General features: G+C 46.6%; 2 protein-coding genes across 2 annotated transcripts in view; one reads left to right on the top strand and one right to left on the bottom strand.

Moving 5' to 3' along the window:
* madd (MAP-kinase activating death domain) overlaps positions 1–9,174 on the top strand; it is a 241,808-nt gene extending 232,634 nt beyond the window's left edge. Inside the window, 1 exon segment of the mRNA XM_080190554.1 lies at positions 5,353–9,174. Coding sequence (XP_080046680.1) covers positions 5,353–5,457 — 105 coding nt within the window. The 3' untranslated portion in view covers positions 5,458–9,174.
* Positions 9,175–42,044: 32,870 nt separating this feature from the next.
* On the bottom strand, positions 42,045–107,968 carry LOC145343969 (myosin-binding protein C, cardiac-type-like). Its single transcript, XM_080190553.1, has 27 exons — positions 107,763–107,968; positions 107,115–107,263; positions 106,142–106,259; positions 104,645–104,693; positions 99,567–99,623; positions 93,336–93,499; positions 86,555–86,687; positions 84,542–84,666; positions 83,673–83,778; positions 83,109–83,275; positions 78,414–78,579; positions 74,503–74,609; positions 71,011–71,040; positions 68,860–68,999; positions 63,815–63,974; positions 61,381–61,485; positions 59,336–59,524; positions 55,643–55,777; positions 53,664–53,831; positions 51,581–51,669; positions 49,000–49,195; positions 47,281–47,420; positions 46,209–46,368; positions 45,506–45,642; positions 44,820–45,006; positions 43,866–43,909; positions 42,045–42,437 (listed from the first exon to the last, which is right to left on the bottom strand). The coding sequence occupies exons 1-26, from the start codon at positions 107,872–107,874 to the stop codon at positions 43,902–43,904; spliced, it is 3,297 nt and encodes a 1,098-aa protein (XP_080046679.1). The 5' UTR covers positions 107,875–107,968; the 3' UTR covers positions 42,045–42,437; positions 43,866–43,901.
* Positions 107,969–144,179: the final 36,211 nt, after the last annotated feature.

Below are 144,179 nucleotides of genomic sequence, written 5' to 3'. Positions count from 1 at the left end.
ATCCCCATTCTCTGCCTTCTGCCAGTCAACCAATCCTCTTTCCATGCCAGGATCTTACCCTTAACACCATGGGTATTTAACTTATTTAAGAGCAGGATTAGATTATTGAGTTGGATCATCAGCTATGATCGCAATGAATGGTAGAGCAGGCTCAAAGGATCAAATGGCCTCCTCCTGCTCCTATTTTCTATGTTTCTGTATGAGGCTTGCCCTGTGCCCCAGTGGTCTACAGGGTCATGCCCTGTGTCCTAGTGTGGTATATCGGGTCACACCATGTGTCCCGGTTGGTATATGGAATAGTGTCCTATGTCCTGGTGAGGAATATGGAGTCGTGCTCCATTCCCTGATGTGGTATATGGAGTCATGCCTGTGTCCTGGTGTCATATATGGGGTCATGTCCCATGCCTTAATGTTTTATGGGGTCGTGACCCATACCTTGATGTGGTATATGGGGTTGTGTCCTCTGTCCTGGTGTGGTATATGGGGTCGTGCCTCATGCCCTGATGTGGTATATGTGGTCATGCCCCGTGTCCTAGTGTGGTATATGGGGGTCATGCCCTGTGGTGGGTCTGTGGGGACTTGTGCTGGATTATTGTAATTTAGATGGACAGACCGCATCATTATGTCACTGGATCCTAGTATAAAATGTGATTATCATCAAGTTGAACAGTGAAATCAGTCTCTCTCACGGGAAAGGTGATTATAGGGTGGGTCTTTAACCTCTGTAATGCCTGTAATGTGATTGAACCCTTGGGGACGACTACCGGAATTCCTATATTTACAGCAGGTTGTAGGAATGATTATGTTCAACTACTGAAAGGTGCGATAGATAAACATCTAGAAACCAAAGGTCCAATTAAGAATTGTCTGCACTTAATTGATCATGGAATCCACGCTTGGTCAATTTTAGTTTATACTTTGAATATTTAACAGCAATGCTAAAGCAGTGGATGAAATGTAGCTGGATTTTCAAAAAGCATTCAACAAATGCTGTGTGACAGATTGCTGACTAAGGTCAGAGCGTATGGACAGATAGCAGAATAGATAGCAAAGTGGTTAGAAAGCAGCAAACTAGGTTTGAGGGAAGTGGTTAGAGTTGAGAAACAAAAAGAATGCTTGGGTAGTTTTTAAGCCTGTAGATAGTGAGAAAGAGGTAGAGTAGAACAAATTTGCAGAGAAATCAGAGAGATGCGTAAGAACAAAAGAGGGATGATACTGGGGACTTTAATGACCCAAATATTAATTGGGATATTGTTAAAGTAAGGAGGAGGAAGAATTTCTGAAATACGTTTGGGAGAACTTCCTTCACTTGTTTGCTATCAGCCCTGTTTGCTATCAGCCCAGTTACAAAGGAAGGATTTGGTATCTGATGTTGGAGAATGAGGGGGATAAATGGATTAAGTGCCAATGGGAGGAACACTTGGGTAAGAGCAATCATCATGTCATAAGGATTAGGTTAGTAATGGAGAAGAACAAGAAATAATCTGTTATAGAGCTTCGAAATTGGAAGAGGGCTAATTTTAATATGATAAGAGGGAATCTGGCCAGGTTAAAATGGAGCCAGAGACTCTCAGCATAAAGGGTAAAGTGCAATGGGTAATCTTTAAGGAGAGGTATTGTGAAATTGGAAAGGGATGGGCTATTGGAAAGGCTGGCTATACTTGGGGTTGATAAGTCACCTGCTCCAGATGGTGTTCCTCCCGGGATGATAAAGGAATGGTGAATGGAGATAGTGGAAAACATAAGAAATAGGAGCAGGAGTTACTTACCAACATTAAATTCCATTTGCCATTTCCTGGCCCATTCGCCCAGCCTATCTAGATCCTTCTAGTTATTTTCTAGTTATAGGACGGATGTCAGGGGTAAGTTCTTTACCCAGAGGGTGGTGAGGGATTGGAATGCCCTGCCTGCTGCAGTTGTAAATGCGCCTAGTTTGGGGGCGTTTAAGAGATCCGTGGATAGGTTTATGGATGAAAAGGGATTGGTTTAGGTTAGAGGGTCATTGTTTTTTAACTGGTCGGCGCAACATCGTGGGCCGAAGGGCCTGTTCTGCGCTGTAATGTTCTATGTTCTATGTTCTGCAGACTCTCCACGCCCTCTGCGCAATTTGCCGTTCCACCAATCTTGGTGTCATCAGCAAATTTCGACACCATACACTCGGTTCCCTCCTCCAGATCATCTATATAAATGGTAAATAACTGAGGCCCCAGCACCGACCCCTGGGGCACTCCACTAGTCACCAACCGCCAATCCGAATAGCACCCATTAACCCCCACTCTCTGCCTCCTATTTGACAACCAATCCTCTATCCGCGCTAACACCCTACCCCCAACTCCATGCCCCCTTACCTTCTGCAATAACCTCTTGTGAGGTATCTTGTCAAACGCCTTCTGAAAATCAAGAAAGACCACATCCACCGGCTCTCCTCTATCCACCGCCCTAGACACATCCTCAGAGAACTCCAATAAATTTGTCAGACACAACTTCCCCTTAACGAAACCGTGCTGCGTCTGCTCTATCAAGCAATTCCCCTCAAGATGTCTCACTATTTCCTCCTTGATGACGGATCCTAACATTTTACCTACAACAGACGTTAAACTAACCGGCCTATAATTCCCTGCCTTTTGCCTGGCACCCTTCTTAAACAACGGCGTAACATTAGCCGCTTTCCAATCATCCGGCACTTCCCCGGAATCCAGCGACGTTTGGAAAATAACCACCAAGGCATCCACTATCACCTCCGCCATTTCTTTCAGAACCTCGGATGCATTCCATCTGGTCCTGGGGACTTGTCCACAATCAGTCCCTCCAGTCTGTCGAGCACCGCCTCTCTAGTAACAATAATGTCATTGAGACCCTCCAGTCCTACCACCTTTCCATCGCTCACACCCGGCAAATTATTCACGTCCTCCTCCGTGAAGGCCGAAACAAAAAAGTTATTCAAGACCTCAGCCATTTCCCCATCCCTTACCACTAAGTCCCCCCTCTCATCCTCTAAGGGTCCAACGTTCACCGTAGCCAGCCTCTTCCTTTTTACATATTTATAAAAACTCTTGCTATCCTTTTTTATATTAAGCGCTAGCCCAGCTTCATAGTTTCTCCTACCCTTCTTTATCAACTTCTTTGTCAATCTTTGTTGACATTTAAACCTCTCCCAATCCTCTTCTCACCCACTACTCTGAGCTACTCTAAATGCCTCCGCTTTTAATTTAACACTTTCCTTCACCTCCTTCGTTATCCACGGCTTATTACCTCTCCTCCTACGGTCCTTTTTAACCATCGGAATAAATTTCTGCTGAGAACCAAGAAAGATCTCCTTAAAGATCCTCCACTGCTCCTCAGCAGACCTACCTTCCAACGCGCTCCCTCAGTCAACATTCGCCAATTCTTCTCTCATCCTACCGTACTCCCCTCTGTTCAAACAAAGGACACGTGTCCGGGAACCCACAAAAGGCCTGCCTTAATCTTTCAATTTTCCTTAGCCATTAGTCAGAGGATTGCAGAGTGGCAAATGTGGGAGAGTGCAAGAACAGTCCTAAAAGCTATAGGCCAGTGAGTTTCATATCCACGCTGGCTACAGTTTTGGAATCCAAAATCAGAGAAAAAATTAACGGGCACTTGGAGAGGTTTGGGCCAATTAAAGGGAGCCAGCACAGATTTGTTAAAGATAGATTAGTTTTGACTAATAGAATTTTTGATGAAGTAACGGAAAGGGAATACAGTGGATGTTGTCTATATTAGTTTTAAGAAAGTATTGAACTAAGTGCGACATACGCTTTGTTAATAAAATTGGGGTTTATGGAAAGGAGGGGCCAGTTTCAAATTGGATCCAGAAAAATGACTTCTGGGCAGAAAGCAGTAAATTGAAGTACACAGCGGATTTCCAAAGTGAAGGATGGTGGACTTGAATGTTGGAATGCAAAATAGAATTTCAAAATTTACCAATGATACAAACTTCGAGAAATTGCAAATGGTGAGGATGGTAGTATTTGACTAATAGATATAAGCAGGTTAGCAGAATGGGCAGACAAGTGGTAGATGCAATTTACTAAAGAAGTGTGAGGTGAGGCATTTTGGCAAGAGGGATAGGGAGAGGCAACATGAGACAATTTTAAAGACTGTCTAGGAACAGGGTCCCAGGGGTTCATGTGCACTGATCTCCAAGGTGACAGAACATATGCTTTGTGAAGCATATGGGATCTTGGCTTTCATTAAAAAGATGTTAAATACAGAAACAGGGAGGTTATGCTGAACATTTATAAATCACTGGTTAGGTCACAACTAAAATATTGTGTTGAAAGGACATCAGAAAGACAAAGTTTGACAAGGAAAACCTCTTCCGTTTAGCTGATGGTGTAAGGACCAAGAGACACATCTAAGATTTTGGGAAGACAAAGTTTTTGACACAGAGTGGGAGAATAGGAATGCAGTGTCCATGAGGCTGGAAATGGAGATGAGCTGTGATTTCAAAAGGAAATTAGGTGGGCACTTGAGAGAAATAAGGGATCAACTGAGAGAATAGGACCAACAGGAATGTTTTCCAGAGAACCAGCATTGACTAAATGGGCGATAAATAAATGACTGTCCAGACTGGCAAAGCTAGGCAATGAAGTTCCATAATGCTAAGACTACTGTTTCTCACTAATTACATGACTGATCTGGGATTTTGGAATAGGAAAAGGAAATGGCCTTGTACTTGGATATCAAGAATTGAAAGTGGAAAGTGGTGTAGATCAAATCATTCACAGGCTGAGCAAGGAGATGTCTGTCAAAAGGGAAAGCTAAGGAATAACTGATAGATATCTTAAGATGAAAGTATCTGGTAGAGTCCAGCTGGAAGATAGGCCTCCACTCAGAAGAGACAGCTGGAGATCCCAAATATCAAACTGTCAGCAACAAAATCCAGTCAGGAATTCAGGAGAAACATCTTTATCCAGAGAGTGGTGGGAACGTGGAACTCATTGTCATGGAGTGGTGAAGCACATAACAAGGATGCATTTAAGGGGCAGCTGGATAAACACACAAGGGAAAAAGGAATGGAAGGATAGGTGAAGAGGGGGATGGAGAGAGCTCGTGTTGAACAGAAATATTGGCATAATCTAGCTGGGCTGAATGGCTCTTCCTGTGCTGTAGACTCAATGGATGTGATCACCTACACTGAGAGCAATGCTACAACATTGCACCCGTAAGCTATAGGGTGGATCCGCGCATGCTGGAATAGAAACAGAACATTCTAAAAACAAACAGCAGGGCAATTTGATTTTGAACAATTGGGTGGAAAATTTCCAGAATGTGCTGAAGATTTGCTTTGTGCTGGTGTTAACTGCACCTCCTCCTCCTCCTCCTCTTTAGGCCCATGAGATTTGCTACTCTGTGCTGTGTCTCTTCTCCTACATGGCTGCAGTTCGAGGGAAGGAAATGGAGACCAAGAACAACAAGGTGACACCGGCGCGGTGAAACATCATCTCAACAGATTACCACAACCCCCACATCCTAACACACAACCCCCACATCCTAACATACAACCCCTACATCCTAACATACAACCCCCATATTCAAACACACGACCCCCACGTCCTAACACCAACACTGTAATTCCACACAATCCCAACCCCAACATCCTAATACATAATAGATTTTCCACACAACCCTCACGTCCTAACACACAATATTGTAATTACACACAACCCTCACATCTGAACACACAATCCCTACATCCTAACACACGATATTCACATAAAGCACTGTAATTACACACAACCCTCACGTTCTCTCACACAGCACTGTAATTATATACAACCCCCCATCCTCTCGCACAGCACTATAATTACACACAACCGCACCGCCCCCCCCCGATCCTCTCACACAGCACTGTAATTATACCTCAACCCTCACATTCTCTCACACAGCACTGTGATTACACACAACCCCCCCTCATCCACACACACAGCACTGTGATTACACACAACCCCCCCTCATCCACACACACAGCACTGTGATTACACACAACCCCCCCTCATCCACACACACAGCACTGTGATTACACACAACCCCCCCCTCATCCACACACACAACACAGTAATTATACACAACCCTCACATCCTCACACACAGCACTGTAATTATACAAAACCCTCACATCCTCACACACAGCACTGTAATTATACATGACTCCCACACCCGAACACCCAACACTGCAATTGCACACAGCCCCCACATCCTTACACACAACACTGCAATTACGTACAGCCCCCACCCAACACTGCAAGTGCACACAACCCCAACACCAAGTTCCTAACACACAATGCTGTAATTACACACAATCCCAACCCCTACATCCTAACACAGCACTGTAATTACACACAACACCCACATCCTAACACACAATGTGTGTTATTTTCTCCAACATCTGAAAACATGACGCTGCAGTTCCACAGATCTGCCACTCAGTCGAGCCGGCAGAGTTCATCACAAGTATTGACTGCTGACTTACTCGTGATTAGTCCCAAACTGCATTCGCTCAAGGCTTGTAAAGTGAAATGACCAAATCCAATTCAAATGCAATCTTCAACAATAGTCCCGCATTAGATTTACTGCAAACCTGTTCATTGAGGACTGCCCGTGCACTGGATTCACTGTGTTTCTGCCCACTGAGAATGACTACACTGAATAATTTGCCCATTTAAGACCACTTTTCTTCACTGTTCCACATTTGGATTTACAATCTGAAAACTGATGGGGCCACTTCAATAGGATTGTCCCAGTGAAGCCACTCCCTTCACCCAATCAGGATCACCAAGCACAGTGATTGCTTCAAATGGACCTAGAGGGGATTGCTCCTGACTGGAACCTCTGGGAATGAACTGCTTAGTTACCATTTCGTTGAATTCACTATATCTGCAGCTTCATGAGCTGCTTCCACACTGGATTCACCCATTGAAGAACAATCTTCCACTGGATTTTCCATCAGAGAATCTTCCTCTGTACCTGACCATAAGAGCAATCTTCCACTGGATTAACTCACTGAAGAACAAACTTCCACTGGATTTTCCATCAAGGGGTAACCCTCCACTGGAGTCGCTTGCATATATTCCTGAGAAGTGCGACCCATTTTGATGTATAGACTAGCCGCAAACTGTTGCTGTATCACTCGTGTTCACTATAAAGAGTTGAGGTGTCAAGTCTGTGTTTTCTAATATTCTTTGTTGTCACATCAGTCAGAGAGTTGAGCCACCCATCCTGAACCTGTTCCAGCTTCGATCCACCACGGGCTGACAATATCCCTCGGACAGATAGAGCTCACAGCACCATGCCAGTGATTAGACTTCACGCTATCCTGCCTGTACAACTGCAGGCCAGATGCAGGAGTTGTGGAGGCACAGGACCGGAGTGGCCGTTCCGGGGCCCACAGGACCGGAGGGGCCGTTCCGGGGCCCTTTGACCTTCTGAAATATCCTGACTCTGACAATCACCTGGTTGACGTGTGACCTCCTAGCCAGCTCAGTGAGTGCTTTGTGCATAATGGCTGCTGTCTCTAATATTGTTGGGGTTTCTGAGGAGCAGGCTGGCTTGGCTATTCACTGATTGAACCATTGGGTTAAAGAGACAGAGTAGCCAGTCAGCATTCTGCCCATGAGTGACAGGAAAAGGCTGTGTGCTTCCTAACAATGGTGGGAGACACAAATTGCCTGCTAACACCATCCCCACAGCAAAATGACTGTACCCAACTCTCAAACACTTGCATACTCATACAGGGTCTCTTGGTTACAAAGCAACAAAAAAGGTTCCGAATCTACTCATCTTTGGAGCACTGTCCACTTCCCATACCCCCACCACTCTGAATGTGATACCTGCACTCAATGTTTACCATGCAACCCCATGTCTATAACATCCCAACCGTTAGCCCTTGCTGTTCAAACAGTATAGGTCACAGGATTTGCAAATACCAACTCAATGCACAGCTTTCTCCAATGTAAAAACCCAGAAACAATTCAAATCACAGGTTGACAGAGGAGTAATTCTCTCCCAGTACCCAGAGTAATAGAGGGCTCTCCTTATACCTAGAGTAACAGGAGTAATCCTGTCCAAGTACCCAGTGTAACAGAAGAGTAATCCTCTCCCAGTAACCACAGTAACAGAGGAGTAGTCGTCTCTCAGCACCAAGAGTAACAGAGGACTAATCCTCTCCCTGTACCCAGAGTAACAGTGGAGTAATGCTCTCCTTGTACCCAGTAATAGAGGAGAAATCCTCTCTCAATACCCAGGGTAACAGAGGAGTAACCCTCTCCCAGTACACAGAGTAATAGAGAAGTAATCCTCACCTTGTACCCAGAGTAACAGAGGACTAATCCTCTCTCAATACCCAGGGTAACAGAGGAATAATCCTCTCTCAGTACTCAGGGTAATAGAGAAGTAATCTTCACCTTGTACCCAGAGTAACAGAGGACTAATCCCCTCTCAATACCCAGGGTAACAGAGGAGTAATCCTCTCTCAGTACTCAGGGTAATAGAGAAGTAATCTTCACCTTGTACCCAGAGTAACAGAGGACTAATCCCCTCTCAATACCCAGGGTAACAGAGGACTAATCCTCTCCCAGTACTCTGAGTATTAGAGGAGTAATCCTCTATGACCAGACTAATAGAGGGGTAATCCTCCCCCTGTACTCAGAGTGATAGAGGTATAATCCTCCCTCTGTACCCAGAGTAATAGAGGAGTTATCCTCCCCCTGTATCCAGAGGAATAGAGGAGTTATCCTCTCCTTGCACTGGGCCAAGTGCCAGTGACTTGTTTATGCTATTCCTTTCCTTATTGGCAGTGTCGTTCCTCCATACCTCTCAACCCACTTATCCCCTGCCAGTAATACTGTTTAGGAGTCAGCTGAGGGGTAATGAAATAATGAGTATACATTATGAAAGTGAGCCCTGTCTGAATGTCTGATGAGACCTGGACGTTGCACTTCAGGACTGGAGTTTGCTGCCAGTTGCTTCTGCTGCTGTATGCTGTGTTTTTTTTTCTGTTTGGTGCTTGGATCTAGTTTGGCCAGAAGGGTTTTTATTTTTGTGTTTGATGCTTGCTGATGTAGGATACTGAGTTTTGGTGTAAATATTTCAATATTACATGTATTTATAGCACTGTACAGTAACTTTAATGTTGCAATAAACCCTTGTCCCTGTGCCTTTGTCTCATTGATGTCCCTCTTCATCGCTGACAAACCCTTTGAACCTTCACTTCCCATCCTTCCTACTCTTGAGACACCAGCCCTCAATCCTGCGCACCCCAGCCCACCCCACCTCCAGAATAATAAGCTATATGTCAGTGGGGCTGTGACAGCAAAGCCCAGGCCTGTTCACACCGATATACACCAGCCATACTATATTCTAGTTCAGCCCCTGACCAGAGGACTGATGCTGGTATTTTCCCTCAAGCCACAAACATTCTTTCTCTGACCTGCTCTCACTCTTTCCCTGGGTATTTATTTTACACTCTATCTTTGTTCCTGTCTCTTTTACACTCAATCTGTACAACTCTCTCTTTTACACTCGATCTCTACGACTCTCTTTTACACTCGATCTCTACGACTCTCTTTTACATTCGATCTCTACGACTCTCACTTTTACACACAATCTCTACGACTCTCACTTTTGCACTCGATCTCTACGACTCTCTTTTACACTCGATCTCTACGACTCTCTTTTACACTCGATCTCTACGACTCTCTTTTACACTCGATCTCTACGACTCTCTTTTACATTCGATCTGTACGACTCTCACTTTTACACTCGATCTCTACGACTCTCTTTTACACTCGATCTGTACAACTCTCTCTTTTACACTCGATCTCTACGACTCTCACTTTTACACACAATCTCTACGACTCTCACTTTTGCACTCGATCTCTACGACTCTCTTTTACACTCGATCTCTACGACTCTCTTTTACACTCGATCTCTACGACTCTCTTTTACACTCGATCTCTACGACTCTCTTTTACATTCGATCTGTACGACTCTCACTTTTACATTCGATCTCTACGACTCTCTTTTACATTCGATCTGTACGACTCTCACTTTTACACTCGATCTCTACGACTCTCTTTTACACTCGATCTCTACGACTCTCTTTTACACTCGATCTCTACGACTCTCTTTTACATTCGATCTGTACGACTCTCACTTTTACACTCGATCTCTACGACTCTCTTTTACACTCGATCTCTACGACTCTCTTTTACACTCGATCTCTACGACTCTCTTTTACACTCGATCTCTACGACTCTCTTTTACATTCGATCTGTACGACTCTCACTTTTACACTCGATCTCTACGACTCTCTTTTACACTCGATCTCTACGACTCTCTTTTACATTCGATCTCTACGACTCTCTTTTACATTCGATCTCTACGACTCTCACTTTTACACTCGATCTGTGCGACTCTCACTTTTACACTCGATCTCTACGACTCTCTTTTACACTCGATCTGTATGACTCTCTTTTACACTCGATCTCTACGACTCACTTTTACACTCGATCTCTACGACTCTCTCTTTTACACTTGATCTCTACGACTCTCTTTTACATTCGATCTCTACGACTCTCTTTTACACTCGATCTGTACGACTCTCTTTTACACTCGATCTCTACGACTCTCTTTTACATACGATCTCTACGACTCTCACTTTTACACTCGATCTCTACGACTCTCTTTTACATTCGATCTCTACGACTCTCTTTTACACTCGATCTCTACGACTCACTTTTACACTCGATCTCTACGACTCTCTCTTTTACACTTGATCGCTACGACTCTCTTTTACATTCGATCTCTACGACTCTCTTTTACACTCGATCTGTACGACTCTCTTTTACACTCGATCTCTACGACTCTCTTTTACATACGATCTCTACGACTCTCACTTTTACACTCGATCTCTACGACTCTCTTTTACACTCGATCTCTACGACTCACTTTTACACTCGATCTCTACGACTCTCTTTTACATTCGATCTCTACGACTCTCTTTTACACTCGATCTCTACGACTCACTTTTACACTCGATCTCTACGACTCTCTTTTACACTCGATCTCTACGACTCTCACTTTTACACTCGATCTCTACGACTCTCTTTTACATTCGATCTCTACGACTCTCACTTTTACATTCGATCTGTACGACTCTCTTTTACACTCGATCTCTACGACTCTCTCTTTTACATACGATCTCTACGACTCTCTCTTTTACACTCGATCTCTACGACTCTCTTTTACACTCGATCTCTACGACTCTCACTTTTACACTCGATCTCTACGACTCTCTTTTACACTCGATCTCTACGTCTCTCTTTTACACTCGATCTCTACGACTCTCTTTTACACTCGATCTCTACGACTCTCACTTTTACACTCGATCTCTACGACTCTCACTTTTACACTCGATCTGTACGACTCTCTTTTGCACTCGATCTCTACGACTCTCTTTTACACTCGATCTCTACGACTCTCTTTTACATTCGATCTCTACGACTCTCACTTTTACACTCGATCTCTACGACTCTCTTTTACATTCGATCTCTACGACTCTCACTTTTACACTCGATCTCTACGACTCTCTTTTACACTCGATCTCTACGACTCTCTTTTACACTCGATCTCTACGACTCTCTTTTACATTCGATCTCTACGACTCTCTTTTACACTCGATCTCTACGACTCTCTTTTACACTCGATCTGTGCGACTCTCACTTTTACATTCGATCTCTACGACTCTCTTTTACACTCGATCTCTACGACTCTCTTTTACACTCGATCTCTACGACTCTCACTTTTACATTCGATCTCTACGACTCTCACTTTTACATTCGATCTCTACGACTCTCTTTTACACTCGATCTCTACGACTCTCACTTTTACATTCGATCTCTACGACTCTCACTTTTACACTCGATCTCTACGCCTCTCTCTTTTACATTCGATCTCTACGACTCTCACTTTTACACTCGATCTCTACGCCTCTCTCTTTTACACTCGATCTCTACGACTCTCTTTTACACTCGATCTCTACGACTCTCTTTTACATTCGATCTCTACGACTCTCTTTTACACTCGATCTCTACGACTCTCTTTTACACTCGATCTGTGCGACTCTCACTTTTACATTCGATCTCTACGACTCTCTTTTACACTCGATCTCTACGACTCTCTTTTACACTCGATCTCTACGACTCTCACTTTTACACTCGATCTCTACGACTCTCACTTTTACACTCAATCTCTATGACTCTCACTTTTACACTCGATCTCTACGACTCTCACTTTTACACTCGATCTCTACGACTCTCACTTTTACACTCGATCTCTACGACTCTCACTTTTACACTCAATCTCTATGACTCTCACTTTTACACTCGATCTCTACGACTCTCACTTTTACACTCGATCTCTACGACTCTCACTTTTACATTCGATCTCTACGACTCTCACTTTTACATTCGATCTCTACGACTCTCTCTTTTACATTCGATCTCTATGACTCTCACTTTTACATTCGATCTCTATGACTCTCACTTTTACACTCAATCTCTACGACTCTCTTTTACACTCGATCTCTACGACTCTCACTTTTACACTCGATCTCTACGACTCTCACTTTTACACTCAATCTCTACGACTCTCACTTTTACACTCGATCTCTACGACTCTCACTTTTACACTCAATCTCTACGACTCTCACTTTTACACTCGATCTCTACGACTCTCACTTTTACATTCGATCTCTACGACTCTCACTTTTACACTCAATCTCTACGACTCTCACTTTTACACTCGATCTCTACGACTCTCACTTTTACACTCAATCTCTATGACTCTCACTTTTACATTTGATCTCTACGACTCTCTTTTACATTCGATCTCTACGACTCTCACTTTTACATTCGATCTCTACGACTCTCACTTTTACACTCGATCTCTACGACTCTCACTTTTACACTCGATCTCTACGACTCTCACTTTTACACTCGATCTCTACGACTCTCACTTTTACATTCGATCTCTACGACTCTCACTTTTACATACGATCTCTACGACTCTCTTTTACATTCGATCTCTATGACTCTCACTTTTACACTCGATCTCTACGACTCTCACTTTTACACTCGATCTCTACGACTCTCACTTTTACACTCGATCTCTACGACTCTCTTTTACACTCGATCTCTACGACTCTCTTTTACACTCGATCTCTACGACTCTCACTTTTACACTCGATCTCTACGACTCTCACTTTTACACTCGATCTCTACGACTCTCACTTTTACACTCGATCTCTACGACTCTCACTTTTACACTCGATCTCTACGACTCTCACTTTTACACTCGATCTCTACGACTCTCACTTTTACACTCGATCTCTACGACTCTCACTTTTACACTCAATCTCTATGACTCTCACTTTTACACTCGATCTCTACGACTCTCACTTTTACACTCGATCTCTACGACTCTCACTTTTACATTCGATCTCTACGACTCTCACTTTTACATTCGATCTCTACGACTCTCTCTTTTACATTCGATCTCTATGACTCTCACTTTTACATTCGATCTCTATGACTCTCACTTTTACACTCAATCTCTACGACTCTCACTTTTACACTCGATCTCTACGACTCTCACTTTTACACTCAATCTCTACGACTCTCACTTTTACACTCGATCTCTACGACTCTCACTTTTACATTCGATCTCTATGACTCTCACTTTTACACTCAATCTCTACGACTCTCACTTTTACACTCGATCTCTACGACTCTCACTTTTACACTCAATCTCTATGACTCTCACTTTTACATTTGATCTCTACGACTCTCTTTTACATTCGATCTCTACGACTCTCACTTTTACATTCGATCTCTACGACTCTCACTTTTACACTCGATCTCTACGACTCTCACTTTTACACTCGATCTCTACGACTCTCACTTTTACACTCGATCTCTACGACTCTCACTTTTACATTCGATCTCTACGACTCTCACTTTTACATACGATCTCTACGACTCTCTTTTACATTCGATCTCTACGACTCTCTTTTACACTCGATCTCTACGACTCTCACTTTTACACTCAATCTCTATGACTCTCACTTTTACATTTGATCTCTACGACTCTCTTTTACATTCGATCTCTACGACTCTCACTTTTACATTCGATCTCTACGACTCTCACTTTTACATTCGATCTCTACGACTCTCACTTTTACATTCGATCTCTACGACTCTCACTTTTACATTCGATCTCTACGACTCTCACTTTTACACTCGATCTCTACGACTCTCACTTTTACATTTGATCTCTACGACTCTCTTTTACATTCGATCTCTACGACTCTCACTTTTACATTCGATCTCTACGACTCTCACTTTTACATTTGATCTCTACGACTCTCTTTTACACTCGATCTCTACGACTCTCACTTTTACATTCGATCTCTACGACTCTCACTTTTACATTTGATCTCTACGACTCTCTTTTACACTCGATCTCTACGACTCTCACTTTTACACTCGATCTCTACGCCTCTCTCTTTTACACTCGATCTCTACGACTCTCTTTTACACTCGATCTCTACGACTCTCTTTTACATTCGATCTCTACGACTCTCTTTTACACTCGATCTCTACGACTCTCTTTTACACTCGATCTGTGCGACTCTCACTTTTACATTCGATCTCTACGACTCTCTTTTACACTCGATCTCTACGACTCTCTTTTACACTCGATCTCTACGACTCTCACTTTTACACTCGATCTCTACGACTCTCACTTTTACACTCAATCTCTATGACTCTCACTTTTACACTCGATCTCTACGACTCTCACTTTTACACTCGATCTCTACGACTCTCACTTTTACACTCGATCTCTACGACTCTCACTTTTACACTCAATCTCTATGACTCTCACTTTTACACTCGATCTCTACGACTCTCACTTTTACACTCGATCTCTACGACTCTCACTTTTACATTCGATCTCTACGACTCTCACTTTTACATTCGATCTCTACGACTCTCTCTTTTACATTCGATCTCTATGACTCTCACTTTTACATTCGATCTCTATGACTCTCACTTTTACACTCAATCTCTACGACTCTCTTTTACACTCGATCTCTACGACTCTCACTTTTACACTCGATCTCTACGACTCTCACTTTTACACTCAATCTCTACGACTCTCACTTTTACACTCGATCTCTACGACTCTCACTTTTACACTCAATCTCTACGACTCTCACTTTTACACTCGATCTCTACGACTCTCACTTTTACATTCGATCTCTACGACTCTCACTTTTACACTCAATCTCTACGACTCTCACTTTTACACTCGATCTCTACGACTCTCACTTTTACACTCAATCTCTATGACTCTCACTTTTACATTTGATCTCTACGACTCTCTTTTACATTCGATCTCTACGACTCTCACTTTTACATTCGATCTCTACGACTCTCACTTTTACACTCGATCTCTACGACTCTCACTTTTACACTCGATCTCTACGACTCTCACTTTTACACTCGATCTCTACGACTCTCACTTTTACATTCGATCTCTACGACTCTCACTTTTACATACGATCTCTACGACTCTCTTTTACATTCGATCTCTATGACTCTCACTTTTACACTCGATCTCTACGACTCTCACTTTTACACTCGATCTCTACGACTCTCACTTTTACACTCGATCTCTACGACTCTCTTTTACACTCGATCTCTACGACTCTCTTTTACACTCGATCTCTACGACTCTCACTTTTACACTCGATCTCTACGACTCTCACTTTTACACTCGATCTCTACGACTCTCACTTTTACACTCGATCTCTACGACTCTCACTTTTACACTCGATCTCTACGACTCTCACTTTTACACTCGATCTCTACGACTCTCACTTTTACACTCGATCTCTACGACTCTCACTTTTACACTCAATCTCTATGACTCTCACTTTTACACTCGATCTCTACGACTCTCACTTTTACACTCGATCTCTACGACTCTCACTTTTACATTCGATCTCTACGACTCTCACTTTTACATTCGATCTCTACGACTCTCTCTTTTACATTCGATCTCTATGACTCTCACTTTTACATTCGATCTCTATGACTCTCACTTTTACACTCAATCTCTACGACTCTCACTTTTACACTCGATCTCTACGACTCTCACTTTTACACTCAATCTCTACGACTCTCACTTTTACACTCGATCTCTACGACTCTCACTTTTACATTCGATCTCTATGACTCTCACTTTTACACTCAATCTCTACGACTCTCACTTTTACACTCGATCTCTACGACTCTCACTTTTACACTCAATCTCTATGACTCTCACTTTTACATTTGATCTCTACGACTCTCTTTTACATTCGATCTCTACGACTCTCACTTTTACATTCGATCTCTACGACTCTCACTTTTACACTCGATCTCTACGACTCTCACTTTTACACTCGATCTCTACGACTCTCACTTTTACACTCGATCTCTACGACTCTCACTTTTACATTCGATCTCTACGACTCTCACTTTTACATACGATCTCTACGACTCTCTTTTACATTCGATCTCTACGACTCTCTTTTACACTCGATCTCTACGACTCTCACTTTTACACTCAATCTCTATGACTCTCACTTTTACATTTGATCTCTACGACTCTCTTTTACATTCGATCTCTACGACTCTCACTTTTACATTCGATCTCTACGACTCTCACTTTTACATTCGATCTCTACGACTCTCTTTTACATTCGATCTCTACGACTCTCTTTTACATACGATCTCTACGACTCTCACTTTTACACTCGATCTCTACGACTCTCACTTTTACATTTGATCTCTACGACTCTCTTTTACATTCGATCTCTACGACTCTCACTTTTACATTCGATCTCTACGACTCTCACTTTTACATTTGATCTCTACGACTCTCTTTTACACTCGATCTCTACGACTCTCACTTTTACATTCGATCTCTACGACTCTCACTTTTACATTTGATCTCTACGACTCTCTTTTACACTCGATCTCTACGACTCTCACTTTTACACTCGATCTCTACGACTCTCTTTTACATATGATCGCTACGACTCTCTTTTACATACGATCTCTATGACTCTCTTTTACACTCGATCTCTACGACTCTCAATTTTACACTCGATCGCTACGACTCTCTTTTACACTCGATCTCTACGACTCTCAATTTTACACTCGATCGCTACGACTCTCTTTTACACTCGATCTCTACGACTCACTTTTACATTCGATCTCTACGACTCTCACTTTTACACTCGATCTCTACGTCTCTCTTTTACATTCGATCTCTACGACTCTTTTACATACGATCTCTACGACTCTTTTACATACGATCTCTACGACTCTCTTTTACACACGATCTCTACGACTCTCTTTTACACTCGATCTCTACGACTCTTTTACATACGATCTCTACGACTCTTTTACATTCGATCTCTACGACTCTCTTTTACACTCGATCTCTACGACTCTTTTACATACGATCTCTACGACTCTTTTACATACGATCTCTACGACTCTCTTTTACACACGATCTCTACGACTCTCTTTTACACTCGATCTCTACGACTCTCTTTTACATACGATCTCTACGACTCTCACTTTTACACTCGATCTCTACGACTCTTTTACACACGATCTCTACGACTCTCTTTTACACTCGATCTCTACGACTCTCTTTTATACTCGATCTCTACGACTCTCTTTTATACTCGATCTCTACGACTCTCACTTTTACACTCGATCTTTACAACTCTCTTACACTCGATCTCTACGACTCTCACTTTTACATTCGATCTCTACGACTCTCACTTTTACACTCGATCTCTACGACTCTCTTTTACATATGATCGCTACGACTCTCTTTTACATACGATCTCTATGACTCTCTTTTACACTCGATCTCTACGACTCTCTTTTACACTCGATCTCTACGACTCTCAATTTTACACTCGATCGCTACGACTCTCTTTTACACTCGATCTCTACGACTCTCTTTTACACTCGATCTCTACGACTCTGTCTTTTGCACTCGATCTCTACGACTCTCACTTTTACACTCGATCTCTACGTCTCTCTTTTACACTCGATCTCTACGTCTCTCTTTTACACTCGATCTCTACGACTCTTTTACATACGATCTCTACGACTCTTTTACATTCGATCTCTACGACTCTCTTTTACACTCGATCTCTACGACTCTCTTTTACATACGATCTCTACGACTCTCTTTTACACACGATCTCTACGACTCTCTTTTACACTCGATCTCTACGACTCTCTTTTACATACGATCTCTACGACTCTCACTTTTACACTCGATCTCTACGACTCTTTTACACACGATCTCTACGACTCTCTTTTACACTCGATCTCTACGACTCTCTTTTATACTCGATCTCTACGACTCTCACTTTTACACTCAATCTCTATGACTCTCACTTTTACACTCGATCTTTACAACTCTCTTACACTCGATCTCTACGACTCTCACTTTTACATTCGATCGCTACGTCTCTCACTTTTACACTCGATTCTACGCCTCTCTCTTTTACACTCGATTCTACGCCTCTCTTTTACACTCGATCTCTACGACTCTCACTTTTACACTTGCTCTCTACGACTCTCCCTTTCACACTCAATCTCTATGTCTCTCTTTTACACTGGCTGAGCGTGATCTTTCTGCCCCGCTGTGCTGGTCGATTAGCATGATGAAAATAGAGGGAGAGCCTAAAAGTCACACCTACTCACCCACCACTCCTGGAGACCTGCAGCAGCCTCGTCCACCCCACCCTCCCGCCCCTCACCATGAGTTCCATTGACATCACACCAGGGTGATGAGCCTGGATTGGTTGTACAAGTGAGTTTTTAGGGGCAGACAGAAGGGTGATGATGACTCGCTATGTGGCAAAATGCGATGCTGCCATGGTGCCACACAAGCCTGACCTCTGCCTGTTCTCTGACTACACACTGGCACCTGGGCCCACATCTGAGTGAGCGTTGCAGGCACAAGCATGTGGAGCAGTGGCCCGGAGGTGGGGTCGGTGGAGTGAGGTTTGACCCAGGATTTTGATGGGTGCTGGGATGCCAGGGCAAGGCCTTCAGTTGCTGTGGACCGACAGGGCACTGCCTGTTGAGCCTGCTTGGGATGAGCACTTGGAGTTCAGGCAGAGGACTGGCACAGATGCTAGGAACTGAGGAGTGCAGGCTTGGTGGACTGAAGGGCCTCTATCATGCAGCACAACTCTCTGCTCCTCTGTGTGTGTGGTCAGGATATAGTCGGCCTTATGGGAGGAGAATTACAGATTAGTCACAGCTGTGAGGTGCAATAACATTTATTGGTGAAAGTAACAGTGCAATAACATGAAGGGGTGATATTAACTGCGATATAACAGCTAGATGTGATTGTATTCACCGCCTAGTGTCCTTAATCTAACTACTGCAGCCCCTTCACCCATGCCTCCTTAACCCTAAGTGTTCTTAATCTTACGAGACCTATTTCTGCGTCTTGGTGTCCCCCCAGGATGCACATTGGAGGGGGACACAGACAGACAGTGACCCAAGCCATGAATCGAACCTGGGCCCCTGGCAAGGCAGCAATGCTAATCACTATGCCACTGTGTTTATACGCTACTCCCATACTAGTTCATAATTAGTTTATAAACTGCTCCCATACTAGTTTATATATTGCTCCCACACTACTTAATAACTAGTTTACTGCTCCATTTGTATACTGCACCACTTTATAAACATATATATGTGTATATATATATATATATATATGTTCTGTGTTCTATATGCTCTCATACTAGTTCATAATGAGTTGATATACTGCTCCAACACTAATTTATAACTGGTTTATGTACTGCTTCCACACAATTTGTAACCAGTTTATATACTGATCCCATGCTAGTTATAAACTAGGGTGGGAGCAATATATAGACTAGTTTTTAACTAACTTATATACTGCTTGTGCATCAGTTTATAAATAATTTATATACGCTCCCACACTAGTTCATAGCTAGTTGATATATTGCACCAACACTAGTTTACAACTGGCTTATATACTACTTCAGTAGTTTAAAACTAGCTTATATTCTGCCCCAATACGAATTTGTAACTAGTTTGTATACTGCTCCCAAACTTGTTCATAACTAATTTATGTGAACTCCCAAACTATTTGAGAAGTAGTTTATATACTGATCCCACTCTAGTTCATAACTAGTTTGTATACTGCTCTGACACTACTTCGTAACTAGTTCATATACTGCTCCCACACTAGTTAATTACTATTTGATACGCTGTTCCCACACTAGTTTATATCTAGTTTATTTACTGCTCCCACATTAGTTTGTAACTAGCTTACATATTGCTCACACACAAGTTCATAACTTGTTAAAATAATGCTCCCACACTAGCTAATTAGTTTGTACACTGTACTACCATTAGTTTATAACTAGTTTTAGTGCTCCCACACTAGTTCTTAACTAGTTTATACTACCCCCACAGTAGTTTATAACTATTTTATATTCTGCTCCCAGTGTAGTTCATAACTAGTTTATAAACTATTCCCACACTAGTTGATAATTAGTATATATTCTGCTCCCACACTAATTGATAACTGGTTTATATACTGCTCCCTCACTCATTTGTTACTAGTTGTTATAATGCTCAAACACGAGTTGATAACTAGCTTATATATTGCTCCCACACTGGTACATGTGTTTATATACTGTTCCCATGCTAGTTGATAACTAATTTTCATACTGCTCCTATGCTAGTTAGTTTGCAACTAGTTTATATTTTTGTCAAGTTGATGCTGTAAAATTGCACTGTCTGTTTAAAAGGTAGTTTTTTTCTGTATTTAGAGATGCAGATGCAAGTACACAGAGCATAGAGTGAAACATTGTATTGCAAGGTTAGGCAGTAGTGTTGCCAAGACAACAAGTTTGCCCAATCTTTCTGGATTTTCAGAAGGCGTTTGATAAGGTACCTCACAAGAGGTTACTGCAGAAGGTCAGAGGACATGGAGTTGGGGGTAGGGTGTTAGCGTGGATAGAGGATTGGTTGTCAAATAGGAGGCAGAGAGTGGGGGTCAATGGGTGCTATTCGGATTGGCGGTTGGTGACTAGTGGGGTGCCCCAGGGGTCGGTGCTGGGGCCTCAGCTATTTACCATTTATATAGATGATCTGGAGGAGGGAACCGAGTGTAGGGTGTCGAAATTTGCTGATGACACCAAGATTGGGGAAAGGCAAATTGTGCGGAGGGTGTGGAGAGTCTGCAGAAGGATCTAGATAGGCTGGGCGAATGGGCCAGGAAATGGCAAATGGAATTTAATGTTGGCAAGTGTGAGGTGGTCCACTTTGGTAGGAAGAATGGTAGGAAGGACTATTACTTACGTGGCGAAAAACTGCAGCAGGCGACGGTGCAGAGGGACCTCGGGGTCCTTGTGCATGAGTCGCAAAAACCCAGCCTGCAAGTGCAGCAGGTGGTCAGGAAGGCGAATGGGATGCTGGCCTTCATAGCGAGGGGGATTGAATATAAAAGTAGGGAGGTCTTGCTGCAGCTGTATAGGGCATTGGTGAGGCCGCAGCTGGAGTACTGTGTGCAGTTTTGGGCGCCGCACCTGCGCAAGGATATTTTGGCCCTGGAGGGAGTGCAGAGGAGGTTTACTAGGCTGATACCGGAGTTGAGGGGGTTGAGCTATGAGGAGAGGCTGAATAAACTAGGCTTGTACTCGTTAGAGTTTAGAAGAATGAGGGGAGATCTCATTGAGACGTATAAGATGATGAATGGGATGGATAGGATAGAGGTGGAAAGACTCTTCCCGCTCAAAAAAGACAGTAGGACTAGGGGGCACAGCCTCAAGATAAAGGGGGGGCGGTTCAGAACGGAGTTGAGGAGGAACTTCTTCACTCAAAGGGTGGTGAATCTCTGGAATTCTCTGCCCGTTGAAGTGGTGGAGGCTGCCTCGCTAAATATTTTTAAGAAGCGGGTTGATGGGTTTTTGATAAGAGAGGGGATTAAGGGTTATGGGGAGAGGGCGGGAAAGTGGAACTGAGCCACGACAGATCAGCCATGATCTTATTGAATGGCGGGGCAGGCTCGAAGGGCCAGATGGCCTACTCCTGCTCCTATTTCTTATGTTCTTATGTTCTTATGTTCAATCAGTTTAAACTAGGCATTTGAATAACAGCAGCCTATCAGATTTGAATTTAATGTTTTGGTAACCTGTGAATTAATCCTATTATGGGATGTTGCTATGTCATTAGAGGTATAATAGCCAGCTCCAGAGAGCCTGCCAGCAACTGTCTCTGCCACAACTCACAGTTTTAGAGAGAGAAAAAGAGCAAAGCAGCCAGTAACTGTTGTCTTTCAGCACAACAGCCACATTTATGTCTTAAAAGAAAACTTTATCTTGATAGTGAAGCAGATGATTCTGGAAGATAAAGCCTGGTTGTATTTTGAGAGTAACTAAAAGTTCTTTTTTTTTGTTAATAAGTGGGAATTCTATCTATCTAAACAGCATTCCATTAGAATAGCATTTCATTTGGTTTGTTAATGGTTTAGTTAACCTTGTTAACTGTTAGTTAAATAAAGTTTTGTTGCTTTTTCAGAGTGAGTCTCAGGTAGTTATTTTGATTTGTCCACTAAACGTTGCTAAAGAACAGATATGACCCCTTCTCTCACATTTTTAACAGATTATGAAGCGAGGTATTTCTCTTTGGTTAAGTGGTTGTCCTCTGAGAGGCGATCAACCTTCCCTTCATAATGGACTGCGGGCCTCAGCCAGGATTTGAACAGTCCTAGATCTTTAAATAAACCCTAAGTCAGAAGTAGAAGATCTGTTAACCAACAACTAAGCCGGTTAAATCAAAAGTGGGGAAATAGCTCTTAACATTGCTGAAGAGGTTCTGGGGGTTGAAGATGCTTTGCCAAGAAAGTTTACAAAGACAGAAAAAGATGACACTTGTAGAATTAGCGAAATGGCTAAAATTGGTCTTAAGCAGGGATAGTAGTGTGGCCAAATGGGCCATCTAAAATGGCGGTTTGTAAAGCACTCTGGGACAATTGGCAAGAACTAAAATGACAGGCTGCAGCCTAAAAGACAAAGACAAACAGGCTGCAACCCAGATGAGTAAATACACAGGATATGGGTCAACTCCAGGACAAAAGAGACTTTTGGTCAAACTGCATTGTTTATCAGACATAGCGGCGCAGTAACCCCTTATTTGGGAGAGAGGTGTGTATTCTACATGCGTCCAGCACCTGCAGACATGGTCGCTGGGGGCAGCACCCAATTGGACTTTATTGATCAGGGTGATCAAGTCCTGATTGATTGATTGGCAATGGCCAAAAAGGAGCGTGAAACCCAACGGGGTATAAAGAGTGCTGCACAACCAAGAATCTCTTTCTCTCTGACACCTAAGAAGGAAGGAAGACCTGCGCCAGGGTGCTAGACCAGACCAAAGGACCAGACTGCGCAGAGGATGACCGAGAGCAGCACACAGATAAAGACCAATGTCTGCTTGGGTACTTGCCAGTCATGCAAAGTTAAGTCAAGATCTTGTATTGGACTTGAACTCTAGTATTTTCTGTAAGATAACTTATTGTTGGTTGGGTGGATGATTATTGATTGTGTGTCTTAAATAAATATTGATTGAACTAACCAGACGTCTACTCGCAGTTATTTGTCCACCGTATAAGGGTTAAAACAGACTGTGCGGCAGGCACAACAGTAGGAAAGCTGAAACTGCAATGGAGATTGCCAAGCATTTAGATGTATCAGAGAAGCAGTCAAGTGCAGTGGAGTTAGAAAAAATTAAATTGCAGATAAGATGACTGGAGTTAGAAAGTGAACTTAAAAGTCTAGAGTTAGAAAAAGAAAGAGGGAAAGAACAAGTGAAAAAGAGAGGAAAGATGGTTTGAGTTGGAAAAGATGAAATTGGAAGTTGAAGCAGAAAGACTTTAAATGACGTGAAAGTACAAGATGGAAGTGATAGTGAGCAAGGTCATTGTAGCCAACCACCTGGTAGGCATATATACAAATCTATCCAAATGTTACCAGAATTTGATGAGAAAAACACAGAAGCCTTTTTCATCTCTTTTTAGAAATTGGGCTACATAGGTGAAATGGCCAAAGAAGGTGTAGATAATGTTAATTCAAACCAGGTTGGTAGGCGGGGCTACTGAGGTGTTTGCAGAGGTGGTGTCAGGAAAGCATGAAAATGTAAAGAAGGCTGTTTTGAGTGCTTATTAATTGGTACCAGATGCTATAGACAATGGTTCAGAAATGTAAGGAAGGAACTAGGTCAGGCATACATCGAGTTTGAAAGAATTAAACAGAGTAACTTCAATAGATAGGTGAGAGCATTAAAGATAGGAAAGACATTTGAGGCAATTAGAGATTATTCTGCCGGAAGAGTTTAAAAGCCCACTTCTGGAAGTGACTAGAACTCATGTTGAGGAACAGAAAGTTGAAGCAGCGAGAACTGCTGAGACGGCAGATGAATACACATTAGTGCATAAATTAAAATCTAACTTCCAACAGCAATTTCATTTCGTGAGGGATAGAAATTGGGAAAGAGGGAGATCCTTCAATGAAAAAAAGTAGAACACACTGGGGACAGTTTACCACATGTGAACAAAGAAACCCAAGAGGATGGAAAAGAGGTGAAAGACCTCAGGTGTTTTCACTGTAATAAGGTGGGACACAAAATGTCACAGTGCTGATTGTTTAAGAAAGGCACTGGGAAAAAGGATGTGGTTAAAAAATGCTCAACCAGTGGGATTAGTTAAAACAAAAGAGACAGATGAAGGAGTTGAGGTCCAGTCAGCTGACACTCTGATGAGATGGTAAAGGAGAAACCTAAACAGGTAGAGGATCAGGCAGAGATGTTTAGTTCTGAAAGATTAATGGAGTTACAACAGAAAGATGAGATGATAAAAGATTTATATCATAAAGCCCATACGGAACAGGAATCAGAGTGTATTCCAGAATGAAATATATTCTGATAAAATCTTAAGGTGGAAATGGAGACCTTGGCAGGTTAGTGCAGATGAGTAAAGGGCAGAAGTTCACCAGACTGTGTTGCCAGTAGAATACAGACAGGAAGTTTTGTGGGTAGCACACAAATTACCTATAGGAGGTAATTTAGGACTGAGGAACACTCAGGCTAAGAATCAACTTCATTGTTCTGGATTACATAAAGATGTGGTTGAATTTTGCTGTACCTGTCATACGTGTCAGATAGTAGGAAAGCCACAGGCAGAGATAAAACCAGCACCCTTGATGTCAATTCCTGCATTTGAAGAACCTTTTACATGGGTTATAATTGATTGTGTAAGTCCCTTCCCTAAAACCAAAAGTGGGAACCAGCATTTGCTAACTGTAATGGATGTGTCTACCTAGTTTCCTGAGGCAATTCCTTTACGGAATATCAAGGCAATAAATGTTGTGGAAGAGTTGCTCACTTTCTTTGCTCGTTATGGGTTACCCAAAGAGATTTAGTCAGATCAAAGGTCTAATTTTACTGCCAAATTATTCAAGGAGATCATGGATAGTTTAGGCATCAGGCACTTTACATCGAGTGTGTGCCATCCTGAACCCAGGAAGCATTAGAAAGGTGGCATCTAAAGATCATGTTGAGAATTTATTGCCAGGATTACCCAATGATTGGGATACCTTTAAAGGTATCCTCCTTTATATGATTTACTATTGACTCAGTTTACTCCATTTGAATTGATATTTGGACATGAAGTAAGAGGACCTTTCAAATTAATTAAAGATAAAATTGTAGGTCCGAAGTCAGCGATCTCACAGTTGGATTATGTATCTGAGGTGAGAGAAAGATTAAACAGAGCAGGCAAATTAGCTAGACAACATTTGAAGGTGGCACAGCACCTAATGGAAAAAGCAGATAAGAAATCTAAAATTCATACATTTGCTCAAGGGAATAAAGTATTAGTGCTATTACCAATGGTAGGTGATCCCTTGAAAGCCTGGTTTAGTGGCCCCTATCAGATTGAGAAGTTAAATCAGATGGATTATCTGGTAAAGATTCCAGATAGAAAAAAATCCTAAAACAGTACTATGACAGGGAAAGGAAACTGGAGAAACAAGTATCAGTGACTGCCACTCAGAGTGAGGAATCAAATTGAACAATGAAGAAATCGTTAAGAAATCGAATAGGGTCATGAGTAATCTGTCTCAGGAGCAGAGAACTGAATTGAAGGACTTGTTACAGTGCTATGAGGATCTATGTAGAAATGGAATGGGGAGGACTAATTCCATAGTAAATGAGGTAGACGTAGGGAATGCTGTTTCCATAAAACAACACCCCTATTGGCCTATTCCTCTCAAAGCAGCAGGTTCAGAAGGACGTAGAAGCAATGCTGCAAGACAACATCATAGAGCCAAGTCAAAGCGAGTGCCGTTCGCCAATCATGTTAGAACATAGAACATTACAGCGCAGTACAGGCCTTTGGCCCTCGAAGTTGCGCCAACCAGTGGGACCAATCTAATGACCCTCTAACCTAAACTATTCCAGTGTTATCCATATGCCTATTCACTGACCATTTGAACGCCCTTAAAGTTGGCAAGTCCACAACTGCTGTAGGCAGGGCATTCCACGCCCTTACTACCCTCTGAGTAAAGAACCTACCTCTGACATCCGTCCTATAATTATCACCCCACAATTTAAAGCTATGTCCCCTCGTGTTAGCCGTCACCACGTGAGGAAAAAGGTTGTTTGTGTTGGTCCCAAACCTGATGGTACGCAATGATTCTGCGTAGAAGGTCAACGCTGTGACTAAATCTATTTTGTAACTAGTTCATATCCTGCTCCCACACTAGTTTATATCTAGTTTATTTGCTGCCCCCACAGTAGTTTTTAACTAGTTTATATACTGCTCCCACACTAACTCATAACTTGTTAAAATGCTGTTTCCACACTAGTTTATAATTATTTTATATACTACTCCCACACTAGTTTGTAACTAGTTTATATACTCCACTAACACTTGTGGAGAGAACTCTCATCTCCCACCCTGCTCACTCAATCTTCCCCCTCAGTCTGTCCCCCTCCCCATCAGTGCTTTCTTCTGAAGAAATGGACTTCACAAAACTCTGAAGCGAACAGGAATTGAAATACAAAATAAAAGTCTCATGAACGAACAGGAGTGGTACTGTGTGCTGAACTCTCAGAGAGTGAACCTGTTGTCTGGGGATATTATTGAACAGTAAGAAGTCTCACAACACCAGGTTAAAGTCCAACAGGTTTATTTGGTGGCACAAGCCACAAGCTTTCGGAGCGCTGCCCCTTCATCAGGTGAGTGGGAGTTCTGTTCACTGTTTGTGTCCAGTCCAACACCAGCATCTCCACATCATCGATATTATTGAATACATTCAAGGCCAAATTGGACAGATTTGGATCAGTAAATGATTGAGAAGTTTCAGGGGAATGGGCAGGAAAGGGGCATTAAGTCCGTACCAGATTAGCCGTGATCTCTGTGCTGGCATACCCCTTTAAGGGCTGGCTCTCAGAGGGCCATGCGAGCTGGTTGGCCAATCGGTCTGCAGCACACGAATCCTGGGGCTTCGCGCAAGTTTTCCCAGCAGTTAGGAATCGGGAATTGTGGAGTGCGGTAGCATTTATATTACTCTCTGTACCCTAATTAACTATTCACTCATTATCTAGTTGTCACCCATCCTTGAACACACTCCAATCTCATTCAATGACAGAGCAGGCTCGAGGGGTCGTGTGGCCTACTCCTGCTTCTGCTCCTGATGATGTAGAGTGGGACTGAGGCAAGGATTCTTTTTTATATAAATTACAGACATCATTCATCATTTGAGATGTCAGACTACAACAGCTGCACCTGCCGTTGTTATCCCACTCCCCGAGTAACAATTGGCTTCAGAAATCTCTTGTGAAATGATTCCAGGATCAGTTGGCAGGAATTGAAGAACTGATTCTGTCAGCGTGTATGTTAATCTGGAAAACATCACACCTCCCGTGACATGATGGCCCATGTACTATTCCGAGTGTGTCTGCCTGATTAGACAGGAGAATGAGGAATTAGTCACATTGACTTTGGAGCTGGTTAATAACCTCTCGGAACTGACAGTCGCTCAGAATAGCGCAGCAGCTGCCCAGGGGACAGCAGGACACTGAGTGGAAAACCTGTCTTCCAACAAATCAAGGACATTCCTATTTTTCTGACGCTCCCTTCCCTGTCAGAGGGGTCAGATGTTTTCCATTTCTCGGAAAAATAACAGCTTCTGTCCACTGGAAAGTAGCTAATTCAGTCAGCCTAGATTCCAGTCACAACTGATCTGGGGTGCCTGGTCCTTTTAGACCACTGTCATTCTGATGCATTGGGCTGCAACTCGTTTGAAGATTAACAGATATGTTAGTGACATGTTTTAACAGGGCATTGGCTTAGGGTATAACTTGAAATGAAACAGGGAGCTGGATATTTAAATATAGAGACCCTTTAAAAAAAATTCCTAAGGACCTTTATATGGTTAGAAAAACGATGCTTACTATGAAGGGAGAGCAAGTTGGAGATCACAGTGGCACAGTGGTTAGCACTGCTGGCTAACAGCGCCAAGGACCCACGTTCAATTCCAGCCTTGGGTCACTGTCTGTGTGGAGTTGCACATTCTCCCCATGTCTGTGTGGGTTTCCTCCGGTTTCCTCCCACTGTCTAGAAGTGTGCAAGTCTAGACGTAGGTGGATTGGCCATGCTAAATTGCCCCTTAGTATTGGGGGGATTAGTAGGCGTTGCAGGGATAGGGCTTGGGTGGGATTGTTGTTGATGCAGGCTCAGCAGGCCGAATGGCCTCCTTCTGCACTGTAGGGATTCTATGATCTGATTGAACAACTATTCTCAAAGGACAATAAGAAAACGATGTTCAGATGGGAAAAATCAGTTGGCATTAATCATCCAGAAAAATTAAACAAGACTGATCTTCATTTCTGTAAAAAGCTGGCTGACCTGATCAAACTCTTTATTATTATGAGGGGCTTTAAGATGGTGGACTTAGGAAAACTATTTGCATTGTAGGGTGGAAGGAGGGCAGAGCTAGGAACTTATAAACCTACAAATAAATGTGGTAGGAACTTCAGGAGAAATTTACAAACCTAGAAGGGTTAGAATGTGGAGCTCATTCTCAATAAAAATAGCTCAGGTCAATCATAATGTAAAGTGAAGTTAGATAAGCACAGGAGAGAGAAAGGAGAGGATATGTTTTTGGAGTGAGGCGAAGGAGGGTGGGAGGCAGACCATGTGTTCTGAAATGACTAATTTCGGAACCATGTAATTCTATGTTTAAAAATACAATGTATTCGGAGGGCCAAACTCAGTCAACACAGATTCCAGACAAATAAAGGGGAGTGCATTCCTTCTCTTCATTAGGGACTCAGAGGTCAATTCGAGAGCATGGCAGAGTGGGTTATATATGGAAAGGGTACAGGCACAGAGATGTCAAATACTTTTTGTCTGTTTTTAGCTGCGACAGGATTGGATTTGCCTCTTGCTCAGTATCTGGCACTCAAGCCAGATAAGGGCTGTCTTCAGATCACAAAAGGGAAACATTACATTTCAAGGGCTTGTGGTATATAAAGAAACAAACAGATTTAGCTGATACTAGGGGGGGGCTGATAGAAATGGGGAAGTGCTGAGAGGTCTCCATTATCTGAGGAAGTGCCGGCAGATCAAAGAAAACCTACAGGTTCCCGATAAAAAGAAGATTCATCAAGGACAGAATTCTCCCAAAAAAATTCCAAGTGTCGAATTTGCATGAACATGAGTAAATCATGCTGGCTTTTTTATTGGGAGTTCAGAGAAGAATCTCCCACACTGCAGAGGCCACCAACATGAATATTGTTAAATTTCAGGAGTCAAGGCCTATTCCCATTGGAGAGCCAGCAGCGTAGCGCTGAGTGCGCCACTGCATATGCGCTGTCACTGCTGTCATTGGTGCATGTGAGTGGTCCCACACTGATGGGCTCCCAATTGCCGACCAACTCTATCGCTGGCCAACCCTGCGACCCCCGCAATGCCAGCTCTCCACCTCCCCGTGGCCTCATTACTGGCTACCCCCCCATTCCCGGGCTAGCCCTCCCCTCCCCTCCAGGTCCGCTCTGATCACCAGCTCCTTCCCTCCGATGCCCCCGTCCCCTGACAGTTGCCTCCCCTGCATTCCTGAACCCTCCCGCAGTGCTCCCCCCCCACCCAGTAGGCTGACCGCACTCCATCTCCCCCCCCTCCTTCCTGGCTGACTCCCTCCCTGCTTCGCCTACCATTCGCCCCCTAGGCCCTGACACCATCAGAACCTGTCCCCTAGGCCCCGCCCCCCCATACGCCCCACCTCTTGGCACTGTCCCATGCCTAATGGGCAGTGTCAAGGTGCCCCCAGGCATTGGCACTTCCCCTTTGGCAGAAAGGAGGTCATTCGGCCTACAGTCTCTATGACAACTCGTTGCAAGAGCAACTAATCCCATTACCCCAATACTTCCCTTTGTGTCTCTGCAAATTATTTCTCTTCTCAAATTTGGCCAATCGTTTTTGAAAGCTACAATTGAATCTGTCTGCAGCACACCCTTAGGCAGTGCATTCCAGATCCTAACTTCACATCCCCAATATATGTTTTGTCAATCACCTTAAAGTGGTGCCACTTGGGTCTCGTTACTTCTACCAATTTGTCCCTGTCTACTCTGAACAGGCCCCAGGAACTTCAATCAAGTTGCATCTCAACCTGCTCCAAGTTGAACAACCTGACTTCTTCAATCTATCAATGTAACTGAAGTCCCCATTCCTGGAATCATTCTCATGAATCTTTTCTGATTCAAGATGTCTCCGTGACACAGTGGCACTGCTGCCTCACAGAGCCAGGGACCTGGGTTCAATTTCTGACTTCCTTGTGGAGTTTGTACACTCCCCCCATGTCTGCGTGGGTTTCCACTGAGTGCTCCGGTTTCCTCCCTCAGTCCAAAGATGAGCAGGTTAGGTAGATTGACCATGGGAAATGCATGAGATTATGGGGATAGGGTGGGGGTGGTGTGGGGCAGGGGAGGGCAGTTGGAAGTGGAGGGTGGGCCTGGATATGATGCTATTTCGGAGAGTTGCGCAGACTCAATGGGCTGAATGGCCTCCTTCTGCACTGTAGGGATTTTATGGTTCTCTCTAAATCCTTCCCGAAGTGTGATATGCAGAATTTGACACAATGATTCATTTGAAACTGAGTGAGAGCTTTTGTATGTTGTTTCTAAAGCCCATGATTCTGTATGGTTCAATGATTTGTACACACATAATCCTACTCTCTCTCTCTCTCCCTCCATCTATACACCCTATGTCCTCTATGTCCTTTGCTGTTTATCACTGTCCTCTTTGCAGTTCACACAGGTCGTATGTCATCTGACCATTGTGACACTGTACCCTATACGCCTGGGTCTAGGTAATTGCTATAACATCAAGGACAGCAGCAGTCCTTGACAGTCTCCTTGGGGAACACTACTACATCACATCCTCCAGTTTGAACCCAGTTGACATTTTAGCCATATCTCCGGTTGTATATTTTGCCAGCCAGCCTGTTATTTGCCCTTTGGAAACGCTGACCCCATCAATTCTCTGTAACCTCATCAAAAAAAAATCAAATTAGTTAAACGTTATTTATCCATGTTAGTTTTCTCTGATTCACCCACATCTGTCCAAGTGAATGTTAATTTTGTCTTAAATGGTCATTTCTCTAAACGTTCCCACCAAGCTACTGACCCACAGATGCCAGGCTTATCCTTGCATCCTCTTTTCGAACGAGGGTTTAAATTCCCAATTCTCGAAGAAGAATTCTGTCTCAAAGAAAGTGTGGTGATTGTCCCTTTAAAGGTTCTTTGGGCCGGGACATCCAACAGGGACCAGGTTTGAGGTTCACCCCAGCAAGCAGTGGTTTCTCTTCTACAACCATCTTGGGAGCTGACTGCAGCCACCAGGCTGCAAGCCTCCGTAAAGCCTCAGGTAAAAACCTGTAAATAAAGGTGCTGTTGCTGAACAAGAATTATTACAGGAAGATTGGGAGATAATGACCAGGGCCTCCAGAATTTCCACCCTCTCTTTCTTCCAGTCCTCATGGCTTAGCAAGTTCTATTTTCAGCTATCCAATGCCTCCTTTTTCTCTATGAATTTGGCAGCATCTTCTTCCTTGGTAAAGAAAGATACAAAGTAGTCATTTGATTTCTTATTCATTCTTCCAACCTTGATGCCTAACTGACCTCTTTTGTTCCCTAATCAGCCCATCCTGCATCCTAATACCTTGTCACTATTTATATCCCTATTAGGTTCCAATCAACATTAGTGTCCAATCTCTGCTCATACTCTCTCTTTACTCTGCTTATTTACTTTTACATATCACATCTGAAGTTTCTATATCCGTCTGACATCTGTCATACATACCCAATTTCTGTTCCAACTTATTCACTGTTGCTTTATTCGCCCAACGAGACCTGGCTTTGTTTGCCTCATGAGAATATACTTCAATAGAACCCGCTTAAAGGTAGCCACCAATTAGACTTTTGTTGGCAAGCTTTGATTCCAGTTTATTTAGGACAGATCCCTTCTCACCTTCTCTAGTTTATTATTGGTGCTCTGAATTGCTCCAGGACCTTTTCCATATCCAAACCTAATGATATAATGATTATTATTGCCTAAATATTCCCCAACACACACTTTATCTTCTTGACCCACTTCATTTCCAGGATGTAGCAATGCAGCCTTTCTTGTTTACCCAGAACAATATTTGCTGTAGATAATTCACCTGAATGCTCATTGGAAACTTTTCCTCTCCTCTGCCCTTCACTCTGTTACTTCCTCAGTATATATTGGGATAACTACGATTCTTATTATTACTCTAAGTTTTGCACATCTCTTTATTTTCCCTGAAAACGTATTCCTCTATATCTGTGTGCTGTTTTGGTCTCCTAATGTGGCTTGAAGCAACAAAGATTTTATTGCCAAATAAAAAGGAATATATATACTGTCAGGAGGGCATGGTGGCACAGTGGTTAGCACTGCTGCCTCACAATGCCAGGGACTCAGATCCAATTCCTGGCTTGGGTTACTTCCTGTGTAGAGTCTGCACATTCTCCCTGTGTCTGCATGGGTTTCCTCCAGGTGCTCTCGTTTCCCCCCACAGTCCAAAAGATGTGTGGCGGTTACGCTAAATTCTCCCTCAGTGTACCCAAACAGGTAGCAGAGTGTTTAAGTTTAAATTTATTTATTAGTCACAAGTACATTAAAACTGCAATGAAGTTACTGTGAAAATTCCCTAGTTGCCAAACTCCAATACCTGTTCAGGTACTCTGAGGGAGAATTTAGCCTAACGAGTGCACCTAACCAGCATATCTTTCGGACTGCGGGAAGAAACAGGAACACCCGACTAGGGGATTTGCACAGCAACTTCATTGCAGTGTTAATGTGAGCCTACTTGTGACACTGATAAATAAACTTTAAAACTAAATTACAGTACGACTGCTCTAGGTGACTCCCTGGCTTCAACTGCAAGTAAAAAGTCAGACATTTTACTGTGTTTACCCCAGTCCAACGCCGGCATACCCACGTTTTAACTGCAAACCCCTTCTTGACCTGTGGTAAGTGCTGTGCTGCTGATTGTCTCAGCTTTGCACCAGGACGATCTTTGCTCATAACTTGGCTGTCTGCAAATGCCCTGTTGTGGGTTTGATGTTCAGCCTTTTAATTGATCACAAATTTACCCTTCAAGTAACCAGACCAAGTCATGGAGTTCTCTTAAACAGCTGTTTTATTGCAAGTTATATAGCGAGTTCCCTGGAAGTTCATAGGTCAGTGCCGGCAACTAGCCAGAGCCCAGAATTCAGGAATAAACAAGCAATTATAGTTTCAAATTCAATTACAAGTAATTACCATATACCAATCAAGAAATAGGAATATCTCTATCTACTCACAGTTATTAATTGTTACATCATTCATATGATACAGAGATTAAAACCAATCACAATCACCTCACTATTGCTTAGTTATAATTTCCAAACAACATGAAGACTTAATCATGTCAGCTGACCTAATTCATAATTGTTACTAGTTATCAGTGATGTCCCACTTTGTATCTGTGGGTATCACTCCCTTCATGCAGTTCCAGATGTCTAAATTAATGAATTCTCTCAGACTAAATGCCTTGATGCTTATCTGTGAAGACTTTTATAAAGACCTTTTATTTTTTCATAACAGTTGATGTGGTTTTTGAAACTTGTGTAATTATTAATGCTTTCAGATCCCCCCCCAACCCCCACACCTTTAGAGGGGCCACACCACTACACTGCGAAACCTGACTTGCTTTTAGCTAAAGTATATCCGTGCTCATTGCTCCTTCAGTTCACACAGGAACAGTACCGGCCCTTCTTCAGGTTGACTCACCTCTTCAGTTCCTTGAATAAGAGTCACATTACTGGTGGGTACAATCAGAATGGATTCCCCCAGTGACTCTCAAAGTGACTCTCTTCTCCCCAAATGATCCACATCCTTTTGAAGGGTTTTATTCTGTACCTCCACCTCATATGATACAAACCACAACACCTGGGACCCAGGTCTGTACACTACTGAAATTTTTGACAAATGCTGGACCGTCTATTTCAAATGTTCTCTCACCCCATGATATATTGTGAGTCTTCTTCTGAGCACTTTGCCTTGACTCTATCCTTCCCAACAGTCCAACCTGGTTCTTAACTGATGACCTATCATTAATTCAGCAGGGTTTCTTGAGAAGTCATGTGTGGCATGGTTCTGTAAGTAATGAGGAAACATGCCAAAGCTGTCTGCAGGGGTGCTGGTGGTTGTTTTTTTCCCCATGGCTGCCTTAAAGGTCTGTACGGCACGTTCAACAAGCCCATGAGAGGAGAGGTGGTAAGTTGCAGTACATATGTGTTTAACCCCATTTGATGATATGAAATGTTGGTGCTCGGCACTGGTAAATGTTGTCCCACTGTTTGAAACTAGTACCTCTGGCAGACCATGGAAGGGAAAGCAGTAATGTAGCTTCTTTACCAAGGCATCGGCAGTTGTGGATGTCACCTCATAAATGTCAATTTGAAATGTGCATCTACTAATAACAAGAACATTGTACCCATATAGGATCTGGGTAATCAACATGACCTCTCACCCACAACTGACCTGGTCATTCCAAGGGTGCACTGGGGCTGCAGTTAGTAATTTCTGTTGCAGTTAGCATTGAACACACAGGTTAATATTCCTTCGATATCTGTATCTATCTTAGGCCATCAAATGTAACTACAAGCCAACATCTTCATCTTTGAAATTCCTGGATGGCTGCTGTGTAATGTATCTAGCAATAACTTTCTTTCAGGTATGGGATAGCCATTCTTGCTCCCCACAGAAGGACACCATCCTCACAGCAAAGTTCATCCTTCCTTCATTGATAAGGCTTCGATTATTTTGAAGTTCTGTCATGATGCCTGTCATATGCTTGACTTGACAATGTGGGATGTCTCTGGATCCAGGACTTTATTTGTTGTACATATATAGGTGATGTACCAAGAAAATTTAATGCTAAGTTGATTTGGGATTGTGGAGGTGCCTGCATTGGCGACGTGTGCCCCGGTCAGTGTTGGAGAGTGTTATTCGTAAGCAGCCAATAATAAAACCCAATGCTATATCCTCACACACAATTGAGGGGCTAGAAGTACAGGGGGGCAATATATCGAGAGGCTCTGTTATTTCTGCTTAGCTTCTGAAATCACAGCAGAGGAAAAACAAAAGATAATACGACTCACAGTCTGCATCCCACACACTTACAGCCAACTGAGGAATCCAGCACTGTTTAACACTCCAGACACAAAGGTGGTAACCTTGATCCCATGCTCGCCGTCTTACTGTTGGGGAGTGGTGGGGTCCCATGTTTGGGGGGGGCTGGGGGGGCGGGGTGCAGGCAGAAGAGATTGCCTGGTTGGGGGGGTGGGGGAGTGGTGCTGGCTCTAACTCCAATCGGGGTGGGGGAAGCTGCTGAGACATCTGTGGTGGACTGGGAGGAGGTTTATTGCTGTGCTGATTGGGGCACCCTTCAATGCTGTTCTCAGACAATGTATATCTGCACCTTTAAGACTTGATTAGCTGTAAAGACTCGTATTCTAATGAGTATTCTGTCAACTGAGTGTGTGCCTTTATATGATCAGAACTCCCCACTCACCTGACGAAGGGGCAGAGCCCCAAAAGCTAGTGGCATTTGCTACCAAATAAACCTGGTGTTGTGAGACTTCTTACTGTGTTTACCCCAGCCCAGTGCCGGCATCGCCACATCATTGCAGGAATGGAGGCAGTGGCTCAGGATTTAGCAAAACTCAGAAGTGGGTGGTGAGTTCACAATTTCTGATTTTCACCACCCCTCGCCAGTGATGTAATCATTTAAAGATGAGTATGGCCCCTGTGGGGCCTATGCCAAGCTGGCAGTGCTAACCTGTTTCATGGTGCAGTGCCAGAGGCAGATACCAGTGGAAGCCTCACGGGGGAACATCTGGGGGTAGGTTTATTTACGTGTGGTGACTGGCAGTGGACATGGGAGCTGGGGGATGCCAGTGATGGTTGTTTGGCAGGTTGGGGGGTATGTGTGTCAGCATTGAATATGTGGGTGGGGGCGGAAGGGATCCAATGCTTTGGAGGTAGGGGATTGTTGGCATTGACTGTGCAGTTGGGGCTTGGGGGGAAGGGATCTGATGTTCAGAGGAAGGGTGGGATGCTGGCTCCAGTCCAGGATTGAATACTGGTTCCAACTGGGGTGGTGGTGGTGAATACCAACTGCAATCATGGCAGGTGGGTGGTGAACACTGGCTGTAACTGGGGTCGAGGGAAGTTTGGTGGGGGTAGGGGATTGGGTGCTGGTTTTGATCAGGCAGTGGTGAATTGACTACCTGCTGCGATCAGGAGGAGGGTGAATACTGGCTCCGAACACAGGGTGGAATGCGGTGGGAAGGAATGGAGCCCTCGAAATCTCCATGGTGGGATGAAGGATGGAGATCATTGTTTGTTCCAGTTGAGGTCTCCTTTAAACAAAGCACCCTTTGTATAATCAGCAAACTTAGACACATCATTCTTGGTCTAAACCTATAGATTGTGAATCGCTGGGCCCCAGTAATAATCTCCGGGGCCAATTTAAAAGCCCCATTTATGCCTATTCTTCTTTATGTTATGTACCTGTCTGTTAACCAATCCACTATGCATGCTAATGTATTATCCTAAACGCTATGAGCCCTTATTTTGTGTATTTGGATTTGTGAGGCATCCACTTCTGGAAATGTCTTTACATCTACTTCTACCGGTTCCCCTTTATCTTTCCCACTGGTTACATCCTCAAAACCTAATCATTTTTTCCTCTTTTGGAACAGGCTTGTCTTTCTAAATGCAATCCTTAGTAATAGGTCCCATAATTTCCTAAATGATTGATGTTAATTTGTTTTCTCTTTACCTCTTTTTAAAATTGCTATCTTCTGATCAGCTCGGACCATTCTAGAATTTAGCGCAGCGGTCTCCAAACCCTGATCCAGATGCAGCCCGCTGCGGGCTGGATGTGGCCTGCAGGCCGCAGTTTGGAGACTCCTGATCTAGGGAATCCACCATTTTAAAGGCTTTCTCCTTTAGAAAGCTAGTGCATAAACCCTCAGGTCCTGGAGATTTATTAGATTTTAGTTGCTTAAGTTTTCTCTGCTGATTTTTTTTTCATTTCAATCCCTAGGTTACTGTCTATTTTTGTCTCCTGCTATGAAGGCAGACACAAATTATTTGTTCAATGTCTCTGTATTTCATCATTCCCCACAATAATTTCTCCTGTCTTGGCTTCTAAGGGATAAACATTTGCTTGAGCTACTCTCCTCCTTTTATATATTTATATATTTCTAAATGCTCTTATAATCCGTTTTTAAGTTCTTGTCTACTTTCCTCTCATGTTCTTTTCCTTTTTAAAATCAATTCTTGGTAGCCCTTCGCGTGTTTATAAAACACACCTAATCCTTAGATTTATTTTCAGCATCATAAGCATTTTCTTTTAATCTAATTTAATTTCACTAATCACCTTTGTAAACCACAGTTGGATCTTTCTCGCTGAGTTTCTTCAATGGAATGCATTTTTGTGAACATTTCAAATTGTTTTTTTCAATGTTTCCCACAGTTTATTCGCTGCCATACATTACTGCCAATTTATTCAATCAACCCTAGCCAACTTTCCACTCATACCTGTGTAATTGTCTTTGTATAAGTTTAAGATTCTTGTTTATGTTTGGAGTATGTCATTTTCAAATTTAATATGGAATTCAGTTGTATTATGAGCATGTTTTTCCAGTGGCTCTTTTACTATGCGATTAATAACCAGCCCTACATTATTTCCCAATAGTAGATCTGAAATAACTTGATTCCTAATTGCTTCCACAAGATATTGCTCCAAGAAATCATCACAAGGGCATTCTACAAACGCATCTTCCAGAAATCTTTTGCTTATTGATTGGTCCAGTCTATATGAAGATGAAATCCCACACAATTACTACATTGCTGTTGTAATGTATTTCAATAATATATTGTTTAATGTTCTGTTTAATAGTATAAAGATTGTTAGGAGGCCAAGAAAATGATGACATCAGCATTTTCTGACCATTAATATTCTTAATCTTCACCCATACTTCTTCTATTTCCTGATTTTCTGAGCCAAATTCATCTCTTACAAATATCAGTATATTATATTGTCACAGTTACTCCTGCTACATTTCCATTCTGCCTTTCTTTTCAAATTATTATGTATTCTGGAATATTTATTTTTCAGCCTTGCTCACCTTCTAACTTCGTCAAGTTGAGGATGATTAGAACTAAACCATTTTTCTTAATTTGTGCACCAGGTCCTCTATGTAATTGTGGATGAATTACACATTCAGATAAAGTGACTTTGATTTTATTCTTTTACTAATATTCCCTCCATGGACCTTATTTGCTGATACACTATTAACTCTCTGCCCCTTCCTGTCCCACTCAGCTTCTACCTACATCGATATCCTTTTCTATTGCCTCAAGGTTTACCTTGGGATTTGTAAATCTCCTTCCACCTGAACTCTTCTCCCTCTCTGTCAGTTTAAAGCCATTTTTCTTATTCTGATCATATTTGCTGGTGTACACTTATGTTTGTATGCTGCATCAATTCTGGTCACACTCTGTTTACCATATTACCTCACTCTGTTTACCATGATTGCCTCGTGAACTTTCCAAATCTCCCTTCACATGAGCACTTCTCTCCATTCAACCCCCCCAAGCTATTTATAGTCCCTTGTCACATAATTCACCAAGATACTGGCCCCAGCATGGGCCAGGTAGTGAGGTGGATGTGCGTATGTGGATATTTAATCAAGTGCCACATAACAGGCTTGTCAGCAAAGCTGAAGCCCATGGAAGAAAAGGGGAAGTGGCAGAATGAATAGAAAATTGGCTGAGTGATGGTGGACAATTATTTTTCAGACTTGAGGAAGGGAGGTTTATCGTGATGTCTCCAGAGGATCAATGCTGGGATTATATACTATAATATTTCTGTTATGCAGCACGATCTAGAAATAGGAGGTGCTGATTAATCAAAAATGCTGCTCAGCTAAGATGTAAGCTGAATTTCTCATTTTATTCAATCAGAAAGCTCCAAATCAGTGAGTGGCTAGGTGATTTGTGATGATGTGAGTGTTGAGGGCTCATGAGCAACACAGGAGTCACATGAATCTGCAAACAGTGAGAAAGGGGGACTGAGGGCATGTCCCAGAATACAACTACCCATGATGATATTAATGATTGTGTGAGAGTGGGATTTACAGGGAGTCATGAACTCAGCAACAAGTGTTGGCACCAGCTCTTGGTGAAGACAAAAGACATGCCAAAAAAATCAGACCCGATACACAAATTTCCATTGGTACGGTGGGTGGAAAACAGAAACTTACTCTATTAATAACCTAGAACTTGACGTAAAGTGCACAAACTCCGAACCTGCAGGCGACAAAGAATTTGGAGGTATTGCTAACTGTCAGGAGGATACTGTCAGTATCACACTTCAGATTGGTGGAATTGCTAGACAACTGACAGATAAAATAAAATGCAGAAAAGTGTGAGCCAATTTGATAGAAAAATCCAGAAAGACAATATTAAAAAAAGGATAAAGGGTGCCGGAGCAGAGGGATATGGAGTGATATGTTTATAAATCATTGAAGATGCCAAGACAGCTTGAGAAAGCAGTCAATAAAGCATTGACTGTTCTAGAGAGAACAGAACTAATGATTCAAGTCTGGATGACTCTTCATCAAAGCTGACTTCATCAGACTCGAGACGTTGGCTCTATTCTCTCTCCACAGATGCTGTCAGACCTGGTGAGATTTTCCAGCATTTTCTGTTATTGTTTCAGATTCCAGCATCCGCAGTAATTTGCTTTTAAGCAATATTCCAGGCTTTTTAAACAGGGACAGAGAGTATGAAAATACCACCTCACATTGATGATATTAAATGAGGATCAGATTCTCACATTCCTAGTTTTGAGATCTAACTTTGTTGTGCTTCAGTTGGTGATTTTCGGCAGGAATTTATTCTGAGAGTGCAACTGCACGGGACCCAGAATCCAGCTTCACAAAGTGGGCATCACATCCCCACCCCGATGGTCAGCCGCGATAGCCCTCACTCCCTCCCTTCCTCAGAGAATGGTAACAACTGCACCTCAGACTGTTCTCTGGAAATGGTAATGAACATCTGGGCTGAGATTCTCCCAGCTCGCTGCACTGCTCTGTGGGATAGCAGCAAGGCAACCGGTCATGAGTCTCCCAGCTGCTTTTTTTTTTAGCTTAATCAGCAACTTGCTGGAAATCAGTGCTGCACTGATTATCACATTGAAATCAGCATTTCAATATGATTAGCGGGTCTGGGACGGTATTCTCCAGGCCCGCTAGCATCTCCCCTCCCCTGCCAAAAGTGGTTCCCTCCAGCGGGGTTTACGACTGCATCCCACTAAAGGGGATGCTTTGATCCAACTGGAGGGAAGAGACCATTCTGTAAAAAGGAGAGGTGGGGGAGGGAGGGAGTTGGGATTGATGGGAGAGAGAGAGGCTGGTGAGGAGAGGTCCGGGAATCGGAGGGTTGCGGGGGGGAGTTGGAAGGCTATCAATCCAGAGGTGTTGCAGAGCTAACCTGCGATTGGGAGGCTGGCAATGTGGGGGAGAGGGGGGGAAAGACACTGCGCATGCACTGATCTCCATGCTGATAGTTCAGCATATGCGCAGTGGCCCACTCCATGCTATATTGCTGGTCACTTGGATGGGATTAGGCCCCATCCACTACTTACCAGATTGAATCCTGCTGAGGTTAATGGTGGCACAGTAGTTAGCACGGCTGCCTCACAGTGCCAGAGACCCAGGTTCGATTCCCAGCTTGTGTAAAGTCAGCACATTCTCCTCGTGTTGGCATGGGTTTCCTCCAGATGTCCAGTTTCCTCCCATAGTCTGAAAGACGTGCATGATAGGTGCACTGGCTACACTAAATTCAGCCTCCGTGTACCTGAGCAGCGTGGCAATTAGGGGGTTTTCACAGTAACTTCATTGCAGCGTTAACGTAAGCTTACTTGTGACAATAATAACCAAACTTTAAACACTCTGCAGTTCTCAGATTGTCACAGATTCGCTCTGCTAATTACACTAAAAATAATGGTGGGAAAAGCTCCTGTTTTCCTGCACCTTGGGAACTTACCTTTTTGTTGGGAGAATCCCAGCCCTGATCTCATAGGATTATGAAGGTTGAGGAGATTACAGAGTCTAGGCCATGATGGGATTTCATTGAGTGAGAGATGATGATGAGAATGAGAGGTGTCTTTAATAATCATACATGCTTCAGTGCTGGTGAGCAATTTTTTTATTTCAATGTGAAGGAAAGGATTTTTACAATTGAGTACATACAGAGTAAAACTGGGTGCACCTAGAAACAGGAAGAATCTTGCAGTGCAACCTCCTCTATAGCCAGTCAGTGTAGGCTCATGCTCAGTGGTTGCTGGCTAATTACAAAATAAAGGTTCACACACAACATAACCACACAATAAAGATGACTATGTGGTGATCACAGTAATATCAGACTTTCACAACAGGCTCTAGAAAACAAACACATGAGAATTTCAGAGCAGAGTGATGTTGGACAACTCTAGGAATGACCCACGAATTCTGAGACTGAATGCTTGGCTGAGGTTCAACATATTTCTTCTCTTGTTGATGCTGATTACTGTAGCCTCAGCCAGGGCTGAAATCAAAAACAAAGATCATTCAGACTGAGATCAGGCATTGATGGGCAGTGTTTATGTGGAAGTTTTATTTTGAAGAAACTGGAGGCCTATGACCAATGGTGTGCCTCAGAGATCAGTGCTGGGTCCACTGTTATTTGGCATTTATATTAATGATTTAGATGAGAATATAAGAGGCATGGTTAGTAAGTTTGCAGGTGACACCAAGATTAGTGGCATAGTGGACACTGAAGAAAATTATCCCCAATTGCAATGGGATCTTGATCAATTGGGCCAGTGGGCTGATGAATGGCAGATGGAGTTTAGATTAATGCGAGGTGATGTATTTTGGTAGATTGAACCAGAACAGGACTTATCCAGTTATTGGTAGGGCATTGGGGAGAATTACAAAACAAAGAGATCTAGGGGTACATGTTCATAGCTCCTTGAAAGTGGAGTCACAGGTGGACGGGGTAGTGAAGAAAGCTTTCAGCATGCTTGGTTTCGTTGGTCAGAACAGCAAATACAGGAGTTGGGATGTCTTGAAATTCTACAAGGCCACACTTGGAACACTGTATGAATTCTGGTCACCCTATTATGGAAATGATATTATTAAACTAGAAAGAGTGTAGAAAAGATTTACTAGGATGCTACCGGGACTTGATGGATTGAGTTATAAGGACATGCTGGATTGACAGGGACTTTTTTCTCTGGAGTGTAGGAGGCTGAGGGGTGATCTTATAGAGGTCTATAAAATAATGAGGGGCACAGATCAGCAAGATAGTCAATATCTTTTCCCAAAGGCAGGGGAGTCTAAAATTAGAGAGCATAGGTTTAAGGTGGGAGGGGAGAGATGCAAAAGTGTCCAATATTCTCCCGCCATATCTTCCCTCCTCAAATAACCTCTCACCCATAACTTCTCTCACCCAACATCCTCCCTCACCTTCATACAGTCCCCTTGTACCTTCCCTCACTCCTGCACATCCCCACAGTGCCACACCCTCCCCAACACCCACACCCTTCTTCATTCCCTACATCTCTTGTGTGGCTAGTTTAATTTGATACGGTTCTTTCTGTATTTCAGGACGATACATAAATGCAATTCCTGATTACTTTTTCTTCCAATCTCTTCCTCTCTCAGTTACATACCCCGATTTGTCCCAGAGGTGGGAATTATACACCAGGTCTGATGAAACAGTGTTTATTTGAAGACAGGACTATATAGAAAGTATGTTCACTGGGAGACTGCTGTGAGTAAATTGAACACACAGTTATGGGACAACTACAACACATCTTGTTGAGGTGGTAATACTGACAGCGGTTTAAGGTATCGCCGCTTAGAAGTACATATACATCATAATCACAAACTCCTCCCACAATGTGTCCACCCACTCTGCCCCATCCCTTTTCCCACTCTCCTTCTGTCCCTCCAAAATGTTGAAGCTTACCTCTGGAGCTTGCATGGGGAATGGGAGACAGCACTCTTAGGACACTGTAAGGGAGAAAACAGGGACTGATGAATGATCAGCATTCACATAGGGCATCAGTATAGGAAGAGTGAGCACTAAGATGCAGGAGGGAGTGCTGCACTGTCAGAGGGTCAGCACTGAGGGAGTGCTGCACTGTCAGAGGGTCAGCACTGAGGGAGTGCTGCACTGTCAGAGGGTCAGTACTGAGGGAGTGCTGCGCTGTCAGAGGGTCAGCACTGAGGGAGTGCTGCACTGTCAGAGGGTCAGCACTGATGGAGTGCTGCGCTGTCAGAGGGTCAGCACTGAGGGAGTGCTGCACTGTCAGAGGGTCAGCACTGAGGGAGTGCTGCGCTGTCAGAGGGTCAGCACTGAGGGAGTGCTGCGCTGTCAGAGGGTCAGCACTGAGGGAGTGCTGCGCTGTCAGAGGGTCAGCACTGAGGGAGTGCTGCGCTGTCAGAGGGTCAGCACTGAGGGAGTGCTGCGCTGTCAGAGGGTCAGCACTGAGGGAGTGCTGCACTGTCAGAGGGTCAGTACTGAGGGAGTGCTGCGTTGTCAGAGGGTCAGCACTGAGGGAGTGCTGCACTGTCAGAGGATCAGCACTGAGGGAGAGCTGCACTGTCAGAGGGTCAGTACTGAGGGAGTGCTGCACTGTCAGAGGGTCAGTACTGAGGGAGTGCTGCACTGTCAGAGGGTCAGCACTGAGGGAGAGCTGCACTGTCAGAGGGTCAGTGTTAAGGCAGTTCTGCGTTGCTCATCCTCACTATCCATACAAAAAATTAATGGCCATGCTCTGTTTGCATATATTTAGATATCAGAAGTAATTAGCAATGAATTGTTTTGGAATGTACTAATGGAATGGGAGTAGATGCAGAAATTCACTCTATACTTCCATATGGATTTGCTCAAACTGAGCCAAGTATAAACCCCACTTACTTCGAACCTCCAGTCTACACTCGCTTTTGGCCTCTCCCAGGGGATTGGTGGCCTGGCAGCTATAGATCCCGGCATCAATGGGGCTCGGTTTGCGAATCTCCAGGGTCAACACCCCGTGGTTACTGAACATTCTGTAACGGGGGTCAGTAGACAGGTCAATCTGGTTCTTACACCATATCACCTTGGGCTGGAAGAACAGGAGAATGAGAAAAAGGGAAAAAAGAATAGTTGGAGGGTGAGGGAGAGAAAAAGGTAGTGAGGGAGCGGATGAGAGACAGTAGGAGAGAGACACACAGAAAGAGGGGGAGAGAATCAGGGTGAGCCAGGGCAAGAGTGAAGGAAGGGAGAGAGAGTAAAAGAGGAGGGCAAGACCAAGAAAGTGAGAGATTAATAGAAAAAGTGAGAGATGGAAAGGGATAATTTCAGATCAAATGAAGAGACATAGAGAAAGACAGGAGGCAGAGATTGAGATGTAATGAAGGAGACATGGGGAGGGGGAGATTGAGAGGGAGGAAGAGAAATAAAGAGGGGAGGAGGAAGAGATTGGGGCAGAGAGAGAGGAAAAGGAGGGAGAGAGAGAAAGAGAGAGAGGGGAGGTAGACATTGGGACGAAGAGAGAGAGTTTAATAAGACTGGTCTTTCAAATTTGACTAATTGAATTGCTGGCTGCTGATGGTGACTATTACCTTGGGGCTGCCTCTCAGCGCACAGCTCAGGGTGGTATTGTACCCACAAATTACTGACCGATTGATCAGTGGGCGTGTGAACTTGGGTGGCTCTGTGAAGTCATGTTGCTTGTAGCTGGGTGGCTTGTACTCTGTTCCTGCCAGATTCACCAAAAAAAGGCAGAGTTAGAACCCGCAAAAACCCACACCCTCTTCTCCCTCCCCAGCCAGCCTGCAACATACTCTTTGACCCCTGCAATTGCCTCTCCCCTCAGATCCCTCTCAGCTGTCAATAGGCTGGAGCAATTCATCTGACGGTACCTTCACGACACACTGGCAATCTTTATAGACCCACCACCCTTGGAGCAAGAGTCCCCCATCCTGGTTTAACAAAAGGCTGAGTGCCACTACTGGCTGGAGGGTGTAACTACAGTGTGACAGCTTTCCATTGGCAATCTTCATTAGAAATGTTGACATACAAAAGATACATTAATAAAGACAGAGTTTGTAATGGAGAATGAATGATTACAAACCTTGTACTCCAAATGACAACCCCTCCCCAGTGCATTACAGTTTCTTATCTGGAAACATGAGGCCCAAAGCATGCTCTGTGATGAGTGTTCTCTGAGGAGTGTCTACAACTGATTCCAGAGCCTCCAACACAGGAAATCAGCTCCCAGTCACTGTTCATGGTCCCTGCCTGGATGATAGGGCTGCGGCTTACCTGGCTTTTGGATGTAAACACTGTCCTTGGACTGGCAAGCCTCATCACTCAGGCCGCACATATTCTCAGTGAAGATTCGGAAGAAATACTCATTCCCCACAACCAGTTCTGACACACAGCACTGAGCACGACGGTAGTGTTCATACACCGTGAACCACTCCTGAATTATCACGCAGTGCAGAGGAGAGAGAAGGGAATGGAGGGAATGGTAAGGGAATAATGGTGAGGGAAACGGAAGGGAGGATGAAGGGGGTGGTTGGTGATCAAGAGGGAAAGAAAGGGAGAGACAAAGGGACAGAGAGAAAAGAGAAAGATTGTCACGCAGGGAGGATGTGAAAGAGAAATTGAGAGTTAGAAAGAGGGGCCGAGGTAAGGAAAGATTGAACAGAAGCAGCAGAATTTCCAACATGCTAAAGATTGAAGCATTAAGACTGGGAGATCCCAGCAGAATCCCCACAAGATCCCAGCAGAATCCCACAAGATCCCATCTTTCACCCCAGTTCTCATCCTCAGTTCTGGATGATTGAATAGCTTGAATTAAACTGAATCCACCAGAAACATCAATTCAGTGCATCACCTCTTCCCCAAGATTGAATAGCTCTCCTGTCACCTCTTCCTCTCACCTTATCCACCCCCTCCTCCTCCTCCCTGCTCGTGGACACCCTCCCACAACCACACTCCTTCCTGCATCCCCAAACCTGCTTACTTGCCCCCTCCCCCTCTTTCTCCCCTTCTCAATTTCTCTCAACCCCCCCTTTACCCCCTTTTGCTCTCCTCCTCATATCCCCTTCTCTCCTCCTGCGAGCTACAATCCCACCCCAGTTATACCCCTTACTTCCTCCCCCACTGCCTCTCTCCCTCCCATCATTCCCCCTTTCCCCTTTATTCCCCCTCACTTGCCCCCCCCCTCAACCCCTCATTCCCCCTTATTCGCCCTCTCTTCACCCCCTCATTCCTCCTCATTCCCCTCCCCCTCACTCCCTCATTCCCTTTCACTCACCCTCACTCCCTTATTTCCCCTCACTGCCTCATTCCCTCTCACGCCCCCTCCCCTGCACTCCCTCATTCTTACCATGGTTTTCTTGTCGGCCTTCTGGATAGTGTATCCGGTGACTTCACAGTTCCCCTTATCCTTGGGGGGCAGCCAGGACAGAGCCACGTTCATTCCCCACACCTCACCAATCTTCACATTGAGGGGGGGACCCGGTTTGTCTGAGAGAGCAAATGAGAGATAGTGAGGATCGCTCAGTGAGGGGAGGTGAATGGTATGGAGGAGGGAGTGAGGGAGATAGTGAGGATTACTCAATGAGGGGAGCTGAATAGTATGGGATAGGGGGTGAGGGAGATAGTGAGGATCACTCAGTGGAGGGAGCTGAATGATATGGGCACTGAGATAGAAGGGATTACACTCAGTATTGCAGGAACTTTACTCTGTATTGAATATGTACTGAACCTCCCACTGGAATGTATGAGAGCAGGAGGAGACCATTCAGCCCCTCAAGGCTGTTCCACCATTCAATTAAGCCAGGCTGATCTGGATCTTAACTCTTTCTATCTCATTTTAACTTGATACCTACCTTGTTCTGGACTTGCCCCTCGGTATAAAGTTTCTCACCATCTGCCTCATGAATAACTTGGATCACCTTAAATACCTCAATCTCATCACTTCTGAATCTTCTATACTCAGAGGCTAAGCATCTACCCCTAACAGTTTGTCCTATCAATTTAACCTTTCCAGCCATTTTAGTGAACCTTTATTACAGCCCATTCTAAACGTGATATCTTCTCCCTAAAGTGTGTCTAAAACTGAACACAACACTTCACGTGGAATCTGAGCTAAGTTTTATCCGAACATCGTTTCCACTGCTCTGCAACTCGGCTCCCAATTGAATGTGTTTAGGAATGAGCTGAGTGCTGGGAGTCAGAGAGTAGGGATAATGGACAGGAACTCTCATTGTCAGAATGTGACTGGTGGGGTCCCACTAGAAACTGTGTTGCGGCCTCAACTATTCATGATATTTACTTAGCTGATTGGATAGAAACCCACATATCCTAATTAGTTAACGACACAAAGATAGGCAGCAATATCAGCAGTGTGGATTGAAATATAAAGTTACAAAGAGATAATAGGTTAAGTGAATGGACAAAACTGTGGCGAATGGATTTCAATGTAGACAGGTGTCAGGCTATGCACACAAGGAGAGAACAGGGAGGAGGGATCCAGGTACACAGATCACCTACATGTCCCAAGAAGGTGCACGGATCTTTAAATAGCACAAACAGGTACACGGATCATTCAAATATTGCTGTCCTGGGAGTGTTTGATGGGAGCCATGATGCTCTGTTTGTGAACACAAGTCCTCACTCACTTGAAGGAGCTTGAGGCTTTGAAAGCTAGTGCTGCCAAATAAACCTGTTGGACTTTAACCTGGAGTTGTGAGATTACTTACAGTGTTTGATGGGGACAGTGTAAAGGGATCTTTACTCTGTATTTAACCCCGTGTTGTACCTGTCTTGGGAGACTTTGATGGGGACAGTATGGAGGGAACTTTATTCCGTATCTAACCTTGTACCTGTCCTGGGAAATAAACCTATTGCATTTTAACCTGGTGTTATGAGACTTCTTACTGTGCTTATCTCCACATTGTGTTTGATGGGGACAGTGTAGAGGGAGATTTACTCTGTCTAACCCCATGCAGTACCTCTCCTGGGAGTGTTTGATGGGGACAGTGTAGCGAATGATTCTATGTTGGGTTGAAGTTGTTATGTGCTATCTTTGACACTCCCTTACCTATGACCTGGATGTGGATACTGGCCGTGTCTTTGGTGTTCTCGATCTGCACTTGCAGTTGGTAACAGCCTGAGTGTGTGCGTTCTGCATTCCGGATGAAGAAGATGGTGTCTGTGTCGCTATTCCGGATACTAATACTCTTCAGATTGAGGGGCTGTTCATCCTTTAGCCAGGTGACCACTGGTCGGGGTTTACCCTGCTCAATGAATATCAGGAGAGATTAATGTTGGTGAGGTCAGCAAATGGGAGCTTCCAGTTTACATTGGAACAAGATACCTTGCAATCTACATACAGGGAAGTGGACTAAGATTGAAAATGGGGATTCAATTAACACAAAGAAAGAAGTCACACAGAGAATATCAATAACAGCCTAATAATCCGTTCCAATCACATTGGCCTAATAACCCGTTCCAATCACATTGGCCTAATAATCCGTTCCAATCACATTGGCCTAATAATCCATTCCAATTACAGTGGTCAGAGAACATTCAAAAATATCCAGAATGCTTCCTCAACAGGATTAGGAAATCATTAAAATCAATCTGAGATGAAACAGCTGATCTCAATTAACATCTTATCCAGAAAGAAACATCTCAGACAGTGCAGCATCCCCTCAGCACTGACCCTCTGACAATGCAGAGCACCCTTAGTATTGACCTTCTAACAGTGCAGCACTCCCTCAGTACTGACCCTGTGACAGTGCAGCAGTCCCTCAGTGCTGACCCTCTGACAGTGCAGCACTCCCTCAGTATTGACCCCCTGACAGTGCAGCACTCCCTCAGTACTGACCCTTTGAAAGTACAGCACTCCCTCAGTACTGACCCTCTGACAGTGCAGCACTCCCTCAGTACTGACCCTGTGACAGTGCAGCACTTCCTCAGTGCTGACCCTCTGACAGTGCAGCACTCCCTCAGTACTGACCCCCTGACAGTGCAGCACTCCCTCAGTACTGACACTTTGAAAGTACAGCACTCCCTCAGTACTGACCCTCTGACAGTGCAGCACTCCCTCAGTGCTGACCCTGTGACAGTGCAGCACTCCCTCAGTACTGACCCTTTGAAAGTACAGCACTCCCTCAGTACTGACCCTCTGACAGTGCAGCACTCCCTCAGTACTGACTCTCTGACAGTGCAGCACTCCCTCAGTGCTGACCCTGTGACAGTGCAGCACTCCCTCAGTACTGACCCTCTGACAGTGCAGCACTCCCTCAGTGCTGACCCTCTGACAGTGCAGCACTCCCTCAGTACTGACCCTTTGAAAGTACAGCACTCCCTCAGTACTGACTCTCTGACAGTGCAGCACTCCCTCAGTACTGACCCTGTGACAGTGCAGCACTCCCTCAGTACTGACCCTCTGACAGTGCAGCACTCCCTCAGTACTGACCCTCTGACAGTGCAGCACTCCCTCAGTACTGACTCTCTGACAGTGCAGCACTCCCTCAGTGCTGACCCTGTGACAGTGCAGCACTCCCTCAGTGCTGACCCTGTGACAGTGCAGCACTCCCTCAGTGCTGACCCTGTGACAGTGCAGCACTCCCTCAGTGCTGACCCTCTGACAGTGCAGCACTCCCTCAGTACTGACCCTCTGACAGTGCAGCTCTCCCTCAGTGCTGACCCTCTGACAGTGCAGCACTCCCTCAGTGCTGACCCTCTGACAGTGCAGCACTCCCTCAGTATTGACCCTGTGACATTGCGGTTCTCCCTGAAGTTTCTTAGTTTGGATTCAAATTCATGACTCAGAAAGTGAGATGTTGTCACTCAGCCAGATAGCTCGTTACAAGTGTTGGTGAACACAGCAATGGTCTGATAGCACAGGCATATCTGCCAACATGGTGAAGGGCTCCCATTAGAATGAGAGGAGGGTTTTCTTAATACTGATTTGCATAACCCTGCACCTTCAGAATGTATGTAAGGGGCTTCCTTTCCTGTTGGACTGGTGGGGGGGGGGGAGCCACCCCATCCTCAGGGTATTTAGTGTAGTAAAATTTTGCCCCTCTGTGACCATGGTTTGAAAGTTTAACATTAAACATTAAAGGATTAACATTAACACATGATCAGTCTCTGGAATTCAATCTTAAGCCAAAATGAAGATAACTGCTGAACGTGTCCAGAGTATTTGTTTGGCCTGCCTGACATTCTAGCACATCAGCAGCTGTCCGTGTGTACTTGCTGAATGGCCATGTCAGAGAGAGGCAGACCTCTCTTTAACTGCTGCCTTTCAACAGTCCTTCCTCCAGGGAGCTGAGACCATCCACAGATCTTTCCAAATCCAGCACAGTGCCCACAGATTGCCAATTCCCATTCCCAGGAGAGTGCAATCCCACATTGCCATATCCTGCCCCCGCTCCTCTCCTTACTACCAGTTGCCTAGCTGCACCCACAGCTCACTCTGAGGCTCATAGCTGAAACTGCCTGCTGTATCCCTTTGCCCATTCTGAATCCTGCTGCAGTTTAACTGTCCCAAAGTTCCCGCTCACTGTTCCCAGTTCTTTCACACAAAGGGAAGAGAGATGATTGGGGCATGGGATTGAGAGCTGCTGTCTTTGGCCGGCAGTGGACTTTGATACAACGTGTTTACTCACCTGGAAAGGGATCATGAAGTTCACTGGCTCGCCTACCACCTTTATCACCTTCTGCCGCAGGTTGCGAGGGAGACAGATCCTGGGTCGTTCTACAATGAACAAAGAACATAGAAAATTACAGTGCAGGAACAGGCCCTTTGGCTTTCCAACCCTGCACTGACCATGCTGCCTGACTTAACTAAAACCCCCTACCCTTCCAAGGACCATATCCTTCTCTTCCCATCCTATTCATGTACTTGTCAAGACGCCGCTTAAATATCACTACTGTATCCGCTTCCACTGCCTCCTCCGGCAGCGAGCTCCAGGCACCCACTACTCTCTGTGTAAAAAATCTGCCTCATATATTTTTAAACCTTGCCCCTTGCACCTTAAACCTGTGCTCCCTAGTAATTGACTCTTCCACTCTGGGAAAAAGTTTCTGACTATCCACTCTGCCCATGCCTCATACTCTTACTGACGTCTATCAGGTTGCCTCTCAATTTCTGTCGCTCCAGTGAGAACAAACCAAGTTTCCCCACTGTCTCCTCAGAGCTAATGCCCTCCATTCTAGGAATATCCTGGTAAATCTTTTCTGTACCGTCTCCAAAGCTTCCACATCCTTCTGGTAGTGTGGTGACCAAAATTGAACACTATATTCAAGTACGGCCTAACTGGTGAAGAGACAATGAGGAAGAGACAGATATTTCAATATATCCACAAAAATCAGAAACCGTTGCCAAACCTTGAGCTGCCCCTCATATTAACCATGGCTGGGAAGTGGCAGGCTGTGTCAGCACTGACCTGAGCACCAGAAGGGAATGGGGTGGGGAAAGCTACAGTCTGTTTTCTCCTCTGCAGTATGGGACAGCTATCCCTGGCTTGACAGGATATAATTCCAATCAGGCAATAATTCCAATCAGAACAGCATCAGTGTTCAAGAGTCTTTCCAGTTCTGGGACCAGCTCTGAGTGTGTTTCTGAGTGACAGTGTATGTGTTTCTGAGTGAGTGTGTGTGTGTTTTCTGAGTGAGAGTGTGTGTGTTTCTGAGTGAGAGCGTGTGTGTTTTCTGAGTGAGAGTGTGTGTGTTTTCTGAGTGAGTGTGTGTGTTTTCTGAGTGAGAGTGTGTGTTTTCTGAGTGAGAGTGTGTGTTTTCTGAGTGAGTGTGTGTGTGTTTTCTGAGTGAGTGTGTGTGTGTTTTCTGAGTGAGTGTGTGTGTGTTTCTGAGTGAGAGCGTGTGTGTTTTCTGAGTGAGTGTGTGTGTGTTTCTGAGTGAGTGTGTGTGTGTTTCTGAGTGAGTGTGTGTGTGTTTTCTGAGTGAGAGCGTGTGTGTTTCTGAGTGAGAGAGTGTGTGTTTTCTGAGTGAGAGCGTGTGTGTTTCTGAGTGAGAGCGTGTGTGTTTCTGAGTGAGAGCGTGTGTGTTTTCTGAGTGAGTGTGTGTGTTTTCTGAGTGAGAGTGTGTGTGTTTTCAGAGTGAGAGAGTGTGCATTTCAGAGTGAACAAAGAACAATGAAAATTACAGCACAGAACCAGCCCTCAGACCCTCCAAACCTGTATCGACCATACTGCCCGTCTGAACCCCTGAAAGTCGCAAAGTACTCATTTAATAGCTTCCCAATTCCTCTATCTCTTTGCGTAGATTCCCTCCCCTGTCCTTGAGTAGGCCAATCCTCTCCTTGACCACCCTTGTGCTCTTTCCATATGTATAAAAAACCTTGGGATTTTCCTTAATCCTGCTGGACAATTACTTTTCGTGACTCCTTTTAGCCCTCCTGACCTGTTGCTTAAGTTTCTATTTTCCTTGTATTCCACGCCTGCTTTGTGTGTTTCCAGATTCCTAGCCTTGACAAATGCTTCCTTTTTCTCTTTTACTAGGCCCACAATATCTCTCATTAGCCAAGGTTTCTGAACCCTGCCATATTATCCTTCATCCTTGCAGGAACGTACCAGTCCTGAATCCCTATCAGCTTACACCTGAAAGCCTCCCTCATGCTGATTTGCCTTCAAATATTTGCCCGCAATCTACATCTTCAGGTCCTGCCTAATATTGTCATACTCAGTGTGTGTGTTTCTCACTGTGTGTGAGAGGCTCTGGCAGGATACTCACGGACAACCTCTCGGATGGTGACGGGTTGGCCCAATGTGGCTGCAGCACTCGGTCCCGCAATATTCACTGCTCGGACCCGGAAATACAGCTTCTCTCCAGTCGGAAGGTCACGGATCAGGAGCGAGGTGCGATCACTCAATCCTTGCTGAGCAGGTAGCCACTCATCAGCTAGGAAAGGGAAGCAAGTGAACCAGAGTGGACAGAGCGTGGGAACGGGGGAGAGAGCGCGGGAACAGGGACAGAGTACGGGAACAGGGACAGAGTACGGGAACAGGGCAGAGAGCACGGGAATAGGGGAGAGAGTGTGGGAACCGGGAGAGAGCACAAGAATGGGTGAGAGAGTGCGGGAACGGGGGAGAAAGTGTAGGAACGGGGAGAGTGCACGGGAACGCGGCAGAGAGCGCACGGGAACGGGGGAGAGAGCGCACGGGAACGGGGGGGGAGAGAGCGCACGGGAATGGGGGGGAGAGAGCGCACGGGAACGGGGGAGAGAGCGCACGGGAACGGGGGAGAGAGCGCACGGGAACGGGGGAGAGAGCGCACGGGAACAGGGTGGGGGGTAGAATGCAGTAACGAAGGAGAGTGTGGGAATGAGAGTCAGAGAATGCAGTAACAGGGGAGAGAGCATGGGAAAGGGAAGAGTGTAAGGGAACGGGGGAGGGAGCGCGGGAATGGAGGAGAGAGCATGGGAATGGGGGAGAGGGTGGGAACAGAGGCAGAGAGAGGGTAATGGGAAAGGCAATGGAGAAAAGAGGAAAGGAAGGCAGGAGGGAATGGAGAGAGAGGGAATGGAGAGAGAGAGAGCGGGAAAAGAGATAAGAAAAATAGGAGACAGAAAGGAGGAAAAAGGGAATAAAGGAGAGATCACAGCGTTATCCCAAGAGCAGTGTGTACAGAGCCCTGTGTGTGCACAACTGTTAATGAGCAGTGTGTACACAGCCCTGGACAACACTCACAGCTAATAGTGAGCAATCTGCACACAGCCCCATACAATGCTCACAGTTAGTAGTGAGCAGTGTGTATACAGCCTGTACAATACTTCCATCTAATCATAGAATCATAGAATCTACAGAGCAGAAAGAGGCCATTCAGCCCATCAAACCTGCATGAGCAACGATCTCACCCAGGTTCTGTCTTATCCCCAAATATTTACCCTCCCAATCCCCCTGAAATTAAGGGGCAATTGATCATGGCCAAACAACCTAACACACACACATTTGAATAGTGGGAGAAAGCTGGAGTACCTAGAGGAAACCCTTGGAGACATAGAACATAGAACATAGAACATAGAACATTACAGCGCAGAACAGGCCCTTCGGCCCACGATGTTGCGCCGACCAGTTACAAAAACAATGACCCACTAGCCTATACCAATCCCTTTTCGTCCATAAACCTATTCAGAGATCTCTTAAACGCCCCCAAACTAGACGCATTTACAACTGCAGCAGGCAGGGCATTCCAATCCTTCACCACCCGCTGGGTAAAGAACCTACCCCTGACATCCGTCCTGTAGCTACCCCCCCTTAATTTAAAGCCATGCCCCCTCGTGCTAGCTTTCTCCATCCGAGGAAAAAGGCTATCACTATCCACCCTATCTAAACCTCTAATCATCTTATATGTTTCAATAAGATCCCCTCTTAGCCGCCTTCTTTCCAACGAAAACAACCCTAAATCCCTCAGTCTCTCCTCATAGGACCTCCCCACCATACCAGGCACCATCCTAGTAAACCTCCTCTGCACCCTCTCCAACGCCTCCACATCGGGGCAATGTGCAAACTCCACACAGTCAATGACCCAAGGCTGGAATTGAACCCGAGTCCCTGGTGCTGTGAGGCAGTGAGCAGTGTATACACAGCCCTGTACAATTCTCCCAATTAATACTGAGCAGTGTATACACAGCCCTGTGTAATACTCCTATTTAATACAGAGCAGTGTATACACAGCCCAGTACAACACACAGTGAGTGTGCAGATACTTACATCCTTCCTTACAATACTCCACCAAGTAGCCATCCAATCCAGCAGCTCCCACCCTCTCGGGAGCACGCCACTTTAGACAAGCTGTTGTGTCACTTACATCCTCCACGCTCAGATTGCTGGGTTCACTGGTGGGCGCTGGAATAACAAAACGGAGAGAGATCAGACATTTCAGCTCATTGAACAGAAAATTCACACTTTTGCAGAGAATTCTCACAACCAATGACACCAGTCAGTGTACAGATATTACCCTGAGAGAGAGAGGGAAATGGGAGACACCAGTCAGTGTATAGATATCTCCCTGAGAGAGAGGGAACCTAGAGACACCAGTCAGTGTACAGATATTATCCTGAGAGAGAGAGGGGACCGAGAGATACCAGTCAGTGTACAGATAGCTCCCTGAGAGACAGGGAACCTAGAGACACCAGTCAGTGTACAGATATCTCCCTGAGAGAGAGGGAACCTAGAGACACCAGTCAGTGTACAGATATCTCCCTGAGAGAGAAAGGACTGAGATACACCAGTCAGGGTACAGACACAACTTTGAGAGAGAGAGGGGACTGAGATACACCAGTCAGGGTACAGATATCTCCCTGAGAAAGAGAGAGAGGACTGAGATACACTAGTCAATGTACAGATATCTCCCTGAGAGGGAGAGGAATGAGATACACCAGTCAGGGTACAGATACCTCCCTGAGAGAGGGGCCTGAGGGACACCAGTCAGTGTACAGATATCTCCCTGAGAGAGGGAGAGGGGACTGAGAGACACTTGTCAGTGAACTGATATCTCCATGAGAGAGAAAGGGGATTGAGAGGCACCAGTCAGTGTACAGATATCTGCCTGAGAGAGAGAAGAGGGACTGAGAGACACCAGTGAGTGAACAGATATCTCCCTGAGAGAGAGAGGACTGAGAGACACCAGTGACTGTATAGATATCTTTGTGAGAGAGAGGAATGAGAGACACCAGTCAGTGTACAGATGTCTCCCTGAGGGAGAGAGGGGACTGAGAAACACCAGTCAATGTACAGATATCTCCCTGAGAGAGAGGGAACCTAGAGACACCAGTCAGTATACAGATATGTCCCTCAGAGAGAGAGGGGACTGAGAAACACCAGTCAACGTACAGATATCTCCCTGAGAGAGAGGGGAATGAGAAACACCAGTCAGTGTACAGATATCTCCCTGAGAGAGAGGGGATGAAAGTCACCAGTCAGTATACAGATATCTTCCTGAGAGAGACAGCGGACTGAGAGACACCAATCAGTGTACAGATACCACCCTGAGAGAGAGAGGAGACTGAGATACAATCTCCCTGAGAGAGGGGACTGAGAGACACCAATCAGTGTACAGATATCTCCGTGAGAGAGAGGGGACTGAGAGATGCCAATCAGTGTACAGATATCACCCTGAGAGAGAGAGGAGGCTGAGATACAATCTCCCTGAGAGAGGGGACTGAGAGACACCAATCAGTGTACAGATATCAGGTTATTGGTTCTCTGAGATGCCTCCACTTTCCCCCTGGTGTTTCTGCTACTCTTCTTGCATACCCCACCACATCCCCCCCTCCGCCCCCATCCCCCACCCCCACCACCACCACCACCTCCCCTGCTTTCCAACCCATTCCCACTACTCTCTGGCGATTGTCGCTTGCGAGGGGGAGGCAGTGACACAATCGTATTGAACTGGATTAGTAATCCAGAGACCCAGGGTAATGCTCTGGGGACCAATGTTCAAATCATATCAGGGCAGGTGGTGATATTTAGAACATAGAAAAACTACAGCACAAACAGGACCTTCAGCCCACAAGTTGCGCCGATCATATCTCTACCTACCAGGCTTACCCATAACCGTCAATCCTATTAAATCCCATGTACTCATCCAGAAGTCTCTTAAAAGACCCTAACGAATTTGCCTCCACCACCACCCACGGCAGCCGATTCCACTCACCCACCACCCTCTGAGTGAAAAACTTACCCCTGACATCTCATCTGTACCTACTCCCCAGCACCTTAAACCTGTGTCCTCTTGTGGCAGCCATTTCAACCCTGGGAAAAAGCCTCTGAGAATCCACCCGATCAATACCTCTCAACATCTTATACACTTCTATCAGGTCACCTCTCATCCTTCATGTCTCCAAGGAGAAAAGACCAAGCTCTCTCAACCGATCCTCATAAGGCATGCCACCCAATCCAGGTAACATCCCTGTAAATCTCCTCTGCATTGTTTCAATGGCTTCCACATCCTTCCTGTAATGAAGCGACCAGAACTGAGCCCAGTACTCCAAGTGGGGTCTGACCAGGGTCTTATGTAGCTGCAGCATTATCTCCTGACTCCTAAACTCAATTCCTCGATTGATGAAGGCCAGTACACCATACGCCTTCTTAACTACAGTCTCTACTTGCGAAGCTGATTTGAGCGTCCTATGAACCCGGACCTCAAGATCCTTCTGATCTTCCACACTGCCGAGACTCTTACCCTTAATATTGTATTCCTTCATCCCATTTGACCTGCCAAAATGAACGACCACACACTTGTCTGGGTTGAAGTCCATCTGCCATTTCTCTGCTCAGTCTTGCATCCTATCTATGTAACGCTGCAACTTCTGACATCCCTCCAAACTATCCACAACATCACCAACCTTTGTGTCATCGACAAACTTACCAACCCATCCTTCCACTTCCTCATCCAGGTCATTTATAAAAATCACAAACAGCAAGGGTCCCAGAACAGATCCCTGGGGCACTCCACTGGTGACCGACCTCCATGCAGAAAAAGACCCATCTACAACCACTCTCTGCCTTCTGTGGGCAAGCCAGTTCTGGATCCACGAGGCAACGTCCCCTTGGATCCCATGCCCCCTCACTTTCTCAATAAGCCTTGCATGGGGGACCTTATCGAATACCTTGCTGAAGTCCATATAAACCACATCTACCGCTCTTCCTTCGTCAATGTATTTAATCACATTTTCAAAAAACTCAACTAGGCTCCTAAGGCACGACCTGCCTTTGACAAAGCTGTGCTGACAACTTTTGATTATACTATACTTCTCTAAATGTTCATAAATCCTGTCTCTCAGGATCTTCTCCATTAACTTACCAACCACTGAGGTCAGACTCACCGGTCGGTAACTTCCCGGGCTATCCCTATTCCCTTTCTTGAATATAGGAACCACATCCGCAATCCTCCAATCCTCTGGAACCTCTCCTGTCTCCATCAATGACGCAAAGGTCATCGCCAGAGGCTCTGCAATCTCTTCCCTCACCTCCCACAGTAACCTGGGGTACATCCCATCCGGTCCCGGCAACTTATCTAACTTGATGCTTTTCAAAAGCTCCAACATATCCTCTTTCTTAATGTCCACATGCTCAAGCTTTTCAGTCTGCCGCAAGCGGACTGAAAATAATAAACCTCTGGAATTAAATTAATGATCATGAAACCCACTGTCAATTGTCAGAAAAACCCATCTGGTTCACTAATCTCCTTTAGAGAAGGAAGTCTGATGTCCTTACTTGGTCTGGCCTACATGTGACTCCAGACCCATGGTATTGTGGTTGATCTGAAATGGCCAAAAGAGCCATTCACTTCAAGGGCAGTTAGGAATGGGCATTGAGCACTGCCAGTAAGACCCACAACCTGCCAGTGAATTCTAAAAATCTCTCCCAGCCTCCTCCAATCCGAGACCAGTTTCCACTCACCAATCGGTACAAAGGGTTTGGAGGACGGGCTGGGCCGAGACATGCCAATGGAGTTGACAGCATAGACTCTCATCTCATAGACAACACCTTCAATCATTCGCTTAGCTTCATAGGTAGTCTCCTTCCAGAGATCAAAGTTCAACCTCATCCAACGATAACTCTGCTTCTTCTTCCTTTCCAGGACATATCCTGTGAAACCGAGAGAGAGAGAGAGAGAGACGGGGCATAAGAGAGAGCGAAACAGAGAGAGAGAGCAAGAGAGAGAGAGGGACAGAGTGAGAGAGAGAGAGACAGAGTGAGAGGGACAGAGAGAGAGTGAAAAGGAGAGAGAGAGAGAAAGAGGGAGACAGAGATACAAAGAGAGAGAGGCAAAGAGAGAGAGAGAGACAGACAGAGACAGAGAAAGAGACAGGGAGAGACAGGCAGATAGAGTGACAGCGAGAGATAGAAAGAAAAACAGTGAGAGAGAGAGACACAGACAGACAGACAGACAGACAAGGGAGAGACAGAGACAGAGAAAGACAGAGAGAGAAAGAGAGACAAAGCGAGAGAGACAGGGAGAGAGAGAGACAAAGCCAGACACAGAGACAAAGAAAGTGAAAGGCAGAGACAGAGCGAGAGAGGGTGAATGAGAGAGAGAGAGAGGGACAGAATGAGAGAGAGACAGTGTGAGAGAGAGATACAGAGAGACAGGCAGAGAGAGAAGAGTGAGAGACAGAGTGAGAGAGATAAAGACAGAGAGAGAGACAGAGAGAGACAGGCAGATAGAGTGACAGCGAGAGATAGAAAGAAAAACAGTGAGAGAGAGAGACACAGACAGACAGACAGGCAGACAAGGGAGAGACAGAGACAGAGAAAGACAGAGAGAGAAAGAGAGACAGAGCAAGAGAGACAGGGAGAGAGAGACAGGGAGAGACAGACAGAGAGAGAGATAGAAACAGAGACAAAGAAAGTGAGAGGCAGGGACAGAGAGAGAGAAAGAGAGACAGAGCGAGAGGGTGAGTGAGAGAGAGAGAGAGGGACAAAATATGAGAGAGACAGAGTGAGAGAGAGATACAGAGAGAGAGAGAGAGAGAAAAGGAGAGAGAGAGAGCGAGAGACAGTAGAGAGAGTGTGAAAAGCAGAGAGAGAGAGAGACAGAGAGGGAAAGAGAGACAGAGAGGGAGAGAGAGACATGGAGGGAGAGAGAGACATGGAGGGAGAGAGAGACATGGAGGGAGAGAGAGAGACAGACAGAGTGGGTGAGGGACAGAGAGAGAGAGAAAAGGAGAGAGGGACAGAGAGAGCGAAAAGGAGACAGACAGAGACAGAGAGGGAGAGAGAGAGAGACAGAGAAGGAGAGAGAGAGAGAGAGAGAGACAGAGAGTGGGAGAGGGAGAGAGAGAGAGAGACAGAGACAGAGAGAGAGGCAGAGAGAGAGAGAAACAGACAGAGACAGAGAAAGACAGACAGAGAGAGACAGAGTGAGAGAGACAAAGACAGTGAGGTGAGGGGGGGAGAGAGAGGAGAGGAAAAGAGAGACATAGAGATGGAGGGAGAGAGAGAGAGAGAGAAACCGACAGAGAGACAGAGAGTTAGAGACAAAGAAAGAGAGAGACAGAGAGAGAAAGACAGAGGGAGGGAGGGAGACAGACAGACAGAGAGACAGAGAGAGCAACAGTAAGAGAGACAGAGACAGAGAAAAGGAGAGAGACATAGAGACGGGTAGAGAGAAAGCGAAAAGGAGAGAGAGAGACAAAGTGAGAGAGAGAGAGAGAGAGACGGGGAGAGAGAGAGTCAGAGAGTGAGACAGAGACAGAGAGATAGAGACAGAGAGAAAGGGAAAGAAAAGTAGAGAGACCGAGAGTGAGAGAGACCGAGGGTGAGAGAGATAGAGAGTGACAGAGAGAGAGTGAGAGAGAGGGAAAGAGGGAAACAGAGAGGGAGAGATAGAGGGGGAGGGACAGAGAGGGAGAAAGTGAAAGGGAAAAGAGATGAATAGGTTTAATCAGGACTTGCCCTCACCATGTGCCCTCTGGAAGCCTCAGAGAATCCTAGCCTCTTACCCAGCACAGGTTGTCCTCCATCAAAGGCTGGTGGGTCCCACTCGATTGTACACCAATCTTCTCCAACTTTCAGGATCCTTGGAGACTCTGGAGGGTCAGGGACATCTAAGAAGAGAACACGCAGAGTCAGCGCACAGTCTAGACTGTGGGGGAGGGTAGACAGCAAAACGGGTGAAGTGGTGTTTTTGGAGGGGGACGGGGGGAGATTTACCTGCAAGAGCTATCAGAGTGAACTGGAGCTGGTTCCTTTGCTAAAGGATATCACTGTGTCTGACAATGGGACAACAATGTTTTGGGTAATGTGTTGTCCTATTGCTGGAGGAGGCGGATTATCACCTTAACTTAGGTCCTAGCACCGAGGAGGACCTGGAGTTTAGTTTAAACCACAAATCACGGCCATAGCACACTGCGCATGGTTCCTGTGTTTTTGGATACTACAAGACATTGACATCAAGATCAAAAGAAGATCTAGGTGTAGAATTTGAAATGTGTAAAGTTTGAATTATATAAATATTAGCCCGTCCCTATTGATAATGAGCTAAACTCCAGCTTTGAAAGAGAGTTTACCAGGAATAAAATAAGGTTCAAATTAACTCGTCCACAGAGAGCTACTTTATTTCCTGACTTGTTTTGCATCTGTACATTTTATACAATAAAATAAGAATATTTTTATTCTTCCACAGGATGTGGGTGCTGCTGGCTAGGTCAGCCTATCCCTAATTGCTGTTGAGAAGGTGATGGTGAGTCGCTGCAGTCCCTGTGCTTCTGCTAACAGAGCCACACAGTGTTAAATTGTCCAACCTTCAGGAAGGCCAGGAGCACACACAGAATCTTGTTCCAGAGTAAATGGACAGTGGCCCATTCAGCAGATGTACTAGCTGGCATTTGTGTTGTGGGAGAAACTTGCTTGTGCAGCAAGTATGAGAGGAAAGTTGGGAATTCAAAGCATGCATTACAATTGTGTATAGACAAGAGCACAGAACACTTGGGACCCAGACTTTTACTCCACGCTCACAACTAATTAACTAACTTGAACAACTTGATAAGGATCAATTTGAGGGATTCCCCTGCTCTGTGGAACATCAGTGGTAGGGAAACTATTAGAGAAAACTCTGAAGGAGAGAATCTATCTCTACTTGGAGAGGTAAGGTTTGATCATGGCTTCGTCAGAGAGAGGTCATGTCCAACAAATTTAATTGAATTTTTTAAGGAGGTGACAAAGTGTGTAGAAGAGAGCAGTGCAGTTGATGAAATTTATTTGGATTTCAGCAAAGCCTTTAAAGATTCCACATGAGAGATCAATAAACGCACATGGGATCCAGGATAACTTGGCAAGTTGGAGACATGATTGAGATGTAGAACTTTATGAGGGCATGGACAGAGTGAATAGGAAGCAGCTATTCCCCTTAGTTGGAGGGTCAATAACGAGGGGGCATAGATTTAGGATAAGGGGCAGGAGGTTTAGAGGGAATTTGAGGAAAGATCTTTTTCAACCCAGTGGGTGGTAGGAGTCTGAAATGCACTGTCTGGGAGGGTAGCAAAGATGGGAAATCTCACAACATTTCATAACTGTGGATTTGCACTTGAAATGGCATAACATTCAAGGCAATGGGCCAAATGTTGGAAAGTAGGATTAAGTGTAGTTTTATCAGTGCAGACTTGATGGGCCAAAAGGCTTCTTCTGTACTCTTTGACTTTACGACTATGACTGAATCATGTTCACCCAGTAATGAGGTTCTGTTCCATATACTGATGGTATGGTCTGATGTAGATAAAGTGGAGTCTGACTTGAATAGTTATTCCATGCTGCTTTATTCACACTCTATTCATACAGTATATTCACGATGAATTTCAGAGTAGATACATTTCACCCAAGTGCAGCTTGCTCAATCTGATGTTCAAGTCTCTAGCACATGACTGCTGATGTCAATGTTACATCATGATCTACTTCACTTATTACCAAGACACTGCATCCTCCCCTCTCAACTTTCCCTCTCCATTTTTTTTACATTGTTCTCGCTTTCTTCACATTCCTCACTTACCTTCTATCCTATCCCTCCTTCCAGCTCTCACTCCACTTCATTCCTCTGCTATGATTTTAGTCCTAACCATCATACTACCAATTATCTCTGTCATTCTCTCCAGCTCTGCACATCCCATCAATCTATCTGCACTCTTCCAATTCTGGCCCCATGCATGTTCCCACTTTCAATCACTTCAGCTCTGGCAGCCTTCTGCTGCCTAATGTCATTCCCCCGCTCTAGCTGACTTTCCTTCTTTAAAACCTACTAAGCTCACCTGACTGAATACCTTCTTGTGTGATTCGCTTTGGGACCAGTTTAAAGAAGTTAAATTGATAAATGTGTATGGAAGGCGGAAGCTCTGTTCCAGCAATTTATTATCTCCAGGGCCTGGTTGGAACCTTGGTACTTACCAACCACTTTGACAGTGATATCAGCCCGATCTTCCCCTGCAGGGTTTTCCACCAGCACAGTGTAGATGCCCTGATCAGATCTCTCTGCTCCCTCCATGATAAAGACACAATGCTCAGGATGCTTCTCCACATGTACACGTCCATCCATCTCTGTGATCACCTGTCCACAGTAACAGAATCAAGGTTAGCACCTTGCGGGCGGCACAGTAGCACAATGTGGGGCACGGTAGCACAGTGGTTAGCACTGCTGATTCACAGCTCCAGAAACCTGGGTTTGATTCCCGGCTTGGGTCACTGATGACTTTGCATATTCACCTCGTGTCTGCATGGGTTTCCTCTGGGTGCTCCGGTTTCCTCCCACAGTCCAAAGATGTGCGGGCTGGGTTGATTGGCCATGCTAAAATTGCCCCTTAGTGTCCTGAGATGCGTAGGTTAGAGGGATTAGTGGGTAAAATATGTAGGGATATGCGGATAGGGCCTGGGTGGGATTGTGGTCGGTGTAGACTCGATGGGTCGAAGGGCCTTTTCCTGCACGGTAGGATTCTATGATCTATTAGCTTAGACTAGCAGCTACACTGAGACAGCAGGAGTGTGGTGGAAAACTTTCCACTTAACTTGGTGAGTGCATTTCCAACAAGAAGCTCAACCATCCAGGACAAAGCAGCCACTTGATTGCTATCCCTTCCACAAACACTCAATCCCCCCACCACCGATGAACAGTGGCAGTTGTATGTATGATCTACAAGATGCACTGAAGAAGTCACCAAGGTTCCTTAGACAACACCTTCCAAATTCACAACCGTCTAGAAGGACAACAGTAGCAGAAACCACTTGGAGATTCCCCTCCAAGTCACTCCCCTTCCTGACTTAGAAATATATCACTGTTCCTTCATTGTCACTGGAACAAAATCCTGGAACTCCCTCCCGAACAGCATTGTAGGTGTACTTACACCACATGACTACAGCGGTTCAAGAAAGCAGCTCATCACCACCGTCTCATGGGCAATTAGGGATAGGTAATAAATGACTGTCCAGTGACACCCATAACGAATATACAATATAAAGAAATGCCAGTGTTGTAGCTGTAGTGGAAGAGCTTGCCGAGGGGCATAGGACCTTCTAGAGCACAAGTCATCAGTATTATTGCTGGAATGTTGTCAGGGTCCTTTGCAGCATCCAACCATTTCTTGATATCATGTAGAGTGAATTGAATTGAATTGACTTGAGACTGACATCTTTGAGGCTGGGGACCTCCAGTAGAGGCTAAGATGCATCATCCACAGAGCACTTCTGGCTGTAGATTGCTGTGAATGCTTCAGCTTTATCTGTTACACAGATTTTTTGCTTAGCTCTGTCTATTACCTGCCTTGTATGCTGTTTGGCACGCAAGTAGTCCTATGTTGTAGTTTCACCAGGTTGATAACTCACTTTTCAGATTGCCTGATGTTGCTCCTGGCATGCCCTCCGGCACCCTTCACTGAACCAGGGTTGATCCCCTGACTTGTTGGTGATGATACACACAAGAAAGGCAAGAGTAAACAACAACATTCACAATTAACTACAATAATACTTACCCAGACAATATACTTAAATTACACCCCCCTACAATCTAAATCAATCTACCTCCCTAAACTCCAAGAATACACCTTTCCCAAAACAAGGGGGTGGCATGGGGGCACAGTGGTTAGCACAGCTGCCTCACAGCTCCAGAGACCTGGGTTCGATTCCCAGCTTGGTTCACCGTCTGTGTGGAGTTTGCACGTTCTCTCCGTGTCTGCATGGGCTTCCTCCGGATGTTCCAGGTCCCTCCCACAGTCCGAAGATGTGGGGGTTAGGTTTATTGGCCATGCTAAATTGCCCCTTGGTGTCCCAGGAAGCATAGGTTAGAAGGATTAGCAGGGTTAATATGTGTGGATAAGGCCTTGGTGGGATTGTTGTCAGTGCAGACTCGATGGGTCAAATGGCTTCCTTCTGCACTGTAGGATTTTATGATTCTATGATCGAACTCCCCACTCACCTGACAAAGGAACAGCATTCCGAAAGCATTTAAGAACATAAGAACATACTGGACTTTAACCTGGTGTTGTGAGACTTCTGACTGGGGATATGCCAGGCCATTGAGGTTACAGATTGTACTGGAGTACAGTTCTGCTGCTGCTGATAGTTCACAGCACTTCATAAATGCCCATTCTTGAATTGTTATCCTATCCCATTGAGCACAGTGGAAATGCCACACAACACAATGGAGGGTATCCTCAATATGAAGACTGGACTCAGTCTCCACAAGGACTATGCAGTGGTTACTCAATGCAGGCATGGACAGTATAGTAAACAGATACTATACTTAGGGCGGCACGGTGGCACAGTGGTTAGCACTGCCGCTTCACAGCTCCAGGGTCCTGGGTTTGATTCTCGGCTCGGGTTGCTGCCTGTGTGGAGTTTGCACATTCTCCTTGTGTCTGCGTGGGTTTCCTCCGGGTACTCTGGTTTCCTCCCGCAGTCCAAAGATGTGCGGGTTAGGTTGATCGGCCATGCTAAGGAATTGCCCCTTAGTGTCCAGGATAGCGAAGGTTAGAGGAATTAGCGGGTATGATATGGCAGTAGGGTCTGGGTGGGATTATGTTCGGTGCAGACTCGATGGGCCGAAGGGCCTCTTTCTGCACTGTAGGGTTCTATGATATATGGACAGAGATATTTGTGACAGGCAGGTTGGTGAGAACGAGGCAATGTATGTTTTTTCCTCTTGTTGTTTCTCTCACCACCTGTTACAGGCCCAGTCTAGCAGCTTTAAGTTCCCAAAAGAAGGCTACAGGTCGTGTGTAGTAACTATTTTCAACCTATGGGATGTTATTTTGGGGAAGGTGTGTTCTTGAGGTTTAGGAAAGTAGATAGATTTAGATTGTGGAAGGTGTAATTTAAGTATACTGTCTGGGTATGTATTGTTGTAGAAATTGTGAATGTTGTTCTTTACACTTGCCTTTCTTCTTGTGTGTATGCAAGTTTAATAAATGTTTTGTTATTTGAATATTTAAAACAGGACTTGTTCCTTTCCTCACCAGGTTTTACCACATTTCTTCCGTTTGTTCCAAATCATCAAAAAAATTAGAGTTCTGAGTTTTCCTTCTGGGATTTGGGATGTGCTTATTGAATATCAGTAGGGTTCATAACAATAGTGTGTAAAATGTGCACTAATGCACAATTTGTGTACAGACTACTATACATTGTATATTACTGTGTACTATATGAATCACCATTGTTTCACAGATTAGCGCTGAGGGACCAACTGTAAAATCTGGACACCACCAACTATCCTTTTCCCATGTACCTTTGGATGGAATCTTGCCAAAAAATAGCAACTGTCAGGGTCTAATTGAAAACCAGCATGTTTCTCTCCCGAGAACAGTCTTGATTTCTCTCCCGAGAAACAGTCTGGATTTCTCTCCCGAGAAACAGTCTGGATTTCTCTCCAGATCTTCTGACACTTTGTCAAAAGAAACAGGTCAGCGAGTTTAATGCCATCATGTAGAGGACGGGGCATGTTTAAAAGGTCCCTTGGTCAGACCAAGAAATAACCTCTCCCCCTACAATCCAAGCCTCCTCCCCCTCCGTCCTGTAATCAATGCCAGCATCCCATCCATCCCCTCCCAGCCCCTGCCCCACCACACAAACAGTCATTGCCAGCATCAGACCCCTTCACTGGTGAGCTTGGTGCCAACCTGTGCCAGCGGCATTGCCAGGGCACTGCCTGGCAGTGTCCCTCTCCCCCAGGGCTATACTCACCTTTGCATCTTAGGGGGATCCCCATGACAAGTTCACATCTGGGCGAACCTGCTGTTGGAAAGACAAGTGCCTAGTGGTATTATCGCTTTACTATTCATCCAGAAACTTAGCTAATATTCTGGGGAGGGGACCCGCCATAGCAGCTGGTGGAATTTGAATTGAATAAAAAATATCTGGAATTAAGAATCTACTGATCACCGTAAAACCATTGTTGATTGTCGGAAAAATCCATCTGGTTTACTAATGTCCTACAGGGAAAGTAATCTGCCATCTTTACCTGGACTGGCCTACATGTGACTTCGGAGCCACAGCAATATGGTTGGCTCTCAACTGCCTGTAGGCAACTAGCAATAAACGCTGACCAGCCAGCGACACCCATGAATGAGTTAGAAAAACCTCGCCTACATGACATCATCTCAGCAAGTTTTGAAAGTACGGTTGTGAGGAATATATGGCAAGGGGGGTATTTAATTATATTGAAATGTATGTAAATGTATTAAAATCGCGTGTGAATCTGATTACATCGCTGGCGAGGGGCGGCAAAAATTGGAAATCACGATCTCGTCAGCGACCTCACTACATTCCGGCTATGGAGAGAGTGGGCTCAAGGTCATTCACATTGACTTCAAACCTTTGGTAGAAATTGTGTGTGTGTGTGTGTGAGAGAGTTAGGGTATATAAAAAGTGTTATACTTTCATATTTCATAATTTACATTAAGAAGCTTTGCCTTCTACTTGACAAATCTGGTTTAATAATAAACTAATAATGTTTATTGAAGAAACCTGAGCACTGAGTGGTCATTCTGAGATTAATATTCGGCTGTCCAGCTGGCTGGAAAAATCATTGAAATCTATGCTGTGATCCGTGGAGCAGTGGAGTTAGAGACAGACAATGCATCCCTCCCATCCCGGTTCTACCATTCCCTAAAAACAAAGAAACTGATAGGAGAAGACAAACCATTCATTTGGATGTGAACATTGAGATCTTACCAATGAACTGAACTCCTACCAAATCCCAGGGAGTCACAGAGAACATCTGTCCCTATTAAAATATGAGGGTGATGTTACCCATCTTGCTGTTCACTCACACTCAGAGGCACTACCATTGGCTTCCTAACAGTAAAGCTAACCATGTGAGTGAATATTGGAACTGGTGTGGACAGATATCAAACACACTGCTGTTTGGGATCATCAGCTCACAAATTCATTTGCAATGTAAAAACTCTCAATACCATATCCATCTTACAAATCACTACTAGCCCTACCTTGTCACCCTTGGTCCAGATGACAGTTGGCACTGGGTCCCCGCTGATGGGCACATCCAATCGGAGTTTGTTCCCTGCCACAACAATGATGGTGGCATCAGGGACACTGCCCAAACAATCCAGGTGGATTTTGGGAGGATCTATGGAGGGTAGATAAAACACACAGAGTGAAAACAGTTCTGCAGATACATCGAAGTACACACACACACACACACACACACACACACACACAAAGACATGTCACATGCACACACAAAGAGAGTGTCACATGTACACACACAGACACACACACGAAGACACATTGTCTCACACACACACACACGGATACTGTGTCACATGGACACACAAACACACACACACAAAGACGCAGTGTCACACATTCAAACACGCACACACACACATCACTCATCTGATGAAGGAAAAGTGCTCCCAAAGCTTGTGATATCAAATAAACTTGTTGGACTTTAACCTGGTTTGTGAGACTTCTTACTGCACACACACACACACACACACACACACACACACACACACACACACACACACACACGAAAAGACATAGCGCCAGATTTTACCAATTGGAGGCAAAGTGCTGAATCTGGATGTAAAACGGATCTGAGCCCGGAATCCCCGTTCCAGCGTGCCCATACGTTTTTTGGTGGCTCCAGTCTGGCCCGCGCTGTGGGGCGGGGCTTAGGGCTGCTGGAACGATTGGAGCTCTGAAATACGCATGCGCTGTTCGAAAAAAAACTGAAACAGCGCGCTCGGGTGCAAAAGGCAAAACAGAGAGAGAGCTGGGGGTGGGTGGGGGGGGGGAGGTGGTGGTGGTGAATAGGGAGGGAGGATGAGCCACGATCAGACCCCTCTGGGAGGTAGGCCCCCCGGCAGATACCCCCCAATCAGAATCCCCCCTTGGAGGCAAACACGAATCCATCCCCCCTCCCCCCAGCCTTCTGCTGGCATCTGCCAGAAGGTGGGGTGGGCTCAGAGGGATGGTGGAGGGACAGCAGCAATCCAGGTACGTTGGGGGTGTGCTCTGCCGAGGGGGGCTGCCTCCTGGGGGGGGTCCGGTCACGGGGGAGGGGTCTGCCTCCCAGCAGGTTCGAATTGCAGGGGTGCGGGTCTGCCGGGGTGGTTAGCCGGGGGTCTGCGAAGGGTGTTCGAGGAGGATGGGCCTCGGAGGTTCCCCTGCAGAACAGGAATCCACTTCGGATTTTTATTCTGCAGGTTGGTAACAGCGCGGATCCAGAACAGATCCGAAGACGGTCAAATGGGATTTGGCAGTTGTGTTCGATGCGTGGTTCATTAAGTCAATTTAAATGCATGCTAATGCATTTAAATCATTGGGCCACCTAATTGGGGTGCGGACTAGATCCGAGCCAAAATTGGGTGTTGGTAAAGGCGCGATCTGCTTGGTTTTGGGTGCAGACCGCGTTACAGGCCTAATGCCCGAATTCACCGCGATTTCACACCCAGAATTTTTGACAAAATCCGCCCCATAGTGTCTCACACACACACACACACACACACACACACACACACACACACACACACACACACACACACACACACACACACACACAATCATAGAACCCTACAGTGCAGAAAGAGGCCCTTCAGCCCATTGAGTCTGCACCGAACACAATCCTACCCAGGCCCTACCCCCATATCCCTACATATTATACCCACTAATCCCTCTAACCAATGCATCCATGGACACTAAGGGACAATTTCTTATCATGGCCAATCAACCTAACCTGCCCATCTTTGGACTGTGGAAGGAAACCGGAGTACCCAGAGGAAACCCACGCAGACACGAGGAGAACGTGCAAACTCCACACAGACAGTGACCCGAGCTTGGGAATCAAACCCAGGACCCTAGAGCTGTGAAGCAGCAGTGCTAACCATTGTGCTACCGTGCCGCCCAAGATACAGTGTCACACACACACACACAGACAAACACACACACACAAAGATACAGTGTCTCACACACACACGCACACACACACACACACACACACACACAAAGGCACAGTGTCACGCACACACACACACAAAGACACACACACACAAACAAAGACACAGTGTCACTCACTCAGACGCACACAATCACAGAGTCAGTGTCAGGATAGATATAAAAAATAAAGATCTTACCTTGTCTGGGCACATAGTCAATTTTAACCTCTGGAGAGTTGAGCGAAAACCAAGAAAAAAAACATAGAAAATTAAAGAACATTTAGAATAAATGAGAAAAATTTGAAAGGCTATGCCTTAATTTCGCCAAAACAAAATTCTAAGACTGAGATCTTCCCAAAAAAACTCTAAGTGCTGGACAAGTGAGAAAACAGGAGAGCTCCCTCCTTTCTGATCACCATGCCTGCGGAGCTCCCCCCTTGCCTCCCCAAGTATCCCCACTTAGGCCCACTGGGCACCATAACTCTGCTGGGGCAGTGCCAAGGTGGCAGTTTCAGGCTAACACTATCCCATGGCCCTGCTGCCGGTCTCCAACATTCTCCAGTTCCACCCCCCACCACCGCCATCACCCATGAGAGATTCTTGTCAGCAAGAATGACAGGAAGGCCTGAAATGATGGTGCAAACTATGTAATTAATATTTAAATCAGCTTTGCATGCTTTTTGAATGTGAAGCCAATTGCACCAGTAAATCACTGCTGGAAAGATGGTTTTCAGCATTAGACTGGTGCAACACAAATGCCTCGTGTGTGATCTCCCCAGCTCGCTGCTCCGATCAATCGGAAAGATGGCGTCCCAAGTGTCAAAGTCTGAAAATGGGTGTTCCACACTGGGTTTTGTGGACAATCTTCCCACACTCTGTCAGTTATTCTGACAGCTGGGAGATTTGCACTGAAGGAGGGGCGGGGCAGGGGGGGAGCAGTGGTTGGTGGAGTCTAACCACGTTGGGGATGTTTAAGTTTAAAGTTATTTAATAGTCACAAGTAGGATACATTCACACTGCAATGAAACTACTGTGAAAATCCCCTCGTTGTCACACTCTGGCGCCTGTTCAGATACACTGAGGGAGAATTTGCATGGCCAATGCAGCTAACCAGTACATCTTTTGGACTGTGGAAGGAAACTGGAGCACCTGGGGAAAACCCATGCAGACATGGGGAGAATGTGCAAACTCCATACAGATAGTGGCCCAAGCCAGGGATCGAACCCAGGTCCTGGCACTGTGAGGCAGCAGTGCTAACCACTGTGCCGTCATGTCGCCCATGGCTACAGAGCACCCCGCAGATACAGCATACTTGGGGGCCATTGTGCAGGGTGCCCCAATCTCCCAATGAGCTGGAAGACCTCCTGTCACCACCTAACATGGACATCGGACCCCCTGACCCATTATTGGCAGCATGTTCTCCTTCCCTCACCAACACGGGTCACCAGTATCGGGGCATCAGGACCCTCCTGATAAGTCTCCTGGCAGATAGCCGAGATGCCCCATTCCCCTGCCAACCAAAAACTCCCTTCCCCCCTTCCCCGATAAGCTCCCTGTCATTGTGCATACCCACCCCCTCCCCCCCAAACAGGTCACAGACCCATCCCCACTCAGGCACCATCCTCACTCAGGCCACCTCCCCTTGGTATTGCCCCAAAACACTTATGGTGCCCAACCAGGCAATGTCAGGGTGCCAGATGGGCACAACACGGCCCCGCCACCAACTATCTGGGGGCTTCAATGGCCTCCAATCTCCCAGAATGGCCATGGTGCCTGGTCTCTGCTGATGAAGAGCAGCAGTGAGTCTCGCCGGGAGACAGGAAGGTGTTGTGTGGGAGCAGGTAATCTCTTCCAACTTTTGCTGATCAACTTCACACCCTTTTTGGGCATAAAGTCGATTTCATTAGCAAAATAGGGCAGGAGGATAGCAAACCGAGTCACACCAGATTTTTTATCCTCATCTGCAACCTTCCCTGCTTACCACGCTGATCAGTTGGCATGGTAAGCCAGTAAAGTAAGATCACACCGTGTGTTACATCTTCCTCCTGCGGGTAGCGACTTATCAGGTAGACATAGGATATGCTTATTTTTGTTATCTGGAGCTATTTTTCCCTGGAGCTAGCCTCTTGCTATAGCCTATAGCTTGAGGTGTGCCATCCACATCAAACATGGTTGTCCTCATGATTCCCTTCCTTTACCACCTATCATTGGCATGTCTTGGCACAACTTCCTCCACCAGCTGCCATGCCCACAGAAGGCATTGGTGACCATGGAGCTCCATTGGATTGGAACCATGTTATTGCTTGGCAATGTACTGCAGTGGCTTATCTTCACTTTTCTTCAAAACAGAGACAGAAAGTGGAAAATCATGGGCTAACTAGTCTAACATCTATTCAAGGAAAATATTGGAGGCCGTTATTAAATTTGTTATAGCAGGGCACTTGGATTCAAGATAATCAGTCACAGTCAACATGGTTTTGTGAAAGGGAAATCACATTTAACCAATTTATTAAAGCTCTTTGAAGGACTGTGGATAGAGGGGAACCACTAGATGTACTGTACTTAGATTTCCAGAAGGCATTTGATAAGGAGCCAAATCAAAGAAAATTAAAGCTTATGGTTTAAGGGGTAAAATATTGATATGGATGGAAGATTGGCTAGCTAACAGGAAACAGAGTTGGCATATAATGCATCTTTTTCTAGTTGGCAGGACATAACGAGTAAGATGCCGCACATAACAATGACTTGGATGAAGGGACTGGAAGGATGGCTGCTAAATTTGCTGATGACACAAAGGTGAGTATGAAAGAAGGTTGTGAAGTGAACATAAGGCTACAGAGGGACATAGGTGAGTGGGCAACACTCCGGTAAATGGAGTATAATGTGGACAAACACACCTTCTGTGACAATCAAGTCCTGGGAGTTGGACCTGGATCTTCTCGTTCCAAGGCAGGGACATTACTCATTGCATCACAAGACCTCCTTTGAACGATGGAAGTGAATATATAGAAATCATAGAATCCCTACAGCACAGAGGGAGGCCATTCGGCCCATCAAGTCTGCACCAACCACAATCGCACCCAGGCCCAACCCCTATATCCCTACGTATTTACCCACTAATCCCTCTAACCTACACATCTCAGGACATTAAGGGGCAATTTTAGCATGGCCAATCAACCTAACCTGCACATCTTTGGACAGTGGGAGGAATCTGAAACACCCAGAGGAATCCCACACAGACACGAGGAGAATGTGCAAACTCCACACAGTAAGTGACCCAACCCAGGAATCGAACCCAGGTGCCTGGAGCTGTGAAGCAGCAGTGCTAACCATTGTGCGACCGTACTGCCCCCGATTACGGTTAGAAAAATCGGACAAAACACACATGGCAGCAAACATGTAACAACTGCCAATCATCTGCCCTGATTGATCAACTCCAATATCCCCCTAGAGTAAGTCTAATGAAAAACTATTGATGAGGAAACCAGTTTAACTGGACTGAACTAACCTCCCAGTTCACTAAATTCAGCAACAAAATTAGTGAAAAGCCTGGAGTGGTGAGGATTTTGCCATTAAACAATTAAACATTGAACAATATTAATAGACATCACTCGTTCCTGCAATGCTGCCATACACACAGTTACTCAGAGGGTTGGGTTCACCACATGAACTGCAGTATCTATATCTCACCCAGAAAATTCAACTTTGCTGACAGGTTGAAGGCAAAGCCATCAGGTACAAAGGTGTAATCGCCCTCGTCTTGTGGCCTCACGTTGTCAATCACAAGTTTGTGGATTCTGTGGAAGAGGAAGAATACGTTAATTTCTGTCTCACAGTAATACATCGACTCTACGAGGCTGAGAAAGAGGAAAGTGCGAGGTGGGACTATCACTTCACTGATAGAAGATATAATGAGAGGTACGTAGTCAGTGAATTCACTATGGGAAGAATTGGGAAACTGGAAGGAGAGACATGCTGTTGAAACTTTTCATCTTGAACTCCTCAGGACGCTTCACAAGAATACTAATTAGAAGAATGGAGAATGATAGATCTGTCCCAAAAGTTAAAATTCTAAATTGGGGCAAGGTCAATTTTGATGGTACCAGGCAGGAACTTTCAAAAGTTAATTGGGGGAGTCTGTGGGAAGGCAAAGGGATGTCTGGTAAGTGGCACACTTTCAAAAGTGTGTTAACCAGGGTTCAGGGTAAACACATTCCTCTTAGAGTGAAGGGCAAGGCTGGCAGAAGTGGGAACTTTAGATGACTCGAGATGTTGAGGTCCTGGTCAAAAAGAAGAAAGAGGCACATGACATGCATAGGCAGCTGGGATCAAGTGAATCCCTTGAAGAGTAGGGTGTAGGAGTAGAATTAAGAGAGAAATCAGGAGGGCAAAAAGGAGACACGAGATTGTTTTGGCAGATAAGGAAAAGGAGAATCCAAAGAGCTTCTACAAATACATAAAAGGCAAAACAGTGACAAGGGAAAGGGTAGGGCCTCTTAAGGTTCAACGAGGTCATCTATGTGCGGATCCACAAGAGATCCTAAATGAATATTTCTCATCAGTGTTTACTATTGAGAAAAGCATGCATGTTCGGGAGCTTGGGAAATAAATAATGATGTCTTGAGGGGTGTACATATTACAGAGAAGGAGGTGCTGGAAGGCTTAAAGTGCATCAAGGTAGCTAAGTCCCCGGGAGCTGATGAAGCATATCCCAGGATCTTATGGGAGGCTAGGGAGGAAATTGCAGGTCCCCTAGCTGAGATATTTGAATCATCGATAGTCACGGGTGAGGTGCCTGAAGATTGGAGAGTGGCAAATGTTGTGCCTTTGTTTAAAAAGGGCTGCAGGGAAAAGCCTGGGAACTACAGGCTGGTGAGCCTCACATCTGTGGTGGGTAAATCGTTGGAAGGTATTTTGAGGGACAGGATTTGCAGGCATTTAGAAATGCAAGGACTGATCAGGGACAGTCAGCATGGCTTTGTGAGTGAAAAATCATGTCTCACAAATTTAATTGAGTTTTTTGAAGGGGTAACCAAGAAGGTAGATGAGGGCAGTGCAGTTGATATTGTCTACATGGACTTTAGCAAGGCGTTTGACAAGGTACCACATGGTAGGTTGTTGCATAAAGTTAAATCTCACAGGATCCAGGGCAAGGTATCTAAATGGATACAAAATTGGCTTCTTGACAGAAGCCAGAGGGTGGTTGCAGAGGGTTGTTTTTCAAACCAGGGGCTTGTGACCAGAGGTGTGCCTCAGGGATCAGTGCTGGGTCCACTGTTATTTGTCATTTATATTAATGATTTGGATGAGAATATAAGAAGCAAGTTTGCAGATGACACTAAGGTTGGTGGCACAGTGGACAGTGAAGAAAGTTATCTCAAATTGCAATGAGATCTTGATCAATTGGGCCAGTGGGCTGACAATTGGCAGGTGGAATTTAATTTAGACAAATACAAGGTGATGCATTTTGATAGATTGAATCAGGACAGGACTTACACAGTTAATGGTAGGGCGTTGTGGGGAGTTACAGAACAAAGAGATGTAGAGATACATGTTCATAGCTCCTTGAAAGTGGAGTCACATTTGGACAGAGTGGTGAAGAAGGCATTTGGCATAGTTTCATTAATCAGAACATTGAATACAGGAGTTGGAATGTCTTGTTGAAGTTGTACAAGACATTAGTAAAGTTACATTTGGAATACTGTGTGCAATTCTGGTCATCCTATTATAGAAAGAATATTATTAAATTATGAAGAGTGCGGGAAAAATTTACTAGCATGCTACTGGGACTTGATGGTTTTAGTTATAACAAGAGGCTGGATAGACTGGGACTTTTTTCTCTGGAGCATAGAAGGCTGAGTGGTGATCTTATAGAGATCTATAAAATAATGAGGGACACAGATCAGCTAGATAGTCAATATCTTTTCCCAAAGATAGGGGAGTCTAAAACTAGAGGGCATAGGTTTAAGGTGAGAGGGGAGAGCAATTTTTTCACACATAGGGTGGTGAGTGTCTGGAACAAGTTGCCAGTGGTAGTAGTAGAGGCAGGTACAATTTTGTCTTTTAAAAAGCATTTGGATAGTTACATGGGTATGAGGGGTATAGAGGGATATGGGTCAAATGCGGGCAACTGGGATTAGCTTAGGGGTTTAAAAAAAAGGTGACATGGACAAGTTGGGCCAAAGGGCCCGTTTGACTCTATGACTCCCACTGAATGAGAAGAAAGTGCTGATTGGTTGGCAAGTTGACATGCCCCTTTTTCAGGGAGAGGAGGGAGGAGTGGGATGGAGGAGGGGGTGGAGAATGAGGTGGACGGGGGAAGGGGTAGCGGAAGGGAAAAAGTGAAGCAAGTGGGAAGACAAAGCAAGGGAGGGAGGGAGGGAGAGAAAGAGACAGAGAGAGGGAGGGGAGGGAGAGAGGAGAGAGAGAGAGGGTGGGGAGGGGGAGAGAGAGAGGGTGGGGAGGGGGAGAGAGAGGAGGAAGGGCAGGGGCAGAGGGAGGGGAAAGGGGAGAGAGAGAGAGAGAGAGAGAGAGAGAGGGAGGGAGGGGAGGGGGAGGGGGAAAGAGAGGGAGGGGAGGAGGAGAGAGGGAGGGGAGGAGGAGAGAGAGAGACTGAGGGGAAGGGAGAGAGGGCGGGGAGGGGGAGGGGCAGAGAGAGGGAGGGGAGAGGGGAGAAAGAGGGAGGGGAGGGGGAGAAAGAGGGAGGGGAGGGGGAGAGAGAGAGACTGAGGGGAAGGGAGAGCGGGAGACAGAGGGAGGGGAGGGTTGGCTAATGTCTACGGGGAGGGTTAGTGTCTATGGGGAAAGTTAGTGTCTATGGGGAAAGTTAGTGTCTATGGGGAAAGTTAGTGTCTATGGGGAAAGTTAGTGTCTGCGGGGAAAGTTAGTGTCTGCGGGGAAAGTTAGTGTCTATGGGGAAAGTTAGTGTCTATGGGGAGGGTTAGTGTCTATGGGGAAAGTTAGTGTCTGCGGGGAAAGTTAGTGTCTATGGGGAAAGTTAGTGTCTATGGGGAGGGTTAGTGTCTATGGGGAAAGTTAGTGTCTGCGGGGAAAGTTAGTGTCTATGGGGAAAGTTAGTGTCTGCGGGGAAAGTTAGTGTCTATGGGGAAAGTTAGTGTCTGCGGGGAAAGTTAGTGTCTGCGGGGAAAGTTAGTGTCTATGGGGAAAGTTAGTGTCTATGGGGAGGGTTAGTGTCTATGGGGAAAGTTAGTGTCTGCGGGGAAAGTTAGTGTCTATGGGGAAAGTTAGTGTCTATGGGGAGGGTTAGTGTCTATGGGGAAAGTTAGTGTCAACGGAGAGGGCTAATGTCTACGGGGAAGGCTAGTGTCTACTGGGCGGGGTGGGGGGGGGGGCTGCAATTAGTGCCAACGGGGAGGGTTAGTGTCCACATAGAGAGAGAGAGAGGGAGGGGAGGGGAGGGGGAGGGGGAAAGAACCCTCCCCAGTAGACACTATCCTTTCCCGCAGACATTAACACTCCCCGTAGACACTGACCTTCCCTATAGATACTAACCCTCCCTGTAGACACTGAATTCTCCCCGTAGATACTGATCTTCGGTTAAACCTGTCCACCCGCCAACTCCAGCCCTCAAGTTAATTTACCTGCCAATGTGTGTAATTTGCAGTCTGTCACTAGGCATGACCTCCACACCATTCTTGAACCATGTTCCTTTGACTTTCTCATCAGACACCTCACACTTGAAGACAGCCTGTTCCTGGGCTTTTACTGTCAGATCTGCAATATCCTGATAAATCTCCAGTTGTTTTTCTGTATGTGAGAGGACAAGATGAAATAATCTATCTAGGTCCAGCACACTAACCAGAACCATGGCCCTCACCCAGCCATGGGGATTATCACTGTATAAAATTACACTCATTATTACCCTTCAGCTAATGTCCATGCTACACCATACCTTTAATCATCTGGCCTTTGATTTATTAGCAAGTCAATTTTATATATATATATAAAAAATACACACACACACACACACACACACACACACACACACACACACACACACAAACACACAAATTATCACCCCTGTAATTTCAGCAAACCTTTTCATTATTTCAAGTTAAGAAAACACTATTTATCTTTAGCAAATCAGTTGGCTTTTATTGACCTTTTTTTGAAAGAAAAATAACTGATCTGTTGACATCTAAGGTACTTGGGACTTCAAGAGGAGGCCGAGATGCAATATATCCACTCAGTACTTCTGGCTTCAGCTTTAATCTTTTACACTGATGTGCTGGGCTCCTCCATCACCTGCTCTGCCATTTAACATGACCATGGTTGTTCTTATTCTGGTCTCAACTCCACTTTCCTGCCTGCTCCCCATAGCCCTTTATCCCGTTTTTCATCAGAAACATAACTATCTCTTTTTCTGCCTCCACTGCACTCTGGGACAGTGAGTTCCACAAATTTTCAACCCTCTGAAAGAAATAGTTTCTCCTCATCTCAATTTTGAAACTACCTCCTCTTACTCATATCTATGACCTCTTGTTCTAGACTATCCCATAAGAGGAAACATTTGTTCAGCGCCCACCTTATCAATCCTCTTCAGCATTTTATGTACCCTGATTAGTCAGTCCTCCCTCAAACTTCTGAACTCTAGTAAGTGCAAGCTTAAGCTATTCAACCATTCTTTGTGCAACATAACTGCAGGAGTTTGCATCTCCTTTACAGTATGACAGGGAATGAGCAGGGCAGACACAGAGCAGGACAAGCTGCTGGAAGAGGGAGGAAATGGAAGGAGTGGAAAGATTTCAGCAGCAGCTCATATTTGCCCAAAATGTTCAGAGAGTAATTCTGAGGAGTTGCGAATGGTGCTGAACATCATGCAACCATCAGTGAGCATTCCCACTTCGCCCTTATGATAGAATGAAGTTGATTGATGAAATAGCTAAAGATGGTTGGGCCTCAGACACTAACCAGAGGATCTCCTGCAGTGATGTCCTAAACCTGAGATGATTGACTTCCAACCACCACAACCATCTTCTTTTGTGCCAAGTATGACTCCAACCAACGGAGAGTATTGTCCCTGATACCCATTTGCGAGGGCTCTTTGATGCCACAGTCGGGCAAATGTTGCCATGATGTAAAGGTCTGTCGTTCTCACCTTACCTCTGGTATTCAGCCCTTTGTCCAAGGCTGTAATGAGGTCAGGAGCTGAGTGACCTTGGTGGAACCCAAACTGAGTGTCCATGAGCAGGTTGTTGCTGAGTAAGTGATATTAGATAACACTGTTGTTGACCCCTTCCATCACTTTATTGATGATCAAGAGTAAACTGATGGGCCGGTAATTGACCGGGTTGGATTTGTCCTGCTTTTTGTGTACAGGACATACCTGGGCAATTTTACACAGCGGTGAGTAGATGCCAGTGATGTAGTTGTGCTGGAATAGCTTGGTTACTGGCATGGCAAGTTCTAGAGTACAAGTCTTCAGTACTGTTGCTGGAAAGTTATCTGGGCCTTTTGCATTTGCAGTATCCAGTGCCTTTGGCTGCTTTTTGCAATGTGATAACGTGAAGTGAATCAAATTGGCTGAAGAATGGCATTTGAGGTACTGGGGACTTCAAGAGGAGGCTGAGATCCATCATCCACTTGGCAATTCTGGCTGAAGATTGCTGCGAATACATCAGCCTCATCTTTTGCACTGATGTACTGGGCTCCTCTATCATTGAGAATGGGGATATTTATGGAAGTTCCTCCTCCAGTGAGTTGTTTAATTGTCCATCACCATTCACGATTGGATGTGGCAGGACTGCAGAGCTTAGATCTGATCCGTTGATTGGGGAATAGCTGGGCTCTGTCTATTACTTGCTGCTTGAGCTGTCCGGCATGCAAGTAACCCTGTCTTGTAGCTTCACCAGGTTGATGCCTCATTTGTAGGTATGCCTGGTGTTGCTCCTGGCATACCCTCTTGCACTCTTCATTGAACCAGGCTTGATCCCCTGGCTTGGTGGTAATGGTAAAGTGGGAGATATGTTGGGCATGAGGTTATAGATTGTGGTTGATACAATTCAGCTGTTGCTGATGGCCCATGGTGCCATATGGATGCTCAGGTTTAAGTTACTAGATTTATTCTGAATCTATCCCACTTATCACAGTGATAATGCCTCACAACATCAATGTGAAGATGGGACTTTGTCTCCACGGGGACTCTGCAGTTGTCACTCCTACTGATACTGTCATGGACAGGTGTATCTGTGGCAGGCAGGTTGGTGAGGATGTGGGAAAGTATATTTTTCCCTCATGTTGGTTCCCTCACCACTTGCCATAGTTCCAGTTTAGCAGCTATGTCCTTTAGGACTCAGTAAGAAGTCTCACAACACCAGGTTAAAGTCCAACAGGTTTATTTGGTAGCACAAGCCATTGGCTTTTGAAGCCCTGCTCCTTCATCAGGTGAGTGGGATTTCTGTTCACAAACAGGGCGTATAAAGACACAAACTAAATTTACAAAATAATGGTTGGAATGCAAGTCTTTACAGGTAATCAAGTTTAAAAGGTGCAGACAATGTGAGTGGAGAGAGCATTAAGCATAGGTTAAAGAGATGTGTATTGTCTCCAGACAGGACAGTTAGTGAGATTTTGCAAGCCCAGGTAAGTCATGGGGGTTACAGATAGTGTGACATGAATCCAAAATCCCAGTTGAGGCGGTCCTCATGTGTGCGGAACTTGGCTATCAGTCTCTGCTCAGCGACTCTGCGCTGTCACTGATTAAGGGGCAGCGCTCCAAAAGCTAGTGGCTTGTGCTACCAAATAAGCCTGTTGGATTTTAACCTGCTGTTGTGAGACTCCTTACTGTGTTTACTCCAGTCCAACACCGGCATCTCCACATCTTTAGGACTCAGCCAGCTCAGTTTGTGGTGGCACTATCGAGCCACTTTCACTGATGGACATTGAAGTACCACACCCAGAGTACATTCTGTGCCTCAGTGTTTCCTCCAATTGGTGTTCAATATGGAGGAGTACTGATTCATCAGCTGAGGGACAGTGTGTGGTAATCAGCAGGAGGTTTCCCTGTCCACATTTGACCTGATGCCCTGAGACTTCATCAGAATCAATGTTGAGGACTCTCAGGGCAAGTTCCTCCCGACTGTATACCTTTGGAGTGTCACCACCTCTGCTGAGTCTGTCATGCTGGTGGGACAGGATGTACCCAGGATGGTAATAGTGGTGTCTGGGACCTTATCTGTAAGATATGATTCCGTGAGAATGACTATGCCAGGTTGTTGCTAGATGGGTCTGTGAGGCAGCTCTCCCAATTTCAACATAAGCCCAACATGTTAGAGAGGAGGACTTTGCAGGATCTATAGGGCTGGGTTTTCCTGTTGTCTCTTCTAGTGCCTTAGTTGATTGTGGGTGGTCCATCTGGTTTCATTCCTTTTTGTTCAATTCGTAGCATTGAATACACCTGAGTGTCTCACTAGGCCTTTTCAGAGTGCATTGCTGTGAGTCTGGAGTGACATGCAGGCCAGACTGTGTAAGGATGGCAGATTTCCTTCCCCAAAGTGAGCTGGGTGGGTTTGTAGGACAATAGACAGTGGTTTCATGATGACTACCCACGAAACTCACTTTATTTTAATTCCAGATTTATTAATTGAATTCAGCTTCCAGCAGCTGCTGTGTTGGCATTTGAACTCATGGCCCCAGAACATTAGCCTGGATCAAGTAGTCCGGTGACAATCTTCCCACACCATTGAGCAGGCTAGCTTGAACTCGTGCTTTCAGTTGGTGTGCTGCCTGTATCAGAAGCTGATCTGCCCACCTGATCATGCTTCTTCCTAGCCCAGCTAAGCCAGATTCTTTACAGCACTGTAAAATTAACCTTTCCTCACACAAAGGGCTTTCAAATTTCAATCTTGCTTGTCCCCTCCCAGAACAAAATCCGAACCGAAGGAGACTGGGATCACTGGACGGGGTGGTCTCTGAACTCAAGCCACTGGCCCCTTTCTGAATTGGTGTGCCCACACGTGGGGTAAGTTTGCATGATCTGATTGTAAGTAAGCTGACACTACAGCAGGTTTAATGGAAACGGTGACCTGCAGCGAGATGGGAATAGCTGGGAATTGAGAGACACAGCTTACAGCAGGACAAAGCCGTGCCTCCCTTCACCAAGACTTAGTAACAGGAGGTTGGGGTCTCTCATTCTACTGAGAATTCAGGAGACCCTATTTGCTCAGCTGACCCTGTGATCACCCAGACCAGCACAAATCAGCCAAAGCTCTCTGAGCCTATTGTAGCATGAGGCAGGGTGGTTGGTGGTGGTGTGGTGATACAGGATTCTCTCTTACCTTGTACCAGAAGTTCGGCCACAGACTGCCCTCCATTGGTTTTGGCAGTGTAGTGACCTGCATCTTCCTTGGTGGCTTCATTGATGAACAGCGTGTGTTTCTTGCCATCCTTTTTGAAACGGTATTTGAAGGTCTCCTCACGTTTCAGCTCCTGGCCATTCCTCTCCCTTAACACAAGGGAAATGGTAAAAGGTTTGTAATGTCTGACTGGACTGCACTTGCTGCAGTGTGAGGGGTTTGTAATGTCTGACTGTATTGCACTGGTTACAGTCTGAGGTTTGTAATGTCTGACTGTATTGCACTGGTTACAGCCCCTGAGGTTTGTAATGTCTAACTGTATTGCACAGGTTACAGTCTGAGGTTTGTAATGTCTGACTGTATTGCACTGGTTACAGCCTGGGGTGTGTAATGTCTGACTGGACTGCACTGGCTGCAGTTTGGTGGGTAATGTGCACGTATACTACTCTCATTCTATGTGATGGGCTTGTAATAACTGACAGCTCAGTCTGAAAGCACTGTCTGCACTGATGAGCTTGTAATATTTGGTCTTAATGTGCCACTTACCATTTGACAAGAGCCCCTTCCTCAGAAACCTCGAGCTCAAACTCCACTCTCTCGCCGACCATCACCATCTGATCCTCCAGAGGTTGAATGATCAGCACTGGGGGCTCTGTCATGCCAAGGGAGAGAGTGAGTTAGCATGGAAACAGACAGACCCTCGTCAGAGTAAACAAACCCTCCCTCGCTACACTCAGCCCTCCTCTAATATGTCACATTCACTTCCCAAAAGAAAGAGCTTTCCCCCAGCAGGGAGCCCCTCCCCCACCGAAGGGAGCCCCTACCCCCACAGGAAGCCCCTACCCCTGCAGGAAGCACAACCTCCAACACATTGGCACGCGGAGCCCGATCCCCCCCTGCAGGGAGCCCAATCCCCTCCTCCGCAAGGAGCCCCTTCCCCCCACCCTCTCTGCAGGGTGCCCCTCCCTCCCGCAGGGAGATCCTCCCCACCCCCCCCACCACAGGGAGCCTCTCCCCCCTGCAGGGAGCCCCAGACCCCCTGCACGGAGCCCTCTGTCCTCCACAGGGAACCCCTCACACCCCCCTCGCCACAGGGAGCCCAGCAACCACCCCCAGGGAACCCACCCCCCCAACGCAAGGAGACCCTCCACCCACAGGGAGCCCCTCTCTTTGGAGAGCCCCTCCCCCCGCTGCAAGGAGCCGGGATCCCCTTCTCCCCACAGGGAGACACTCTCCCCGCAGGGAGCCCCTCACCCCTGCAGGGAGCCCCTTCCCCCACAGGGATCCCCCCACTCCCTCCCCCACCCCCACAGAATGAGAGCTGAGATTGCAGATCTTTGCTGAGACTGAGAGGCAGAAGGGTGTTATGGTTGGGTTGACGTGCCAGGGTTCAGAGGTTGTGTGATTCTTTATACCTCGTACAAAGAGCTCGGTGATGCTCTTCTCGTCTCCGAGTACACACTGATAGGCTGCATCGTCAGCCAATGAACAGTGGTTAATGGTCAGAATTCGCTTATTCCCAATATTTTCAAAGATGAACCTGGCAAAACAAACTGGATTGGATAAATAAATCACTCCCTCCACGCATTCTCCTAGTCCGCCACACTCATTGTCCCTCCTGCCACAACCACTCTGCCCCCCCCCACCCACTCACCCCCTTCCTGCCCACCCACCCACTCTACCCCCCCGCCCGCACACCCACTCTCCCCTCCACCGACCCACTCTGCCCTCACCCACCCACTCTCCCACCCCCCGCCCGCACACCCACTCTCCCCTCCACCGACCCACTCTGCCCCCGCCCACCCACTCTACCCCCCCGCCCGCCCGCACACCCACTCTCCCCTCCACCGACCCACTCTGCCCCACCCACCCACTCTCCCTCCGCAAACCCACCCACTCTCCCCAGCCCGCCCATCCGCTCCCCCCCAACCTACCCACTCCCCCCCACTGCCCGCCCACTCTGCCCCCCGCACACCCATTCCACTCGCCTGCACACTCACTCTTCCCCCACCCACACCCATTCTTCCCCCCCCCAGCCCACTCACCCACTCTCCCTCTATCCAAACGCTCACCCACTCTGCCCTCCCCTCCATGCACATCCATTATCCCTCCCCCACCTGCACACTCACACGCTCTCCCCCCACCAAACCCACCCACTCTCCCTCCCCACACACCCACTCACTCTAACCCCCGCCCCGTCCGTCCACCCATTCTCCCTCCCTGCACACCCACTCCTCCCTCCGCCCGCACACACCCCTCCCCCTGACCACCCACTCTAGCTGCCCACACATGCACATACCCCCCCCAGCCCCCCATGCTGGTGGTAAACAGGTGGACAGTTACATACTTGCTGCATTGTTGTCAGTTTGGATCCGGTGAGTTCAAGGATGAATGAGCGTGGGTGGGGGAGAGAGAGAGAAAAACAAGGAGAGATTAGGAGGACAACACACACAGACTGTGACTCCAGGCTCTTGTTGAAAAGCAGAGACTGCCCCAACCTGCCATCTTCCCACTCACAATCCCATTACTGCTGGAACCATCCTGCTGCCTCCTATCACAGTCTGTCTGTTCCCTCTCCCTCTGCATCACTCCCTCTTACTCTGATTTTCCATCAATCCCCTCTCACATTCTTCCCCTCAATTGCCATTAGATTCGCTCCCCTATCTCTAGGCTATTCCCCTCTGTCTCCCCTCCCTTCCCTCTACCCCTCACTCCTTCACACTCTCCCTCAGAACCCATCCCCGTCAGCCCCTCCCCCCCCCCCTCTCCTGTTGCATCGTCTGTTTCATCTAGATGTGTGAGGTGTTTGGTAGGATGAACATGGTGAGATAATATAAAATAATGGATAAAATTCTTAAAGAGTGCAGGAGCAGAGAGAGCTGGTATGTATAGGACAGGAGAAGAGAACAATTAATAAAGCAAATAGTCCTCTGGGCTTCATTAATGGAGACAGAATACGAGAGCAAGGAGATTATGCTGAACTTACACAAGGCAGTAGTTAGATCTCGGCTGGAGTATTGTGCATGGCTCTAGATGCCACATTGCAGGAAGGAAAAGAACGCATTGGAGAGAATGCACAAAATGTTTACAAGAATGACTCCAGGGATGAGAAACTTCAGTTAAAAGGATAGATTGGAGAGTTTGGGGCTGTTCTTCCTGGGGAGAAGGCGGCTAAGAGGAGACCCATTCAATCACTCTTTCCTACACTCCCTCCCTCAATCGCCAATGTTAACTCTTTCCGATACCTCTCACTCAATCGCAAATTACACCTCTCCCTCAATCACCAATGTTAACCCTTTCCCATACCTTTCCCCCTCAATCACCATCAGTTGCCCGCCCTGTCGCTTGCCTTTCCCCTCACTCCACCTCTCCTGTCACAACCCCTTCCCATGTCACCCCCCCACTGTTTCCGCACGGTTGTTTCTCACCTGCCGCTGACCTGAATCTCCTGGCCATTCTTCATCCACTTCACCTCTGCATCCGGATTGGCCACTTCAACCACCAGCTTCATCTTCTGGCCTTTGTCCACCTGATAGGCTGATTCCAGCTTCTTCAGAAAGGCTAGAGAGAGGGAGAGAGGGTGTGAGTGAGGCCAGAGAGCATGCGTGCGCGCGCGGGAGTGTGTGTGCGAGTGAGAGTGAGCGAGCAAGAAAATGTGAGTATGAGAGAGAGAGAGAGCGAGTGACAGAGAGAGAGAGAGAGATCGTGAATGAGAGAGAAAGTGTGTGTGAGAGAGAGAACAAAAGTGAGTGAGTGTGTGAGAGTGAGCAAGAGAGTGTGTGAGAGAGAAAGTGAGAGAGAAAGAGAATGAGCGTGAATGAGTGTACTGAGTGAGAGAGTGAGAAAGAGAGAGAGAGAGTGAGTGAGAAAAAGAGAGTGTGGATGAGAGAGAGAGACAGTGAGATAAATAGTGTGAGTGAGGTAATAAGTGTGTCAAGAAGAAAAGAAAAGCTTACAAAAGGTTCAGAGAGCTAGGTACTGTTAGAGATCTAGAAGAGTATACAGCTAATAGGTAGGAAGGATCTTAAGAAAGAAATTAGGAGAGCCAGAAGGGGCCATGAGAAGGCCTTAGAAGGGCAGGATTAAGGAAAACCTAAGGCATTCTACAAGTATGTGAAAAGCAAGAGGATAAGACATGAAAGAAAAAGACCTAAAAAATGTGATGGTGGGAAAGTTTGTATGGAACCGGAAGAAATAGCAGAGGTGCTTAATGAATACTTTATTTCAGTATTCACTATGGAAAAGGATCTTGGTGGTTGTAGTGCAGACTTACAGCGTCTGAAAAGCTTGACTATGTTGTCATTAAAAAAGAGGATGTGTTGGAGCTTTTGAAAAGCATCAAGTTAGATAAGTCGCTGGGACCAGATGGGATACACCCCAGGTTACTGTGGGAGATGAGGGAAGAGATTGCAAAGCCTCTGGCGATGATCTTTGCGTCATCAATGGAGATGGGAGAGGTTCCAGAGGATTGGAGGATTGCAGATGGGATTCCTTTATTCAAGAAAGAACTGATAGCCCAGGAAATTATAGACCAGTGATCTAACCTCAGTGGTTGGTAAGTTGATGGAGAAGATCCTGAGAGACAGGATTTATGAACATTTGGAGAGGTATAATATGATTAAGAATAGTCAGCATGGCTTTGTCAAAGGCAGATCATGCCTTACGAGCCTGACTGAATTTTTTGAAAATGTGACTAAACACATTGACGAAAGAAGAGTGATAGATGTGGTTTATATGGACTTCAGCAAGGCGTTCGATAAGGCCCCCCATACAAGGCTTATTGAGAAAGTGAGGGGGCATGGGATCCAAGGGGACATTGCTTTGTGGATTCAGAACTGGCTTGCCCACAGAAGGCAGACAGTGTTGTAGATGGGTCTTTTTCTACATGGAGGTCGGTCACCAGTGGAGTGCCCCAGGGATCTGTTCTGGGACCCTTGCTGTTTGTGATTTTTATAAATGACCTGGATGAGGAAGTGGAGGGATGGGTTGGTAAGTTTGCCAATGACACAAAGGTTGGAGGTGTTGTGGATAGTTTGGAGGGATGTCAGAAGTTGCAGCGAGACATTGACAGATGCAAGACTGGGTGGAGAAGTGGCAGATGGACTTCAACCCAGATAAGTGTGAAATGGTTCATTTTGGCAGGTCAAAACATTGACAGGCCCATAAAACATTAGACAGGGGTCGTGGGTGGAGAGGGGGACTGGTGGTGTTGAGATGGCGGCGTGGACTCGTTGGGCTGAAGGGCCTGTTTCCCGGGCTGATTTTGTTCTTTGTTCCTTGTTCAAATAGGATGGCAGAATATAATATTAATGGTAGGACTCTTGACAGTGTGAAAGATCAGAAGGATCTTGGAGTCCGAGTTCATAGGATGCTCAAAGCAGCTGCACAGGTTGAAGCTGTGGTTAAGGAGGTGTATGGTGTACTGGCCTTCATCAATCGAGGAACTGAGTTTAGGAGTCGGGAGATAATGTTGCAGCTATACAGGAACCAGGTCAGACCCCACTTGGAGTACTGTGCTCAGTTCTGGTCGCCTCATTACAGGAAGGATGTGGAAGCCATAGAAAGGGTGCAGAGGAGATTTACAAGGATGTTGCCTGGATTGGGGAGCATGCCTTGTGAGGATAGGTTGAGGGAGCTCAGCCTTTTCTCCCTGGAGAGACGAAGGATGAGGGGTGACCTGATAGAGGTGTATAAGATGTTGAGAGGTATTGATTGAGTGGATTCTCAGAGGCTTTTTCCCAGGGCTGAAATGGTTACCACAAGAGGACACAGGTTTAGGGTGCTGGGGAGTAGGTACAGAGGAGATGTCAGGGGTAAGTTTTTCACTCAGAGTGGTGGGTGCGTGAAATGGGCTGCCAGCAACAGTGGTGGAGGCGGATTCGATAGGGTCTTTTAAGAGACTTTTAGATAAGTACATGGAACTTAAGATAGAGGGTTATAGGTAAGCTTAATAATCTCTAAGGTAGGGACATTGTTTAAATGGTGAAAAATTACAACATGCTACAGTGCAGAGGGACCTGGGAGTCCTTGTGCATGAATCACAAAAACCCAGTCTGCAGGTGATCAAGAAGGCGAATGGAATGTTGGCCTTTATAGCGAGGGGGACAGAATATAAACGTAGGGAGGTCTTGCTGCAACTGTACAGGGCACTGGTGAGGCCGCAACTGAAGTACGGTGTGCAGTTTTGGTCCCCTTATTTGCGAAAGGATATATTGGCTTTGGAGGGGGTGCAGAGAAGGGTCACCCGGCTGATAGCAGAGATGAGGGGGTTAGCTTATGAAGAGAGATTGAGTAGACTGGGCCTGTCTGCATTGGAATTTGGAAGGCTGAGGGGGGGGGGATCTTACAATATAAGATAATAATAGATCATATAAGATAATGAAGGGGCTAGACAGGGTAGAAGCAGAACGATTATTTCCACTTAGAAAGGAAACAAGAACTAAAGGGCACAGCCTCAAGATAAGGGGGAGTCAATTTAGAACAGAGTTGAGGAGGAACTTCTTCTCTCAGAGGGTAGTGAATCTTTGGAATTCTCTGCCCATTGAAGCAGTGGAGGCTACCTTGTTAAATGTGTTTAAGTCACAGATAGATAGATTTTTAACCAATAAGGGAATTAAGGGTTATGGGGAGCAGGCAGGTAAATGGAACAGAACCCACTATCAGATCAGCCATGATCTTATTGAATGGCGGGGCAGGCTCGAGGGGCTAGATGGCCTACTCCTGCTCCTATTTCTTATGTTCTTCTGTTCTTATGACATGTTCGGCACAACTTTGTGGGCCAAAGGGCCTGTATTGTGCTGTACATAGAACATAGAACGTGGAACACTACAGCACAAAGAGGCCCTTCGGCCCACAAGTTGTGCCGATCATATCCATACCTACCAGGCCTATCTATAACTCTCAATCCCATTTAATCCCATGTACTCATCCAGAAGTCTCTTAAAAGACCCCAGCGAGTTTGCCTCCACCACCACCAATGGCAGCCGATTCCATTCACTCACCACCCTCTGAGTGAAAAATTTACCCCTAACATCTCCTCTGTACCTACTCTCCAGCACCTTAAACCTGTGTCCTCTCATAGCGACCATTTCAGCCCTGGGAAATAGCCTCCGAAAATCCACCCTATCTATTCCTCTCAACATTTTATAAACCTCTATCAGGTCGCCTCTCAACCTTCGTCTCTCCAGGGAGAAGAGTCCCAGCTCTCTCAACCTATCTTCATAAGGCATGCCTCCCAATCCAGACAACATCCTTGTAAATCTCCTCTATACCCTCTCAATAGCTTCCACATCCTTCCTGTAGTGAGGTGACCAGAACTGTGCACATTACTCCAAGTGGAGTCTGACAAGGGTCTTATAAAGTTGCAGCATTACCGCCTGACTCCTAAACTCAATCCCTCGATTAATGAAGGCTAGCACACCATACGCCTTCTCCTGCGAGGCCGATTTAAGAGTCCTATGGACCCAGACCCCAAGGTCCTTCTGATCCTCTACACTGCTAAGAGTCCTACCCTTGATACTGTACTCCTTCATCCCATTGGACCTGTTGTTTTTCTAAGTGTTGGGAACCCTGGATAACAAAAGATATTATGAAGCTTGTCAAAAAGAAAAGGGAAGCATTCATAGAATCCTATAGTGCAGAAGGAGGCCATTCAGCCCATCAACTCTGCACCAACCACAATCCCACCCAGGCCCAATCCCCATAACCCCAAGCATTTATCCTAGCTAGTCTCCCTGAAACTAAGGTGCAATTTAATACTGTCAACCCATCTGTCCCGCACATCTTTTGGACTATTGGAAAAAACTGGAGCACCCGGAGGAAACCCACGCAACCATGGGGAGGCATGCAGTCTCCACAAAGATCCCAAGCTGAGAATTGAACCCACATCCCTAGTGCTGTGAGGCAGCAGTGTTAACCACTGTGCTACCATGCTGCATCTTACATTCTATACAGGACAGATAATCATTCCAGCTCTCATGCAAGATGCCTAATAGAGAATTGTTCCTCTCATCAACTTTTCTTTTGAAGTCTGAAACTATGTAAAGCAATGATTCTATAACGATGTTAGTGGAAACTGGTTATATTCGGTGTGGCTCAGACATCTCCAAGCTTGGCTTCCCGTTTGTAAGGTCTATAAGGCTTAGAACAGATGAAGCCCTTGAAGAATATAAAGAATGTTGGAAGGAACTTAAGGGAGGAGTCAGGAGGGCTAAAAGGGGTCATGAAAAATCCTTGGCAAACAAGATTATGGAAAATCTTAAGGCATTTTGTACTTATGTAAAGAGTAAGAAGTTAGCTAGGGAAGGAGTTGGTCCACTCAAAGATAGTGGAGGGAATCTATGCAAGGAACCAGAGAAAATGGGTGAGATACTAAATTAATACTTTGTCTCAGTATTCATCAAAGAGAGGGACTTGATGGACGAGGAGCATAAGGTAGGGCGTGTAGATATTCTGGGTCATGTCGATATCCAAAAGGAGGAGGTATTGGTCATCTTAAAAAGCATTAAAGTAGATAAGCCCCCAGAGCCTGATGGGATCTACCCCAGAATACTGAGAGAGGCAAGGGCGGAAATTGCTAGGGTCTTGACAGAAATCCTTATTGGCTACAGGTGAAGTTCCAGATGACTGGAGGATGGCCAATGTTGTTCCATTGTTTAAGAAGGGCAGCAGGGATAATCCAGGAAATTACAGGCCAGTGAACTTTATGTCAGTGGTAGGGAAATTATTGGGAAAGATTCTAAGGGACAGCATTTACTCACATTTAGGAACAAATGGACTTATTAGTGATAGGCAGCATGGTTTTGCAAAGGAGAGGTCATGCCTTACTAACTTGACCGTGTTTTTCAAGGAAATGACGAAGATGTTAGATGAGGGAAGGCAGTGGATGTTGTATACACAGACTTCAGTAAAATGTTTGACAAGGTACATCATGATAGATTGGTACAAAAGGTGAAGTCACGCCGTATCAGAGGAGAACTGGCAAGATGGATACAAAACTGGCTTGGGCATAAAAGACAGACAGTAGTAGTAGAGGGATGCTTTTCTGAATGGCAAGCTGTGACTAGTGGTTTTCATGATGTGACGAAGAGGCAGTCCCCTCGAAAGCTTGTGAGTATTATCAAATAAATCGGTTGGACTAAAAACTGGTGTTGTCAGACTTTTTACTAGTGGTTTTCCACAGGGATACTGGGACCTTTGTTGTTTGTAGTATATATATAAATGGTTTGGAGGAAAATGTAGCTAGTCTGATTAGTAAGTTTGCAGACGACACAAAAATTGGTGGAGTTGTGGATAGTGAGGATGATTGTCAGAGAATACAGCAAGATGTAGACAAATACATGAATAGGATGGGAATGGAAGAGTAAAGACTCTAAGTGCATACAGTTTAGCTTTCGACAGGCGTCATGAGGCTTGGAGGGCCGAAGGGCCGGTTGCTGGGCTGCACTAAAGAACTAATTCTTTGTTCTTTGAGAGAGCATGAGAGAGAGAGAGAGAGAAAGGGAGAGAGAGAGTGAGAGAGAAAGAGAGAGAGAGAGAAAGAGAGAGGGAGGGAGAAAGAGAGAAAGAGAGAGACAGAGAAAGAATGTGTGAGTGAATGAATGAGTGAATGGAAGAGAGAGTTGTGTGAGATAGAGAGAGAGAGAAAGAGTATTAGAGGCACAGTGAGAGAGACAGTGAGAGAGATAGGAAGAGACAGGGAAGGGGGAAAGAGATAAAAAAGAGAATGAGTGAGAAAAATGGAGAGACTGAAGACAGAGAGAGTGAGTGAGTGGGAGAGGGAGTGAGTGTGAGAGAGAATGAGTATGAGGGAGAGAGAGAATAAGGAAGAGTAAAGACTAAGAGAGAGAGAGGGAGAAAGAGAGTGAGAGGAAGAGAGTGAGAGAAACGGAGACAAAGGGAGACAGAGAAAGGGAGACAGAGAAAGGGAGACAGAGAAAGAGTGAACAGTGTGTGAGAAAGACAGAGAAAGAGCGAGAGTGAGAGAATGTGAGTGTGAGGTGTAGAGAGAGAGAGACAGAGGGAGAGTGAAAGAGAGGAGAGAGAGGGACAGAGAAAAAGGGGGAGGGAGAGAGAAAGACAGAAAGAAAGAGAGTGAGAGACAGGGGCAGGGATGAAGGTGAGGGCAGTTGGAGGCCACCCTCACACCTCTTCCTCTACACCCTGCTCCCCCCATACCCCTCCAGCCATACCAACCACCCTCCCACTTACCAGTGCCTTTTTTTTCCTCTTTCTTCATGCGTTTGAGCCGTTTGAGCATTCCCCTCAGGTCGGTGATCCCATACTGGAACGCTATCTTCTCATACTGGGAGGGGGGCGCATTCTGCAGGATTTCCCAAACATCAATCTTAGGCCCTTCATCCACCTTGACATCCCTGTGGGAATGTGGGGAATAATCACGTTCGTCTGGAGTTCCAACTGAGAGAGCGAGGGAGAGGGAGGGAGAGCGAGGGGGGAGGGAGAGCGAGGGAAGGAGAGGGGATAGAGAACGAGAGGGATAGAGAGCGAGAGAGGATTGCGAGCGAGGGGGGACAGAAGAGAGAGCAGTGGAGGGAACTGAGAGCAAGAGACGGAACAGAAAGTGAGGGGGAAGGAGACAGAGTGAGGGGAAGGGAGTTAGACTGAGGGAAGGAGGCAGAGTGAGGGGAAGGGAGAGCAAGGGAGAGGGAGACAGAGTCAGGGAAGAGGCAGAGGGAAGGGGGAGAGAGAGCGAAAGGTGGAGGGAGAATGAGGGGAGGGAGGGAGTGCAAGTGGGTAGGGAGGCAGAGTGAAGGGTAGGGAGGCAGAGCCGGGAGGAGGGAGAGCAAAGTGGGGATGGAGAGTGAGGGAGGGAGGGAAAGCAAGGAGGTTCGTGAGAGAGGGGGTGAGTGAGGGGGGGGAGTGAGGGGGAAGGGAGAACAAGGGGGCGAGGAGAGCGAGGGGAGGGAAAAAGTGAGGAGAGGGAGTGCGAGGAGTGAGGGAGAACAAGGAGAGAGGGAGAGTGAGGGGAGAGGGAGAGCGAGGGGAGAGGGAGGGAAAGCGAGGGGAGAGGGAGAGCGAGGGGAGGAGGGTGAGCGAGGGGAGAGAGGGGGAGAGGGGAGAGAGAGGGAAAGAAAGGGGAGAGAGAGGGAGAATGGGGGAGGTAGGAGGAAAAGCGAGGGAGAGGGAGAGGTAGCGAGGAGGATGGAGTGCTAGCAAGGGGGGAGGGAAAAGGAGCCCAGGAGGAGGGAGAGCACTAGGGGAAGAGAGTGCGAGTGGGGACAGAGAGTGAGGAGGGAGCGAGACTGAGGCAGGGAGGGAGAGCAAGGGAAGAGGGAGAGAGAGGAGAAAAGGAGGGTAAACAAGAGCAGAGAGGGAGAGCGAGGGGAGAGGAAGGGAAAGTGATGGGAGAGGCAAGGTGAATGAGGGAGGTAGGGGAAGAGTGAGTGGGAGGGAGAAATAGCAAGGGGGGAGGGAAAGGGAGCGCGAGGGGTGAGTAGAGCATTGGGGGAAGGGAGTGCGAGCAGGGAGGGAGACCGAGGAGAGAGGGAGAGTGAGAGGGGAGGGAGAGCGAGGGGGAAAGGGAGAGTGAGGGGGAAAGGGTTATACGCAAGGGGGGAAGCAGAGCGTGGGGGAAGGGAGGCAGAGTGAGGGGGAAGGGAGGGAGAGAGTGAAGGGGGAGGGAGAGAAAACAAGGGTGGAGGAAAGGACAGCAAGGGGAAGGGAAAGCGAGCGGGGAGGGGAGAGAGAACAAGGCAGGGAAGGGAGGGAGAATGGGGGGGGAAAGAGAGAGAACGAGGGGGAGGGATGGACCGAGGGAGAGGGAGGGGGAAGGGAGAGTAAGGAGGAAGGAGAGGGAGGGAGAGTGAGGGACAGGAAGGCAGTGTGAGGGGGAGGAAGAGCAAGGGGGAAGAGAGAGCGAGGGGGAAGAGAGAGCAAGAGCGGAGGGAGGGATAACGAGGAGAAGGAGGCAGAGTGAGGGGGTAGGAGAGTGAGGGAGGAGGGAGAGCGAGGTGGGAGTTAGAGAGAGGGAGAGGGAGAGTAAGGGGAAGGGAGAGTGAGGGTGGAGAAAGAATGAGGAGGGAGGGATTGCGAGAGGGGGAAGGAGAGCGAAGAGAGGGAGCGAGAGTGAGGGGGAGGAGAGGAAGGGGGAGGGAGAGCGAGGGGGGAGAGTGAGCGAGGGGCAGGAAGGCAGTGCGAGGGGAAAGGGAGAGCAAGGAGAGGGAAGAAGAGAGAGGGGGAGAGGAGCGATGGGGAGGAAGAGTAAGAAGAATGGAGAATGAGGGGGAAGACCATGGGAGAGGGAGAGTGGGGGGGAGGGAGAGCGAGGGGGGGAGGGAGAGCGAGGGGGGGAGGGGGAGCGAGGGGGGGAGAGGGAGAGTGGGGGGGAGGGAGAGCGAGGGGGGGAGGGAGAGCGAGGGGGGGAGGGAGAGCGAGGGGGGGAGGGGGAGTGAGTGGGGAGGGAGAGCGAGGGGGGGAGGGAGAGCGAGGGGGGGAGGGAGAGCGAGGGGGGGAGGGGGAGTGAGTGGGGAGGGAGAGCGAGGGGGGGAGGGGGAGTGAGTGGGGAGGGAGAGCGAGGGGGGGAGGGAGAGCGAGGGGGGGAGGGAGAGCGAGGGGGGGAGGGGGAGTGAGTGGGGAGGGAGAGCGAGGGGGGAGGGGGAGTGAGTGGGGGAGAGCAAGGGGGTTGGGAGAGAGGGCAAAGGGGGAGGGAGAGAGAGAGGGAGGGGGAGGGGGAGATCGATAAGGAAGGTGACTGAGGGGAAGAGAGAGACAGTGAGGGGTGAGTGAGACAGACAGTGAGGGAGGTGGGAGAAACAGCGAGGGTTAGGGCCAGGAGAAAGGGGGTGTAGGAACAGTGAGGGGGAAGGGAGAGCGAGGGGGTGAGAGAGCGAGAGCAAGGGGGGTAGAGAGTGAGAGCAAGGGGGGTAGAGAGTGAGGGGGAGAGAGATGGGGTGGTGCAAGGAGGGGGTGGGTGATAAATTGCTGGCCATATCTGGGCTCACCATTCCCATCAATCAGCAGTTTGGATTTCCCGGTTGCTGTGTCTGATGCTGATGGCGACGTTGCCACAGCGTTTATCAATGGGAGAAATGGCCACCCTGCTAGTCTCCGGCCGCAGGTCACTGAGGAGCCTCCACCCTGTTCCTGTGGCCGAGCCGGTGATGTATGCTAACGTGGTTGGTGTGTTAGTCCCAGAAAGGGCTGCCTGATGTGACGGCCATAGACATGGGGGCGGGGGGGGGGTGGGGGGGTGGGGAGGTTGACCCTTGTTGGTGCTGGTGTGGGTTATACAGGCTTCACTCACTCACATACTGCAAAGTAGTGAGTGTACAGGCCGTATAGACAGCTATGGTCCTGTGGTAAGTTTGCGCTCTTTTCATCCCTGGTTTTGTTTGCTGGCTGAAGGAGATGACTGATGTTCCAGTGCAATACTGAGCTCATCATAACAAGATATGTAGTCAGTCAGTGAATCTCCAAGCTAGTAAGACCAGCTGATGGTTTTGTGTGCTGTGTTGTTGATTCTGATCACAGGCAGAAACACAACATAACGATAAACAATAAGCACTGATGGTGAGGCCGGAGGCTGACACTGCATCTCTCTTTGCAACCAATCTTCTGCTTGGACAAAAAGGGCAGTATCATCATCACACAGGAGATCTCTGATCGGGACATGCCACTTGGATTCCAGACTGGAGAAGTTAGGACCTGTGAGTGTGGAGGTTGTGGAAGTTCACTTGTTCTACACCAGCACAGGCCAGAAGAATCCAGGAAGGGGTGGGGGGTTCTGATTCTGGCCTTTTCACCACATTCTTCATCAGAAAACTGTCCAAGGTTAAGTCTAAAATGATTGGTGCCCTGGGGTGTTATCCTGGAGGTATACACATGTGCCTGTCTGTGTACTTGTGCACACAAGTTTGAGTATGAGTATGTGTGTCACTGTGTGTATAAGATGCATGTTCCGATGTGTCCAATTGATTTGACTGGGCTGAGTCTGAGGCTGTAGGTCCACTGTTCATCCAGTGACGGATACCCCTTCACATTCCCACTCCCAGTGACAGATACCCCTTCACAATCCCACTCCCAGTGATGGATACCCCTTCACATTCCCACTCTCAGTGATGGATAGCCCTTCACACTCCCATTCCTATTCCCAGTGACGGATACCCCTTCACATTCCCACTCTCAGTGATGGATACCCCTTCACACTCCCATTCCTATTCCCAGTGACGGATACCCCTTCACATTCCCACTCCCAGTGATGGATACCCCTTCACATTCCCATTCCCAGTGATGGATACCCCTTCACATTCCCATTCCCAGTGATGGATACCCCTTCACATTCCCATTCCCAGTGACGGATACCCCTTCACATTCCCATTCCCAGTGACAGATACCCCTTCACATTCCCACTCCCAGTGATGGATACCCCTTCACATTCCCATTCCCAGTGACGGATACCCCTTCACATTCCCACTCCCAGTGACGGATACCCCTTCACATTCCCATTCCCAGTGATGGATACCCCTTCACATTCCCACTCCCAGTGATGGATACCCCTTCACATTCCCAATCCCAGTGACAGATATCCCTTCACATTCCCACTCCCAGTGACGGATATCCCTTCACATTCCCAATCCCAGTGACAGATATCCCTTCACATTCCCACTCTCAGTGATGGATACCCCTTCACATTCCCAATCCCAGTGATGGATACCCCTTCACATTCCCAATCCCAGTGACGGATACCCCGTCACATTCCCATTCTCAGTGACGGATACCCCTTCACATTCCCACTCCCAGTGATGGATATCCCTTCACATTCCCATTCCCAGTGACAGATACCCCTTCACATTCCCACTCTCAGTGACGGATACCCCTTCACATTCCCAATCCCAGTGACGGATACCCCTTCACATTCCCACTCCCAGTGACAGATACCCCTTCACATTCCCATTCTCAGTGACGGATACCTCTTCACATTCCCATTCCCAATGACGGATACCCCTTCACATTCCCAATCCCAGTGATGGATACCCCTTCACATTCCCACTCTCAGTGACAGATACCACTTCACATTCCCATTCCCAATGACGGATACCCCTTCACATTCCCATTCCCAGTGACAGATACCCCTTCACATTCCCATTCCCAGTGAATTATATCCCTCCATTTCCTTGACTACCCACATGTTGTAATTCACAGGTAGTATTGTGCTTTACTGCTGCACTGTGTAAGTGGCAGGGTTAGAATGAGGTTGTTTCCTTACCCTCTGATGGATAAGGAAATCCAGGCAGCCATTGCGACAGGAATTGTGGAACAGCACAGTGTCAAAGAGCAGGAGCAAACATGCAATCGGTTTCCAGGAATAAAACAAAAACAGTTCATTAGCTTCTGAGCGAAAATAATTAAACAGCAACACAGCCTCTCTGATCTAGGTATTAATACACCTCAGCCAGTACCTGTGGATAAGGATTTCCACAATACAAGCTGATGATCCAGTTAGTTTTTGCACTCTCTCAGTTACACACATTCCCCTCCACAACTGAGTACACTGCAGTAAATCATTCTAGATTATTCCGCACAGTGCGAGAGAACTTATTTTAGAATTTTGCACTGTCACTGGGTAGATTACCTCAGTCACTGGGTAGGTCACCCAGTGCTGAATGGATTATCCCAGTGTATGGTAATATGGCAATATTGCTTTATAATCCCAATATTGGATGGTTTTCCCAATATGAAGAGGAATATCCCAATGTTTATTGCATTGATTAGTCCAGTGTTGGATAGGTTTTTTTTTCATTCATTTATGGGAAGTGGGTGTAGCTGGCTGGCCAGCATTTATTGCCCTTGAACTGAGTGTCTCTGCTGTTTCAGAGGGAATTTAAGAGAGAATCACATTGCAGTGGGTCTGGAGTCACATGGAGGCCAGACCAGGCAAGAACGGCAGATTTCCTTCCCTAAGGGACATTAGTGACCAGATGGGTTTTTACGACAATTGACAATAGTTTCATGGTCATCATTAAATCCAGAAGTTTTATTCAATTGAGCTTCACCAAGTGCTGTGGTGGGATTCAAATCCCAGGACCCTAAGTATTACCCTGAGTCTCTGGACCATGAGTCCAGTGACAATACCACTGCACCAGTACTTCCCAGTACTAAAATAAATATCCCTGAGTTGAATAAATTATCCACGTTCTGCAGCATTGGATAGAGTGTCTCAATGCTGATGGAATTCTTTATCCCAATGTTGGGTCAATTATTCCAAATTTGGGTGCTTTATTATTAGAGTTGATGATTATCTCAGCTTTGGTGTGAGTGAGCCAGTGTTGGGGGAGGGCAGTGCGCCAGCATTGTGGGGGGAAGCAGTGGGCCAGCTTCAGGGAGAGGGCAGTGGGCCAGCGTTGGGGGGGTATAGTAGGCCAGCATGGGAAGTGGGGGGGGGGCAATGGGCAAGCGTCAGGGGGGCAGTTTCTTCAATCTTACCTCTTTTTCAGTAAAGCACTGAAGTCCAGTTCTCCAGCTTCCTCACCTCCCTCTGTGCTACTGTGAAGAGATGAATCAGAGTAGTGAGTAGGCAGTCCGCTGCTGGGGAACAATTACTCCAGGAATATGGAGTAAATCTCCCAAACACACATTGTCCAATCATTGTTAATAGTGGCTTTGAATGAAGAGAATTTGATAAGAGCTGACATAATCTTTTGGATCATTCAAACCAGTCACACCCAAAAAACATTGCTCATGTCTCACTCTGCAATTAGATTCAGGATGGATTCAATTGCTAAATTTTAGAGGGATTCTGCTAGGCTGTTCCTTATCAATTATGTATCTACAATAATTCACAAACAGAGTAAAACTCTGTCTGTCTTGTCAATATCAAACTCTCATAGGGCAGATACAGCATGGGGTTAGATACAGAATAAAGCTCCCCTAGAATGTCCCCATCAAACTCCCAGAACTGATGCATTCATGGGGTTAGATACAGAGTAATGCTCCCTCTACTCCGTTCCTTTGTCTCACTGAGGGAGTGAACATGATATCTCCACGTTGTTGCATAGTTTTGGGTGGATTTCCCCTTGTTAAACTCACCAATCAGCATTTTAACAGTCTGAACTCTACAGAGTAAAGTTCCCTCTACACTGTCTCCAATTAAAACACTCCCAGGGCAATTACAATATGAGGTTAGATACAGAGTAAAGCTGCTTTTTATTTCACTCTGGTGCTCATCACAGCTGTGAGAATTTGGCTCCCTCCCCATATATCAGAGATCACTGATTGGTGGCTGGTGTTAGTGTGTTAATCCCATCTCTCTCTGCGATGTAAGTGATTCTTGTTTGTAATGAGTTGAGAATGCTAATGGTTTCTCTCCAATAGAGTAGACCAGCCGTTGGTGCTGTCAGGATGCCCACGTTGCTGGCAGTGCTGCTATCTATTGTACCTTCCTGTTGTTGTGAGCAGTTGGTACCCTCTTGTCTGTCTTAGGCCTGGAGGGTCCTGCTGCAACACATCACAACCCAGTTTTCCAAGATCTCTGTTAGCGGTGTCATCCTGAACACCGGAGCCGAGCCCTTTCATCCTCTCTCAGTTCCATCCATATTCTGCTCATCTCACACATTCACACTTAGCCAACACAACATACCTCTTCAGTATGCCTCCATCAACATTGCTGATTGGCTAGGAGGGTTCACTACTGAAACAGACCAATGAGATGGCAGTGGCAGTATGTGTGTATCCATGCTAAGACAGTGAAAATGGACTCAACTACAGAGTGGTAAAAGTTGGCATGTAGGAGAGTGCGTGACAGGGTGGAGAGGGGGAGACAGGAGAGAGGGAGTGGGGGGTGGAGAAAGGGGAGAGGGGAGAGGGAGAAGGGGTAGTGGAGAAAGGGGAGAGGGGAAAGGGGAGAGGGGAAAGGGGAGAGGGTGAATCCTGGCAAAGTGAGATTGAAAGGGGGCAATGTGAGGACAGAGGGGAGAGTTTGGTTGGGGGAAAGGGTTCATGAGATGTGTGATGGGAGTGGAGTGCAGAGGTGTGGTGGGCATGTGTGTGTTTGTGTTTGGGGGCGTGTAAGGGGTGTGAAGGTGTGTGTGCGTGTGCATGTGCATGTGGGTGTGCCACGGGTGTGTGTGTGTTTGTGTGTGTGGCTGTGAAAGTGTGTGTGGGGGAGGGTTGGAGGTGTGGATGGGGGTTGAGGATGGGTGGGGGGTGTTTGTGTGTTGGGTGTGTGTCTGTGGGGATGTGCAGGTAGGTGTGAGGATGGGTGTGTGTGGGGGTTGGGTTGGGGGTGTGGTGTGCAGTGGGTCACACTGTGATAGCATACACAGTTCAGCCTCCTCCAGAATTGCCCCCACAAGGTGACTGTAACAGTCTAAATGGGAGAGATTCTGGGATTGCTCTTCAGTCAGCTCCCTGATCCAGATTCTTAAAGGAGCCACCACCTTGCTCACCAGCAGGAAGTCCCCATGCTTATTTGTGTCTTTTCCATGTTTATCATTGGCCAATGAGGGGACTGGGGAGCTCCCACCGTGGCTGAAGTCCCTTTAAGAGTTGGATTGAGCGCTGCTGCAAGTGTTACTACCTGATACAGGACCCCATCCTCTTCCGAGATCCCACTGCTGCCAGGCTCCTAGGTGATGGTTTGAAGGACAGGTTAGCGATCAAACAGATCGCAGCTACAAACCCAAACACAGTCTGAACATTTTTACACATTTTACTTGCTGTAGTTTACATTTCAAACTCATTTAATTGACTGAATTCAAGTGGAAACACTGAAGAATAGGCCAATGAAGCTGAGGGAAGATGGGGAAAGAGGGGAAAGCTGCAGTTTTAATTAGAATCATAGAGTCACAGAGGTTTACAGAATGGAAACAGGCCCTTCAGCCCAACTTGCCCATGCTGCCCAGTCTCTTCAGCACTAAACGAGTCCCAGTCACCCGCATTTGGCCCATATCCCTCTATACCCATCTTACCTGTGTAACTGTCTAAATGCTTTCTAAATGACAAATTTGTACCCACTTCTACCACTATCTCTGGCAGCTTGTTCCAGATACTCACCACCCTCTGTTGCCCCTCCGGACCCTCTGTATCTCTCCCCTCTCACCTTAAACCTATGCCCTCTACACTCCTCTGCTTTTGGGAAAAGATGTTGACTTTCTGGTTGATCTATGTCCCTCATTATTTTATAGACCTCTATAAGATCACCCCTCAGCCTCCTACGCTCCAGGGAAAGAGTCCCAGTCTATCCAGCCTCTCTTTACAACTCAAACCATCAAATCCTAGTAGCATTCTAGTAAATCTTTTCTGCACTCATCCCAGTTTAATAATACCCTTTCTATAATAGGGTGACCAGAATTGTACACAGTATGACCACAGTGTGGCCTTACCAATATCTTGTACAACTTCAACAAGATGGCCCAACTCCTGTGTCCAATGTTCTGACCAATAAAACCAAGCATGCTGAATGCTTTCTTCGCTACCCTGCCCACCTGTGACTCCACTTTCAAGGAGCTATGAACCCTAGGTCTCTTTGTTCTATAACTCTCCCCAACATTAAATCTGCCCTACCATTAACTGAGCAGGTCCCACGCTGGTTTGAGCTACCAAAAAGCATCAAATTGCATTTATCTAAATTAAACTCCATCTGCCATTTATCAGCCCACTGGCCCAATTGATCAAGACCACGTTGCAATCCTAGATAACCTTCTTTATTGTTCACTATGCCACCAATCTTGGTGTCGTCTGGAAACTCATTAACCATGCCTCCTAAATTCCTATCCAAAGCATTAATATAAATGACAAATAACGGTGGACCCAGCATCAACCCCTGAGACACACTGCTGGTCACTGGCCTCCAGTTTGAAAAACAATTCTCTACAACCATCGTGTCTTTTGTCATCATGTCAAATTTGTATCCAGTTGGCTACCTCACCCTGATTCCCGTGAGATTTAACCTTATGTAACAACCTACATGTGGTACCTTATCAAAGGCCTTGCTAAAGTCCATGTAGACAACATGGACTGCATTGCTCTCATCTACCTTCTTGGTTACCCCTTCAAAAAACGCAATCAAATTCATGAGACATGACTTTCCACTCACAAAGCCATGCTGACTGTTCCTAATCAGTCCTTGTCTCTCTAAATACCTGTGGATGCTCTCTCTGAAAATATCTTCTAACAACTTACCCACGACAGATGTGAGGCTCACCGACCTGTAGTTCCCAGGTTTTTCCCCTGTAGCCCGTTTTAAATAAAGGCACGACATTTGCCACCATCCAATCTTCAGGCACTCACCTGTGGTTGTCAATGATTCAAATATCTCTGCTAGGGGACCTGCAACTTCCTCCCTAGCCTCCCAAAATACCTCGGCATACATTTCATCAGGTCCTGGGGAATTATATACCTTGCTGCGCTTTAAGACTTCCAACACTTCCTTCTCTGTAATATGTACACTCCTCAAGTCATCACTATCTATTTCCCCAAAATGTACTTATTTTCCCTAACATCCATGCCTTTCTCAATAGTAAGTATTGAAGAGAAGTATTCATTTAGGATTTCACCCATTCCTTGTGGATCCGCACATAGATGACCTTGCTGATTCTTAAGAGGCCTTATTCTCTCTCTAGTTACTCTTTTGCTCTTGATGTATTTATAGAAGCTCTTTGGATTCTCTTTTGCCTAACGTGTCTCATTTTTGCCCTTCTGATTTCTCTCTTAAGTCTACTCTGCCATCTTCTACACTCTTCAATGGATTCACTTGATCCCAGCTATTATGCATGTCATATGCCTCCTTTTTCTTCTTGGCCAGGGCTTCAATATCCCAAGTCATCCAGGGTTTCCTACTTCTGCTATCCTTGCCCTTCACTCTAAAAGGAATGTGCTTACCCTGAGCCCTGGTTAACACGCTTTTGAAAGCCTCTTACTTACCAGATGTCCCTTAGAATATTCTGACATTTTGGCCAATTGGTTGTCTCAGTGCCTACCATGTTGGATCAGCACCCCCAAGCAGCCCAAATGGGACGGCCTACATGTAACTTAGCAACCATGTAGGGATGAGACCCATCCCAAGGCCCCAACTGCATATTCCTGAGTATGTCAAAGACTGACTAAGGAATCAAGTGTGGAACGATGGTTAGCACTGCTGCGTCTCAGCACTGGGGACCTAAGTTTAATTCCAATCTTGGGCGTGTGTCTGTGTGGGGTTTGCACATTCTCCCCATGTCTGCATGGGTTTCCTCCAGGTGGTCCAGTTCCCCCCCACACTCCAAAGATGTGCAAGTTATGTGGATTGGCCAGGGTTATGAGGGTGGGGGGATGCTCTTTTGGAGAGTTGGTGCAAACCCAGCAGGCCAAATGACCTTCTTCTGTACTGTGTGGATTATATGGTGTCACAAGCATACAGGCAAGAGTGGCCTCTATGAAAGTGGTTTTCCCTCAGGATGTGTCATCAACGGCCCTGACTTTTCTTTTTGGTGTTCCTGGGGATAAAGTATTGCTGTAGGGTTTAGCTAAGTCAAGGATTGGACATTACAACACATTTCACATCTCAAATTGCAAGAATCACTTACGTGCGTCTGAACTGAGACAGAATGTCCACTTCCTCATGGACTGGGACCTCTGGGATTAGAACAGGGCAGAGTTAGCAGTATTTACACAAGTATATAACACACTATCCTAATCAGCATCACCCCTCTGCTCACTCACCTACTTTTGGCCCAGATTGATTTTAAAAATCTCCCTCATCTCTGACCCCTCCCAGACCAACAATCCTCCACGATATCTGCACTCCTCCAATTCTGCTCTGGGTCACATACAGAACTGGTTCAAGGGGCTGGACGGCCTACTCCTGTTCATATAGAATCATAGAGTCTCTACAATGCAGAAGGAGGCCATTTGGCCCATTGGATTTGGACTGAGGCTTCACCAGCGCATCTTACTCAGGCCCTATCCCCAAAACCCCACATACTTACCTCATCAATCCCTTTAACTTACACACCTTTGAACTGTGGGAGGGAACCAGAGCACTTGAAGAAAACCCACGCAGACACGGGGAAAAAGTGCAAACTTCACACAGTGACCCGAGGCTGGAATTAAACCTGTGTCCCTGGTGCTTTTTGCCTCCTCCAGCAAGATGCCATCACCAAACATCATGCCTCTCCCCTTTCCAAAGAGACTGTCCATTTCTCTAACATCCCTCCCCTTCATAACTCTCTAATACAATATCCGTCCTCTAGCCTCATTCTTTCTTCCTACTGACCAAGTCCTCAAACACACTGACCAGGTGAAATAGCAGGATTCCCTCTATCTCCTTCAATGGTGTTACTATAGTCACTGCTCACACTGAGCTCTTCTCCACACTGACAGTGGTGCTGTCACAGATCGCAGAGGATGAGGGTTTAGTCCCAGAGTACGTATCTCAGCTTACACCTTGCGGCTAGTCTAATCTCATTCCTCAGACAGCTGAACGAACAGCCGCTCATCTTCCTGAGACATGTCACAGCCTTCTGGACTCAAAACTTGACTTTAACAACTCCAGGGCAAAACTTCAAACTCCATTTTTCAGGAGAGCAGATGCTGGTTCTGTATTTCCCATTCATACCTTCCCTGGACTCACTTTATCTTTCTTTCCATGTCCCATTGCCATTTCACCTTTCCCTTGCTCGATCATCTATTTTCCTCTTTAACCTTCTAAAGGTTAAGGGTGGCCCGGTGACACAGTGGTTAGCATTGTTGCCTCAAAGCGGCACGGCTCTGGGTTCAGTTCACGATTTGGGTCACTGTCTATGTGGAGTTTCCCTGTGGGCTTCCTCGGGGTGCCCCAGTTCCCTTCCATAGTCCAAAGACATGCAGGTTAGATAGATTAGCCATGGTAAATGCACATGGTATGGGAATAAGGCAGGGGATCTGGGTAAGATGTTCATTCAGAGGGTTGGTGCAGACTTGATGGGCCCAATAGCCTCTTTCTGCACTGTAGGGATTCTATGGATATATTGTTGTGGCTATTATGGGATGCTGAGTGCTCAGGCACCCATTGGAGAGTAGTTTATCAGACAGATTGCACTTACCATGAACACTCAACTCAAAGTTGCAGCAATCAAACTTATCCTTATCACTGACTTCACATCGATAGCCTCCAGCATCGTTTGACTTTGCCTGGATGATGTGCATCTCAAAGGTGTAAACCTGTGGAAGCAGAGCAGGGAGGTAGCAATGTTAGAACTGGTCTCCTTAAAGATACATCAACAGATTTCACAAGCCTCATTATGGTCTATAGTGGGGAATGACATCTGTTCACTATTGGCTGTTGGGGAGAGTGCCATAGAATCCCTACAATACAGAAGGAGGCCATTCAGCCCATCAAGTCTATACCAACCACAATCCCACCCAGGCCTTATTCCCGTAACCCCACAGATTTACCCTGCTAATCCCCTGACACAGTAAAAAGTCTGACAACACCAGGTTTTAGTCCAACCTATTTATTTGATAATATACTCACAAGCTTTCGGGGTTAGCCCCTTCGTCAGGTGAATGGAGAGTTCTGGCCTCAGACAGAGCATATAAAGCACAGACAGTTTAGAGATTACTGATTAGAATGCGAATCTTTACACCTAACCTGCTGTTCAAGACCTGAAGTGGCTGATAATGTGAGTGGAAGGAGCACTGATCACAGTTTAAAGAGATGTGTATTGTCTCCAGACAGTACAGTAAGTGAGGTTTTGCAAACCCAGGCAAGTCACGGGGGTTACAGATAGTGCGACATGAACCCAAGATCCCTGCTGAAGAACAAGAACCCAATCCCCTGACACTCAGGGGTAATTTAGTATGGCCAATCAACCTAACCCACACACCTTTGGACTGTGGGAGGAAACCCACACAGACACAGAGAGAATGTGCAAAATCCATTCAGATGGGGACCCAAGCTGGGAATTGAAGCTGGGTCCTTGGCACAGTGGCAGCAGTGCTAACTACTGCACCATCATGATGCTGTTCACTATTGGCCTTGGGGGAATGGCGTGGGGGATGCTGCCTATTGGTCACCTTGGTGTTCCGATCGTATGTCTCCTTCAGTTGTAGGTGAGCTCCAGTTTTACTGGCCAGGTCCATCCATTTGCCTTTGAACCATCTGACATTGGGTTTCCTCAGGATGTTGGTACCTTGAACACGGCTTGTGAAGGTGATGTCAGACCCTTTGGAAAAACAATGTACACAGCCAGAGAGAGAGGTAGTCAGCGAGAAACAGTCATCAGAGACAGCGAGGGGGAATAAAGTGGGGTGAGAGAAGGGGAGGAGCGTGGGGGGTGAGGGGTGAGAGAAGAAGCAGGGCAAGAGGGTGAAGGGAGGGGTGAACCGGGGCTGAGTGAGGGGAGGGGTGAGGTGAGGTGATGGGAAGAGCGAGGTGGGCAAGGGGGTGTCGAGGGGGAGGGATGCAAGAGGCGAGGGGAGTGAAGGGCAGGGAAGTCAGGGAGGTGGGTGACGAGAGGGGGTGAAGAGGTGAGGGGGATGGGGAAGGTGGGGGTGAGAGAGGGTGGTGTGCCGCAGGGAGGATGGAAGGTGAGGGGAGGGTAGAGGAAGGGTGGAGTATTTTGAGGGGGATTTTGAAAGGGATCTTTGAGGGAAATCTCGGAGGTGGGGGGGGCTAATGGGAGGGATTCTCTATCGTCCCCTTTCCCAGTGGGTATTCCTTACCGACCATCACTGTCCCAGACTGTGGTTTCTCCAGGAAGAGAATAGGAACATCTTGGGAAGGCGTTCCCTCACTCCCACTCTTTAAAACTGTCCCATTGCCGGTGTCAGCCATATCCTTTTCTGTGCTGGAAGTTGCCAGAGCCTCCACTGTGCTCTGGACTTCTGGAAGCTTCTCTCCACTGGGGTCTCCTGGTGCTGCCGGAACATTCTGCGTGCTGGAGGCTAGGGATATTAAGAGAGGTACACCTCGGTGTTACAGTGTCAGTCTGGATTCAGTCACTCAGCATTAGGGAGCGAAGGGTAAGAGTCTCAGTGAGACAAGCTGCACTCGCTGCCTGTCATTTTTCACAACCATTCAGAAAATGTTAACCATCATCCCATGGAAGCAGAATAGTGCTCAGCATAAATATACTGGTTGTTAAGGTTGTTAAGGTTGTAAGATAAGGTAGTTAGGAAGGCATACGGTGTCTTGGCGTTTATTGGTAGGGGGATTGAATTTAGGAGTCGCAGCGTCATGTTGCAACTGTACACAACTCTGGTGCGGCCGCACTTGGAGTACTGTGTGCAGTTCTGGTCCCCACATTACAGGAAGGATGTGGAGGCTTTGGAGAGGGTGCAGAGGAGGTTTACCAGGATGTTGCCTGGTATGGAGGGGAGGTCCTATGAGGAGAGACTGAGGGATTTGGGGTTGTTTTCGCTGGAAAGAAGGTGGCTAAGAGGGGACCTTATTGAAACATATAAGATGATTAGAGGTTTAGATAGGGTGGATAGTGATAGCCTTTTTCCTCGGATGGAGAAAGCTAGCACGAGGGGGCATGGCTTTAAATTAAGGGGGGGTAGTTATAGGACGGATGTCAGGGGCAGGTTCTTTACCCAGAGGGTGGTGAGGGACTGGAATGCCCTGCCTGCTGCAGTTGTAAATGCGCCTAGTTTGGGGGCGTTTAAGAGATCTGTGGATAGGTTTATGGATGAAAAGGGATTGGTTTAGGTTAGAGGGTCATTGTTTTTTAACTGGTCGGCGCAACATCGTGGGCCGAAGGGCCTGTTCTGCGCTGTAGTGTTCTATGTTCTACTGGGTCAGTGTGTGAGGGAGAATCTGTGAGTGTGAAATCTGAATGTGTGAGAAAGAATGTGAGTGTGAGAGAGAAACAGAACGTGGATGACCGAAAGAGTGATAGCATGAGTGTGAAAGAGAAAAAGAATATGAGTGAATGAGAGAGAGACTGTGAGAGAGAGAATGCGAGCATGAGAGAAAACGTGAACATGAAAGAGAGAATGTGAGTGTGTGAGAGAGAGGGAGAATGTAAGTGTGAGAGAGTGTGAAAGAGAGAAAATGTGAGTATGAAAGAGAGAGACTGTGGGTGAGAGAGGAGAATGTGAGTGTGCGAGAGAAGGAGAATGTGAGTGTGCAAGAGAGGGAGAATGTGAGTGTGCAAGAGAGGGAGAATGTGAGTGTGCGAGAGAGGGAGAATGTGAGTGTGCGAGAGAGGGAGAATGTGAGTGTGCGAGAGAGGGAGAATGTGAGTGTGCGAGAGAGGGAGAATGTGAGTGTGAGAGAGAGGGAGAATGTGAGTGTGAGAGAGAGGGAGAATGTGAGTGTGAGAGAGAGGGAGAATGTGAGTGTGCGAGAGAGGGAGAATGTGAGTGTGCAAGAGAGGGAGAATGTGAGTGTGCGAGAGAGGGAGAATGTGAGTGTGCGAGAGAGGGAGAATGTGAGTGTGCGAGAGAGGGAGAATGTGAGTGTGCGAGAGAGGGAGAATGTGAGTGTGCGAGAGAGGGAGAATGTGAGTGTGAGAGAGAGGGAGAATGTGAGTGTGAGAGAGAGGGAGAATGTGAGTGTGAGAGAGAGGGAGAATGTGAGTGTGAGAGAGAGGGAGAATGTGAGTGTGCGAGAGAGGGAGAATGTGAGTGTGAGAGAGAGGGAAAATGTGAGTGTGAGAGAGAGGGAGAATGTGAGTGTGAGAGAGAGGGAGAATGTGAGTGTGAGAGAGAGGGAGAATGTGAGTGTGAGAGAGAGGGAGAATGTGAGTGTGAGAGAGAGGGAGAATGTGAGTGTGAGAGAGAGGGAGAATGTGAGTGTGAGAGAGAGGGAGAATGTGAGTGTGAGAGAGAGGGAGAATGTGAGTGTGAGAGAGAGGGAGAATGTGAGTGTGAGAGAGAGGGAGAATGTGAGTGTGAGAGAGAGGGAGAATGTGAGTGTGTGAGAGAGAATATGGATGTGAGAGAGGGAGAAGGTGAGTGTGAGAGAGAGAGGGAATTTGAGTGCAAGAGAGAAAGAGAATGTGAGTATGAAAGAGAGAGAAAGTGAGTGCGAAAGAGAGAGATTGTGAGTGTGTGAGAGAGAAACAATGTGACTGAGAGATAATGTGAGTGTGAGGGAGGGAGAGCATGTGAATGTGAGAGAGAAAAAAAGAAAGTGATTGTGAAAGAGAGAGATAATGTGCGTGAGAGAGAGAACGTGGGTGTGAGAGAGAGTGAATGTGAGTGTGAAACAGTGAGAATGCAAGTATGAGTGAGAGTGAGAATGTGAGCATGGGAGAGTGGGAAAATGTGAGTGTGAGAGAGGGAGCGAATGTGAGTGTGAATGTGAGTACGAAAGAGACAGAATGCAAATGCAAAAGAGAGAGAGAATCTGAGCGTGAGAGAGAGATAATGTGAGTGTGTGTGTGTGTGAGAGAATGTGGATTAGAGAGAGGGAGAACGTGAGTGTGAGACAGGTGGACAATGTTTATGAGACAGAGAGAGTGTGTGAGAGAGAGAATGTGAGTGTGAGGGAGAGAATGAAAGTGTCAGAGTGAGAGAGAGAGAATGTGAGTGTGAGAGAATGAGAGACAGAGAATGAGAGTGTGTGAGAGAGAGAAAGAAAATGTGAGTGTGAAAGACAGAGAGAGAGCGTGAGAATGAAAGAGGGAGAAAATGTGAGTATGAGAGTGAGAGAGAGAATGAGAGTGTGAGAAAGAGAGAGAATGTTAGTGTGAGCGTGAGAGAAAACGTGAGTGTGAAAGAGAGGGATAATGTGTGAGAGAAAGAACATGAGTGTGAAAGGGAGAGTGAATGTGTGAGAGAGAGAAATGTGAGAGAAAAGAGAGAACGTGAGTGTGAAAGAGAGAGAGAACGTGAATGTGAAAAAGAGAATGAATGTGTGTGAGAGAGAGAGAGAATGTGGGTGAGAGGTAGGGAGGTGACGTGAGTGTGAAAGAGGGAGAGCATGTGGATTGCGAGAGTCAGAGAGAATATGAATATGACAGAGAGGGAATGTGAGTGTGAGAGTGAGAGACAATGTGACCATGAGAGAAAGAGAATGTGACCATGAGAGGGAGAGAATGTCACCGTGAGAGGGAGAGAATGTGAATATGAGAGAGAGAGAGAGAGAATGTGAGTGTGAAAGAGAGGGGGAATGTGAGTGTGAGAGAGAGGCAATGTGACCGTGAGAGAGAGAGAATGTGACCGTGAGAGAGAGAGAGAATGAGAGTGCAAAAGAGAGAGAGAATGTGAATGTGAAAGAGAGTGAGTATGACTGATAAGAGAATGTAAGTGAGAGAGAGAAGGACAATGTGAGTGTGAGAGAGGACAATGTGAGTGTGAGAGAGAGGACAATGTGAGTGTGAGAGAGAGGACAATGTGTGTGTGAGAGAGAGAAAGAATGTGTCTGTGTGAGAGAGAAAGAATGTGTGCGTGTGAGAGATGGAGAATGAGTGTGAGAGGGAGGGCAAATGAGAGTATAAGAGACTGTGAATGTGAGTGTGAGAGAGAATGTGAGTGCAAAAGAGAGAGAGAGACAATGTGAGTGTGAGAGACAAGAGAATATGAGCGTGAGAATATGAGTGTGAGAGAATGTGTGTGTGTTGGACAGAGGGTCTGTGAGTATGAAAGAGACAGAGAATGTTTGTGTGGGAGAGAGAGAATGTGTGAGAGAGAGGGAATGTGAGTGTGAAGGAGAATTAGAATGTGAATGTGAGAGAGACGGTGAATGTGAGTGTGAGAGAGACGGTGAATGTGAGTGTGAGAGAGACGGTGAATGTGAGTGTGAGAGAGACGGTGAATGTGAGTGTGAGAGAGACGGTGAATGTGAGTGGAATGCAAGAGAGAGAGAATGTGAGTGCAAAAGAGAGAAAGAGAATGTGAGTGTGAGAGACAAGAAAATATAAATGAGAGAGAGAAGGAGAATGTGAGTGTGAGAGAGGACAATGTGAGTGTGAGAGAGAGGACAATATGTGTGTGAGAGAGAGGACAATGTGTGTGTGAGAGGGAGAGAATGTGAGTGTGTGAGACAGCGAGAATGAGAGTGTGAGAGAGAGAGAAAGATTGTGAATGTGAAGGAGAGAGAAAATGTTAGCGTGTGAGGGGGGGAAAAATGAGTGTGAGAGAGAGAGTGAATGTGTGTGAGAGAGAGTATTTGAGTGAGTGAGAAAGTGAATGTGAACGTGAGAGGGAGAGAGAATGTGAGTGTGAGAGAGAGAATGTGAGTGTGAAAGAGAAAGAGAACGTTTTCATGAGAGAGAGAGAATGTGTGTGACAGAGAGAATGTAAGTGTGAAAGAGAGAGAGCATGAGTGTTAAAGACAGAGAGAACGTGAGTGAGAAGGGATGAAAGTGTGAGAGATAGAATGTGAGTGTGAGAGAGGGGGAGAATGCGTGTGAAACAGAGAGAGAGAATGTGTGTGTGTGAGAGAGAAAATGTTTGTGAGAAAGAAAGCTGGAATGTGAGTTGAAAGAGAGAGAAACTGTGAGTGTGAAGGAGAAAGAGAACATGAGTGTGAATGGGTGAGAGAGAAATAGAATGTGAGGGAATTGCTGCCTGAAGCAGGCTGAGTCAGAAACATTTGTAGCATTTCAGAAGTATGTTGATATTCACTTGCTCTGCCATAATTGCCAGGGCTATGGGCCAAGCTGATGTTGGATAGTGGTTGGCATTGCTGCCTCACAGTGCCAGGAACCCAGGTTCAATTCCAATCTTGAGTGATATGTGTGTGGAGTTCACACATTCTCCCCATGTCTGTATGCATTTCCGTTGGGTGCTCTAGTTTCCTCCCACAGTCCAAAGATATGTAGGGTAGGTGGACTGACCATGGGAAAAGGGTGTGTGACTGCACATAGGTAGGATGTTCTTTTGGAGAGTTGGTGCAAGATCGATGGGTTGAATGGCCTCATTGTGCACTGTATGAATTGAATGGATTTAAATAGTAGGGTCAGTTTGGAGCTGGATTTATAAAGAGAGTTCTGATCTCCTAGGAGCTGGCCTTGCCGACATCTTTTAAATCTCCACTCCAGAACATTTTGTGTGTGGGTGAATCGCACTGACCCTTCCAACAGGACTCTCATTGGCCTTCCCACTGGGGGCAATTCAGAAATGTTTTGGGAGAATTCCACCCATTATCCGGACTGCTCTGATGTTGGATGCCCCACCACGGCTGCTCGTGAGAACAAAGAATGTGGCGCTCTGCCAAATCTCCACTCACTGCAATGGAGAACCCAGCCACAACTGAGGTTAGAGAATCCTGGCAGTGTTCCCACTCGTGGAAGAATCTAGAACTGCACGTATAGAATTGTGACTAGTGAATCTAATCAGGAATTCAGGAAAAACTGAATTACCCAGAGAGTACAGAGAATGTGTAAGTCACACCCACACTGAGGCAATAGCATAAGTGTTTGTTATCTCCAAACCACCTCGAACCCCTCGAGTAGATTCCTGTCTGTAACTCACTCCCTGGCATTGTTACTCTATATATAAACCACCAGAATCCTTTAGATTCCAGTCTGTGATCCCCTTCAGGATAATTATTAATCTATATATAGACAACCCGAACCCCTCAATTAAACTCCAGTCTGTAATTCACTCCTGCGTATTTGTTATTGTAGATATAGATCCCCTGACTTCCTTAATTAGATTCCAGACTGTAACTCACACCCAGGTATCTGGTATTCTACAGATAAACCACCCCGAACACCTCAATTAGATTACAGTTTGGAACTCTAAACTTGTTCTATATGTAAACTATCCCAAGTTATTCTCATTTAAATTACAGTTTGCAATTGACCCGGGTTTCTGTTGTACTATGCATAAATCTCCCCGAACACCTCGATCAGATTCCAGACTGTAACTCACTCCTGTGTGTCTGTTATTCTATATATAAACCACAAGAACCCTCAGTTAGATTCCAGTCTGTAACTCACTCCTGGGTATCTGTTATTCTATATAAACCTCAAGAATCTTCAATTAAATTCCGGTCTGTAACTCACTCCTGGGTATCTGTTATTCTATAATGTAAACCTCACGGATCCTTGATTAGATTTCACTCTGCAACATACTCCTGGGTATTTGTTATTCTGAATTTGTTCCTCAGTTTGGAAGTCCAGTTGTGTGTATATATTTCTCTGTTTCATCGTATATGGAGGAAGGGTTACGGTAGAAGTGGACAGCTCCATTGCTTGTGAGACATTGTTGTCTCTGTCTGAAGCTCTGTTTTCAGTGTGTGTGAGACCAGTGAAGGAACCTGCAGTGGATGTTCTGATTTGATGAAAATTCAGACTTTTAGGAACCTCTTGCCACCCAACCCCCCAACCCCCCCACTTCTTCTGACCACTTATTTATGCAGCCCTCTGCCCTGCACTGCCGCTGCCACCACCCACACCCGCACACACATGCTATTAATGGTCCTTGTTTGAAATATGAATAACTGGAAGTTTCACAATAACAATTTACACATTGTTCACTCACCCCACAACCTATCAGGAAACATTCACCGATTGTCCAAACAGAGCTCATGTTGGAATGATACAAAGCAGGAGCCTGACTTCCCTTCCTGGTAATTCATATACATACCTATGAATCTCCAAACTCCATCACCCAGATTTGCTGCCAAATGCTGGTGTACGGTCAGAAAAATGCAATTACGTCATTGGGAGCATGCTACTGAGAGGCAGCTATCCATTATTTAAAAACCCCTCTCATAACTTGTCCTGCTACCTTCAAAGGTTTGTGTATGAATACTGTCTCTCTGTTCCTGAACAGCCTATCAAATTGGATGAGTCAGTTCATATAGCCTCGACTCAATTTTCCAACCAAACCTTATGCATCTCTGCATTACATTTCATCTGCAATGTGTCTGCCCATTTTACCAATCTGACAATGACATGTTACTATCCTTCCTTTATGGTTTAGTCCATTTCCAATGTTGATGCCATCTGTACACTTTTAAATGGTTCTCTGTATACTCAGTAGATGAATATATGTATTATAGAGACCCTGAGGTAGTTTGCATCAGTCTGAAAAACTCATTCCTCCCCCTCTCCAGTAAACCAATATCATATCCACACTGACAGCATCACCCTCATCTCGCTGGCTACGGTTTGATAGAGTAAAACCCAAGTCCATATACATGTCATCAATCTCACAGCCCTCATCAAATGTCTCATTTTATTAAATACCTATCAACTTTGTCAGGTACAATTTGCCTTTAACATTTCAACGAGGTTTGTCTGTGAGGGATAGGGGCTGATCAAACTGTCCAACAATTTTGTCCAGTATTTTATTTTCCAAAGGTATCTACACTGACTCGCCTGTGGTTACTGTCCTAATCCCTCTTTGCTTTTCCCAGCATAGCTACAATATTTGCAATACTCCAGTCTTCAGCATCACTCCCGACTGGAGGAGGATTGTGGCTGCAATTTCCACTCTACCTGCCCTCAACCTTTTTGACATTTTCCTCAGATGAGAACACTCGGCAAGCTTTTATACTCATCACCTCCTCATCCTGTCTCACTGCCACTCTTCAGGACCAGGATCTCCAATTGTCCCAGATACAGAGTAAAGCTCCCTCTACACTGTCCCCATTAAACACTCCCAGGACAGATACAGCACGGGTTTAGATACAGAGTAAAGCTCCCTCTACACTGTCCCCATTAAACACTCCCAGGACAGATACAGCACGGGTTTAGGTACAGAGTAAAGCTTCCTCTACACCGTCCCCATCAAACACAGGTCAAAGTTCACTATCAAACCAAAGTCACTGAAGTCTTGGCAAGAGGAACATTTCTGTTTGACCCTTGGTGGTTCAATTAAACTGCTATACTCCACATCTTGTTTTCTATTTTACACATCTGAACTAACCTGCCTCTTTGACCTTCAGCTCAAACTTGACCTTTGAACTTCCTGCGATGACTGCATAGGTTCCGTTGTCAAAGTTGGAGACATTGTGAATAGCCAGGGTGTGCACGGTGCCCTCAGAGGTGATGGTCCATCGCTCACTGCTAACCATGTCCACACCATCACGCTGCCACTTTACCTTCACCACCCCTTTTTCTGTCTCTGCTGTGAACCTGGCATCGCTGCCCACATTCACCACTGTACTCCGAGGTTTCTTTGTGAAAGAGGAAACTGAAAGACAATCAAGGTGGCAAATAATGAGGCTCTCTGTACAGAAAATTACTTGCTCCACTGACCAGCTGACCACTCAGCACCATCCTTCTCATCCCAGTCCAGTCCAGTCCATCCCAGTCCAGCCCAGCCCATCCCATCCCAGTCCAGCCCATCCCAGTCCAGCCCATCCCAGTCCAGCCCAGCCCATCCCAGTCAATCCTGGTCCAGTCCAGTCCAGCACAGTCCATCCCATTCCAGTCTAGTCCATCCCAGTCAATCCCAGTCCAGTCTAGCCCAGTCCATCCCAGTCCAATCCAGCCCATCCCAGTCAATCCTGGTCCAGTCCAGTCCAGCACAGTCCATCCCATTCCAGTCTAGTCCATCCCAGTCAATCCCAGTCCAGCCCATCCCAGGCCAGTAAATCCAAGTCAAGTGGAGCCCACTCTATCCCAGTTCTGGGAAACTGTGTCGGACCCTCTGGCATTCGGACCTGTTTTTCTCCCAGCCTCCGGCATCCTGCTCCAGTTCAGAAACTTCAGCTGCTCAAGCTTGTTCCGATCCGCGTCCGGGTCTGGGAATGCCTGTTGCTGTTCCTGCTCCGGCTGTCACCAAATAACCTTCAACATCAGATTCCTGAACATTTATACACCAAGATCCTACACGTCATCCAATGTCATCAATCACGGAGCGAAACACAGAGAGACAGAGGCAGCATAGAGACAGAGATATACAGACAGCACACTGAGACGGAGAGAAATACAGAAAGAGACAACACACAAAGAGAGAGAGAGAAAGCACGCTGAGACAGAGGTATATAAATAGAGACGGATAGACACAGCATAGAGAGACAGAGAGAGAGAGACAGAACACCAAGACAGAGAGAGATAAAACATGCACACTGAGACAGAGAGAGGGACAGTACACTGAGACAGAGAGAGAGACAGCACACTGAGACAGAGAGATAGAGGCAGTACACTGAGACAGAGAGATAGAGACAGCACACTGAGACAGAGAGATAGAGACAGCACACTGAGACAGAGAGATAGAGACAGTACACTGAGACAGAGAGAGAGAGAGACAGCACACTGAGACAGAGAGAGAGAGAGAGACAGCACACTGAGACAGAGAGAGAGAGACAGCACACTCAGATAGACAGAGAGAGAGAGCACACTGAGATAGAGAGAGAAAGAGCACACTGAGACAGAGAGAGAGACAGCACACTGAGATAGATAGATAGAGAGAGAGAGAGCACACTGAGACAGAGAGAGAGAGACAGCACACTGAGACTGAGAGATAGAGACAGCACCCTGAGATAGAGAGAGAGACAGCACACTGAGATAGATAGAGAGAGAGAGCACACTGAGACAGAGAGAGAGAGACAGCACACTGAGACTGAGAGATAGAGACAGCACCCTGGGATAGAGAGAGAGACAGCACACTGAGATAGATAGAGAGAGAGAGAGAGCACACTGAGACAGAGAGATAGAGACAGCACACTCAGATAGACAGAGAGAGAGAGCACACTGAGATAGAGAGAGAAAGAGCACACTGAGACAGAGAGAGAGACAGCACACTGAGATAGATAGAGAGAGAGAGCACACTGAGACAGAGAGAGAGAGACAGCACACTGAGACTGAGAGATAGAGACAGCACCCTGGGATAGAGAGAGAGACAGCACACTGAGATAGATAGAGAGAGAGAGAGATCACACTGAGACAGAGAGCGAGACAGCACACTGAGACTGAGAGATAAAGACAGCAGGCTGAGATAGAGAGACAGCACACTGAGATAGATGGAGAGAGAGAGAGAGCACACTGAGACAGAGAGTGAGACAGCACACTGAGACTGAGAGATAGAGACAGCACCCTGAGATAGAGAGACAGAGACAGCACACTGAGATAGATAGAGAGAGAGAGAGCACACTGAGACAGAAAGAGAGAAATACACAGGGGCAGCGTACTGAGACAGAGAGGGATACAGGTAGATGCAGCACACTGGGACAGAGAGATAGGGAGAGAGAGAGAGAGAGATAGACAGCATGCTGAGACGGAGAGAGATATAGATAGAGACAGCACACTGAGACAGAAAGATAAATATATAAAGACAACACATTGACGCAGAGTGGGAGAGAGCACACACACAGAGAGACAGAGACAGCACACTGAGATAGATAGAGAGAGAGAGACAGCACACTGAGACAGAAAGAGAGAAATACACAGGGGCAGTGTACTGAGACAGAGAGGGATACAGGTAGACGCAGCACACTGGGACAGAGAGATAGGGAGAGAAAGAGAGACAGACAGCATGCTGAGACAGAGAGAGATATAGATAAAGACAGCACACTGAGACAGAAAGATAAATATATAAAGACAACACATTGACACAGAGTGGGAGAGAGCACACACACAGAGAGACAGAGACAGCACACTGAGATAGAGAGATAAATATAAAAAGACAACACACTGAGACAGACAGTGGGAGAGAGAGCCCACTGAAACAGAGAGACAGAGAGAACACAGTGAGGCAGAGAGAGGGAGAGAGACAGCACACTGAAACAGAGAGATAGAGACAGCACACTGAGACAGAGAGAGAGAGACAGCACACTGAAACAGAGAGATAGAGACAGCACACTGAGACAGAGAGAGAGAGACAGCACACTGAGACAGAGAGAGAGAGACAGCACACTGAGACAGAGAGAGAGAGACAGCACACTGAGACAGAGAGAGAGAGACAGCACACTGAGCCAGAGAGAGAGAGACAGCACACTGAGACAGAGAGATAGAGACAGCACACTGAAACAGAGAGATAGAGACAGCACACTGAGACTGAGAGATAGAGACAGTAGTGAGACAGAGAGAGAGAGACAGCACACTGAGACAGAGAGAGAGAGACAGCACACTGAGACAGAGAGAGAGAGACAGCACACTGAGACAGAGAGAGAGAGACAGCACACTGAGACAGAGAGAGAGAGACAGCACACTGAGACAGAGAGAGAGAGAGAGACAGCACACTGAGACAGAGAGATAGAGACAGTAGTGAGACAGAGAGAGAGAGACAGCACACTGAGCCAGAGAGATAGAGGCAGCACACTGAGACAGAGAGATAGAGACAGTACACTGAGACAGAGAGAGAGACAGCACACTGAGACAGAGAGAGAGACAGCACACTGAGACAGAGAGATAGAGACAGCACACTGAGACAGAGAGATAGAGACAGCACACTGAGACAGAGAGATAGAGACAGCACACTGAGACAGAGAGATAGAGACAGCACACTGAGACAGAGAGATAGAGACAGCACACTGAGACTGAGAGATAGAGACAGCACACTGAGACAGAGAGATAGAGACAGCACACTGAGACAGAGAGAGAGAGACAGCACACTGAGACAGAGAGATAGAGACAGCACACTGAGACTGAGAGATAGAGACAGTAGTGAGACAGAGAGAGAGAGACAGCACACTGAGACAGAGAGAGAGAGACAGCACACTGAGACAGAGAGAGAGAGACAGCACACTGAGACTGAGAGATAGAGACAGTAGTGAGACAGAGAGAGAGAGACAGCACACTGAGACAGAGAGAGAGAGACAGCACACTGAGACAGAGAGAGAGAGACAGCACACTGAGACAGAGAGAGAGAGAGAGAGAGCACACTGAGACAGAGAGAGAGAGACAGCTCACTGAGACAGAGAGATAGAGACAGTAGTGAGACAGAGAGATAGAGACAGCACACTGAGACAGAGAGATAGAGACAGCACACTGAGACAGAGAGAGAGAGAGAGAGAGCACACTGAGACAGAGAGAGAGAGACAGCTCACTGAGACAGAGAGATAGAGACAGCTCACTGAGACAGAGAGATAGAGGCAGCACACTGAGACAGGGAGATAGAGACAGCACACTGAGACAGAGAGAGAGAGACAGCTCACTGAGACTGAGAGATAGAGACAGCACACTGAGACAGAGAGATAGAGACAGCACACTGAGACTGAGAGATAGAGACAGCACACTGAGACAGAGAGAGAGAGACAGCTCACTGAGACAGAGAGATAGAGACAGCACACTGAGACAGAGAGAGAGAGACAGCACACTGAGACTGAGAGATAGAGACAGCACACTGAGACTGAGAGATAGAGACAGCACACTGAGACTGAGAGATAGAGACAGCACACTGAGACTGAGAGATAGAGAGACAGCACACTGAGACAGAGAGAGAGAGACAGCACACTGAGACAGAGAGATAGAGGCAGCACACTGAGACAGAGAGATAGAGACAGCACACTGAGACAGAGAGATAGAGGCAGCACACTGAGACAGAGAGATAGACAGCACACTGAGACAGAGAGATAGAGGCAGCACACTGAGACAGAGAGAGAGAGACAGCACACTGAGACTGAGAGATAGAGACAGTAGTGAGACAGAGAGATAGAGACAGCACACTGAGACTGAGAGATAGAGACAGCACACTGAGATAGAGAGAGAGAGACAGTAGTGAGACAGAGAGATAGAGACAGCACACTGAGACAGAGAGATAGAGACAGTAGTGAGACAGAGAGATAGAGACAGCACACTGAGACTGAGAGATAGAGACAGTAGTGAGACAGAGAGATAGAGACAGCACACTGAGACTGAGAGATAGAGACAGCACACTGAGACAGAGAGAGAGAGACAGTAGTGAGACAGAGAGATAGAGACAGCACACTGAGACAGAGAGATAGAGACAGCACACTGAGACAGAGAGAGAGAGACAGCACACTGAGACAGAGAGAGAGAGACAGCACACTGAGACAGAGAGATAGAGGCAGCACACTGAGACAGAGAGATAGACAGCACACTGAGACAGAGAGTTAGAGGCAGCACACTGAGACAGAGAGAGAGAGACAGCACACTGAGACTGAGAGATAGAGACAGTAGTGAGACAGAGAGATAGAGACAGCACACTGAGACTGAGAGATAGAGACAGCACACTGAGATAGAGAGAGAGAGACAGTAGTGAGACAGAGAGATAGAGACAGCACACTGAGACAGAGAGATAGAGACAGTAGTGAGACAGAGAGATAGAGACAGCACACTGAGACTGAGAGATAGAGACAGTAGTGAGACAGAGAGATAGAGACAGCACACTGAGACTGAGAGATAGAGACAGCACACTGAGACAGAGAGAGAGAGACAGTAGTGAGACAGAGAGATAGAGACAGCACACTGAGACAGAGAGATAGAGACAGCACACTGAGACAGAGAGATAGAGACAGCACACTGAGACAGAGAGAGAGAGACAGCACACTGAGACAGAGAGATAGAGACAGCACACTGAGACAGAGAGAGAGAGACAGCACACTGAGACAGAGAGAGAGAGAGCACACTGAGACAGAGAGAGAGACAGCACACTGAGACAGAGAGATAGAGACAGTAGTGAGACAGAGAGAGAGAGACAGCACACTGAGCCAGAGAGATAGAGACAGCACACTGAGACAGAGAGATAGAGACAGTACACTGAGACAGAGAGATAGAGGCAGCACACTGAGACACAGAGATAGAGACAGCACACTGAGACAGAGAGAGAGAGACAGCACACTGAGACAGAGAGATAGAGACAGTACACTGAGACAGAGAGAGAGAGACAGTAGTGAGACAGAGAGATAGAGACAGCACACTGAGACAGAGAGATAGAGACAGTACACTGAGACAGAGAGATAGAGGCAGCACACTGAGACACAGAGATAGAGACAGCACACTGAGCCAGAGAGAGAGAGACAGCACACTGAGACTGAGAGATAGAGACAGCACACTGAGACAGAGAGATAGAGACAGCACACTGAGACAGAGAGATAGAGACAGTACACTGAGACAGAGAGATAGAGGCAGCACACTGAGACACAGAGATAGAGACAGCACACTGAGACAGAGAGAGAGAGACAGCACACTGAGACAGAGAGATAGAGACAGTACACTGAGACAGAGAGAGAGAGACAGTAGTGAGACAGAGAGATAGAGACAGCACACTGAGACAGAGAGATAGAGACAGTACACTGAGACAGAGAGATAGAGGCAGCACACTGAGACACAGAGATAGAGACAGCACACTGAGCCAGAGAGAGAGAGACAGCACACTGAGACTGAGAGATAGAGACAGCACACTGAGACAGAGAGATAGAGACAGCACACTGAGACTGAGAGATAGAGACAGCACACTGAGACAGAGAGATAGAGACAGCACACTGAGACAGAGAGATAGAGGCAGCACACTGAGACAGGGAGATAGAGACAGCACACTGAGACTGAGAGATAGAGACAGCACACTGAGACAGAGAGATAGAGACAGCACACTGAGACAGAGATCGAGACAGCACACTGAGACAGAGAGATAGAGACAGCACACTGAGACAGAGAGATAGAGACAGCACACTGAGACAGAGAGAGAGAGACAGCACACTGAGACAGAGAGATAGAGACAGCACACTGAGACAGAGAGAGAGAGACAGCACACTGAGACAGAGAGAGAGACAGCACACTGAGACAGAGAGATATAAATAGAGAGCACACTCAGACAGAGTGGGAGAGAGAATAGATTGAAACAGTGAGAGAGAACAAAGTTGGAAAGAGAGAGAGAGGCAGCACACTGAGACAGAGAGAGAGAGATAGAGCACAATGAAACAGGGAAAGAGATAGAGACAGAGCACATTGAGACAGGGAGATATAGAAAGAGGCAGCACACTGAGACAGAGAGTAGGAGACAGAAGATATTGAGGCACAGAGAGAGAGCACAGTGAGACAGAGATTGGGAGAGAGAGCACACTGAGACAGCGAGATATAGATAGATGCACTCACTGAGACAGAGAGTGGGAGAGAGAGCAGACTGAGGCAGACAGAGAGAGGGAGTGTGCCAGAGAGAGAGACAGAAGAGAGAGAGAGGGCGTGTTCCAGAGAGAGAGGGAGTGTGCCAGCCAGAAAGAGAGAAAATGTGCCAGAGAGAGGGAGTATGCCAGAGAAAGTGAGAGAGGGATTTTGCCAGACAGAGAGAGAGATTTTGCCAGAGAGAGAGAGGTAGTGTGCCAAAGAGAGGAAGGGAGTGTGCCAGAGAGAGAGAACAAGTGTGCCAGAGAAAGAGAGGGAGGGAGTGTGCCGGAAAGAAAGAGAGAAAATGTGCCAGGGAGGAAGTGTACAAGAAAGAGGGAGGGAGTGTGCCAGAGAGAGAGAGAGAGAGAGAGAGAGTTTGCCTGAGAGAGCATGAGGGAGTGTGCCAGAGAGAGAGAGAGGGATTTGCCAGACAGAGAGTAGGAAGGTGCTGGAGAGAGAGGCAGTTTGCCAGAGAGAGAGAGGGAGAAAGACTGAGAGAGTGAATGTAACAGAGAGTGGGAGGGAGTGTGCCAGAAAGAGAGAGGGAGAGAGAGAGAGTGCCAGAGAGAGAGAGAGAGAGAGAGTCTGCCAGCAAGAGACGGAGTGTGCCAGAGACAGAGAGGGGTGTGCCAGAGAGAGAGTGATTGTGCTAGTGAGAAAGAGTGAGTGTGCCAGGAGAAAGAGAGAAAATGTGCCAGAGAGAGAGAGGGAATGTGCCAAAGAGAGAGAGAGAGAGTTTGCCAGAGAAAGAGAGAGAGAGAGAGAAAGCGAATGTGCCAGAGAGAGAGGGAGGGAGTGTGCAAGAAAGAGAAAGGGAGTGTGCCTGAGAGAGAGAGAGAGAGAGGGAGAGTTTGCCAGAGAGAGAGGGAGTGTGCCAGAGAGAGAGAGAGAGACTTTGCCAGAGAGGGAGAGAGAGATAGAGAGAGAGAGAATGTGGCAGAGAGGGAGAGGGAGAGAGTGTTCAAGAAAGAGACAGAGAGTGTGACAGAAAGAGAGAGAGAGAGAAGGAATGTGCCAGAGAGAAAGAGAGCCAGAGAGAGAGAGGGAGTGTATCAGAGAGAGAGAGAGAGAGGGAGTTTGCCAGAGAGAGAGAGAGGGATTGTGCCAAAGACAGAGAGGGACTGTGTAAGAGAGAGAAAGACAGAGAGAGAGGGATTGTGCCAGAGAGAAAGAGAGAGGGAGAGCGAGTGTGCCAGTGAGAGAGAGGGTGTGTGCTAGAGAGAGAGAGGGAGTTTTCCAGAGAGAGGGAGAGAGGGGGGTAATATGCAGAGAGAGCGAGAGAGAGAGAGCCAGACAGAGATTGAGGGAGTGTGCCAGAGAGAGAGAGAGAGAGAGGGATTTTGCCAGGCAGAGGGAGGGAGTGTGCTGGCGAGAGAGAGAGGGAGTTTGCCAGACAGAGGGAGAGAGAGAGAAAGAAAGGGAGAGAGAGAATGTGACAGAGAGAGAGGGAAGGAGTGTGCCAGCGAGAGAGGGACTATGCCAGAAAGACAGACGGATTGTGCCAGAGAGAGAGAAATAGAGGGAGTGTGCAAGAGGGAAAGAGAGAGAGAGAGAGAGAGAGACAGAGGGATTGTGCCAGAAAGAGAGAGGGAGTGTGCCAGCGAGAGGTAGACAGAGAGAGAGAGAGGAATTGTGCCAGAGAGAAAGAGAGAGAGTGTGCCAGAGGGAAAGAGGGAGTCTGCGAGTGAGAGAGGGAGTGTGACAGAGACAGGCAGGGGGTGTGCCAGAGAGAGAGAGAGAGAGAGAGGGATTTTGCCAGAGAGAGAGAGAGGGAATATGCTGAGACAGATAGAGAGAGAGAGAGAGAGAGAGTGCCAGAGAGAGATTGAGGGAGTGTGCCAGACAGAGAGGGATTTTGCCAGGCAGAGGGAGTGTGCCAGAGAGAGAGAGCGAAAGAGAGAGAGAGAGAGAGAGGGATTGTGCCAGTGAGAGAGAGAAAGAGAGGGATTGTGCCAGAGAGAGAGAGAGGGAGTGTGCCAGAGAGAGAGAGAGAGAGAAAGAATGTGACAGAGAGAGGGAGGGTGCAAGAAAGAGAGAGGGAGTGTGCCAGAGCGAGAGAGAGAGAGAGAGAGGGAGTGTGCCAGAGAGAGAGAAAGGGAGTGTGCCAGAGAAAGAGAGAGAGAGAGAGAGAGAGACAGACTGTGTTCCAGAGACAGAGGGAGTGTGCCAGAGAGAGAGAAAGAGAGGAAGTGTGGGAGAGAGAGAGAGAAAGAGAGAGAGAGACAGTGTGTGTGCCAGAGAGAGAGAGGGATTTTGCCAGACATAGAGAGGGCATGTGTCGGATAGGGAGTGAGGGAGTTTGCCAAAGAGAGAGAGAGAGAGAGAGAATGTGACAGAGAGAGAGGGAGGGAAGGTGCAAGAAAGAGAGAGGGAGTCTGTCAGAGCGAGAGAGAGAGAGAGGGCGTGTTCCAGAGAGAGAGGGAATATGCCAGAGAGAGAGAAAGAAAGGAAGCGTGCAAGAGAGAGAGAGAGGGGGGGATTGTGCCAGAGAGAAAGAAAAAGAGTGTGCCAAAGAGAAAGAGAGGGAGTCTGCCAGCAAGAGAGCGAGTGTGCCAGAGACAGGGAGGGGATGTGCCAGAGAGAGAGAGGGAGTGTTCCAGGGAGAGAGAGAGCGAGTGTCCCAGTGAGAGAGAAGGAGTGTGCCAGGAGAATGAGAGAAATGTGCCAGAGAGAGAGGGAGTGTGCGAGATAGGGAGAGAGAGAGAGAGAGAGGGAAGGATTTGCCACAGAGAATGGAAATGTGTCAGAGAGAGAGAGAGGGATTTTGCCAGAGAGGAAGAGAGTGTGCCAAAGAGAAAAAGGATGAGTGTGCCAGAGAGAGAGAGAGTGAGTGATAGTGCCAGAGAGAGAGAGAGCAAGAGAGAGAGAGGGAGTGCACCAGAGAGAGACAAAGGGAGTGTGCCAGAGATAGAGAAAGGGAGTGTGCCAGTGATAGAGAAAGGGAGTGTGCCAGTGATAGAGAGAGGAAGTGTGCCAGAGAGAGAGAGGGGGAGCGTCATGAAGAAGATAAGGAGGTGTGCGATAGAAGGAAATTTGGCTGAATGGATAAGTAACTGGCTCTCTTGTAGAAGACAGAGGGTGGTGGTGGAGGGAACATTTTCAGACTGGAGGCCAGTTACCAGCAGTGTACCACAGGGGTCAGTGCTGAGTCCTCTGCTATTTGTGAATTTTATTAATGACTTGGAAGAGGGGACTGAAGGGTGGGTTAGTAAATTTGCTGATGACACCAAGATTGGTGGAGTAGTGGATGAGGTGGAGGGCTCTTGCAGGCTGCAAAGAGACATTGATAGGATGCAGAGCTGAGCAGAAAAGCAGCAGATGGAGTTTAACCCTGATTAGTGCGAGGTGATTCACTTCGGTAGGACAAACTTGAATGTGGATTACAGGGTCAACGGCAGGGTCCTGAGGAATGTGGAGGAACAGAGAGATCTTGAGGTTCATATCCACAGATCTCTGAAGGGTGCCACTCAAGTGGATAGAGTTGTGAAAAAGACTTATAGTGTGTTATGCCGCAACTATACCGGACCTTGGTGAGATCACATTTGGAATATTGTGTTCAGTTTTGGTCACCTCATTATAAGAAGGATGTGGAAGCATTGGAGAGAGCACAGAGGAGATTTACCAGGATGCTGCCTGGTTTGGAGGGTAGGTCTTATGAGGAAAGGTTGAGGGAGCTGGGGCTTTTCTCTTTAGAGCGGAGGAGGATGAGAGGTGACTTAATAGAGGTTTATAAGATGATGAGGGCAATTCATAGAGTAGACATGCAGAGACTATTTCCTCAGGTGGAGGTAGATTCTTCACTCAGAGTGGTTGGAGTGTGGAATGCACTGCCTGCTGTGATAGTGGAGTCGGACACCTTAGGAACTTTCAAGCGATTATTGGATAGGCACATGGAGCACACCTGAATGATAATGGAGTGGGATAGCTTGATCTTAGGGTTAGGCATAGCTTGACACAATATTGAGGGCTGAAGGACCTGTACTGTGCTGTACTGTTCTATATTCTATGTTCTATGTCATTGAGGGAGAGAGAGAGGGGGAGTGTGCCAGAGAGAGAGGGACTGTGCCAGAGAGAGAGAGGGACTGTGCCAGAGAGAGAGGGGGAGTGTGCCAGAGAGAGAGGGACTGTGCCAGAGAGAGAGGGAGAGTGAGCCAGAGTTAGACTGAGGGACTGTGCCAGAGTTAGAGAGAGAATTGTGCCAGAGAGAAAGAGAGAGAGAGAGAGAGGGGGTGTGCCAGAGATAGAGGGCAAGAGCACATGTGCCAGAGAGAGAGTGTGTTCTAGATGGAAAGAGGGAGTGTGCCAGAGAGAGAGAGGGAGTGAGCCAGAGAGAGAGAGGGAATGTGTGAGAGAGAAAAGGAGGGAGTGTGCCAGAGAGAGACAGGGAACGTGACAGAGACAGAGCGAGTGTGCCAGTGAGAAAAACAGTGCCCCAGACAGTGTGGGAGTATGCCAGAGAGAGAGAGGGAGTATGCCAGAGAGAAAGAGAGAGAGAGTGCCAGAGAGAGAGAGAGAGGGCGTGTGCCTGAGAGAGAGTTTGTGCCAGGGATAGAGAGAGGGAGTGTGCCAGAGATAGAGAGAGGGAGTGTGCCAGAGATAGAGAGAGGAAGGGTGCCAGATAGAGAGAGAGAGGGAGAGAGTGAGTGTGTCAGTGAGAGAGAGAGTTAGTGTGCCAGGGAGAAAGAGACAAAATGTGCCAGAGACAGAGGGAGTGTGCCAGAAAGAGAGAAGGATTCTGCCGGAGACAGAGAAAGAGGGAGGGTGCCAGAGAGAGAGAAAGAGAGAGAGGGATTGTGCCAGTGAGAGAGAGGGAGTGTGCCTGAGATCGAGAGATGGGGTATGCCAGAGATAGAGAGAGGGCGTGTGCCAGAAAGAGAGAGGGATTGTGCCAGAGAGAAAGGGAGAGAGTCTGCCAGAGAGAGAGAGGTTGTGTCAGAGAGAGAGAGTGTGCCAGAAATAGCGAGATGGGGTATGCCAGAGATAGAGAGAGGGAGTGTGCCAGTGATGGAGAAGGGGAGTGCTCAGACCGAAGGTTTGAGATGTGTCTATTTTAACGCAAGGAGTGTTCTGAACAAAGTGGATGAGCTTAGAGTGTGGATCGCTGCTTGGAAATGTGATGTGGTAGCCGTTACAGAGACTTTCATGATTCAGGGACAGGACTGGTTACTTCAAGTGCCGGGTTTCAAATGTTTCGGGGGGACAGGGAGGGAGGCAAAAGAGGTGGGGGAGTGGCACTGTTGATTAGAGATCGTGCCTCGGCTGCAGAAAAGATGGATGCCATGGAGGGATTGTCTATGGAGTCTCTGTGGGTGGAGGTTAGGAAGAGGATGGGGTCAATAACTTTACTGGGTGTTTTCTATAGGCCGCCCAATAGTTACAGGGATGTTGAGGAACAGATTGGGAAGCAGATTCTGGAGAGATGTAATAATAAGAGAGTTGTTGTGATGGGAGATTTTAATTTCCCAAATATCAATTGGAATCTCCCTAGGGTAAAGGGTTTATATGGGGAGGAGTTTGTTAGGTGTGTTCAGGAGGGTTTCCTGACACAGTATGTGGATACAAGAGGAGAGGCTGTACTTGATTTGGTATTGGGAAATGAACCTGGACAGGTGTCAGATCTCTCAGTGGGAGAGCATTTTGGGGATAGTGATCATAACTCTATCTCCTTTACAATAGCATTGGAGAGAGAGAGAATCAGACAAGCTAGGAAAGTGTTTATGGACTTTTATGAAAAGCTTACAAAGGGTTCAGAGAACTAGGTAATGTTAGAGATCTAGAAGAGTATACAGCTAATAGGAAGGATCTTAAGAAGGAAATTAAGAGAGCCAAAAGGGGCCATGAGAAGGCCTTAGAAGGGCAGGATTAAGGAAAACCCCAAGGCATTCTACAGGTATGTGAGGAGCAAGAGGATAAGACGTGAAAGAATAGGACCTATAAAGTGTGACAGTGGGAAAGTTTGTATGGAACCGGAAGAAATAGTAGAGATACTTAATGAATACTTCATTTCAGTATTCACTATGGAAAAGGATCTTTGTGGTTGTAGTGCAGACTTGCAGTGGACTGAAAAGCTTGAGTATGTTGACATTAAGAAAGAGGATTTGGTGGAGCTTTTGAAAAGCATCAAGTTAGATAAGTCACCAGGTCTGGATGGGATGTATCCCAGGTTATTGTGGGAGATGAGGGAGGAGATTGCAAAGCCTCTGGCGATGATCTTTGCATCATCAATGGAGATGGGAGAGGTTCCAGAGGATTGGAGGATTACAGATATTGTTCCTTTATTCAAGAAAGTGAGTAGAGATAGCCCTGGAAATTATAGACCAGTGAGTCTAACCTCAGTGGTTGGTAATTGATGGAGAAGATCCTGAGAGTCAGGATTAATGAACATTTGGAGAGATATAATATGATTAAGAGTAGTCAGCATGGCTTTGTCAAAGGCAGATCATGCTTTACGAGTCTGATTGAATTTTTTGAAAATGTAACTACATTGATGAAGGAAGAGTAGTAGATGTAGTATATATAGACTTCAGCAAGGCATTTGATAAAATGCCCCATGCAAGGCTTATTGAGAAAGTGAGGGGGCATGGGATCCAAAGGGACATTGCTTTATGGACCCAGAACTGGCTTGCCCACAGAAGGCAGAGAGTGGTTGTAGATGGGTCTTTTTCTGCATGAGGTCGGTCACTAGTGGAGTGCCCCAGGGATCTGTTCTGGGACCCTTACTCTTTGTGATTTTTATAAATGACCTGGATGAGGAAGTGGAGGGATGGGTTGGTAAGTTTGCTGATGACGCAATGGTTGGAGGTGTTGTGGATAGTGTGGAGGGATGTCAGAAGTTGCGGTGAGACATTGATAGGATGCAAGACTGGATGGAGAAGTGGCAGATGGACTTCAACTCAGATAAGCGTGAAGTGGTTCATTTTGGCAGGTCAAATAGGATGGCAGAATATAATATTAATGGTAGGATCCTTGACAGTGTGGAAGATCAGAAGGATCTTGGGGTCCGAGTTCATAGAACGCTCAAAGAAGCTGCGCAGGTTGAAGCTGTGGTTAAGAAGGTGTATGGTGTACTGGCCTTCATCAATCGAGGAATTGAGTTTAGGAGTTGAGAGATAATGTTGAAGCTATATAGGAACCAGGTCAGAACCCAGTTGGCGTACTGTGCTCAGTTCTGGTCGCCTCATTACAGGAGGGATGTGGAAGCCATAGAAAGGGTGCAGAGGAGATTTACAAGGATTTGCCTGGATTGGGGAGCATGCCTTATGAGGATAGGTTGAGGGAAGTCAGTCTTTTCTCCTTGGAGAGATGAAGGATGAAGGGTGACCTGATAGAGATGTATAAGATGTTGAGAGGTATTGATCGAGTGGATAGTCAGAGCTTTTTCCCAGGGCTGAAATGGTTGCCATAAGAGGACACAGGTTTAAGGTGCTGGGGAGTAGGTACAGAGGAGATGTCAGGGGTACGTTTTTCACACAGAGAGTGATGGGTGAGTGGAATCGGCTGTCAGCAACTGTGGTGGAGGCAGATTTGATAGGGTCTTTTAGGAGACTTTGAGATAAGTCCATGGAACTTAGTAAGATTGAGGGTTATAGGTAATCTCTAAGGTAGGAACATGTTCAGCATAACTTTATGGGCCGAAGGGCCTGTATTGTGCTGTAGTTTTTCTATGTTTCTATAGAGAGATAGAGGGAGAGAGCGAGTGTGCCAGAGAGAGAAAGTGTTCCAGATGGAGAGAGGGAGTGTGCCAGAGCGAGGGAAGGAGAGTGCCATTGAGGGAGAGAGAGAGGAAGTGTGCCAGAGAGAGAGAGGGGGAGTGAAAGAGAGAGCGTGCGAGGGAATGAGGGGGAGTGTGCCAGAGAGAGAGAGTGAAAGAGGGAGTGTGCCAGAGAGGGAGAAAGGGAATGTGCCAGAGAGAGAGAAGGAGAGTGCCATTGAGGGAGAGAGAGAGGAAGTGTCCCAGAGAGAGAGAGAGACAGAGAGGGAGTGTGCCAGGGAGTGAGGGGGAGTGTGCCAGGGAGAGAGGGACTGTGCCTGTGAGAGAGACGGAGTGTGCCAGAGATAGGGAGAGGGAGTGTGCCAGAGAGAGAGAGGGGGAGTGTGCCAGCGACAGAGAGGGGGTAGAACATAGAACATTACAGCACAGTTGCCCCAAATGTTGTGCCGAGCTATGTCCAATCCCAAGATCAAGCTATCCCACTCCCTATCATTCTGGTGTGCTCCATGTGCCTATCCAATAACCGCTTGGAAGTTCCTAAAGTGTCCGACTCCACTATCACAGCAGGCAGTGTATTCCACACCCCAGCCACTGTGTGAAGAATCTACCTTGGACATCCCTCCTATATATCCCTCCTATATAGAACATAGAACGTGGAACACTACAGCACAAACGGGCCCTTCGGCCCACAAGTTGCGCCGATCATATCCCTACCTACCAGGCCTATCTATAACTCTCAATCCCATTAAATCCCATGTACTCACCCAGAAGTCTCTTAAAAGACTCCAGTGAGTTTGCCTCCGCCACCACCGATGGCAGCCGATTCCACTCACTCACCACCCTCTGAGTGAAAAGCTTACCCCTGACATCTCCTCTGTACCTACTCTCCTGGACCTTAAACCTGTGTCCTCTCGTAGTGACCATTTCACCCCTGGGGAAATAGCCTCTGAGAATCCACCCTATCTATTCCTCTCAATAACTTATAAACCTCTACCAGGTCGCCTCTCATCCTTTGTCTCTCCAGGGAGAAAAGACCTAGCTCCCTCAACCTATCCTCATAAGGCATGCCTCCCAATCCAGGCAACATCCTTGTAAATCTTCTCTGCACCCTTTCAATAGCTTCCACGTCCTTCCTGTAGTGAGGCGACCAGAACTGCGCACAGTACTCCAAGTTGCAGCATTATCTCCTGACTACTAAACTCAATCCCTCGATTAATGAAGGCTAGCACACCATACACCTTCTTAAATCGAGGCCGATTTAAGAGTCATATGGACCTGGACGCCAACTACATCAGATCCTCTACACTGCTAAGAGTCCTACCCTTTATATTATACTCCTTCATCCTTCATAGTGGGAGATATAATATCTCCCACCATGAACCTTATAGTTATGCCCCCTCGTAATAGCTACATCCACCCAAAGAAATAGTCTCTGCACTTCACTCTATCAATCCCCCTCGTCATATAAATCTTTATTAAATTGCCTCTCATCCTCCTCTGCTCCAAAGACAAAAGCCCCAGCTCCCTCAACCTTTCCTTATAAGACCTACCCTCCAAACCAGGCAGCATCCTGGTAAATCTCCTCTGCACTCTCTCCAATGCTTCCACATCCTTCTTATAATGAGGTGACCAGAACTGAACACAATATTCCAAATGTGGTCTCACCAAGGTCCGGTATAGTTGCAGCATAACCCCACGGCTCTTATACTCAAACCCCCCACCCCGGTTAATAAACGCAAACATACTATAAGCCTTCTTCATGGCTCTATCCACTTGAGTGGCAACCTTCAGAGATCAGTGGATATGAGCCCCAAGATGTCTCTGTTCCTCCACATTCCTCAGAACCCTGCCATTGACCCTGTAATCCACATTCAAGTTTGTCCTACCAAAATGAATCACCTCGCATTTATCAGGGTTAAACTCCATCTGCCACTTTTCTGCTCAGCTCTGCATCCTATCAATGTCTCTTTGCAGCCTGCAAGAGCACCCCCACCTCATCCACTACTCCACCAATCTTGGTGTCATCAGCAAATTTACTAACCCACCCTTCAGCTCTCTCTTCCAAATCATTGATAAAAATCACAAATAGCAGAGGACTCAGCACTGACCCCTATGGTACAGCGCTGGTAACTGGCCTCCAGTCTGAAAATTTTCCTTCCACTACCACCCTCTGTCTCCTATGAGACACAGTAGGAAGTCTCACAACACCAGGTTAAAATCCAACCAGTTTATTTGAGAGTAAACCCACAAGCTTTCGGAATCGCTGTTCCTTTGTCAGGTGTTTGGAGAGTTCTGGTCAGAGAAAGGCATATAAAGGCACACACAGTTTACAGAATACTGTTTAGAATGTGGGTCTTTACAGCTAACCTGCTATTCAAGTCTTAAAGATGCAGACAATGTGAGTGGAGATAGTATTAAGTATAGGTTAAAGAGATGTGTATTGTCTCCAGACAGGACAGTAAATGAGATGTTGCAAGTTCAGGCAAGTCATGGGGTTACAGATAGTGCAACATAAACCCAAGATCCCGGTTGAGGCCGTCCTCATGTGTGTGGAACTTGGCTATCCATCTCTGCTCAGCGACTCTGCGTTGCCGTGTGTCGTGAAGGCCGCCTTGGAGAACGCTTTGCCCGTGACCACTGAAGTGTTCGCCAACAGGAAGGGAACAGTCTTGCCTGGTGATTGTTAAGCGATGTTCATTCATCCGTTGTCTTGGCGTCTGCATGGTCTCCCCAATGTACCATGCCTCGGGACATCCTTTCCTGCAGTGCATTAGATAGACAACGTTGGCCGAGTTGCAAAAGTATGTACCGTGTACCTGGTGGATGGTATTCTCACGTGTGATGATGTTATCGATGTCGATGATCTGGCCAACGTTTCTGAAAGCTTGTAGGTTTACTATCAAATAAACTGGTTGGACTTTAACCTGGTGTTATGAGACTTCTTACTGTGTTTACCCCAGTCCAATGCCAGCATCTACGCATCACTTCTATGAGGCAGCCAGTTACTTATCCAATCAGCCAAATTTCCTTCTATCCCACACATCTTTATCTTCTTCATGAGCCTACCATGGGGAACCTTATCAAACTCCTTACTAAAATCCATGTGTACGACCTCAACTGCTCTAACCTCGTCCACACACTTAGTTACCTCCTCAAAGAATTCAGTCAAATTTGTGAGGCAGAACTGACCTCTCACGAAACCATGCTGACTATCCTGGTTTAAACTGCATCTTTCCAAATGGTCATAAATCCTATCTCTCAGGACCCTTTCCATTAACTTACTGACCACTGAAATAAGACTAACTGGTCTACAATTACCAGGGTCATTCCTATTTACTTTCTTGAAGAGAAGAACAACATTTGCCACTCTCCAGTTCCCTGGCACTATCCTCGTGGACAGTGAGGACCCAAAGATCAAAGCTAAAGGCTCCGCGATCTCATATCTTACCTCCCAAAGTATCCTAGGATGTATCCCATCTGGCCCAGAGGACTTATCAACCCTCAGGTTTTTCAAAATTGCTAATACATCTTCCCTTAGCACATCTACCTCCTCCATCCTATCAGTCTGTATCACGCACTCATCCTCAAAAACATGGCCCCTCTCCTTAGTGAACGCTCATTTAACACCTCACCTATCTCTTCTGACTCCATGCACAAGTTCCCACTACTATCCTTTACTGGCCCTAACCTCACCCTGGTCATTCTTTTATTTCTCACATAATGTGTGCCAGAGAGAGAGAGGGAGTGTGTCAGAGGGAGAGAGCAAGTGTGCCAGTGATAAAAGAGGGAGTGTGCCAGGGAGAAAGAGAGAAAATGTGCCAGCGAGAGAGAGAGAGGGAGTGTCCCAGAGAGGGAGAGAGAGTTTGTGTGCCAGAGAGAGAGAGAGAGATTTTGCCGGACTGAGAGAGAGATTTTGCTGGACTGAGAGAAAGGGAGACAGGGAATGTGACAGAGGGAAAGAGAGGGATTGTGCCAGAGAGAGAGAGGAAGTGTGCCAGAGAGAGAAAGAGAGAGAGAGAGAGGGATTGTGCCAGAGAGAAAGAGAGAGAGTTTGCCAGAGAGAAACAGAGAGAGACTGCCAGAGAGAGAGAGAGAGTGATTGTGCCAGAAAGAGAGAGAGAGAGAGAGGAAGTCTGCCAGAGAGAGAGAGAGAGATTTTGCCAGAGAGAGGGAGTGTGCCAGAGAGAGAGAGAGAGAGAGAGAGAGTGTTCCAGATGGAGAGAGGAATTGTGCCAGAGAGACAGAGGGAGAGTACCATTGAGAGAGTGGAAGAGGGAGTGTGCCAGAGAGGGAGAAAGAGAGTGTATCAATGAGAGAGAGGAAGTGTACCAGAGACGGAGTGTGCCAGAAGAGAGGGGGATTGTGCCAGAAAGAAAGAGAGAGAGAGTGTTCCAGAGAGAGAAAGAGAGAGATATTGTGCCAAAGAGAGAGAGTGACTGTGGCAGTGAGAGAGACGGAGTGTGCCAGAAAAAGAGAGGGAATGTTCCAGAGAGAGAGAGGGAGTGTGCCGGAGAGAGAGAGAGAGAGAGAGTTTGCCAGAGAGAGATGGAGTGTGCCAGAAAGAGAGAGGAACTGTGCCAGGGAGAGATAGAGAGGGATTGTGCCAGAGAGAGAGAGAGAGAGAGGGATTGTGCCAGAGAAAAAGAGAAAGAGAGTGAGAGGGAGTATGCCAGTGAGAGAGGGAGTGTGCCAGAGAGAAAAAGGGATTTTGCCAGACAGAGAGCGGGAGTGTGCCACAGACAGAGAGAGCGAGAGAGCGAGAGAGAGGGAATGTGCTAGAGAGAGAGAGAGATGGAGTGTGCCAGAGAGTGAGAGAGAGAGAGTGTGACAGAGAGAGAGAGAGAGATTTTGCCAGACAGAGAGTAGGAATGTGCCAGAGAGAGCGAGAGACAGAGTGTGCCAGAGAGCAAGGGAGAGAGGGGGGAATGTGACAGAAAGAGAGGGAGTAAGGGTGCCAGAAACAGAGAAGGAGTGTGCCAGAAGGAGAAAGAGGGTAAGTGTGCGAGAGAGAGAGAGAGAGAGAGAGAGGGATTGTGCCAGAGAGAGAGAGAGAGGAAGTGTGCCAGAAAGAGAGAGGGAGTGTGCCAGAAAGAGAGAGAGGGAGTGTGCCAGAGGGAGAGAGAGAGAGAGGGAGTGTGCCAGAGAGAGATAGAGAGAGAGAGGGAGATTTTGCCAGAGAGAGAGAGAGGGAATGTGACAGAGGGAGAGGGAGGGAGTGTGCCAGAAAGAGAAAGAGGGGAAGTGTGCGAGACAGAAAGCGAGACAGAAAGAGAGAGAGCGCGAGTGTGCCAGAAAGAGAGGGGGACTGCCAGTGAGAGAGAAAGAGAGAGAGTGTGCCAGAGAGAGAGGGAGAGAGAGAAAGAGAGGGTGTGCCAGAGAGAGAGAGGAAATGTGTCAGAGAGTGAGAGAGAGAGAGGGATTGCGCCAGAGAGAGAGAGAGAGGGGGGGGTGCCAGCAGGAGAAGGAGTGTGGCAGACATAGCGAGAGGGAATGTGTCAGAGATAGAGAGATATTGGGAGAAAGTGAGTGTGCAGAGACGGAGAGAGTGTTCCAGAGAGAGACAGGGAGTGTGCCAGAGAGAGCGACGGAGAGTGCCATTGAGAAAGTGAGTGAGGGAATGTGCCAGAGAGAGAAAGAGGGATTGTGCCAGCGAGAGAGGGAGTGTGCCAGAGATAGAGAGAGGAAGTGTGCCGGATACAGACAGGGTGTGTGCCAGAGAGAGAGAGAGATCGAGCGTGCCAGAGAGAGAGAGGGAGTGTGCCAGAGATGGAAAGAGAGGTTGTGTGCCAGAGAGAGAGAGAGGGAGAGGGAATGAGACAGAGAGAGAGAGAGGGAGTGTTCCAGAGAGAGAGAGTGAAGGAATGCGCTAGAGAGAGAGAGAGAGGGGGAGTGTGCCAGAAAAAGAGAGGGATTGTACCAGAGAGAGAGAAAGAGAGAGAGTGTGCCAGAGAGAGAGAGAGAGAGAGTGTTCCAGGCAGAGAGAGGGAATGTGGCACAGAGAGAGAGGGAGAGAGGAACAGTGTCATTGAAAGAGGGAGTGATGGAGCGTGCCAGAGAGAAAGAGGGAGTGTGCCAGAGATGGAGAGAGAGAGTGAGAGAGAGAGTGTCAGGGAGAGTGAGGGAGTGTGCCAGAGAGATAAAGAAAGAGAATGGGTGTGTGCTGCAGAGAGAGATAGGCTGTGTGCCAGAGAGAGAGAGGGAGACTGCCATGGAGAGAGAAAAAGAGAGAGAGAGAGAGAATATGCCAGAGAGAGTGAGGGAGTGTGCCAGAGAGAGAGCTGGTCTATGCCAGAGCTAGATGGAAGGGTGAGTGTGCGTCAGAGGGAGAGGGAAAGATATGAATCAGCCAGAAAGGGAGATGGGTCAGTCTGTGGCAGAGGTACAGGGAGAGGGGTGAGCATGTCACAGTGGGAGAGGGAGAGCGTGGGGAAGAGAGGCAGTGGAGTGCACCACTTGGGGATGGAGTGTGTGTCACAGGGGCCTAAGGGCATGTGTCACAGGTGAGGCAGGAATGGGGAGCATGTTGCAGAGAGGGTGGGAGCAGGGAGTGCACCGCAGAGAGTGAGGGAGGGAGAAGCGCGTCACAGGGAGGAATGGAGAGGGAGCGCATCGCAGAGAGTGGGAGAGGAGAGCGCGTCACAGATAGCGTGAGAGGGCAAGTGCATTGCAGAGAGCAAGGAGCGCACCGCAGAGATGGCGGGAAGGGGGAGTGTGTCACGGAGAGGAAGGACGGGGAGTGTGCATCATAGAGATGGGGGAGCATGTCCCGGAGAGGGCAGGGGGAGCGTGCTGCAGAGAGGGGGGAGCATGTCGCAGAGAGGGGGGAGCGCATCGCAAAGAGGGAGGGAGGGGGGAGCACATTGCAGAGAGAGAGGGAGGGGGGAGCACATTGCAGAGAGGGAGGGAGGGGGGAGCACATTGCAGAGAGAGAGGGAGGGGGGAGCACATTGCAGAGAGGGAGGGAGGGGGGAGCACATTGCAGAGAGGGAGGGAGGGGGGAGCACATTGCAGAGAGGGAGGGAGGGGGGAGCACATTGCAGAGAGAGAGGGAGGGGGGAGCACATTGCAGAGAGGGCCAGAGAGGAAGTGGGTCACTGAGAGGGGAGGGTATGTCTCAGAAAGGGTGGGTGGGGCATATTGCAGAATGGGTGGGAAGGGGGAGCGTGACGCAGAGAGGACGGGAGGGGTGAGACATTGCAGAGAGGGCGGGAGGGGGGGAACGCATCGCAGACCGGAAGGGAGGGGGAAGCGCAGGGCAGAAAGGGTGGGAGGGTGGAGTGCGTCGCAGAGAGGAAGCAAGGGGAGTGCGCGTTGCAGAGGGGGCAGGAGAGGGGAGCGTATAGCAGAGAGGATAGGAGGGAGGAGGGCGTCGCAGAGAGGTGGGACGGGGGAAGCACATTGCAAAGGGGGAAGGAGAGGGAACGCATCACAGAGAGGGTGGAAGAGGGGGAGCGCATCGCAGAGAGGAAGGGAGCGGCTAGCACGTCGCAGAAAGGACGGGAGGGGGGAGCATGTTGCACAAAAGAAGGGAGGGGCGAGTGTGTCTCAGAGAGGGAGGGAGAGGGGAGTGTATTGCAGAGAGAGATGGAGAGGGGAGTGCGTCTCAAAGAGTTAGGGAGGGGTGAGCATGTCGCAGAGAGGGCGGAGAGGGGGAGCGCATCATAGATAGGGAGGGAGAGGGAATGCATTGCAGAGAGGGAGGGAGGAGGGAACACATCGCAGAGAGGGATGGGGGTGCGCATCACTGTCATTAACTCAAGGCACTGGTATGGAGTTACTGAGGGATATTGTGAGTGGACTAATGTAATTTCAGTGATGTTCAGTCAGTACTCTGGCAATCCAAGATGGCGCTGGAGCGTGGCAACATCTTCAGCATACCTTCTAATTTTATCTTTCACTCTCATTTTATGTTTCTAAAATTTTATTCTCTTTTAAACACTCTAACAATGCTTTAATTTAACACTTCATTCTCCACTCTCTCCTTTCCTTCTCTGTGTATGGTATGCTTTGTCTATACAGTGCTCAAGAAACAATACCTTTTGCTGTTGTTACGAAGGGGGAATTTGATCTCCCCTCTGAGATCTAACACTCGACAACTCAAAGAGAAGTACCTCCCTTCATAATCTGTTAAAAAGTTTGTGAGAAGGGGTAATATTTGCATTTCAGAAACTTTTAATGTCAAATCTGTCATCTGCCGAGGCGATGGCCTGGTGTTATTTTTGCTAGATGGTCTAGTGGTATTTTTGCTAGACTATTAACCCAGAAACTCAGCTAATGTTCTGAGGACCCAGGTTCAAATCCCCCTATGGCAGGTAATCAAATTTGAATTCAATAAACATATCTGGAATTAAGAATCTACTGATGATCATGAAACCATTGTCGATTGTCGGAAAAACCCATCTGGTTCACTAGTGTCCTCTAGGGAAGGAAATCTTACCTGGGCTGGCTTACATGTGACTCCAGCTCCACAGCAATGTGGTTGACTCTGAGCTGCCCTCTGAAATGAGGGCAGTTAGGGATGGGCAATAAATTCTGGCCCAGCCAGTGGCACCCATGGCCGATAAATGAGGTTAGGTACATTGACCCGAAGAGGCATCGGAATGTGGCGACTAGTGGAATTTCACAGTAACTTCATTGAAGTGTTAATCAAGATTTACTTGTGGCTAATAAATAAACTTTAAATGAATAACAAAAATTAAATAACTACAACTACCTGAGATTTTCTCTATAAAAGCAACTAATAACAATTTATTACTCTAACTAACAGTGAACATGTTAACTATTGATAAACCAAATGAAACACTATTTTAATGGAATGCTATTTAGACAAATATAATTCCCACTTATTGACAAAGAAAATAAGTAAGACAGAACACTAAGTGGAGCAGTTATCTAATGACATTGTAATGAAGTTAGTTTAATATCAGTAGACCTACAATAAAATGATACTGGAGGCAGTATCTGAGTGTCAACTTGATTAATCAGCAGGGATGAACTGGAGTTCTGTTATCAAAGATTATTGAGTGGCTCACAGTCTCCAAAAGTGTGTGCTGGGAGGACTTGGGACCAGAGTTACAAAACTACTTTTTATGAGTTATGAGCTGAAGACAATTGCCTTCAAAAGATACTTTGGAGTCATAGAGTGCTCGTGTGAGTCCTTGCAGTCAATCCTGCTTATAGAGGTAGAATTCGGATAAGTCAACATGTCCCTCAACATTGCTTATCCCCAGATATGTAAAATGGGAAACTGGTAACCAGGATGCCAAGTTGTTTGTCTGATGTTTTTCTATGATATTGATGTTTTTCTCTTTTACTTCACAGGTGCTTCGGTTCGCCTTGTTGTCCAACGAGGGGCATACACGCGATGGGTCGTATGAGGGCTGCTCTTGGTTGTTTCGAGAACAGTCTAGTACTTCATGTCATTAGTGTACGCTTAAACTGGACCAGATGCTGGGCAACACAACAGCTCAGTGACTATCACTGTTTGCTGTGCAGACACATGGAATTGGGCCAGTGTCTGCGGGAGTTTGCGCATTCTCCCCTTGCTTGCGTGGGTTTTCTCCGGGTGCTCTGGTTTCCTCCCACACCCCAAAGATGTGCTATTAGGCTGATTGGTGTAATAAGTTGTCCCTAAATTAGTTTCCCTCAATGTGGAATGCCATAAGCATAGACAAGGGTCATGGGTGGAGGGGGGACTCGTAATGTTAAAATGGCGGCACGGGCTCATTGGGCCAAAGGGCCTGTTTCCCGGGCTGTTTTGTTCTTTGTTCTTTGTTCAAACTCTCAATTTCCTGAATGCGCAGTGACCAAATTCCGGCTATCTCTTGTAAATAAGGTGGGGTTGAGGTGACTCCAATCTATAGAGAGGGGAGTCTATAGCCTTTATAGCCTCACCTTTCTTAATTGCAAGGCATTTTCAATGGAGCTTGGCCGAGAATGTGTGGGCTAGATTTTTCCCAGTTGGATGTTCTAAAGTTCAGTGACTCCTCAAGTGAAAGGTTTTACAGATTACATGTAGACATTTACAGATTTATTCTGCATATGACAATAATTGAACATGTATTTAATTGTATCCCAAGGTGCAAGATAGCAGCAGACTTTATTGGATCTTTCATGCTTGTGGAAATTTGAGAAAATATTGACACAGAACAAGTTTTAACTTGAGTCACCCATGTGTAATTCTTAAAGCATTTACTAAGAAAGAGATTTTGTTATCTGGATTGCCTTCATTGAGGTGAGCTGCTGCAGCCAGCCTTTAAGATGTTATTGTAACGTTCCAGGTAATCTTGCTGGAGCTCAGCCTAGTTCTGAGTGAAAGACACTCCAACACACTCCTTCTAATTCTGAAGAGGGAAATGTGCAGCAATGTGGCAATGTAAGAAAGTAGAAATACAAGGGTCTCTGGGCAGTGAATTTTGCATAATGTGGGAGAATCAATCCTTAATACATCCAGGGAGGTGCATGTTGACATTTTGATGTATGATTTGTGACAGAAAGTCTTACCTCTTGGATGACTCCAGAATCGTTGGAAAGTCATGTAGTGCTGAGTGACAGAGGGGATCTCTGGCCAATCCAGCTCTCGGGCCTTGTGACCCATTAGCATTGATCTTTGGGATGGAATTACAGTAGGATTCTTGAAGAATTGATTCAACTTCAAGCTACATGAGCTGTCAGCTACTGTCTGACTCATTCTGGGAAGAGTCCTTTTTTCGTGGGAAAGAGGAAGCAATCACACAGACCTCTATTGGAGCACTATAAGTTCCAAAAACGGATTCTCAGTTTTACTGTCAACTCAAGACTGTGCAGATGAGACACAATGCACACTTCCCTTACCCAGCTCCCCGGCCTGCCATTATAACTCTCTCAGTTACCCCTCACTGTAACACCATCCTTTACTCCCCGTGTAACACCCTCCCTTATCTCTCACTGTAACATTCCTCCTTTCATCCCCACTGTATCCTGTTACCCCACCCCCCACCTCACTGTAACTCTCTCCCTTATCCCTCCACTGCCGATAGTGCCAGGGATTGTCAGGTGCTATAACAAGACATAGATTGGAGACCTGGGCACAGAAATGGCAGGTAGAGCTTAATTTGGACAAATGCAAGGTGATGTATTTTGGAGGATCAAATTCTCACAGTTCACAGTGATTAACAAGGCATATGGCATGTTGCCTTCATCATCCGGGACACTGAGAACAAGAGTTGAGAAATCATGTTGCAGCTTTACAAAACATTGGTTAAGTCACATTTGGAGTATTGAATGCAGTTCTGGTCACCACACCATCAAAAGGATGTGAAAGCTTTGGAGAGAGTGCAAAGAAAGTTCACCAGGATGTTGCCTGGTTTCGAGGGTGTTGACTATGAAGAGAGATTGAATAAACCAGGATTGTTTCTGTTGGCAAGATGGAGGCTGAGGGGAGAGCTGATAGAGGTCTACAAAATTATGAGAGGCATGCACAAGGTAGATAGCCAAATGCTTTTTTCCCAGGGTGAAAGTATCAATTACAAGGGGACACAGTTCAGAGAGGGATGTGTTGGGGAGGTTTTTCATGCAATCAGCAGTGGGTGCCTGGAATGCGCTGCCAATGGAGATGGTGGAAGCAGGCAGATTAGCAACATTTAAGAGGCATCTGGGTGGGGATATGAATAGGGAGGGAATAGAAGGATATGGTCTGAGTTAGGACATCATGATCAGCACAGGCTTGGAGGGCCGAACGGCCTTTTCCTGCACTGTTGTTTTCCTTTGTTCTTTGTTCTCGTCCACTACAATACTTCCTGTTTTCCCCCGCTACAATATTCCCAGTTACCCCACCCCATGCAACACTCCCAGTTACCACCCCCACTATAATATTCCCAGTTCCCCCTTTTACATCCTTCCCAGTTTCCCCCACTACATCCCTCCCAGTTTCCCCCACTACATTCCTCACAGTTCCCCCCACTACATCCCACACAGTTCCCCCCAATGACATCCCTCACAGTTCCCCCCACTACATCCTTCCCAGATCCCCTCACTACAACACCCCCAGTTACCCTGGCTACAATAATCCTAGTTACCCCACCCACTGCAATCCTCCTAGTTAGCACCGTCCCCCATTACTACATTCCCAGTTATCCCTCCACAGTGACATTCCCAGTTACCCCCCTCACTACAACACCCTGTTACCCCCATTAGAAAACACTCCTAGTTACCCTCTCTTCCCATTACAACACTCAGTTATTGCCCACCACAACACTCCCAGTTATTCAACCCCACTAAATCACTCTGTTACCGGAGCTCCCTCCCTTGTATTCAACTCTCCCCATTTATAATGGCTCCCTGTCACTTCCTGAACAAAGTGTGATGTTGTTTTGATCCTCTTAGAAAACGAACGTTACACAACCTGGTTCTATCTCGATAAAGTGTGTTGCAAAGTGATGATTTCATTTGTTGGTTGAGAATGCTTTGAAAGAAGTAGATTGGTTGAATTATTGATTAAATCTCTGAACAGTAGCATCTAATGATTAGATATCCGAGAGTGTGACTCAGCTTCTTGGGGCTGCTGTTATCTCCTTGTTACTTGTTATTTATGTGCTTATTGCATTATAGTTTAGATTCTGGAAGATGAGACAGAATGAAATATGTTGCTGTTTTAATTAGAAATAATTAAATGAGGTTGAGTTTAGTCTTTTGAAATTCAGTAGTGATTGAGAAGAGATTGACTTATGCATTGGGTTGGTTATTTTTATATACTATATGTCTTCAGTTAATGAAATGGTTCATGTCTGCATATAGCAAAACCTGGAAACTTTGAGTTGACAGAAATGACAAATCGCCATCTTCAACAATCAAGCATTACACCTAATCCGATTGACAGTCAATGTTAAATCCTTCACATAAGGATTCCTTTGGCCAGAAGCTTAATTGGATCAGCCATACAAATATAAGAACTGAGAAGAGACTGGGAACTTTGCGTTGGTGACTTGCCTGAAACCCCAATGTCTCTTCACCATTGACAAGGACAAATTGGAAGTATGATGCAACACTTTCCAGTTGCCTGGACGGATGCAGCCACAACAACCCTCAAAAAGTTCAACACCATCCAGAAGAAAGGAATCCACCTGATTAGCACCCTCTTTACCACCTTAAACATTCACTGTTGCCTCCGCTACTGTAATAAGGCAGAGATTTGTACCATTCTGGATGTACTGCAGCAGCCCTCCAAGGCTTCTTAAGTTGTACCTTCCAAATACATACCTTCTACTATCCTGAAGATCAAGGGCAACTTATCACTTCCACTCTAAGTGACACAGCATCACATATCATCACTGCTACTTTTTACTGGGTAACACCCCACTTTAACCACATGGACTGCAGCTGCTGACTGAGAAACAATTTTAGTTGACATGTGTGAATAGGTGAGCTCCTTGGGTTAGAGAGAATTAGTAGACAGGAGATTAAGTTATGAAAGTATAGAAATAGATATGAAATTGAGAAGTATCTTCTTTTCCCAGAGAATCATCAACCCCTGGAATG

Source organism: Carcharhinus amblyrhynchos, chromosome 6 (assembly GCF_965287045.1).
Source record: "Carcharhinus amblyrhynchos chromosome 6, sCarAmb.v2.hapA, whole genome shotgun sequence".
NCBI lineage: Eukaryota > Metazoa > Chordata > Chondrichthyes > Carcharhiniformes > Carcharhinidae > Carcharhinus > Carcharhinus amblyrhynchos.
The sequence above is the reverse complement of the archived record's forward strand: the minus strand, read 5'-3'. Positions and strand labels throughout refer to the sequence as shown.

What these genes read in the sequence shown, in the direction of transcription:
- LOC145343969 (XM_080190553.1), bottom strand. Translation starts at nt 107,874, where the DNA reads ATGGCTGACACCGGCAATGGGACAGTTTTAAAGAGTGGGAGTGAGGGA. An exon ending in TGGAGGACAACCTGTGCTGG is followed by an intron (nt 59,525 to 61,380) that starts GTAAGAGGCTAG and finishes TCGGTTTCACAG; the next exon opens with GATATGTCCTGGAAAGGAAG. An exon ending in CAAACCCTTTGTACCGATTG is followed by an intron (nt 55,778 to 59,335) that starts GTGAGTGGAAAC and finishes TTGTTATTCCAG; the next exon opens with CGCCCACCAGTGAACCCAGC.